The 144,179-nt window shown below is 39.3% G+C and overlaps 2 protein-coding genes and 1 long non-coding RNA gene across 8 annotated transcripts; 1 reads left to right on the plus strand and 2 right to left on the minus strand.

Annotated features, from left to right (window-relative positions):
* Positions 1-287: 287 nt before the first annotated feature.
* On the minus strand, positions 288-6,219 carry SDHAF4 (succinate dehydrogenase complex assembly factor 4). Of its 3 annotated transcripts, none has more exons than XM_065681449.1 (3): positions 6,114-6,219; positions 3,232-3,384; positions 288-557 (listed from the first exon to the last, which is right to left on the minus strand). In XM_065681449.1, the coding sequence occupies exons 1-3, from the start codon at positions 6,151-6,153 to the stop codon at positions 448-450; spliced, it is 303 nt and encodes a 100-aa protein (XP_065537521.1). In that variant the 5' UTR covers positions 6,154-6,219; the 3' UTR covers positions 288-447. The 3 variants fall into 3 exon arrangements, with proteins under 3 accessions (XP_065537521.1, XP_065537522.1, XP_065537520.1); XM_065681450.1 differs by lacking the exon at positions 6,114-6,219 and adding an exon at positions 6,011-6,041; XM_065681448.1 differs by lacking the exon at positions 6,114-6,219 and adding an exon at positions 5,860-5,983.
* LOC136015464 (uncharacterized) lies at positions 6,151-10,141 on the plus strand. The gene is made up of 2 exons (XR_010613220.1): positions 6,151-6,648; positions 6,738-10,141. It is a non-coding gene; the product is annotated as an uncharacterized LOC136015464 (long non-coding RNA).
* A 497-nt stretch (positions 10,142-10,638) lies between these two features.
* FAM135A (family with sequence similarity 135 member A) lies at positions 10,639-99,153 on the minus strand. 4 transcript variants are annotated; one of them, XM_065681443.1, is made up of 22 exons: positions 98,447-98,524; positions 83,748-83,833; positions 80,032-80,152; positions 58,350-58,429; positions 55,256-55,395; positions 55,069-55,139; positions 54,566-54,739; positions 51,317-51,443; positions 50,784-50,937; positions 48,253-48,330; positions 45,975-46,024; positions 44,137-44,292; positions 38,023-38,096; positions 37,572-37,726; positions 35,036-37,316; positions 32,415-32,575; positions 31,004-31,095; positions 28,912-29,009; positions 23,235-23,386; positions 21,830-21,940; positions 12,969-13,082; positions 10,639-12,226 (listed from the first exon to the last, which is right to left on the minus strand). In XM_065681443.1, the coding sequence occupies exons 3-22, from the start codon at positions 80,106-80,108 to the stop codon at positions 12,021-12,023; spliced, it is 4,551 nt and encodes a 1,516-aa protein (XP_065537515.1). In that variant the 5' UTR covers positions 80,109-80,152; positions 83,748-83,833; positions 98,447-98,524; the 3' UTR covers positions 10,639-12,020. The 4 variants fall into 4 exon arrangements, with proteins under 4 accessions (XP_065537515.1, XP_065537517.1, XP_065537518.1 ...); XM_065681445.1 differs by lacking the exon at positions 80,032-80,152 and having other exon boundaries at positions 98,447-98,523; XM_065681446.1 differs by lacking the exons at positions 80,032-80,152; positions 83,748-83,833; positions 98,447-98,524 and adding an exon at positions 99,095-99,153.
* Positions 99,154-144,179: the final 45,026 nt, after the last annotated feature.

Consider the following 144,179-nt stretch of genomic DNA (forward strand, 5'->3'; position numbering starts at 1 on the left):
TGCCTAAGGTCACTTTTACCAATGAACCACTATGCAAAAGGCTGAGACCAACCACATTCTCGTTGGAGGTGGATGCACTTGTGATAAACAGCATCTAAGGTCACGAACTGCAAAACTTTGCCAGCACTTTTGAGATATTACATAGATGTTGAAATACATAAAGAAACCCTAAGCCCTTACACATCTCAGTCCGCTCCTAACAATATCAAATCACTATTTACATCTGCATAGTGTAAATAAACAGCATTAAAGATCAGGCGTACCTTGAGCAAATAACGGCTCCAAGATTTGAGTTGCACCATCATGTTTATTTACATAACACCTCTCAGAAAATGCATCACAAACATGACAGAAACAATCAGCTTCACAATAAACCCAGGTAAGGGTTTTCTGTACATTTTTCAAGGATTAGAAATATTTTATTAGCTACACAGACACATTTATACATTAAAAATCTATACAACGTCCTTTTCGCTCCCAGTCTCCAAAACGTGTAGGTTCAGGGCCTTTCGGTCCGCCCCTCTCTTTTGTGACAGGATTGATTCCATCAGGGAATTCTAAAACGACAGGGGAAGTTTGTTAAAACACCTATAATGTTGACAAATACAAAATGTCACCACCTACGATGTTTGCCTTCTCCTTTTCATTTTCAAATACAAAATAAATTCTCTTGTTTTAAAGGCAATCCTGAGTTAAACATTTCCAAGTCATATAAAAGTAATGTCAAAGAGTTTTTTGATTCCAGTCAGCAATACATGTGATCATACTCAGCTATGCAAATAAAAAGCAACTCATTGTCCAAAGGCACTAAGCACCACAGTTTCTCATTAATTCCTAGAGAGAACTCATGCCGTTCAGGTACACCGTACCTATGTTCACTACATCCAAACACCAGCTCACTTTCTGTGTTTGCTTAGGTCCTAATTTTAAGCACTTGGGTTTTTTAGCTTAAATTTCAGTCAAGATTTTATTATTATTGTCTCTAAAGCACTGTATTTTCACAGTTGTCGATTCGTTCATCACCACCAGACTAGACACCCCTCTCACAGGAGGCACTATGAAATCCTAAATGGCTAAAATTAGACTTTTTACCTTCTAAAACACAGCTCAAGCTCCCTAAATTCCTGTGATGCCCGTTCAGGAGAGGGTGACTCTTCATAAATGGGGTATGAATGGGGCTCTCAGATCTCTCCGGTAAGCAATATGCTAAGCTTGCATATGAGCAGTGCTGCTTCTATTCCCAGTACCTTCCTAGCTGATGCCACCTACTCGAACACCATGGAGCTTTCTGCACCTCACATTCAATATCCTTATGCTACTCAGTGCTCCCTTACTCAGGGCTCCCTCTTAAGAGCAGTAAACTCACGCCACCTGTGCTGCACAGTGGCCATCCCACTAGGCATCACCAAGCCATGTAGTACTTTCTGGCACAGCACCATCCTAGGCTGTGTTTTCTCATCCTGCATTAGACTGCAGGGCTCCCCAGAGCTTCTGTACCCCACAACCTGCCTGGCCTGCTGATTCCCCAGAGCCTCCCATACACATGCATAACTTGGGGCTCCCTCAGTTGTACCCCTCACTCAGCCCTGGTGGGCAACGTAAGTAATGAGAAGCAGGGTTGAAAATGAGAAAACCCAGCAGAAATCCTGGAGAGCAGAGAAAAAGGACAGTGATGGAGGAAAACTCAGGTAGCTACAGGCTGTACAGAATGATATACTGGGATGCCTGTTTAAAAATTCATGTGGACCAGGACAGGAAATGTCAGTGTGTGAGCTCCTCTGGCAGTACAAGGAGTGCAAATGCATCCAGTATTATTTTGTAGATGTCATCATCCCAATATGCACTACTACTGATGTGCTGACAGTAGATGCAGAAGCTCAAAACACTTCTCCATGATAGCTGCATAGCACTGGGAATTCAAATCACCAGCTGAAACTTCCACTTTTCCCTAACAACACGATGGGAAGTCATTGTAACAAACCATCGCTGGCATTACATGTGAAAAATATACAGGTACAACTAAATTTAAAGCCAAAAGAAACCTTGAGTCTTGTACTAAACCTAGAACAAAGAAAAGAGCAAAATATAATGATTATGCATTCGTTTTAAATGAAGCAGCGGCGACATTTATCTTCTTGGGAATAAAAGGACACGAATTAAATAGCTGCTTGCACAGTAACTCCAACTCTGAGTCAGTTCTGTAGTGAGTCACAATCTGAAATTGCAACTATTTTGGAGATGATACTATAATTTTTCAGTCATTTTGTCATCTGGAAGTTCACAGTAATCTACTGATGTATTAAAAAAAGCTTGTCCTAGAGGCTCAAAATAGATAAACATGTTATCACTCCTGGCAAACAGCAGCAGAACATCACACTATGGCAAATAAGACAAAGCATGACTGCACTTTTAGTTAAGGTGTTTTGGGTCAGGGCCAACCCAACAAATATGGGAATATTACTAATTAAAAACAAGGAAGAAAGAGATTCTTTCTTCTCCTGCCTGATAGAGTACGTCTCTAGTGAGTTCAGCAGCAATGTAAGTGTGCTTCAATCTTGTCAGGTTTTCTAACTGCAGCCCCACTAAGTTCACTGGAACACAACACGAACAGCAGCAGTTCATTAGGTCTCCCCGACACTCTTGCTGGCTTGATCAACTCAGTACCTGCTGTTGCTTTCCAAAACGCTACCTGCAAGACACTACCTAGGAGACCGGCTGTCCATGAAATACAGCATGAATCAGAAATCTTTTGTGGACTTAGAACAGGCTTTTTGGATGATAAAAAGTAGCTGGTGCCCTCATCAGTCTAGCACCACAATTTGCAGCTGTACTGTAATACACCAATACCAGCTACATTACTTGGAATCATGCCACGGTTCATAGTGGAAACCACCTTTGGCAGACATTTGGCTCCAGCCTTGCTCAAAGGCAAATCTGACAATAGGTCAGGGCATCCAGGCAAACCTGAATAGCAACAAGAGGAGAGGGATCACAGTTTTTCTTGGTGGCTTGTCACAGCACTCCACCACCCTTGTTCTGAAGACTTTTTCCTTTATACACCATTTGCTGTAGCCTGTCCCCACTGCCCTGTCTCTTTTTTCAGAGCCATTAAATTTAGCAAGTGAATATGAAGTGTGCTGCAAGCCTATCCCTCTTCTTAAACCAACATGAGCACTGCACCTCAGGTCCTGCTTTTAAAACATGCCCTGCAGTTTGTAAAACATGACTTACTTTCCAAGGGTTCCTTCTCTACACTGAACTCCTCCGGTTCATCAAAGCGACCTACTGGTAATTTTGGTTTCCTGAGTGGCTGCTTAGCAGGTTCAGATCTTCCTCCTGTCTTACAGCTGGTGCTCCTCTGCGAGCTGCACAACAGTGATGACTCTATCAAACAAAAGGACGTGTAGCATCAGTGTGAGGGTCATACTGCTCCGAGCACCTCTGAAAAACTCAGAAAACTTCAGAAACCAGGGAGCAGAGGGAAGGAAAACAAACTCCAAGTATTAGTTTGATATTCAACTCACAAACACCTAAGCAATCAGCACCGATAATTATTTCTGGCCTGAGAAACATATACAGGCAAAACTGTGTTAGTTGTGTAACTCAGTTCACATAAACAGTGTATTTTAAAGTGCTTGAACTTATCTTCACTGCTATCTTCTTGTATTTTAGACTCTAAATAGTAATTATACTAGCACAGGCCAGTACATTCTGTTTGCCTGGAAAAGTCCTAACCTCCCCCAAGAAACCTGCTGATTTCCAGGTCTTGGCTCATTTCCAGCAGCTTTGGAGTCATAAAAAGCTTCTGCTTTCCCAAAAGAAAGTTTTAAAAAATAAAAATGCTGTTCCCTCATTAAAAGGTTTTCCAGAACACTGGTAGAGAATAGCTGGGCTTCCCTTATGATGGTAAAACAGTTCAGCTGGTAGTCAAAAGCAGGACAAACTTCCAGCACATTTAAGTTCAATTATATAACTGCATGCAAATGCTTTAAATAAAAATATAGACATCTTTCCTTTAAAGCCCTACTTTTTAAACATAAATGTAGGAGAAAACCTATTAATATCCATACCTAAAGTTCTCACAAGTAGAATAAAAACGGAGGAGCACAAATACTGCAAGTCATAAATCACAGAACAGTTTGAGTTGGGAGCGACGTTAAAGATCATCTAGTTCCAATTCCTCTGCCATGGGCAGGGACACCTTCCACTAGACCAGGTTGCTCCAAGCCCCATCCAGCCTGGCTTTGAACACTGCCAGAGATTGGGCAGCAACAGCTTCTCTGGGCAACCTGTGCCAGTGCCTCACCACCCTCATAATAATGTAATTCCAATAAATTCAAGAAACAATTCAGGAATCATGAACAAGCCAGTAAGTACTTACAAAGATCACTCAAAATGACTGCTATTTCTGCATTTGGCTAAATAGCCCAATGTCCGCAGTGAGCATAAACTACCCTCTGAAAGTATTTCGGCTATGGAGAAGTGCCTAAAGGAGCTCTGACTTTTCTTAAGAAGGAAGACTCAAACAGAAATGCTCCCTCTACCAGCCTTGGTGCAAAGTACTTGCAAGAACGATTATTCTACCTTGCTGAAGAGATCGTATCAGGAAACCTTTTCAAGCAGTGTGGATCTGACTCACCTATATATACACACCCACTAACGATCCACTTGTATTCCCACAATCAGCATATTCATTCATCTTAAGATACCACAGTCTTAAGGTTAAACCCTACAGTCACATGAACAGTACTATGCTGCCAACTGCTGCCAGTCCCCGGAAGGAGTAATTTTTTTCTTGCCTTAAGCATGACATAAGGGACTATCAGCAGTGAGGAGCCTACTCCTTCCACAAACATGGGATCTTTCTACTCCTGCCAAGCATCTTGTCATTCTTCAGCAAGCTGAAAGAGAAGCTAGCCACAAAATTAAACTATAGCTGATATTCTAGCACAAGTTCGAATAAAAGTCAGATTAAGGTACTGATATGAAACTGATTATCTCAGTCAACAGAGAAGCAGCAAAATCCCTTTTCCTATTTGTAATGCTTGATATTGTTGACCAAAATAATTCTTCTTGACACAGAGGTGACAGAAGTTCAGCATTAAGTACCTCTGAAAAAGAGGAACAACCAACTCTGTCAGTAAACAGCACTCTATAAGCAGATCTTTGACTCCTTCATCCTTTATGAGCTATCACAAAGCCAACCAATTTATTAATTATATACCTGAATTTAAAAAGAAGTTGAAAACTGCAGGTCTTTAAAGCTGCTGCACAACCAACACCTGTAATATCCAGTTTTTCCAAGTGGTCCTCAGACCACAATTTATCAAAACAAAGCCATCCCTGTGGCAGGAGCTGGGCACTCGGGCTATGCTCGGGGTGAAGAGAGGAGCACCAGGCAAACCCTGACATGAACCTGATGGCCAAATAGAGCCTATAAAGACACCTAACACTCAGCACACCCCTCCTATTTCAGGAATACTGCATCGGTAAGATCACATAAGTCTCAACTTCTGATTGAGAAGCGGCCTACCTGTAGCTCTCTGGAACAGCCTAAGATGTGTGTGCATGTGGGACATACACTGTTGGGCAGCCCACAGGCTATCTTATTTGCCCTCCAGCCTGGGTTTCTCCATGAACAAATCACCTATTTCCTCACATAAAGGACACAGACCAACTTCCAAAGCCACAGCAGTTCCCTCCAGCTAGTCTACAAATAGTAAACCACGCGTTAGTATTTTACTAGCGTTTAAAAGTTTGTAGCAACGGTAAGAAAACCTTCAGAACAATGAGGCCGGACAGCAGCAGATTTGCAATATAAGGGAGAATATTAGTATCTGGAATTAACAAAAAACCAACCCCCAAACATGAATCCTGTAGAAAAATAGAGTAAGAGGGGACGGAGCTGTGGGCTGAAGAAGCGGGGTCGGGCACGTCCCCCCTCACCCGCCGCCATCTTAGGCACCCTTCAGCAGCCCCAGCGCCAACAGTCCCGGCCGGTAACCCCCACCCAGTCTCTCGCTCATAACTCCCTGCGTGAGGAAGGGGAGGAGAGGCTGGGTACCCCGTCAGCGACAAAAGCCATCCCCTCCCGCCCTCCGCCCGCCTCTTACTCGCAACCCCAGGCACTCCGCGCAGCACTCGCAGAGCCATAGCCCCGCAGACGTAATACACCCGGGGCGGCGGAACGACGACGGCACGGCGCAGGCGCGATGCGCATGAGGAAGCGGGAGGCGGGGCTCGCCCGCCTAAGGGAATGGCAGGGGAACGGCGGTTGAGGTAATGGTGGTGGCTTCGGGGAGGGTGGTTTCAAGCGGCGTGGGACACCAGAGTCTCCCCCGCGCCGCGGTCTGTCTCCCGTGAACGGAGCGGAACGGATCCAAGTGCTTGATGGAAGCAGCTCCCGGCTCCTGCAGGTGCTCGAGAAATAAGCTGTAACTCTCTTCCTCCCCACTCCCGCCGCCCCCAGAACCTGCAACTAAGGCGTCTTCGTCTCTTCCGCGCAATAGTTTATGGCTGAAAGCACCTGTTTTTGCCCAAACGTGTGCATATAGATATATGAAAATTAAAATCATTGTTGGAAAAAGTTATGAGGAAATAGTGATCATTTAAATAAATTCAAAGTTAGCAGCGAATTATTTACATACTGTAATTATTTTAATATAATCACAGTTACCAGAAAATCACTTGAATAGCAGTAATTTAATAATAAACTTTTTCTCTGTCCTATGCCCCAGCTGGTGGCTTTTCTGAACTCCCAACAGGCATGGTCACCCTCCCCGGAAGAAAGCAGCAACCAAACCCAAAAGCGGACCCAGAACATTTAGACCAAGTCTTCTCAGTTGCCCCTGGAAAAAGTAACACCGGTGATCGTGGTTTGGAGCTGCAGTTAATTTTCTCCAGTTAATGTTCTTAATACGGAAACATTTGCCTTTTGTCACTTGCAACTTCTCCAGCTAACCTTGTTCTTCTGTAAAACAGAATTTAAAACACTCTGTCCACGGATACTAAGCTGCAGAAGGTAGCTTTCATTCAGCCCTTCTTGGAGTCTAAGACAGCATTTTGTGTTCACATCTAGAGTTAAGAAAGTGAATGTCCTTGGTAAATTAACAGCACCAACACTCCCTTGAGTTTATTGCACTACATCTGGCACTGCCTACACACCGAAAGTGACTGAATTTAACTCCCTGCTTTATGTGTTGACATTTTCTCAATCAGCTTTTTATAGCATGGTTAATTGGACATTAGAGACCAGAAACAATAGAAAACCCCTTCCTTTATCCTGACAGCAAGATACTGTGCCTCTGTTTCAGAAAGAAGAAAGACAAATTTTGGTGGTTCATGCAGAAAAAATACCCCCCCCTGCCCAAAAGCAGCAAGAAAAAAACATCTGTGCCAACTTCAAGAACTTATGTGTATGCTCAATACAGTAGAAACTGTCCTGAAATCCTTACCTTAAAAATATGCATACCAAGCTGTCTGCAGATATCAAGTAATACTAAGCTGTTCCTAAACAGCTTAACACAGTCCAAAAGATAATGCTTATATATACTCTCAAATGTTACGAAAACAGCAATGTAAGATTAACTAGGAACTGTTCACACCATCCTGCATGACATCCTTGTCTCTAAATTGGAGACATGGATTTGATGGATGAACCATCTGATGGATAAAGAACTGGCTGGATGGCTGCACACAAAGAGTTGTGGTCAATGGCTCAGTGTCCAAGTGGAGACCAGTAACAAGTGGTGTCCCTCAGGGATCGGTGTTGGGACCGGTCTTGTTCAACATCTTTGTTGGTGACATGGACAGTGGGATTGAGTGCGCCCTCGGCAAGTTTGCCAATGACACCAAGCTGTGTGGTTTGGTTGATACGCTGCAGGGAAGGGATGCCATCCAGAGGGACCTTGACACACTTATGAGGTAGGCTGATGCCAACCTTATGAAGTTCAACCACGACAAGTGCAAGGTCCTACACCTGGGTCGGAGCAATCCCAGGCGCAGCTACAGGTTGGAGAGACTAAGAACAGCCCTGAAGAGAAGGACTTGGGCATGTTAATTGATGAGAAGCTCAGCATGAGCCAGCAATGTGTGCTCACAGCCCGGACACCATGTACTGGGCTGCATCAAAAGGGAGCACGATCAGCGGGTTGAGAGAGGCAATTCCACCCCTCTACTCTGCTCTCATGAGACCCCACCTGGAGAACTGCATTCAGCTCTGGTGTCCCCATCATAGGAAGGACATGGACCTACTCAAGCAAGTCCAGAGGAGGGCCATGAAGATGATCATATATGAAGACATGCTGAGAGCTGGGGCTATTCAGCCTGGAAAAGAGAAGGCTCTGGGGAGACCTTACAGCAGCCTTCCAGTACCTTGCCTACAAGAAAGCCGCAGAGGGACTTTTTTCAAGGGCATGTAGTCACAGGACAAGGGAGAATGGCTTTAAACTGAAAGAGGGAAGGTTCAGATTAGACATTAGGGAAGAAATTCTTTACTATGAGGGTGGTGAGACACTGGAACAGGTTGCCCAGAGAAGCTGTGACTTCCCCATCCCTGGCAGTGTTCAAGGCCATGCTGGACAGGGCTTACAGCAACCTGGTCTAGTGGAAGGTGTCCCTGCCCATGACAGGGGGTTGGAACTAGGTGATCTTTAAGGTGCTTTCCAACCCAAACGATTCTGTGATTCTAAAAATAAGCTGCGGTCTTCAAGACATTTTTTCCCAGTCTACATTTATTGTATTGCTGTAAAAATGCGAAATTCACTTCTTCCTCCTGAATTATGTATTTCTAGATCTTGTGGCTGAAAGATAGTAAGTGTAAACACTGGTAAATACAAACATAGCACATGCCACAGGAATTTTTTACTTTGTGATTCAATGCTATGTTTTCTGTTTCCCTGCCTCTGTTCACTGATCATTTCTCTCTTACACTGCAGCTTGCCTTGCCAGGAAGGCTCAAACGATACTGTATTTTGCTTTGCTGTTCTAAAAAGCCAAGAATAAAAGACTTGGTGCTAGCACAAACTCTGCAGCAGGTCAGTTCAGCTGAGCAGAAGGCAGGTTAGCCAGGCAGCAAGTGTGCTGATTCTGCCTAAATGATCCCTATTCTCCTTGACCACCTCAAGAAGCTTGGTTATACAAATACCACAGCCAGTCAGGGCTTTGCAAAGAAGACTGACTTGGAATGAAGGGTGTTTTGTTTTCCATTGTGAAATCTCTTGGCTCGGCAGGAAAGCCTGGTGATTTCCACAGTAAACTGTGAGTTCTTGCAAGTAGCAGCCATTGCTAGATTTGTGGGATCAGAAAGTTTGATTTTGTTGGAAGATTCAAACACAAACCACAGAATTTCTTTATATACACGACATGCAGACAAGAGTTCTGACGCTCATTTTATGCAGTGACCTCCTAATAATATTGCTGAAAGCTTTATGAAGTAACAGCAGCAGCTAATGCCTTCAGGGAGCATGAAACTGGAAGCTATCTAAAGGACCGTTAAGACCTTAATTTTTCTCTCTCATTCTGTAAGCAGCATAATTCTCTTTCAAGCTGCTGTTGGATACCTGCATAAAGCAGAGGTCATCATTACTACAGGAAGATGAAGCCTTCATTCAAACAGAAGAGGGGCAAGATGGAACACTTTATAGCTGCTACTGCATCAAATGACACTGAATTATGTATATGAGCCCATATTCCCATCTAGTAAATAGAAATACGTGGGAGTAGGGGGAGTGTGTTATGCAACACATATGCAATTGTCCAAAACATCCAAGACTGCATGTGTTGTTCAGAGAGCAACTGCAACTGTGATGGTCTGCAAGTGCAAATATGAACTTCATATGCTTCTAGGGTCATTATTTTCTTACAACACATTCCTTTGCAACTTGGAGATGTCAAACAGCTGCAGTTCTGAGAGGGGTACCAGACCACATGTGGGCTGCAGTGGGCAATACAGATTAGGGGAGAGAAATGAATTTAATGTTCTCTTAATTTGCCCTGTTGCTTGATAAACTTAGATGCAAATACCACATGATTTCATTCATGCACCATCCGTTTTCCTCAAAGAACAAAGCAAACTCAAACCTCCTTAAATAGACAGGATCTACTATTAAAAATAAATAAAGTGGTTATTTCTGCCAGGGTATTTCTGCTTTGCTCATCACAGAAGCGCACTTTACACTTTGGGATTTTCAGAGAGATGCAGCAAGACAGGTATTTTTCACTAGTGACACAAACATCCAAATCCTTATACACTAAAAGCAGCTGACCTTCCTCATCGTGAACCAAGCGAAATTCTGTATCTCCCTTCCTCAGCTGATATTCACAATTTAGCCACTAGCTGACTACTATACTACTGTTAAATAAAAGACAGTTGAGACGTCAGAACGTAATTTAAGTATTTAAAACTTAGTAGCATCATCATAATAAAAGTTATTAATAAAGGTAGATGTTGTTATAGTGGGAATGTATTTCAGATATCTTTGTGTCATAAGGACTTGCCCAACACAGCTCTAATAAAATACCCTCTCAAATGTGCATGTCACTGAACTGTAGATGCTCATCTGAGCACCTTGTGAGCTGCAGAGAGAAAAAAATTACTACAAAGATTGTATTGTACAACAAACCATATCAAATGCCAAATCACTTCATTATAAACTATTATTGCTATATTCATTTCAAATAATACAAAGTCAGTACTTATATACAAAAAAGCCTACCCAGAATTTTGGTAATTAGCAGAACATTTCAGTTTCTTTAATCGCCTCCATTAGAGTAATTTGTTCATTTTATTAACACCAGATGCAATAACACAACGCTAAAAATAAACATGCATTATACAACAAATGTATATCTTTCAAAAAATGTTCATTACAATTAGTGTACAATTAGTAAATGCACAGGTAACTCTTTCTCCCCCCACCTTTAATGAATTATTGTTTGAAAGAGAGAAAAGGGAAGGGAGGAGAAACCAAACTTAATGCTATTCAGCACCAGTAGAAAGTCAACAGACCTTTAACATTCCTGTATATCAAAAACATTTTATCTGTATCACTAAACAGGTAAAGTTTACAATATTTTCCCATTTGAAGATGGATCGATTTATATTTACAATACTTTGTAGTCAATAAAACATTTTAACAATATTTAAAAATTGCTTAAATTCATAAAAGTATTGCAGAAATTTTTAACATGTACTTATTTTATGTACATACAAGGAAGTCCATGTAAAACTGTCCATATTCATCTGAAGAACTGACAGAGTAAGGAGCAATTTTAATACAGTTTGCAAAACTCCAATTATTTGAAGGCAGCTATCATGAAACATTCAAAAATCCTTAGTTGCCATTTGCTTCTGAACACTAAAGTTCCAGTAATAAAATTGAGTATGTAAACTAAAATGTTTTTGAGATCAGTAGAAAATATCTTCCCACAGGCAGAACATATTTAACAACGATGATAATGACTTTGTAGAACACTGTTACGCTGTAGTGATATCTGGACAAACAACGCAGCAGTGGCCTTTGCCAGACCCATGGGTAGAGTCGTTTTCAAATATCCAGTATTTTAGCAGCTCATTGTGTTTCCAGTTAAACTTCCTACAGTGCTAAAATACGACAACTGAACATGTACGACCTTATCAGGATTTTAAACCCCAATTTATTTTGGCATCCAAAGCCTGTTGTAAAAGGTAGCCAAGTGACACTGACTTCTGTCATCTGAGAGCCAATAATAAACCAACCGGAAGTACACACTGTGCTTTAATGTCCAAATAATTAGGTACCCCAAATTAAGAAAAAGTAATAGAAAAGTAAAAAGAACAAAATAAAAAAATATTGCACAGCCACATTACCTAGAAAGTAAAGTTGATGTTAAAAAGCCTTAAGTGTGGATGATATAAATTATCTTCCATATAAAAAGTATAAATATCTCTTAAAATACAGCTGCAGCTATACTTCAATACCACACACTATTTGATTCATCTGTTAATGAGGTAATAACCAAATCTCTTAGAATGCTATTCTCTACTGAAAATATTTTAGGGCAGCAACAAGAAAGAATTTTTCTAAAAATATTTCTGAATCAAGAACAGCAATATGTGCAGCTCTCCCTATGAGAGAATCTGCTGTATTGGGTAATGCATTAATTACATTATAACGAACCAAATTACATTCCTTATTCTGGAGAACTGGCAGAAGCAGGTTCTGTATCATTTCAGCATAAATTGGTCCTGCAGAGGAACAGAAAAGTTGTACTGAGTGAATCACCAGAAACATATACAGTTCTTTGACCTTGAACTCAAAAGTGAATACATTCCAGAGCAAGAGGTGCAATGATACGTGTTATGCTGGTGTTCTGTTAGAATATACAGGAAGCCTAATTTTGCCAGAAATGTTGGAAAAATAATTTTAAGCTATACGTTTTAATTTTGTGCATTTATAGAGAGAATGTGCTCATCAGTATTAATTTATTACGCTGTAAAAGGTATTTATGTGTCAATCTGTAATGCTAGAATCCGGTTGTGCTAGGATGTCTCAACAGTAAATACAACAACCAGGCATCACTGGAAATAGGAAAACCATCTTTTCTTTCAGTGCTAGTATTGAGCCTCAACTAAATACAGGCCATGTGCTTAATGCTGTAACTTGACGTCCTCAGAAGTCAATGCTATTTGTCCTCCCTATTCAGGGAACACAGAGGGGCTGTGTTCATCCCACCTAATTTTCAACGAAGGCTGTAAGCTAGAAATTTATTCAGTCTCATATCTTTCTACATGTAACAGAACAGGACAGATCCAGAAAGCAATTCAGCTCTCACATGGATTTTCTCTCTCCAGTACTACAAAGTAAGCCCAGAATGTCTAGACACATAATAGAGGTGCCTCAGTTAAGCACCCAAAATTTAAGTGGGATTAATCTGAAACTATGAGGTTTAACTTGCATGGTCTTCTTATTTTGCAGGATATTTATTACCTGATTGTTTATCCTTTAAAGCTGTTTTACACATCTCAATGCGAGCAGAGTGATAAGGAACATAACGATCCTGCAGAGATCCTACCAACACAATGTTTTTGAAGTAATGAAGACCTACAGGAAAAGAGAAAAAGGGATCTGTTACAACAAATGCCTTGACAATTACTACAGAATAAAAGAACATTTTACAACTGCAATTCAGTACCCATTTATTACAAGGTACAGTACAAGTTCCTGAAGCTGCTGATAGAGACAAAAGTGAAAAAAACTTCTTTTTCAGAGGTTATTTCCTAGTTTTCAGTATGTTGTACACTCCATGGGATGAAGACTACATCTCCAAACCAGGTCAGTTACAGAAACAACACTGAACAACTTCAGTATGTGAAAACCTAAATACATCTTCTAGGATTTCACAGAAAATTGAAAACCAAACAACAACAACAAAATCTATCAAATCTATAAAAGTTTACAGAAGATGCATCCACACTAGATCCTGGTTCCAGTCATCTTCAAATAGGAAATCTGTTTAGGTGGGTTTTTTTGTTTTGTTTGGGGTTTTGTGTTTTGTTTCATAGAATCACAGAATCATAGAATAGTTAGGGCTGGAAAGGACCTTAAGATCATCAAGTTCCAACCCCACTGCCATGGGCAGGGACACCTTACACTAAACCATCCCACCCAAGGCTTCATCCAACCTGGCCTTGAACACCACCAGGGATGGAGCATTCACAGCTTCCCTGGGCAACCCATTCCAGTGCCTCACCAGCCTTACAGTAAAGAACTTCTTCCTTATATCCAATCTAAACTTCCCCTGTTTAAGTTTTAACCTGTTACCCCTTGTCTTGTCACTACAGTCCCTAATGAAGAGTCCCTCCCCAGCATCCTTTTTGGTTTTGTTTGTTTGGGGCTTTTTGTTTGCTTTTTGCCTGTGCTCACTGAAGAACCAGCGTTTTTGGAAGATCAGCTAAATCAATGGGAGTTTTTTATCTGACATCTGATGAAAAATGACTGCAGCAAATCACACAAAGACACAGATGCCAGCTCCAAAACCGTGTACTGAGTTGAAAAGAGTGATAGGAATTCTCTGCAGGCTAATCTGTAATAGTTTTGTAAATTCTCTGGGAGGCTGTATATCTCGTATTAAGCTTTTTTGATATGCACTTTCCCTAGGGAAATACCCATCAGCATTCACATAAAGGTAGAAAGAAGACCAGGTGATCCTTAAAGGTCCCTTCCAACCCAAACTTCTCTCTGATTCTAAGTGAACTACCTAGATCTTTTAATCAACCTGAAGGAGGAAGAGGTATCCTAGGGAATCTTTAGAGGAACATCAGTCTACATCAATCAATATTGAAATAGACTGTCTTCATCACTGTGTGTGATATAACACAGACATAACAACAAAACAAAAACTAGGCTTAGGACATCAAAGATTAATAAATTAGGCATCTGACTTTTGGTCAGAGTGACTCATTTTTATGCTTTATATTCTGGTTCATAAAAATAATGCCCCTGCGCTTCCCTACCAGGATTCTTTCATTATGAAAAAGTGTTTGAGGGAGCTCTTTAGTAGGAGCCAGGAGGGTATTTCATACATGAGTTTTATTGTTAAATATTTAATTTGAACAGCACTTTGTGCCTATTGTGAAGAAAAAAGTCCAAGTCTTGTATCTTGAAGTTGTTTATTCTGACCTGGTTCATGTGATATATATAGACTGCATATGATTATATGGATGGGAGAGGGAGGAGTCAACATGGTGTATATAAATGCATAGAGGCTAGCAGCTCCATGGATTTCTACAACGTGAGATAACTCAAGCCATTTGCCAATGACAAGGAACTGCATGGTGTTCCGCAGCATCCCTCCTGCTCTCTTGGCAACCTATGGGACTACTTAGGACATAGGCACAGAACAATCTCTACTTAAGTGTACATGTGGACAAAGAAGCAATGTATCAGTCTTTCGTTTATGCAGCAATAAGAACTGGAACACCAGTCATCATTACATGTTCTTTTTTCACTTACTGCCTAGACATTAAATATATTCTGAACAAGAATACAGCTCAGTTAATTCCTATGATCCACAGCTTTATTTTCCCACACCACACATAATACTGTCATATGTACTGTAAGGATTTAAAAAAAGAATAAAATCCCATATTAAAATTATTCTGAGTAACTAATGAACCAATTTTTCTTGTGCAACAAAATTTTCAGCCACCGAATTAAGTTATTTCAGTCCCAAAATCTCATGAGGCCAACACTTTCAAGTTGTTGTAGTTAGGCAGAAATGCTGGAAGATTAAAACCTAATTCTGTCAGAACACATACATTTGAACTCATCACCTACTGAACAGATCACACATTTTCACAGAGTTGTCATTAACTAGGAAGTATTGACTAAAATTTTTAACAGGATTTGAGATAGCCTGTAAAAGAACAATCCAAGGGAAAGATCACTGCTGAAGTAACAACCTTTGTCCTATGTAACAAGATGTTCTTTCCTGTAGTAATGAACCTTTAATTGGCTTTCCAAATGTTTATGGTCATCCCTATCGCTTAATGGAATCTCAGTCTTAGCCAAAGTGAATTTAAGCATACACAGAGAGTACAACCACCGTGCCATTCATGTCCAGCAGTGAATTCTGAATAACTGCATTAGTCATTACTGAATTAATGATATTTATGAATTCATGAACAATTTTTCCAACTAATAGGTCAAGTGGAAAAATCTGGAACAGGTGGTTTAGAGACCTAGTAACTCACAACTGCAATCACAAAAGAATAAATCTATTTATATGTTCAGGCACCAGAATTGGATGTTCAGTCTGTCCTCTATCTGTAGCCAAAATCCAAGTAGTGATGGGAGATGGAGCCACTGTACAATGGGCTACTGATAATCTCTTGAGACTTGTGTGACAGAAAGGATGACAAAATTCCATGCCACTGCCCTTTAACTAATCCAAAACAAGTTATTTGAAATGGAGAGTATTCACTGTGGGGTGCCACAGAGTTCTTGACCATAATGAATTCTTGGAAGAGAGCTACAGAAGGCTGGGAAGTCCTTCCTCTTTGCAGAACTGATTAGGTTAGTCTCCATGCCATGCTACCAATAAGGATGCTATTTCAATTCTAGTCTTATCCTCATCATGACTTACAAACAGGCAGTATGTCAGGTTAAGAGCTGAAATGCTTTTTCACCTCCGCAAAGCTCAACAGCACCAAATAAGCTAAGCTGACATCCTGTAGAGAACAGACATCTCAAAGAAGAAAACATGTCAAGCATGCTTTATCACTCAAGTTGATCTGATGTTAACATGGATGCAAACAAAAAACAAACATCTTTTCCTCCTTTCAGAGATTAGGAAAATGCTCATTTTAAAGGGGAAAGATAAGGCAATAAACAAGCACATCAGAACTCCACTCTAATTGAGACCTCTGGAAGTACTAAGACATACAAATCTAAACCCACCTACTTTGACCTTTTCCAAGGCCAGGTTGGACAGAGCCTTGGGTGGGATGGTTTAGTGTGAGGTGTCCCTGCCCATGGCAGGGGAGTTGGAACTAGATGATCTTAAGGTCCTTTCCAACCCTAACTATTCTATGATTCTATGAAGTACACACATATCCTGGAAGAGACTATAGCTGTACATTCACACTTGAGAACTCCGAGGCACAAGATTACCAGGACTGTAGAGCAAACCTCCTGGTATTAAAAATCCCTCATCCATCAGGATGCCCATTTTCAGAAGAGTTTACTTTGGACTTTTTAAACTGAAAGAGGGTCGATTCAGACAAGATATTAAGAAAAAAAATCTTCCCTATGAGGATGGTGAGACACTGGCACAGGTTGCCCAGAGAAGCTGTGGCAGCCCCATCCCAGGCAGTATTCAAGACCAGACTGCACAGGGCTTGGAGCAACCTGGTCTAGTGGAAGGTGTCCTTGCCCATGGCAGGGAGAGGTTGTAACCTTCCTGTAGATGATCTTTACGGTCCCTTCCAACCCAAACTATTCTATGATTCATTCTATGATTCTATGACAAGGTCTAGTCTGATCCTGTGATTATAACATGCTCCTAATGCCCATTCATTGTGTTCTGATGTAAACAGGGATCATGAAGAGATTTGCTTCTGGATGTATTCCTGACTGCTAATGTGGGTATATTCTAAGTTTGAGAAATGGGACTTAAAAAAAGTTCAGAACTAAAGCTGAGGTAGAAAAACTTGCTGAAGGTTTTTAGTCCAAAGATTGTTGCAGGAAGCACTTCCACCAGTGAGCGAACAATTACAACTTGGACAGAAAACAGCATTTTGAAGTTTGCTTTATGGAAGCCACTCGCAGCAAACCATGCTTCTGACACACATCTTTATGCATTGTAGGAGAACAAGTTCTGTCCAAAGTTTTGGAGTCAGTCTACTTGCCAAGTCCTTAATTGCAAATGATCAATCATACTTAGTATCAAATTGGGATCTACCTCCCGAGTTTTCAGTTAATATTATTTCAAGGGACTGATAAGCTCAAGTTTCTGCAGGCAAAGACCAACTGATGGAACTGGACTCTTTGTTTTTAGTACATGTTCTGACCAGTGTACTGGCATCCTAAACAAGGTATTCACACAAAAAAGTCATGTCTGAAACCAAAGTAAAGCCGAATGTTACATGTCATTGACATTTCTTTTAGACTATCAGAACACCAAAACCAGCCTACTTATCAATGAAACTGTTCTCTCACTGCTACCTGGTATCATTCTCTGAAATAAAGATTTATTTTCACAGGATAAACTATTACATGGCCTGAAAAAATACTGTGTCATAACTTACACTTGAAGATAACACATATGTAGGCTTTTAAGGCTGCTGTAACAAGTTAACACGGTCACTCTTTCTGCTTTAACAAAGTTGAGGGCTAGGCAATGAAAGAGCTGTATTTGACTTTTAAAAATATTCTAGAAGTGTAACACTCTGTTAGTGCATAAAAGCAAAATGAGTTGACAGACAAACTGCATACAATGCTACACAAAAGCAGACAGTTAACCACCATCATCACCTGTCATTTGCTGTGATCTACCCATCACCTCAAAAGGCATTTACATTTTAAGACTCAATTCCTATCTATACACCAGAAACGGATACAGAGAATTGTTAAAATAAGTTATCTGTCATTCTGCCTTGACAGATTAATTGAAACTGAAATGTTCCCAGAGTTCACTTGTAAATGAAAGCTAACTTTATCTCCAATACTACATCTGAGGAAATTCTGCAAACAAAACGTACCTGTATATACTTCTGAGAGAACACTCTAGAGAGCCCCTTCTAAGTCACAGATAGCTATGTTGCAGTGATTGCATTCCCTTTTAATTTAAGGACACTAACAACACTAATGACAGCAACAACTTTGTAACTTGAGTTTTGTCACTTAGATCAATCACTGTTCTAGCATATAGTTATATTTACCAGGTGCAACATAACATGTCAACCAATTCACACCAAGTTTTCTGGTGTGAATAACAAACTCGAGGTGGTACCAGCTATTTTTAAACCAAAAATTAATGTGATCAAGACTAATGATAATAAGCATTTACTGCTTGAGTCTGAACCACACACGTCACACTCTCAGCTTTTATCTCAGAACTGGGTAACTATCATTCACTCATATCAAAGGATGAACTACAATAAACAAATGGCAGCACTGTAACAACTGTAACTGTAGGAAAACCTATTTATTTCTTACGGGACGCTTAAAATAAAAAATCCTATCAAAAGCTTTTTGGAGAACAGGAAAACAGAGGTAGAGAACTTAAAGAAGGTGCAAAGAGCAAGTTCTGGGTAACTGTTCCTTCAACTAGTAATGAAAGAATGACACTATACAAAGGAAGAGCTGCATGATTAGATAGATAGGAGAGATTTATTAATGGTATATTTATCATTTTTCAGTTTCATTTTTCAGTTGCAAACGTTCTTTTAAAGTCTTAAACTACTATTAAGTGAGAATGTTGTACCTGTTCAGAAGACTCACAATTCTTCTTTTTCTATTGTCACATACACTTTTAACAGGAGAAGCTGATTTTGCAAGCCCTCAGCATTAAAGCATCAAAACTCCTTCCAGAACAGGTTCTTTGAGAGAGATATGGGAAGAGAAAGAGTCCCAAAAATTTGGGAGCGGCAGGGAAGCTAACTGATGCTTCTTCTGACAATGAGACCCAAGAGCCTGAGGTGATCTTCAGCCATGAAGCACAACCTGGCCCCAAACTTTCAGAAAACACAGGTTTGGCAAAAATATTTGTCATAGATCCTCCTCGATGTGCTACTGTGATAGAAGCAGCTCTGAAAAGGAGTTACCAGAAATGTGTTCAAGAGTGCAAAATTTCTGCTGTCAACCGGTACTACTCCAGAATTCAGAACAGAGAACAAAAATGAGCACAAATATTTTTTTTCTGAATGGCTTCAAGCATCAGCATGCACTGGAGCTTCTTTTAAAGGGTGGAAGAGGAGATACCCTACTGTACTTCCACCTACAGTGACTGACAGAAAGCAGGAACGTCATCCATGTTGAGGCTAAGCAACAAGATGATATATTTAACAGTACGTTCTCTGGCAAATTTGATAACTAGAGCCACAAAGCACCACGCAACAATGTGGCTGAGACCTTGGCCCTCAAAACATCACCTGTGGATCCACAGCCAGCTTTAGGGATGATCTGAAAATCAGCTAGACCACAGCACAGTTGAAACAGCAGCAAGTTTTGCTGCCCTAGGGACTTTCCCAGCTGGAAAGCCAACATCTGAAGACACCACATGAAGCAGCAGCAACAGATGTTTCAGCATCTTAAACTCCTATTTTCCGATAGGATTGAGAAAAATCAACAGATGCTGCAGAATCAGGGTAATACTTCTCAATAGTGTTGTCCATCTCTTGAATGGAGCCTGGGGTAAAGTGATTTCTGTCAACACCTATGCTTAGAATCCCCATAGGGAACAATATGCAAATTTTGCATTGAAAATCTGAGAAGAGGAATGGTACAGTTAGGGGAACCCCAAATTCCTCTCTCCTGGTGTTTTGAGAGTCAAGCATGGCCAATACTGTATGTCCACTGAACGAACAAATTGATGACAGGACTGAAGCATGTGTTGTACAGGTATCAAGAGTTAAAGGCAGCAACACCTATAGTGTGCATACACCATATTAACTCACCCTCAAAGGAAAGCTTTCTTCCTTCTCTTTCAGGGAAGCATAAAGCCTGCTTTCTTTTCTCCTGAAATAAAATTATCAAACTTCCACATTTCTTTCTCTTTCTCCCCCAGCCTTTTCTTAGCCCTCAAACCAAGCCCACTGAAGGACCTGGAAACAAGACTCTGTATAAGGCTGTGGCCTGAGGTACAGCTCTTTCCACCTCTTCAGTAAGAAGGTAGAAATAAGAGACTGAGCCCTAACAGTTTTAGGCTCCTTCTACAGTTTATGGGGAATGAAGTCTGAAATGCGTGTCATGACTCTTAAGATGATGCTATCCATGTCTTTCAAAAAGCCTGTCATATAGAGGTCTGTTGTAAGAAATGTATGTTGTATTTCTGGAATAGACAACAATACTCAAATAACAGTGTCTCTAGTCATGTTGGAAGGTATACACATAAAAGCAAGGAATACAAAATTCCTTAAAGCCAACTGATTAATTAATCTGATTATCTCTACAAGACAGGTCCCACAGCCATACCCAACATCCACTGTGTAACTTCTCATCAGCTTGTAACTTCGGTTCAGGAAGAAACATTTATTTTCAAAATCTTTAAATACCAGTTCAGCCTTAAGTTTTACTTAACTGGCAACAAAATTACTTTGTGATAGAAGGTTTTGAACAGAAGAGGAAAAAAAATCCCATGGTTTTTCCAGAATCAGTTTTTGATCAACATTTGTATCTTATCCACGACATTTCTTTTGCTCCTTATTCTTTTCTCCTTCAACACCCCAAAGTTTTATATTCAAACATCTCAAGTCAGTCTTTTCCTGCCTGTATCTTTGTACTGCTTTGCTTTCAACACAGTATCACCTGTGACAACCTACGAATATTCTGAGGGAGAACCACGCATGGATTTTTCACAGAGCTCCATGAGCATCTCCAGCTCCACAACTGCTTGGCGGACACATACTGAGAAACACCTGTTGGATGAATCCTCAGTAACTTTATAATGCTTAATAGAAACTACCCCACAACTGGCACATTATCCACTGGCAAAATTGCCTCTCAGCCAACAGCTGAAATAAGAATATTCAAACCAGGGAAAATGGAATGACATCGTATGAATAATCTAGCCTGTTGGTTTTTTTAGCTATTACAGCAACTACAACTCCCCCTTCAACAAAACTAGTTTTTACCTAACAATCACAATGAAGTAATAAACAATGGCAGGGGGGTTGGAACTAAATGATCTTGAGGTCCATTCCAACCCAAACTATTCTATGATTCTATTCTATGATAACTAGTCAGCAAAATCTGTAAGGCAGATTTTTATGTTTATAGAACAGGTAAGAAAGGTAGACAGAAAGAGGTAATGAATGTAGATGTACTTGACTCATCACACTGAAATCACCAGTTTCAGTGGCTCAAGAGGAAGCTGATACATCTACAGCAGTCTAGCAGCTGCACTCAGAACTTCTGCTCATAGCTAGGAAGGAAAGTCACACAGTAATGATGCACCTCTGCAACGAAAATGGTTACTGTTTACTTGAAGAATATGGGACTAAAGTGAAAGCAACTCTTAAATAACCTGAATCAGGAGCTTGTCTGAAACATTTTCATTTTTTTTAGGTTTCCTATTCACTTTTATGTACAGTGGCCTTTAAAAGATAGGAAGTGTTAACAAAGCTTACCTGCTTTTTTACTGAGTTTGTATAAGAATGTTTGTCGTGGATCCGAATGGTCTCGACATGTCAATTGCAATAAAGAACCAGACTTCTTCCATTTCTGCATAAACCACAGTCCTGCATTGTTAGGTACAACGTGAGTACAGACCAGAGTAAAATACGGAAACTAATTTAAGTACAATATGTAAAGTCTATATATTTAGCATCTCAGATACTAATTTTATTTTTCATGCCAGCACTGTCAAGCTCAGAAACACTGAAGTTTTTTGTTCATTATTCTTTCCTGTTTATATATATAATAAAGCATGAAGGCTGTTATTTCCATTAATGTACATGATTACATTCTGTATTATAATTTCATAGTTTTAATCATAAATTAACTGAAAGCCATTTGCTGGTGACTATATAAATGAGCAAACAGCCCTACGTCTTTGTCTCATGGAAAACTGCCATTTCTAAAAGCAAAGTAATGCTAAGTGATTCAGTTACAGATTAAAACACTTGAAAGAAGCTATCCAATGATACACTATGTTAAACACCCAGTAGATGCCAATAATGAATAATACTATAGATGTCTTAAAACTGAAGTGAACCTCACTGCTAGTGTACCGAGGGCTATAAATGGTACCATTTCAACAAAATTCAGAGTTCTCATGTTCCCCCTGCTTCTATAAACTCCAACAGTAACTCCAGATAGCCCACAATTCCTATCCAGTTCTCTTCAGCTCAACACAAGTCTTTTGCCTCCTCATTTTTGTATGAAACCAGGTAATAAACCAATAAATAAACTGGCACTAAACAAAGTATTAAAAAAGTTTAATGAGCATGTTTCTCTTTAGTGAAAGTAAGTGTTATGCACTGGGGGTTTGGGCTCTCCAAGACGCTAACCTCAGAAACAAGTTTTCAGTTTAAAATTTGATGCTACCTGAAAATATTTTCTAATGTTTATTTCAAAAGTGAGCAGTTTCGACAAGTTCTCCAAGAGCTACATTTACTCTTTAGAAAACAGAAATTCATAAGGTATAAATACATCTGCAGAAACACACTGCAAGTCATGAGGTTGTAAGACACTACTAGTAGTTCAGAATTATTTTAATGAATTTTACCTATTGGTTTTGCAGATTAAGTATATTAAAATTCAGTTTTTAAATAAATTGAGCTCAACACATTAAAACTGCAGTTTGTTTATGGTATAACAGAAAACCTGAATCAAACACACTGAAAACACTCATGTCAACCATCTTTTGCACATTCCTATATTGATATGTATATTTTTGTAACTCTTCACAGGACAGTGAAACATGCACTTTCTCATAATCAAAGTACTGCAGAAATGTGTACCCCACCTGAAAGTCCTAAGTGCATTTCAAAAAGAAAATCTAAACTTGTACAACTGAAAATACTACTTTACCTGTATTAACAAGAGCACTGCTGTTGTAGAGGGTACCAAGATGTGGTCCAGACAGAGACAGGAAGGTGTGAAGTTTGTTGAGGTAATATTTAAATCGAGGTCTTGTGAGCACTGAACGGATTATTAAATTACCCAGTGAGTGTCCAATAAAGCTGTTTAAAAAGAAAGAAACAGTATAACACAGAATTTGATGGCAATCTATTTTTCCTTTAAACAAGAGAAAAACAAAACTGATGTCATACAATGCTGAAAGAGCATAGGGAAAATATTAATGTCAAGTTTCCATTCAGAAGCCCGTACTTTAGGTCACACAGAAGGCATAGCTTGTCCAGATCTCCCAAGCTGCACATCATTACAAGCATGTTCTGAGCTCCTCCAGAATTATTTTAAACATGGTTTTTGAAAAGCTAGTGAAAACAAACTATCCTTCCACCAGCATCCCCCACCCAAACCCAAGATTATTTCTGGGTGTATTTCTCTTAGCACCAAGTATTCATATCTTTTTATGAACTGTGCATGACTGAATAAATCACTACTTTGGCATGTGATGGTGTTCAATATGGTAAATGTGTGAGAGTTACTGAAACAACCTATTGGAGAAGAATTCCAAAAGTATTCCTATAAGGGGGAAAAAACATTATTTAACTGAATTTGGTTACTTTAAAATAGAAGTGACATCTCAAATCTGCTTAGCAGTTAAACCAAAATAAGTGATTATCAGCTTGAGCAAGGCAATTGGAGAGTATCTGCCTGCCAGGAGAATGGTACATGCAGTTGTTTTCCTGGTTAAACGTGTTAGGAGGAAGATGGATGGGACTCTTCAGCTTTACGTATCTAAGAATAATTATTACTCAATCTGAGGTGCCAGCTGTCATATTCACAAGTCTGTATAAAGCATTTCTTCAGAGGGGCCACTACAAGATCAAGCAATTCTAGTTATTATGCAATTACGCTTACAGACCCCTGCTGAGGTTAAGGACTACACCATCCTATGCACTGACTTACAGAGGATATTGCAGAGACAAGACTCACAAAATCAGAAGGAAAAAGCATCTTCCCGTTTTAAAATGTAATCTCAGGCCATGGAGAGAACAGACAACCATTCAAAAATACATAGCAGAACTATCATGGCTAGATCATATATGTGCCACAACATTAAACCTGTAAGATCGCCCTTCCTATTTGCTCTGTACCACTATATTCATCAACAAAAACAGCTAAAACAAAGCTCCAAGTGTAAAACACAGTGCTAAAAAATTACTTGACTGTTCAATAGCTTCCCAAGCAAGAATTACTGACTCTGAAAATTCCAGTTTAAAGCCAAATGAAAAAATTCAAGCATTAGGTTACAGAATGACAGAACCACCCCATGCACCTAAACTGTGACACAACCATACATTTCTATGACAGAGCAGGCTATCTGTTCCTTACCAATACACAGTTGAAGTTTATGTGTGTATGATTCCCATTCACTTGTACTACTAGATTTTCAAAATTGCTGCAACATCAGAATTTTTTTGCTGCAGCTTGCTATGTTTGCCTAATTTAGAAATGAAAGACATGTATCCACTGTGCTGTCAGCACAACAGCACTGCACTTGCAAAACGAAGTACTGAGCTGCTGACTCTCTTGAATAGTAAAACTGAAACCATTTCCTCAGAGTATGTCATAAAGTCTGCACAAGAAAAACAAACTTGTAGATTTCTTTAGGAATGAGAAAATGTCCATAGAAACTGAGTTTATCCTGAAGATGATCTGCATGAAATGATTGCTCTTGAGTAAAAGAGATTATTTTCTCAAGAAGATCTGAATGCTAGCAGAGATGTTCTCATGACAGTCTATCCACTATTTACTGAATATCATAAAGGAATGAGAAACTCTTATATCGTACCACAACAATGGGCAGTTTCATCACTGGAAAAAAACCCTGATCCAGCAATCCCACCATCCTCAAGAATATGGGCATACCTGAACCACAACTTCAGAAACAGGGAAGATCTATTTGAGGAAAAAAGTGTGGTCACAATTAGATGAGTAAATTAGAGCTCAAAGATTAAACACTCCTTAATTTGGAAAGACTCAGAAAAATAGCAAAGGTTACAGTAATGTATTGTGTTCAAGTTCAGATGTTTCGGTGAAAATGTAGTATGCCTTTAATATTATTTTCTTATAAAAGAAAGGCTTAAGGATTTGCTCAAATCAGAAAGAAAAGCAGAGGAAAAGGAAAACCCTTCAAAAAGGGTTGTTTTGATTGTGTAAGACGTAAGCATAACCCATCCTACTCATTGCTTCAGATATCTGCAACTGGGATGCTCTGTAAAAAACAATGCATTTCTTAACAGTAGGTGGCAATATTGCCACCTTTAGAATACAAGATACTGACACGCTGAAGTAACAGAATTATACTGCAGTATCTGTATGTGCTTTATGGCATAAATCTGCCAATTCAGATCATACTGGAAATTAGACACAGCAAAACCTCATTATTTTGGCCTAATACATGAAAAATCCTATTCAACTATAAGAATTCATGAAAGAAAAAAAGAAAATCCATCAAAAGCCATCATCAGAGAGGTGTTAAAACAATGAACAGATGTTTTTATATATGCATAGCATTAAAATCTCCTTCGTTTTTTTGTGAGCCAATGTTACGTAGAGAAAAGGACGATGAGCTGATTAATCCAACTGAGGTTAAAGTTGGTCAGGTCATCAGAAATTTATGTAAGACCTGAGGAAAATGGTTTCTGAAACTATAGTGCAAAAGCAGGTGGTTTATTTCCTAGCTATTGCTGACCTGGAAAGGCTTCCAACCTCACAGGTACTCAAAATGTGAATGGGTATGACTGAGCAATTTGACTTTGTTCAGTTGCATTAACTAATCCAGATGAACTCCAAAGGTCCCCTGAACTTAAAGTATTCCATGATTCTTTACCAAATAGCTCTTTTATGAGACAGCTGGTTTGAATCAAGTTTCCAGTTCATGCTTGCTGCACACCTGTAGTGAGCACAAAGATTCTGTTAAGAGGAGAGATCAAGGCACATGTTGGGTAGCATCCTGGTGCAATAACTGGCAGTAGCTTTGGCAAAATCAGTTGGTTCACTGAAGCTGACACTACCGTAGGGCTCTGCGTCCTGATGGTACAGGGATCACCTTTTCTCAGTACAAGAATATAGCACAATAAACAGGATTTTGCCATTACTTGAAGGCATAAGACTTTGCATGGACCTGACAGTGCAGAATCTCAGAACTTCTCTCGTCTTGGCCTGAGCTGACTGCAGTTTGTTTTAGCCATGACAACAGTCATGGTACAGTGAAGTAACAAGTCAGGCCTACAACTGCTTTAGTTTCAATACAGTTTCTATTAATAACAATTAGCTATTCTATGTGGCTTTAACTGTGTATCACTAGAAGAAAAGTGTGGTGTGGGAGAGTGCAAACAGAGGTATTGTATAGCAGAGGTCCCCAACTGTCTTGTTAATGGTCACTGCAGAAGCACAGTCTTACAACTCACAAAAGGAAGGCAATATTAGAGATAACAAAGAATGGGGGAAAGAAGAATATGTTGGAAACAAAAGAGCGAGCATGTGGGCAGACTGAAAATATGAAGGTATGAAAATAAATCCAGTCAGACCCAAGGCCAAGGAGGCAGAACCAGCCACCGTGAACATCATTCTCCTTGCACTGAAGCTCCAAGATGCTTATGTCCCACTGCTTAAGGAAGACAGAAGCCACCAATCTTAGGACCCAGATGGCTGCTGGAAGGGGAGCCTACCACCTGAGAAAGATACTACGAAGTTTCTGCACACCAACTTTAGCCATATCACTAACAGGACTTTTCTGCATTAATTCAGGCTATGAATTTTAGTAGTACTGTAACTAGACTAACAGTAATTTTTTGCTGCACTCTTCATGAGATTATTAGAACACTAACCGGACTAGCAATAAACTTTCAGCTCTGCACAATGAAGTGTGTTTCTTTTTCCCCATAACAAGTCTTGCAGATTAAAAGAGGGTCTGAACAGGTATTGCTGACACATAAAGCTGTCAGCTTTCTTGTCATACAAAATCAGTATAGATCTCATTTGACTCAGCTATTGAGCAGCATTTGTATCGGGAACACTTCCTTTAGTTGACATGGAAATCTTATTAGAAAAACTAGCATCATTCAGGGGACCATGGACAACTAGCACAAAGTTAGTTTTCTTTACAGTGGGACAGTCAAAATGAAATAGGAAAACACTGGTTACTTGAGCAGAGGATTTCTCAACAGTACTTTCCTGGGCTTTCCGGGTGACCCTTCAAGGACTTGCATATGAACACATCTTTCTGAAAGCTCTCTCATGCAGCTACCAGGAAACAGCTGCAGGATTAGCTGATAGGTTTAACTTTCTCACAAGACAAGCTACCATTGAGAGATGGAGATTGTGCTTTGGAAGGGCCAAAGACAAGCATAAACCTTGAAAAAGAAACTAAAATAAAAATTGACAATTTCTTTTTTCTTTCAAGTGACAAATAATAGATGAGTCTGAAAAAATATTTACAAATTTAAAGTATTATGAGAGAAGCAAAAGAGAATTCAGTTGTCAGGTTTGAACAGGAAGATCATAGTGTGGGTGTGCTCATTACAGCCTTCAGATCACAGCATGGGAGAGAAGGTATCAGCATGGCCTGGTGGGCTACAGAACTCTCCTGTACTGAGGCTGCTAACATGCAGTCCTCTTGACACAAATACGACCACACAGTGATTTAAAATAAATAAATAAATAAATTTAGATAAAATAGAAACAGTTGTTTAAAAAGCAAGATTATGTTTAAACATGTTAGATGCTTTCTCTAGCTGAATAGGGCCTACCAAAAGCACGAGTATTCGAAAACTTGTAGTAAATTCAAGTGACTGCACGTCAAAAAACTTCCAGATGTGTAACTCGAAGACGTCTAAACAAATGTATGAAGTCAGGCTTGATTATGCCCCTTTCATCTATCAATGAGCAAACTCCAGCAACGCAGCTGAGTTAGTAAGGTAGTCTGCCCAAATGGTGTACTGTATTTTGAGAAAATAAATGGAACATGTATTCCCTGGAAGTAACTGATAAAGGAAGCAGGATTGCATAGACTGTGGTGAGCCTTCTATTAAAATGTAAAACATGCTTTTTAGCAGATGAAACAATCAGAAAACATCAGAATGATGATTTTTTTTTTTTTTCACATGCAGCTGCCCTTCAACATCACTGATAAGATGGAATTTCCCTGTAGGAATGACAAGATAGACAGTCTGCTATATCATACTTGGTGAAGAGACTATAAAATCAGAAGAAAGCGAACTGCATTTCAACAGAGCACTATTACGGTTTCCTTTGACTTCCTCAGAAACTTCCTCTTTTTCTACAGAACCCTACCATGCAGGATCTGAGGAAGCACAGGACAGCAGTTCCTTAAATTTAATGCTTAGCTCTGCCTTAAAACCACCAACAGGACTAGGTGAGCTTACAACACTGCAGTTTTCCTTCAGCTGGGAAGACCCTTTCTTTTCTTTGTCCTCTTTTCCCCTATTCCTCCCCCTCCCTGAATTTCTCTTTACCATCTCTCTTTTAGCTTGCTCCTGAGCATCACAGTTCAGAATAATACAGGGCTCTAGTTTTAAGTTTATTTCTATAAATAGTATAGAACAGATATTACCTGATTTTTGAAAGGGTTAGATTATAAATTTGTATATACTGTATAATTTCATCTAAAAGGCGATCTGTCATGGAATCAAAATCAGCAAAGGTATCATTCTGTAAAATAAAAGAAATAAAAAATAATAACTATTTTCTAATGCAGCAATATACAACCTGCATTCAGTCTGAATTCTTATTCCCCAGTGTTTTGATCAACAGCACACAAAGCATCCATATTAACTTTGAATACAAACACTACAGCTAGTTATTATAATTCAAGGTTTTTTTTCTTGTAACATGGAATAAAGTGATACACAATTTACTGTAACGCTCTTTTCTTCTAATATACCAAAACAAATCTTAACATTACACAGCCGGCCTTACTTCTAAGCCTTCCCATACACATAATCTTATCTGTAGTGAAACAGAAGACCAAACTGCATATTCAGAACTAAATCACACTGCCCATGAAACAGAAGTGAGACAATTACTGCAACAGCAGAAAGAGTCTGCACTAGTACTGGTTATTCAAAACAAACCAAAATCCTTAAAGCCTTGTTGCCAGTTCACAGCTGATTCTCTACAATGATTAGCAGTAAGGAATTAAGAGAGATAGGCAAAGGTTGCCTAGAACTTTTCAACACCATTTCCAAAGGATCTGTGCTAAAATCTGTAGTGTTCAACATACTGATAAATGATCTGGGAAAGAAAAGGAGGAGATGATAGGTGAGAGTTTGCAGATAAAAGGAAATATCCAGGATAGTCAAATCTAGAACCGAACAGAATTTCAGAAAAATCTTACAGTACTGCAAGCCTGGGTGATTAAATGGTAAGAAATGCAAAACAATCTTATATAGGGAAACAGTCCTAAACATATATGCAAACAATAAGCTATTTATCTGTGTTCTATATAATCAGCTACATTAGGAAAGTAAGGGAAGTACAGAAAAAAAGTTATCTTAAATGCCCTGTCTGGTTGGATCATCTTATTTTAAATGACAAGAAGCTTGAAAAGGGGCAGGGAAGGATATTACAGATGACTAGAAACTGTTTCTCATGTGATCCTGAGAAATACTGAATGGACTAAGTCTCTTCCGTTGCCTCCAGAGGGAGAAATTGTACTTGTTTATAAAATACTTAATTAACTGAAGTGGAAAATGGGGAATGATTATTAACTATTATTTTTCCAAAACAAGCTGTAAGGGGATTTGTTTAAATATCCTTGTTTGCTACTGAATTAGTCATGTAAATGTACCACAGAAGCAATCTCAACTGTATGCCGTGGAAACTGCAACTAAAAACATTCATAAAGAATCAGCCAGCATTAAGGAGGAACATCTGTCAGTAGCTATTAGGCTCAGTGGTCTCAATGGAATTCCCACATCAGAAAGTTTCAGAAATGCAGACTGCCAAAAAATGCAGGGCTAGAGAAGAGGGAGCACGGCTTGGTGCCTGCCCAGCCTGTGCTAGCAGCTATTGCCAGAAAAACACTACTGCACTAAATGAACCTTTCGCTTGAGCCATTGGAGAGACTCTTTGTTCTAATTCATCCCTAAAGTATGTCTAATACAATATGTAACACATACACAAAAGGTGAAAATTGGTCTTCCGCGTTTTGGCAAGTTTACTTCAGCTGAAAATAATAAAATTCATAGAAGTTTAACACAAGAGGCAATTTGATATTGGTTCAGTGTCATAATGTGGATCCTACAGTAGTACACTGATAAAAGACCAAGAGACACGTATTTTGTATTTCTCAGATCCTCTGAAATGACACATCTCCCTTCTTGCCACACCAGTTTTCACTATTGTTGCTTTTACCATTGAGGTTATTTATCTACAACTGATTATGCTGAGAACTTAGGAGATATCAGTACACATAACAAAATGGCAGCAATAAATGTTACTCCTTATGTATTTACCTTCAATATCATAGTACGTTTTGCAATTACTTTAACTCAAGCCACAGATCAAATCATGGATTCCATGAGAACACAATAAAAAACACAGAGAATGTAGTAAACTGCCACACATAGTGCCATTAAATAAACACATCTGAAGATGTGCACTGCTTATTGCTTTACAAAAATTCTTGTTTTGTTGACAAATACCTGATTCCTTTCGGACATAAGAAAATCTATTCTCCCTCCAGGCAGCCCTAGCTCAATGTAAGTCTTCACTAATCTTAGATCTGCGCTGTTACCTTAAAAGGAAAAACAACCAAGAGTTAGACTTGCAGTACTTCACAAGTTAACTTGTCAAGTTAACTTGCAATAAAAGCACTTAGAATACCAAAATGAATTTTCTATTTAAGCACAGCTAATGATATTCTCAGACCTAATTAAAATTCAGTAAGACTCGACAGATAGACTGCAATGCCAAATGCAATGCCAAAATGGTCTACAAAAATGACATTCAATGCAGACACTGTTTTTAAAAAGCAAGGATTTAGGAAGTTGTGTTTGATTCTGTCCTAGCATCCAACACATACATAGCACTGTGAACATTATATTCTTGAAAACCTAATTAATTTTGATAAACGTCAGCTAAAGAGCTTAAATAATTCCATGAAGGAGCAAGGAATAAGGGCAAGTCATGAACATTTTCATGGAATAAAAAGGCAGAGAGGACTGTTAGAAGATAAGTACATTTAGACTGGTACCTAAATTAAGAAATGCTAGTTTCACCGGCATCCTGAAGATTTCATCAATGATCCTGTAATGCTTTTAAGAGTACCCTTTCTGCCTTAATTAGAGCACAAGCTTTTTATTTACACCTATTATTAATACGAAAGAACTTGTATGAACCCACCACAGAAAATTCTAACCATATGGGGTTTTCTAAAGCTTAAAATACACAAGGTTTTTTAACATCACATTTTTTGGCCAACGTAAATTTAGTGTCCTTTCTAGGCATGCAACAGCACTTGAACGTCTACAGTAGTAAGGAGTACTTCTGTTTTAAAAGTGCTTAACAAAAGCTGCTTTCTGCCCCTGGAAATACTCAAACCACAACTGGGTTGGGTCCTCGGCAGGTGACCCTGCTTTGAGCAGGGGAGTTGGACTAAAGAGTTTCCAGAGATCCCTTTCAACCTCAACCATTCTGCGACTAAATAAAGCCAACTTTTTAAAACTTTATAAACACTTGACTGCATTTTACATATACTAGTTTTTTCCTAACAAGATACATACATTTTATTTTCCTTGACACTGTAGTATTACAAATTTTAATCAAAACTGGTTTGTTAGTAACTTCATTCTATTCCCGTGATATGGACAAATACTATTGCATACAATGGGTTTAACTGCATAAAAGTTTTGCGGAAGACAAATGTTACATAAGATACTTAATTTAAAAGAACCTATGGAACATATTGTCAAATGCAGCCATACAATGTCAGATTCCTGTTTCCTTTCAGCAAACCTATTTCAGGAGCATTCAGTTCAGGGTTCGAATGACAAACACTAAACCTGACTGTTAATCGAACTGTTATCTCATTCAGTATCACATTTACCAGCGTACCATCTAGGCCATGGACACAGACTATAAGATGTATTCCTTCTTCTGAGCAGTCATCCTCTTCCATACTGAAATAAGGTATTGAAGAAGCCAGTTTGAAAACATCACTATACATAAATCCAGGAAGTTTAAGTTGCCTCAATTCTTCTTTAGCCTGTAGGAAACTGGAACAAAACCGTATTTATGATAAAGTAACATTTACTATTGACAGACAAATGTAAGGTCTCCTAGAACACTGTTTTATAGTGCTTTTTTACTTTATTTTCTATGTAATTGATATGAAGGAAAATATATTTATCAAATTAGTATCTTCACAAAACAAACCAATTCCTTCTAAATATTTTTTACTGCAGCTTCCTACAGCCCCTTTTCTTCTGTAACAAAATCCATACCCCAAGTTTTACTCTCCTCTCTCCTTTCAACATCTCTGTGAACTATGAGGTACTTCTTGAACCACTGAAGATTCTGGGTTAGTTCTGGTCTTGAGTGAGCAACAGCTTTGTTTAAATGTAGTAACGAAATTACAGGAATTGTGATGCAAGTAAAGGTAAAGATTTCCACTGACTTTTGATAGTTATTGCCAAACTTAAAACCTATTTCCTAGGTCAGCAGAGAGCTGGATCCAGTGCTGCAATTGCTCAACAAAAAGTATCTCTGGTAGGCTGAATAACTGACATTTGCCAGATCCAGTCCCCTGATCTTCTACGTATTATATGAAGGCACACACACTATACCGTTTCCAATAGCTGAGCTCCCCACATGCTGGGAGTTCCTTGCATTCCTCCTTTTCTTCCTCTTCCCTTCGTGTTTTTTTTTTTTTCCTGCATGACCTCCCTACATAATTAACTGCATATCAGTTTCCCTGCAGCACTTCAGGCTTTATGCTTCCTTATGCTTCTTACCCTTCCTTAATCTGTCTGTTCTGCATGATCCCTCCTAGCATCATGCTCTATGCTATCCTCTTCTGCTTGCTCACTGTTTTCCTCCCATTCTACTTTTTGTTCTGTTTTCCCAGCTTTATCTTTAGCTCATTCCCCATTAACTGGGAGGAGCAAGCCTCAATGAAGTCAGCCTAAAGAGAAACCACTACAGGCAGCTGGTCTTATCACTCTGAAACAGAAGTTACTTGAGTTTGCACTCCAGGCATGTTTTCTGAACTGAACGTACCAAGGCTGGTTCTCTGTGAAGCAGATAGTGCCCTCTAGAAATCCCAGTTATCCCATGCTCCAGGAGTCTCTGCTTTTCCCAAGGTCAAGTCCTTGATTTCACTCCAAGTTGCCCCTTTCTTTTATTTTTACAGAACACATGAAATAGCCTCTGCTTTTAATACTTCCATTCCATGCCAGTACCTACTCTCCGGTATTTCAGATACTATTTTTCTGACCACTTCTAAACTGTTTTCTTTCACTGCTAAAAACCTTCCCTCCTGTTCTCAGCTGCTTACCACAAACTATCTGGTCTTTTATCTCTTCTATCTGCTCAGCATTCTTTTTTGTACCTCTCTTCTTAAGCTTTCATCTTTCCAATAGCAACATTTTACTTCCAGTACAACATATTAAGCTGCTGCTTCCCACATTCAGTTAGCAGCAGGGAGTATCAGCAAGAAGAGGTGAAACCTGGGGTCCCTGATGTTCCCCTAAATTTGGCTTTTCTGGTATCCAAATTGCAGTGTAATTTAGAGCGCTACAGGCTCTGAGGCGTTATGTTTTGGGTTAAGATTTAAAAATAAAGCCATTACCTTGGCTTGCATTGCACATTTGCTTCACTTCACCAGGTAGATGGAAAACAAGTTACAGACTGGTTTTGGTTTCATGCTTTTAAAGTGTATTTTCCTATGTTTGCTATTTTCATAGAGTCATCATGGAGTCACAGAATTGTTTGGGTTGGAAGGGATCTTAAAGATCATCCAGTTCCAACTTCCCTGCCATGAGCAGGGCTACCTTCCAGTAGACCAGGTTGCTCCAAGCCCCATCCAACCTGGCCTTGAACACTGCCAGGGATGGGGCAGTCACAGCTTCTCTGGGCAACCTGTGCCAGTGTCTCATCACCCTCACAGTAAAGAATTTTTTCCTAACGTCTAATCTGAATCTACCCCATTTCAGTTTAAAGCCATTCCCTACATGCCCTTGTAAAAAGTCCCTCTCTAGATTTTTTGTAGTCCCCCTTTAGGTACTGAAAGGCTGCTCTAAGGTCTCCTGAGTGCCTTCTTTGCTTCTGCGGGCCAAACAAGCCCAGCTCTACCTGTCTTCATAGGAGAGGTGCTCCAGTCCACTTTTTAACAGCTTCCATTTCATAAACCACCATCTTTATGCTCAGCAGCTATTACATCACTTTTCAGTGATACGATTATTTTTTTAAAAAGCAACATATCAGTGAAATGAAAGAAAAATAAAATTGTGTTTCGGTTTAAGTTTGTCAAACCACATGAAATGCAAGATAAAGTTAGAAGGAATTCAGTGCTAACACGCTTTCTATCTGAACATCCAAAATGTGATGTTACTGAGCATGCAGAATCCACAAGCACAGTCCTGGGGGCACTCTAAGAGCCTAACAACTCTTCCTCTTTTTATGCCATACTAACATAATCTCTAAAAGTAAAAAACTGGTTTAAAACAATCACTTACGCTAACATTTGAGGTTTTGGGGAGCTTTCATACCAGGAAACAGCTGACGCTGAGCTGTAGGATGTGCTGCCTGGCTGTTGTGTAATTGCATCAGATTTATTCCTTGAAGAACAGATAACATTGCAAGGAGAGTCTCTCAGAGAAGAAGGAAAAGACAGACAACCAGGAGTACAGACAGGAGGCACGCTCATTCTGTCTCGCAGAGGCCCACTATCAATCCCTTCAGACCTCAGGCCTCTCTCTTCTGCTGAGCCATGACCCTGGTCAGCACTGGAAGCTCCATCTAATACACTATAGTCTGTTTCTTCATAATACCCGTTTTCAATCATTTCCTGATCATCCTCTTCTTCTTCATCTTGTTGGGAAGAGCAAATGATTTGTTTCTCATATGTTTCCTTTTGAGGGCTAACAGGATTGCTGTTGTCGACAGGCCAAATATCTGAAATATCCGTGCTGCTTCGAGACCCAAAATAGTTTTCAACAAGCCCTTGCTTTACCATGTCAGTACTACTGGTTGGAGAAGGATTATCTGTATGAGCTATTGACACCTCTTCAGTGGTCTCCTTTAGCTCTGAAGGCTCATTGTGCTTTCCTTCATTTCTTTTTTCAACCTCATTCACTGCACTTACAGACGAAGAACCTGAAACAACAGATGGCTCACCCATACAAGTAATTTCCAAATGCAATTTAACTGTTTCTTCTTTAATGTTAAGATGCCTTTCAATGTCCTGAGAGTCCTTGCAGGTTGTGCCAAGGTCTGCCTGTGGGCTGTAACTTTTCACATGAGTAGATGTATCTTCATCTGAAACAACTAAGTGTAAAAGATCTTCTGTTCCTGAGAGTGAGGAATGTATAGATAGAGTTTTATTATCCAAAGGCCCTGAAAATACAACACACTGTTGCTGCAAACTGGTGTTTGATTTTGGCAAGTCAGTGGCTCCAAGATCTAATACCGTTTTACTGTCACTTAACTGGTGCTCAGGTACAATAGATATCTTTGAATTTTCATCAGGTGACAGCTCGTCATCATCTGAAGGCAGAGAATTTATGGATGTCAGGGATGACTGTATTTCACTTACAGCACTGGTACTCTCAGTGCAATGGCTTTCTATCGTGTTTTTTATAGCACAGTCTGGTTTTAGTAAAAGCTGAGGAAATGCTCTCTCACCACTGTATACACTTTGCCCTTGAAAGTTTTCAAAAACCTGATCAGGGTTGGGGTGGGTTGCAAAAGAACTTGGTTCACTTTCTACACCTGAATCTGAAAACCTAGAAGAGGCATATGTCACACTAACTTCTAGCAATTTAGTCATGTCTCCACTCGCAGAAAGTTGACTTTCTTTTGTAGAAAGGGCAGGCTGATTACTTTTACTTTTTGTCAAGACGTCACTGGTATGTTGGAAGTTTCTTTCATGGACATCTTCCTTTTCAAGCACTGGTTCCTGTTCTCCTAAATTCATTTTATTTCCAGATTCTGAACACTGAATATTGGGTGTCTGCAAATTCTCTCCTTGCACTCCATCTTGTGGAAACTCTGTCCATGATCCAATATGAACTGTTACTTTCCCCCCTTCATAGGGATTCTTATTACTTGGTTTAACCTCAATTGTCCTGACTCCTGAGGAAGCTGGTTGTCCTCCATGACAACCTTCAAGTGCACCTATGGGCTGTAGAGCACTATCTGTTTGTACAGTTCCAGAGCCCGTCTGGGAGATACTAAGTCTATCAAAACCAGCCACACTTTCACAGTGCACAGGGCTACCTGGACCTGGTTGGACACCTTCAGTCTTGGCTGTCTTTTCCTCAGTTCCAGATGGCAAAAATGGAAGCTCTCCTTGACTTATTTGTCTGGTGCATGTCTTTGTATCACAAGGAAATCCACCTAATGCAGGGTCTAGCCCTTCGTTAGCATTGTATGAAGGCCTGCCTTCTGAGCTTCTAGAGGCATCTTCCAGTGCTGCACTTTTCAAACATTTGTAGCCTACTAAGACCACAGAGTCCTTAGAGTTCTGTTTCACAACTTTTTTTGTGTTTTCAGGTTTCATTGTTTTCATGAGCTTAGTAACCTTAACTTTGGATTTATTCGCATCTTCATTTTTCCCTTTCAAAGTTTTTGTTATCATCTTTTCACTTTCTGAATGCCAAATGTTGGAGGCACCTCTTATTTTCAGTTCCGGGCTAGTAAAACCAGCTACGAAACCTTCTTCAGCTTCAAATTTATCCAGTTTATTGGACTCTGACCTTGGAAGACTCTGAACTACCAACCAGGGCACATCCAGATCTTTCACCAAAAAAAAAGGAAGGGGGAAAAAGAAGAAAAAAAAAAGGACTGTTTATAACAAGATTATGCAGGTAACTGAAGCTATAAGACACTAGTCATTACAGAACTGTACACATCCTCAAAACTCAAACTAAAGAAAATTTTCCTAGCAAATAAAAAACTTTAAAGCCAACAAGAAATGTAAAACAAAATACTCAGGTTTTACTTAATTTTTTCTCATTTCTTCAAAAGAAACACACTGTGAGGTATGTTTACCTTCAGTAATTGAATCTAAATATCGATCTTCAAATATTATAGGCAAGGAGTTCATATCTCCATCTAGTTCACTACATTCAATAGGGAGGGGTGGAAGAGAACTGCAGAAGGAAGTGTTTTTGATAGCTGCACACATCTGTAGATGACTCTGAGCACTGAAAAAAAGGAAGTAGTCCCACATGAAAAAAACAGAACTATTCGGTTTTACATTAAGAGAAATTAGCAGTAGTTTCATTCACTTTAGTGGAGGCTTTTCTACTAATTAATTATCTGATAGCTGTAATAGTTCTTGAACAGCCTCTTATATAACTTTCATTAAAAATTTCAAATCTCAATTTAGAACATAAGTTTGTCCTGAAATTGTTATTTAAGAATTTTTGCAAGACAGTACTTCTACAAAACAGAAGCTACAGAATAATGCTACATACTGTGCACTTCAAAGGCTACTCACTGTAGTTCTTGAAAAGCAAGGGCAGCTTGCCTAGGATGCTCAAGACAAAAGAACGCTTCTGCAAATCTGCGTACCTGTAAGATCCAAATAAAGCCAGAGCTTGTTTTATGTTACACACAATTTCTGAAATCCCAGCAGCATTCCTATGCATGTTATTAACTTGTACGCATTGTATAGACAGTTACTTTTCAAAAAACATTCAGCCTGAATGGGAGAGAAGAGGATGCCACAGCCAAGACTAGTGACTGAGATGTGTATTTTGTGCACTGAGACTGAGGGAATTGTATTAGATTCAGCTGCCTACTGACAGCTTGATTACAAAGAAATCAATCATCCAAATTGGGATCATCTGAAACAACAGCACATAAAAATATTAGAAGAAATTTCTATTAGAAGGAAAAGACTGATGTACACTTCTGAATGTGTTTGAGGATTACCTTCACAAGTAGAAACCCATTAGGTATTCTGCAGTCTCAAATACAGAGGTATGTGTTTCAAACTTCTCACAGTAAACTACTGTGCAAAAAAAGTCTTTTGTTTCTAAAGATTTCGCATGCACATTTCAAAGACAGTAACAAAATGTATGCTACTTACAAGCACTGTAGTCAAGACTTAATTGTACGCCTGAAGTCAATAAACCATACAACACCGAAATGGTATTTTGTAACATAGGGTATTTTTTTATCATCAAATAGTGTGACTTATACAGCATAAAAATATAATGAAAGTATTGAAAATGTAGTATCTAGAAACCCCAAAATTAGTTTTGCAAGATAAGATTTCTCACATACCTGATGTTACATAAAAAATTAATTCAATCTAGATGCATTTTTAGAATTTTTATTTTCGCAACTGCTCAATTACGTGCATAAAAAAAAAAAAAAAAAGAATGTGCTGCACAATCGCTGCTGGCAACTGCTTGTGCATTAACTTTGGCATAAACATCAATTTGTTTCTATTAATTAAATCAAAATTTCTGTTCCACTTGGATACCATATATGTAACTAATCTACTTAATTTATTTACCAACAACTTACTGGGCCCCTACTCCTTTATTTCTCCAATATACTCTTGGTCTTCCTCTTAAGTTACCTATTTCCCAGATTGTGAGTTTGCAGTGTACCTGTCAGACTCAGTTCAGCTCCCCCAGCTCTTTCACTTTACTCAGAGCTGCGGCCAGCATCCACATCCACCCTGAGCACAGACATGGCACTCGAAAAATACCTGCCAAACAGCAGTCCTTCAGGACCACATTAACTTTTGTTCAAAGATAAGCACTTGCAGGGGATTTAGTTTTCCCTGCTGATACACTGCCCAGTATATATTTAAAGGGTATTGTTTGGATTGGATGAAGACCTATGCTCTGTAGCTTCTATTTTTTCCTATTTTTTACCTTGATAGAAGAAAAGCCTGGGAAAAAAAAAAAAAAAGCTCCACAGTGTGTACGAAAAAAACCCAAGCCCAAATCACAAACATTAATTCTCCAACCTCTAACCTGCAATAGAAACTGAAAGCCCTGTCCCAATCTCCCAGAATTAAATTTACTGTATTATATGAAACTAATCTCAGTCCTAACATCATCTCTGAATAGTCATGGAACATGTTCTGAAGTAAAAAGAAAACACTAAATACAATACTTTCTTGTAAATGCAATTTCCACTCAGCAGTGAGCAGACACAAAGATGTGTCTGCTTTCCTTCAGAAATCACAATGGGGTTCACGTATACATATATGGGGTCAGAACTGGTGCTCCTACGCATTCCTCTACATTTTCCCAGCTGGCTTTCCTGAACAGACGTGTATCTTCCAAATACGTGATTTTGTCAGAGCTAATCCCCAACCTTTCCCCCAGGAAGAGAGGACTGTTGCACAACAGACTTGGAGAAAACTTTACAGGTTAAAATCTAGATTTGAGAACAACTAATCATGGAGAGTGGACTGGTTATCATTCTAATCTAAGCAATTTTAAAATTAATTAAAGATCGTAATCAATCAGGTAACAGGAAGTAAAACAGTAACAGGAATATTGCCCAATTAGTAGGTGTATCTGGCTCAAGTTCAGAGAAGAGCATAAAGCTGTTTCCCAGGATTCAAGCCAGGCAGTTTTGACTTTACATGCAAGCAATCACTTTACCACAGAAAGCAAACAGAGTTATATGGAGACTGGATCTTTAGAATTCTGCTACTCTCTCAAACAGAAAAAAGAAGATGCTTTTTTTTTTTCGCAATAAATCCTGTTCATAATTGCTAAGTAATTCCAGTGTTTCTGAAGAAAATCTGATTACCAGCTCCAGACAGCTCTTAGTACAATAGCAATGGTATAAAACTAGCCGAAAACAAACTCCGAAAGCCCCATATATTAATATTAAGGAGACAAAACCCCACCAAACCAACAGTAGTTTATTACATTTAATCAGTGCTTAAGTAATGGAAGGACCAAGGCATTTGCTAGTACAATGTTAAACACGCTCTGCAGAACCAGAATGACTACCAGCTGGTGACATTGACTGAGGCACTATCAACTTGGGCCGTCTCCAAAGTGACTCTGCAGGAGGAAATTGTATCTGCTACTCCTAGTCCCTACAGACTTCCCCAGATTATAGTTTCTATGGTCCTCCCAGTGTAAATAGGAGAAAAATTTGTACAGAAAATCTGCCCTGGAATATATTGAGTCCCTGCACATTTATGAGTAACAGTCTGAGATCTTATTTCTCAGTTCTCCTATTTTATGACTAGTCCAACTGAAAGAAATCAGTCTGGATGTTCAGACCTACCAGAAGATGTCACTATGGAACAAAGAGGTGAACTAGTGTTTGTGTGCAAACTTTCTGTAATATAAAAAAACATACTCTAAGTATTTTTTTCAATAAAACACAGCTTTAAAACCTTATCAGTGTGACAATGTAGTTGACAGATATTCTAGGATACCTGAAATGTTATTGTTTTTTTAATGTAGTGTTTAATATTCATAGTGTTTGAAAATAGTTTATTTAAATACTTAACAAGTAAGAATAGGTTATTAAAATAATAATTTTAAATACTTAAAAATATTATTTCATTGTAACTCTATTTTCTAACAACACTTCAGCAGAAATACTTGATTTATAAGCATCCATACAAAGAGGGTGAAAGCAATTTACCAAATAGTGATGACAGACATTTCTAGGGGGTACTTTAACACAAACATCTAAACCAGTCAGACTAATGACTTTCTAAAAGGGTTCATTTATCTTAGATTAATACTAAACTTCCCTGGAGATAAATTTACAGTGGAGAGTGTAGTCTGGAAATATTGCAAGATGAAAAGGTAAAATAAAAAAGACATTTAGCATCCAGTGGCAAACACATCAGAGTATTAGTTTCCAAAACAAAAAGGATTATTTATAACAGTTTTGTATAGTACCAAACTCTTACTCTACAAAGGACAGATACTCTCTCAAGAGGAGAATTAGTAGGTCACCTCTCAAATCTCAACTACATTCAGTAACCAGAAAGCATGCATCATTTGATATGTGCAGATAATGCCTCTGGTGAAACACGATCATTGTAGGTTTCCCAAAAGAAGTTTGTACGAACCTTTGGAATACAAATTCTCAAGAGATTATTAAATACAAATTACAGTTATGCTAAACACTGCAATACAGAATCCACAATCAACAACTAAGCATGCTCTCAGAAGAGTCGAGGCTCAAATTTTTAACTTAAAGGTTTACTGAAGTTTATGGAATGCTGGCTCCTGCTCTACTGCCACGTGGCAAGGCCAGTGGAGCTATGGTTTATTATATGAATTTTAATTACATATATTTGCAAAGTATTCACACAAGCTCTTAACATCTTGGAGAACAGAAAAAAAGTGTCACATTTGTCAAGCAATCTTACAAATTGTTTGTAAAATTAAGCACCATCACATTGCTGGCTCTAAGTTGGCTCAGGTAAAATTTCCTTCCCAATGCTGTATTATTCAGTTCTTAAAGAGTCAGCCTGTTTCCTATCAGTCCCTAAATAAAAAGGTAATTGTAAGATTACCCACGTCCTGCATCTCCTTTTCACTCTCTGATGTTTGGGTAGATAATGAAGTATCCAGTAACTGCAGAACTCAGTACGAAATAGCAATCAGGCACTTCTTTGAAAAAGTAAACAAGCTTTTCAGTTATAAGAGAGATCACCCCTGAGCTCAACTTAGGAAAGTTTATTTATGCATAGTGACAGATAACAAAAGAAGTGGGCATAACAGAAACTTGAAAGGGAAAAAAATGCAGGCATGAAATTGAATTATACCTTTTTTTAAAAAAAATGTATTTAAGAAGGAGGAACTCTTACTCAAATTTTGTGCAAACTGAAAAGCATCACTGAAATACTTTGAATATGTGCATCATCCCAATTCATACAGTATAATGAACTACTTTGATTCATACTCCCTAAAATGCATAAAAATAAAAATTAATTAAAAAATAAAACCAACTGTAGTAAAATTCAATAAGTAAGGTATTTTAGAGCTAGAGAGAATTACTTTCATCACAATTTAAAAGGAACCACATTTAAGAAGCTAAACACCTAACATCAGATATACCTTTAAAAAAAACCAAAACAACACTGGAGCAGTAGAAATAAAAATATTAATACTTCTTTTGGTTTTATTAAATAAATACTTGAGAAACACTAACATGCCAGCAGTTGAATGCAAGTGCAGTCTAAGTGAAACAGAATTCTTGTCTCATACAGCTTCCACCAGTTAAGTGAAAAGGTTCCAGAATTCACATGAAAAGCAAAGAAAGGTGAGCTTCATAGACAGCCAGTACAACGATTATGTTTTCTTCTGGTCAGTACGTCTAACAAATAAGCCTTGTGCTCTTCCTGAAAGATTCCATTTATTCTCCAAAATAGGACATTTCCACAACCATGATTCCCTCATCAAACAATGTGATTTATCAAGTCTGTACATAAGACCACAGTCAAAGTATCCTTCATATGTTTCCTTCCAGAACTAGAAGAGAAATGGTTTTGATGCAAGTGACAGAAATGCTGGTGAGACAAATCAAATTTCTGAGACCTTAGGCCTTAAGATAAGACTTTGTTCTGGATTGAGACTATTACAAAGCACCGATAATGTCTGTTTTTATTAACCAGACCTTCTAACAAGCTCTCTGTAAAAGGTTGTACAAGAAGCACCTTTGGATAATCTCGTAAAATCACCTATTCTATAACGTGATAGAAAGGCACAGGTTGTGAAGTCAGACACCAAAGATGCCACACAAGCCAAAGATCAAGCTGTGCGTCTGATGAGTAGGGGTGGTGGGTGTCATTGTTTATCTCTTTTTATTTTAATGAATCGTACTCTCTGAAAATTTATAAAATTTAGAATGTCAGGTTTCTTCAAATCCTCGCCCACAAAAGAAGGGATGGAAAACACATTAATTGGAAAGTAAGAGTAACACTTTAGCTCACATCTGAAAATATTTCACTAATGGAACCAGCATTGCTGTGTTTTTGCATGTAAAAAGCCCACAGCAAGTGTATATGCATATACACAGATCAACTGTGTGTGTAGGTACACACAATATATGTTTTTATACATATATACACATACTTACGTGCCAGATAATTTCTAATACGTCTTCTTTTTTAAAAATCCCACTTGAGAGACTTTTCAGAGCTTATGAACATTATAAATTCTTAATTGAGAAGTAAAGTACGCTTTGTTTTATGATGGAAGCAGGCAGCCTAAACACAGTAGGGAAGTAAAATGCAGGGTGGGAGCCAGGCAAGGCATACCTCCTACAGAAAAATACATCATTCTGCACAAATACATCTTACTCCACAGACTGCAATTTGCCTTCTGAATTGCATTTCTTACTCAAAAGATGAATGAATTAGTTGGTTTGTAAACATAAATAATGCATTTTACGCATTGTATTTAAAGAATAAGCTCTAACAACATGATACACAAGCAACATATAAAATAAGACAGCTCCCTTTATGATTCCAAGTAACTTTCCCAAATAAAACTAGAAATATTAGAATCTGGAGTCTCATTTTGATATACATTTCCACAACAATGGGTCACAGTAAGAGTATGAATATCTCAGAGGTCTTAAAGACACAGTCAATACTTACTCTTAAAGTGTGATGCTCTTGTGCTAGTAATACTGTGACCTCCTCTTGTAAGGTAATGACCTCCAGAAATTGCCCCCAGAGAGCCATCAGAAGTGAGCAAAGCTGAGCAAGATTCATATTTATAAGTTCTGCCAGTTCATCAGGATTTTCCATTTTCTAAAGTCAGGAAAAAAATATTTACATCACTAACAGATGAGACCATAATGTACTAAGAATCATAAAAAGGTTACTTTACCTCAGTGAGAATTTTGATTTAAAAAATAACTTCCAAATGAGAACTGCTTTGCCCAAGTATCAGAATTGAATTAACCTATGTTACAACACTAGTAGATTATTTTAAGTTGTGTTAAGTATTATTCAGTTGTCTTTCAGAATTAGGACTCTTGACCTTAAATTAATGCACAATGCCATTTACAGCCACAGTAACTGAGTTACAACAGTTGTGTTTTCTAATATGCAGTGTGCCTGAAAGGAAAGGGAATCAGGAAACAGAAAATCTATACTCACTGTGTTAGTACAACTTTGATACAATAGTAAAAATTTAACAGACACATCTCCATTTCAGAATAGTCCCAACTCACAATAACATTTATATGGTGCTGTATATCTACATACACCTTAAGCATAATCAGTGTTATAGTACAGGCTTCCTAGAAACAGATCACACCAAGACAAACTCAGTGTGAAACACTGAAACAAGGTTTTCTTTATTAACAACGTAGTGTAATACTTTGCTATGGCCCCACAGCAGTCAATCATAGCCTGTCAGGTGTATGTTCCCTGCGATTTTACAAAAAAACACCGTTTTTCAGAAACCTACTGCTGGCATATAAGGCATTGAGGCAAAGGGTTTAAAATGTAAAGACAGCAAAGACTGAACACCTGGCAATATTAAGAGCAAGTAGAAAAAGGACTGCAAACATTGAAATACCAACTTAGCAGATGACAGAGGGAATAAGAGGAATTTTTGATGAGAACTGCACAAAAGAAGAGAACTGAGAAAAGGGAAACAATATGAACATACTTTAGCAAGCTAAGGGAGTAACAGAAGAATGTACATGTAAAAAAACCTAATACATAAAGTAAGATTATTAATTGGCCATAGAGAGCTAACTGCTGGCTTTGTCTGCAGATACTAATGATATCCTTTTAAAGACAGCATTACACTTCCTTGAAGTTATACTACCACTACAGTAATGAAAATTAAGTCTAATGTTCAACAGCCAGGCAGATGGCCCACTAGCCAGCAAAGCCAGGTACAATCTTTAAAAACAGTTTTAAAACCTGTGGTTTAAACTTTGCTGTGACAAGGAAATCAGCTATTCACTGTGTCTAGTTCTGACTAAGGAGAGAGCTGGGGAGATTCTCCATTGGAACTGGAAACAGACAGTTTTTCCTTCCAAATGGAGGAAAACAGAACAAGACAAGTCCTTCCAGGTGAGGGGATCAGTTGGAGAATCTGCTTTTGTACAACTTACTACTACTGCTTGATCTTCTAACATTGTTATTTAATACCATCAAAACCAAAGAATTCAAATTCTAAATGTAGAAAATTAAAAATGTTATTTTATTACAAGTAATTCACCTTTCTATGAGCTTCAGTTTCACGATATACAAAGGCTACAATGGCTACTACTGACACAGCAAGCCACTAGATCAATAGTTAAGTTTCAGTCAGTTGAGCCATTTCTCTTTGAATGAGAAAAAGTTGAAATAAGTGTTGGCAAAACCCATATAGAATGTAATCACTGAAATAAACAGTTTACTTCCAAGTAGCACATGAAATGAGCATACTCTATACTTATTTCACTTAGTTAATACATGAAAAAACCCTGTACCTTTACTTCTTCACACAATTCTGTAAGACGAACTTCTACATCTATGTTTTCTGGAAAGATGAGAAGACATATCCGTGAAACATGTATTTTCCAATTTGCAGAGTAAAACCAATTATCCCACAAAATAATTTAAAAACAGGAAAATGAACCCATCAAATAAAACTTGAAGCTGCAATAAATGCCACAGTCAACTTTAAATCAAGTAAATTATAAACTCCCATTAAAGTAATTTCTTAGCAATTTCTGAGATTGAGGATAGAATTGATGAAAAATAAAGGGTTGCAATTGAGTATTACTCATGATCCCTTGTCAAGAACACCGATTTTTCATTCAAAATTATACCTGAAAATACTGTTATTTAGATGATACAGTTTGCAGATTATGCATTGACAGCTGCTCAGCTATTCAGCAGCAATGTCATTGTTCACAACCAAGGTAATGCAGCTCCTCATCTACCTCTGATTTTCCAGAGATACCTTATGCCAAAACCATTTTTTTACAGGTGTATTATTTGCCTGATTTGAAAGCTACATTAATATTAATACAATTCTTTAACTGTTTGAGGAATCATATTTTAGTCAAATAAAACTGTTCTTTAATTGACCTTTCTCTCAACAGCTCAATGTTAAGAACAAATCAGTCTTCGATGATATGGCAGCTTAAACTCAATCTGAACCTCGAATGACTTATATATAAAGAAAACAGATTTCTTCTTTCATGTAAGATGTTTTTCCTTGTTAATCATTCCTAGTCTGCTTAAGGGAATCTAATTAACAAAAAAAAATTGTCCTATGTTTTGATTTCTTTCTACATGAAGGGAACACTTTATAAACCCTAAAATTGTCAGTAACAACTATTTATATTTAAATTCATTTTTGAAGGACAGTATTAAGGAATAAAACCCCTACAAACAAAACATGCCTTGAAACCCACAACAATAAATCTAAGATACAGGTAATAAACATGGGCTTACAGAATGGCAACAGGGTGATTACTCAACTTGTCTTCCAATGATACCACCTAGATTTGGTAAGTGTATGTGGATTTTCAACTAATTGCATCCATTACAGTTAATTTCTTTGGCATTAAGTTTATGTCTAACTCACATAACTCAAAGTTCTGAGAAAATATGCAAACTGCAGAAATGCATTAAGTTCTCAGAAACAATTTTAGAACTGTTTCTGAAAGAAGCTACGTACACCTGTGTTAGCTGAACAGTACATGATGACTGTTGTAACTTTTCTGAAAGATATGTATTTATAACTATTCTGAAAAATATATGAAACCAGTTTGATACGATACTACTTTTGGTGTGTTTATGGCCACATGAATTTTAACATTAGTGAAAATATCATTTAATTTATGGTTTACATTAGTGAAAATAAATGTTTACTTATGAGCCACAATACTTATCTTGTTCAAAGCCTACCCTCGGTTGCATTGTGACAAACCTTTAAAACTTAAGTCTAAAATCATTATGGAAAAATCCCAAACTATCATGTTATATATATAAAAAAAATTAATAAAATGATAGAGGCAATACAAGACAAAAGGAAATGAACCATAACATTCTACAGCAGTAATGTTTACGCAGCAAATACCTGATGCAATATTGCTGGCTCTGCTACAAACCAGTTTTATCTTTTTTTAAAAACAAAACCAAAATACAGTTATAAATGATTAAGCTGGTGACCTAATATGAGACTCTAATGGCATTTTATTCTTTTCCCATCATAAGCTTCCTTGTGCTTAAAAACAGCACTGTCATCTTTTGTCCAGGCTGACACTGACACTCCCCAAAGGGAAAACTGGCAATTTAGATACAGACAAATTCCTGCTAAACTTTGAAAATGTCTTGCGTAGTGTTTGGAAGAATCAAGCCTTGAGATACCAGAAGCAACCTGAAAGATTTCTCAGGAAGAAAAGCTATTAGTCTTTAAAAATCTAAAAAAATTGAGTGTGATAAATTATGTAACACTTTAATAATTAGCTATTTGATTTAAATGGTAACAACTGACTGACCTCTTTAATCATTTTTGTTTAGGACAACACTAAATCAAAAACCAGCAATAATTTCTCATTTTTATTATCTATATTCAGCCTGGAAATATGCAGTTCAATTCTTCATCAGAGTTCAATATGCGTTCACTCTGGCCGAATAGTGAAATAGTGCTCCTGTTTAGAAAAGGATGTAATATTTTATATTATGAATAAGAATATAGTATTTTATAGTATTAATAAAAGCTGAGGGGTTGTATCACCTGCTTTGAAAACATACCTAGGTAGGCGTCTCTCTGGGTTCGTGGATATTTTCTTCTGAGAAGGCGTTCATAAAGGACCTGCATGCTGGCCTTGGCTAGTTATAGGGATTGCACACACATGGCTAGTTACTACACTCTTTTTTTCATCTGAGATTTATTATTTGCCTTAAAGTTAGTAAAAAAGCTTATTGCTAGCCTAGAATTAGTGCAGTTAGATCAGTACACGAAAGCATATAATTTTAGTGTAGTTTCTAGATTAGAACACTTGTACTATACATTGAGCTAGCATATTTTATTTCCTGAAACCAATAATACTTAAATGCTCAATTACACTTATGAAGTCCCACAGTTGTCTGCACATGCTTCTGCAAAATCACCGTGTTGGGTTAAAATTATATAACAGAGCAACAGCAAAGCAAATAGAAGAAGCAAAATTAAAGAGGTAATAATTTAATTTAAAACAAAAAGTGATGATTCTGGGATTTAAACAGGACTTGAAACTTTTTTTTCTGCAATACGCATTTAAACTTCAGACATAGATTTCCACTATAAAACAGTTCATTTACTTTAAAAATGAAAAATAAATGCAAATGACAACTGTGTACTTTGTGAAGTCTGAAGAGCTTCAGTTTCTTTGCAGACATCACAGAAACACAGCTTTTACACTTTAATGTTGATGAATTTTAGAAAAATTAGCATTAATGGTAGGAATTAGTTATTTTTCATGAGCAAAAGTAGCTTAATTTTTACATTACTAGTCCTTTTTGTTCTACCAATTGTCCCAATCAATGTATATAAAAATTAACTAAAATAAATGAAACAGATTAACAAATAAGAAAACAAAGTAGTTCTAGCAGAGACTTAAAAAGAAAAAAAAAACTCCACAAGAAACAAACCGTCAGCAAAATATGTACAATGAAATGTCAGTGTTTTCTCCTCATGTATTTATTTTGAGCACTGCTGTTCAAGCTTACATTTCTAAAGGTAAGTTAAATTACCCACAGAAATGACAAAAGGTCTGACTCAAGTTCACTGAAGTGTACAAAAATGTTTTTGGTGACTTCAATGAGGTTTGAAAAATACAATCCAACTATGAAACTCAATGGCTGGCTTTTTTCTGTTATAGATGTATTTTTGCAGGAACGTTTGAGGGGAATTGAAGGTCCTATCTGAAACACCAAAGTGTCAGGATTTAGTGCACACCTAGCCTTACAACAACAGTGCCACTACACTCTATTTGGGAAAAAGCACATTTTATCCTTAAAAGGAAGACTAGGAGTTGAGTCATTCCTTTAATAGGGTGCTCCCCTCCATATCAAGATTAAGATAACTGACACAGAAATACTTTTTGCACTGTAACTGTAGCAGTATTTTTGCTTCTACAAAGAAAAAGCCTCAGCTTTTGGCATTTTTCTATGCTCAGATTTGTAATGCACTCCCTCCCTCATTGTTTTTTGTAATAGCCTTGTATTTTGTAATATACAAGTGAAACATTTTTTTGTTTGAATCATCAACTGACCACATGACATTTTGAAAATAGCTTTCATATTTCAATTTCCAACATTATTGCTTCATAATGCTTAGTTTTGACATTGGTAAAATTAACCAATACCAAATAAAAACAACACCCTATTCAATAAATGCTGTCTGAAATCAATTTAAAGTCCAAAAGATCTATTTTTCAGATTTAAATAGAACTTTATATGACTAAAAATATGTAAGCTTGATGAGGCGAAAGTCTAAATCATACTTTATAATGTTAATATTATTTTGTTTCTGACTTCCACTCCTCTCCTAGTTCACAAGTTGAGGCTAAGCTCTCTAATATACCTGCATTCTACAGAAATGTAATATACATTTCTATATATTTAATGTAGCAATTTTACAGTTACTTCTAAGAAATGTAGTTACTGGAAGTCTTATTTGCCACAGAACTTAAGTTTCTTTCTATGATACTGCCCTGTAAGAGTTTAATTTTAACTTTATTGAAGAAATAGCTTCTCTGAAACTGCATTTTAACTATTCAATTTTATAGAAACAGTTCTAGTCTATTCAAATATTTTCCTAATTCTTAGGTAACTAAGGCTGCCTAAAAGTTACACTAAAAACTGAACCAGCAGCAAATTTTTCTTGTAGGTCTTTTTTAAGGTAAGTTTCCATTATAATATTCTTCTCAAATCAAAGCTTACAGAGTTCCAATTTTTATACAAATATACGTTTCCATATAGAAACCAAACAAGTACAGCATGCTACTCAGATTAAAAATGTCTCTTTCTCACCACTAGCCACAGTGATTTGAAATAACAGGGTAAATCAAGACCAACAAGAAGATATTTACATAAAATCAGGCTGCTATCTCCTCGTTTTATTAGTAATGTTGACAGTACTTGCTTCTTTTTTTTAAAAAAAGTTATTAATTCCAGCTCAGCTCAAGCAAAAAGATTTTAGATCAAGAAGATGCATAAAATCAATGCCAGTTTAATCTAGAAGAGTGGTATTTTTAATAAACATTGACAGAAAGTGATGCATTTTATTACGTTCTACATACCCAGTTCAATGCGGTGAGAAGAGGGGAGCTCCTTTGTTATCATAACGAAATAGCTATGTAATCCTTTGAAAGCAAGCAGCAAACTGGCACAAAGCGTGTAGTGGAAATTATAAGCATGGCTGAGAAAAGACTCTGAAACAACAAAACTGCAACCCTAGAAAAAAAAAAAAGAAGATAGATAAGGCTCATATTAATTTTGTGTAATACATGAAGTGTTAACAGAATAACTGAAGAGACAGATAAGCAAATTGCCTCTTTTCACAAACCTCATCCATATTTTTGTGATTTTCAATGGACTGCAACATATTAAAGAACAGGTTAAACACTTAATATGGTAAGCTTCCCATCTGCATGTTTCTGAAGCACGTAACATAGGCTTTTGGAACAATTTTTGTAATTTCCTGTATCAAATGGCAAACCAGAGTAACTCCAAGAAAGTTCATTCTTTATCAAGTAATATTTCTGCAGAATAGAAAATTCACACTGCCCAACAACATACAACATAAGAAAATCTTAAACTGATATACTCTTACGTCTGCTGATAACTGTTTTGTGTAGTTATTGCCAAAGACCACACTTTCAAGAGAAGGAATCACAGAGTCCCTGTTTTGTGCTGGTGCATTCCTGTTCAACCACGTATTCTTCACTGGGCGAGGAAAACTGCAAAAAAGCACAAATGAACCAATAATTTCAACGTACTATATGTCACAAAACTATCATACTTAAAATACATTCTTGACTTTTCTTGAAAGGCAGTATAAACAAGGACCCTCAGTATGATCCTGGAAGTTCCTAGCGTGGTCGGCTGCCCTTTTAAAAGCCCTCAGGATGGCCCAGAGACCTCAGTTAAGTTTCTGCTGCTTGCACTAGAGGAGCAGCACTTTTGAAGCAGTTTTCTTCAAAGCAAGTCTCCAGCTAGTTGGAGAAATGTAAGAAATTATTACCCTCAACTGTTCTGTTGCCACCTCTCACCATGAAGGTCAGCAGACTTTGCGCAAGGAGACTCTGTGCAGTTTTTCCTCATCATTTCCAATGCAAACTTCATCTAATTGAAATGATAAAACTGAAGCACTAGGAAGCAGCTGGAAAGCTGTCACACAAACTACCACTGCTGTTTTCCTACAGGATACCTGACCTTTGCCTACTGAGGAGAAGAGCCCATCCTGAGCCCTGGGAGAACAGAGCCTCCTGCAATTGTAGCCTTGCAAGAACAAAGAACTAGGAAAAATGAGTGAAAGATGAATGAACGCATAAAAGTGCAGACTTTTAGATAACGGGCAGAAAGAGATAAGCAATGACAGCTTAATAAAAAGACTAGATTGTACAGGACTCCGGGGCTGTAACCAAATGGAATTATCTCCTCTTTTTCAAGAAAGTGTAATATTGGTTGTTCCCAAGACAAGTGAATGTGGATGCTACCCTGAAAAAGAAAATACTCAAAAAATGAACCCCTATAAAAGGAAGGGATGACAATAATATGTGACCCAAACAGAAGAGCAAATTGTCACCACAGGAAAGCACAAAGGATGAAAGGGAGTGAAGTCTGCTGTGTTCAGGTTTGTCAGAAAGAACTGCTCCAGAAAAGTGAGCTGGATATGGGGTAGCCCAGCTGAAATAAAACACTAAATTTGAAGGTTTCTTCCTCTTCCCCTCCAGACAGATTTTAAGGACAACTCAGATCCTTAAAATAATTTTGTGGCCAGCAGTAACATTCTGCTCTAAAGATAACAAAAGCAGCATGGAAGTTGCTGTTTTGTTTCATTATCTCCTTACACAAGTTGCATCAAATTCAGATTTAAAATCAAACGGCATAATTGTATCATAACTTGAAAAGCCAGAAACAGAAGAGAGAAAGGTATGAAAATGCTTTGATTTTCTGCAACCTTTTAAAACATCAGGAGGGACAAATACATTTCTGACTGAGAATCAGTAATGAAACCTGGTTTTTGCTTTCTAACAATGAAGTTTGACTCTACAGCTATGAGACGAATATAAGTGAAATGCATGAATTTTACTTGTGATACAGTGTGAAAATTTTTACTTTACACACACGCTGCTACTTGAAGTGCATTATTTTATTAGATGACATCTTCAGCAACAATACTAGCTTAAGACAATTCCTACCTCCTCATTAACTTCAATGAGAAAATGAACATGAGCCGGCAGTGTGCGCTTGCAGCCCAGAAAGCCAACCGTATCCTGGGCTGCATCAAAAGGAACGTGACCAGCAGGTAGAATGAGGTGATCCTGCCCCTCTACTCTGCTCTCGTGAGACCTCACCTGGAGTACTGTGTGCAGTTCTGGTGTCCTCAGCATAAAAAGGACATGGAAGTGTTGGAACAAGTCCAGAGGAGGGCCACGAGGATGATCAGGGGACTGGAGCACCTCCCGTATGAAGACAGGCTGAGGAAGTTGGGGCTTTTCACCCTGAAGAAGAGAAGGCTGGCTGGAGACCTCATAGCAGCCTTCCAGTACCTGAAGGGGGCCTATAGGGATGCTAGGGAGGGACTCTTCGTCAGGGACTGTGGTGACAGGACAAGGGGTAATGGGTTAATACTTAAATAGGGGAAGTTTAGATTGGATATAAGGAGGAAATTCTTTCCTGTTAGGGTGGTGAGGCACTGCAGTCGGTTGCCCAGGGAGGTTGTGAGTGCTCCATCCCCGGCAGTGTTCAAGGCCAGCCTGGACGAAGCCTTGTGTGGGATGGTTTAGTGTGAGGTGTCCCTGTCCATGGCAGGGGGGTTGGAACTAAATGATCTTGAGGTCCTTTCCAACCCTAACTGTTCTATGATTCTGTAACTGTTCCTCTCTCAAATAATGCTACACCATCCCTTCAGATGTGCTAGTTCAGTTCTTATATAACCGTTCCTAAAACCCATTACCACAACAATCCAACTTGGAGAGGGAAAAAAAAAGTCAAAAAAGAAAAAATTCCAGTTGCATCCTCCAAACTAGCACAGTCCTACTGCACAGGCCAGCTGTCTAACACACATAAAGACACAGCTTTCCATGATGCAAAGACAGGAACAAGCAGCGGGAATACTTTAAGCTAAAAGTTTGGACATTTACGGCACAACCAGAATTTGAATACGAAGAAACTTGAGGGGAGTAACATGTGGTATTCGAAGGCTGTGAAAGAAGACAAAGATAGATATGCTAAAGAAAAAGCTGTTCCAAGAACACTTCCTATGTGTGGCTGACTGCACGGCCCTTTTTCACACTTACTTTTGAGACAGAGAAGTGAAGTAAACAGAGATTGCACAGTCAATGAAATAAACAGGCTTCAGTAAAAATTAGGCAAAAAGTGAAAATTAAATTCTCCCATTTCCTTTAGGAAACACTAAATGCAGCATTTGCCAACATAGTTGGCATTACAATAATAACTGAAAACTGTGAAGACGGCTAACAGAAACCACCCTATTTGTATTAAATGGCACCTATTTCAGTCACTAGAGAGAGCAGCAGATCTTCCCGCTTAAGAAAATGTTAAATATTTGTACCTACAAATATACATGTAGAAATACACATACTTACACATTCCTCCTCTTCCCTGGTCTTGGGTATCTCTCTTTTGCACTATATACTCTAATTTCTAACAAAAGCAAACTCAAAATTTGTTCCATGAAAACAAGAAGTTTCTCATCCGTCTGGGCCCTGAACTCCAAAATCATCATTAAGAAAACCATATTTGCCATGAATTTAACTCCTTAAGTATTCTAAGTTTGTAACATTTCTATTTGGACATTCAATAATTTATCTGCATTTTATTAGTAAGAGATTACCTTATCAATGGCTGATGCAGGGCAACCAAAGAAGCATGGACTATAACCGATATGACAGAAAGGTGGAAGTAATCAAACATAACATTGATGTAATGATGAAGGCCCCGGTGTAAGTTAAAGTGCAACTTTAAAGTTCGGCTACTAATTGGCTGTAGTGTGCTGAGGTCATCTGGTCTAAAGAGAAATTCAAACAGAGCAACATACAATCAGAATGATCATATTTAAAGAGCAAGTCCTTAATATCTAATGCAGACAGCAGTTCAGCACAGGTCTATACTTTGGGATGCAATGATATCACCCCCAGGAAAAGCAAATTAAAATAAAAAAATCAGAAAGAGACACACCAGTTATGAAATCTTAACAGACTTCAGCACTGGGGTTTTTTTTAATCCTCATATATGTCTAATATAAACATGCTATATTTACATGTAATACAGATTTAATCAGTTTAACAAGTTAACATATATTGTTGATTTAATGAAATCTTCTATATTTAAACTTACGAATAGTCTGTATCTGTGAAGTGCAGATCTAATGTTAGTAGAAAATTCATCTCATTAAGAGACTCCTCAATCTAAAAAGAAATCGTAGAAGTGTGAAATGTTTTCAGATGCCTTATTTATACTAGTCCAATCTGTACATAATGAAGACTTAATGAGCTGAATATAGTAAAGTTGAACAGCAGATTACCTTCCTCTCATCTAACAGCATTTTTACTTTGAAAATCATCACATCATTCACAGAAACTTCCTCATTTTTGTAAAGAATCTGAAATGTTTTACTGCAAACTATATTGTCATGGACTGAAGCAGGAAAGGCAAGATCTGTGCCTGAAAAGAAGAGAAACAAATATTAATATAACTGGCCTAGAATCTAGAAACCCAGAGAGGCTAGTAAGTTGAAATATCATTCCTACCAGTTTCATGACTACTGTTTAACACCAACAATATCAGCAGTTTCCATCTTAGTCAGCTATTGCTGGAGTTTGAAGGAATGCATTTTGTTTCAAACAAACACTGTATTGATATTTTTAACATAATGTGATTTTAATATAAGTTCTGAAGAATTTCTTGTTTATTCCAAGTTGGAGTAAAACATTCTAGGTACCAAAAATTGTAATAAAAATCTTGAAACCTGTCTTGTTTCATTCAGTATTCATGTTTATTTTGAAAAGTACTCTTCATTACCTACAGATGAGGCAGAGAGGTTAAATGACATATACCACTCCACTGAATTAATGAAGAACAAAGGTGGTTTGTTCTTTCCTTCCAGATCTCTGGATACTACTCTAGCCAGACCAGTTCTAAGTGTATCACCTTAACATTTCTCATTCAATTTGACACTTCTGCTATCAGTCCAGTGGCTGCTCATCACAAAGAGCTCACAAAAGTGTGATAAGTTGTTAGGGAATCCTTTGCCAAGAAAAGGTTAAAAGACTTGTAGAAGAAATGAGACAGGGAATGGTTTAAAACAGTCACTATAGAAGAAAGGAGAAAGGGAATGGTTTAAAACAGTTACTGAGGAAGTACTTAGCTTAATAGCAAAGGGTTATCAGACAGGAAGTATCAGGATGGGCATTATTCCTTTGAAACAACACATAAAGAGGATAGAACAGAAGTAACAGAAATACTGACACATTCTTATTACTCATCTACAAGCAGGCTCAATACCATCAACCTCCTACAGAACCCAAAGTCTTAGAAATTGTGTAAATGCAAAATATTTGGGTCTTCTCTGGGTTTTTTTTTCAGGGTTTTTTTGGGTTTGGTTTTTTTTTTTTTTTTGGTTATTTTGTGGGTTTTTTTTGTTTTGTTTTGTTTTTTGTTTTGGTTGGGGTTTTTCTGTTTTGTGGGGGTGGAATCGATTCTTTTGATTCTACTTAATAAATTACTTCAAAGGAATCCACAAAAGAAAACAAAAATCTGCAAAGTTTGTACTTTACAGATTTGGGGTCTAGAGGTCTCTGATATAAAATCACAACACCTGGCAAACATTCCCACCCTATAATTAATCTTTGTAATATCTTAGTTCAACCTCCCTTCAGAAACTAGAAACAAGTAAAATACAGGGTTTTGCTTAAGTACTTCCACACGTACCATCAATTTAGATGTTCTGGACAAAATGCTTACAAAGGCCTAATCACTAAAGTGTAATTCCCATATATATAATGCCACTTTTAGCTTGTATCCATCTGTGCAATCTGTTACAGGTGAAGGGCAGAGCGGGTATGGTTTCACATGACATGTAATCTGATATAGCCACACAGCATCAGCAGAAGGGATGTGCCACTCCAGTCTGATATAAAAGAAGTAATGGAAACATGTGGCTGAGTTCCCACTTCCTATGCAGCATCCAATCTGAATTACAGCCTTCAGTTCTGCTGACTTTAGTGTAACGTGAAACAGCACCCTCAGAAGTGAGAGAAGAGTCAAAGAGGAAACACATGAGGAACAGGCTCAGCCACATCTGTGTGGGGAGCAACGTCTCACAAATGTGAAGTCAACATGGCTGAACTACTTCTTAAAGTCAGCTATGCACAGAGCTGAAGGTAAGGAATGGGCAGGGTGAGTCACAACCTGATTTAATTTTTTGACAGCACTGCTGATTTAAACTCACATCAAACTGCAGTCCTCATGTTTACATCCTTTATGCCTAATAAGAGACAGAAAGGCTAACACATGCCACAATTTAGTAACAAGACTGAAGCTTTCTGAAAAAAAAAAAAAAAAAAAAACCAAACCACAACACAAAAATCAAAATACCAAACTTGAAGTCCATTCTAAAATATACCATGAAATATTAAACATATCATTAAGTGTCACTACTAAAAAAAAAAAAAGTATGTTTTACTAAAGGATCAGTTTAGCAGAGCTAAATTCCCTAAACCATATTAAACTTTGTTTTTGGAGTAATCTTGGTTCATAAGAATTACTGATTTCAAAAAAGTCCAAGAAATATTTGGGAAGCTTGACTAGAACTTCTATCTACCTTGGTGCTCTACTTAGAGTTACTTTTAAAACAGCCTCCAAAATTCATGTTTCAGTAATCTCTTATCACATTTTCTCAGACTGCAGTAGGTTTTTCTTCCTTGAAATTCCAAGAATTTTGCCTGACATTTGAAAACTTAGTTTGGTTTTTTTTGCAGCATGCTGAGGTGTGGGCTTCACAGAATTAGGAGAGCACTAACAGGTTCCTCTGGGCTCAGTCTGCCAGGACAAAGAAACCAAAAGTGAGTGCCAGGTTAAAAAAAAACAAAACAGAAGAGGGAAGTTAAATCAATTTTCAGCTTTGCCACCAGACACCAACAAAGCAAGTCTCAAAACAGCAACAATGGATCCTTTCAAAGTCTTCTTTTCAGAAAGAATGGGCTTAGAAACCTGCGTAAGAGTCTGTACCTGAATGTCTCCATTACTCTGAGGTATCTACTTAAATGAGATCTGCCCTTCATCATCTTAGCCTGAAACATGGAAAAGGCTGAGCAGATCAGTGTGAACCACAAGACACTAATATAAAGGAATTAGCATGTTTTGCTACCAGCAAAGAGAATCAATAGAGGAAAAACAGTAATACAAATTCTGTAATGAATATTCAAGACTCACTGCTAAGCACAGGCTAGCTTTTCAGCAGGACATCATAAAACAATTTATCTTTTTACTGTGTTAATAAAAAAAAAAACAAACCAAACCACTTTTATATTAGTTACCACAATGTAAGACAAAAAGCACATTCTCTTAATTAGCAAGGCAAAATAATGACATCATATACTAAAAGACTTTGCACTTACCAGTTGTATGTAACAAGCTAGCTTCTAATTTGTGTGGAATTCTTGGAGGAATTTTCATAGATGCACGAATCTGGTAAAAACTAAAGCAAAAGACACTGATTTGTAACACATGTGGCACAGACATCTCATTAACCACATACAGATACACAGAATGACAAAGGCAGGATCAGTGAGTGCAAAGGAAGAACAAGGCAAAGGACGTCTATAACGCTTAAAATTGTCTTATTTTTGACTCTTTATCCTGTTGGGTTTTTTGTTAACCATTAACCAGAGCAGCAGCCAAGCATACGAATGAAAGAAGAAAACCTCCACATAGGGCTACTCTGTCCACTTCCCGCATTGTTGGGGCAAGTAACTTATGAGACACATGGTAAACTACACTGGAGAACTGGTATGAATGAAAAATCAGGATTGTCAGATACATCATAACCATCTCAGAAGGATCTATCACATAGCACATCTACGGGGCTGCTATAGTCGGTTCTGCCACTGAAGGATCCATTTACCCCTCTGGGATCCGTACAACACACACCACTAACCAGACACTCTCTACCTTGCTTGTGGCCACTGGGTACTAAAAAGTGCAAATAAAGGGTAACAAAATGTGACAATACTTGCTACCAAAGGCAGGAACTGCAAACTTAAACCCTAAGATCAAACACAAAAGTATTTTGGGTCTCAGCCCCTATCTTCAAACAGTTTTTCATCTTATTCAGCTCCATACTGTTTCCAACTTTGATTTTCATCTATGAAAACCCTAATTGCCCCCCATATTGATTTTATGGACGTCTTTACTTAACACAAGCACCCATAAACACACTTAGGGGACACAATCCATCCATCTCATCCCCTTTTGGATCATTTTTGTTTGAAGGGGTTAGCTTTAGCTCTTCAGTGAGCTGAAGTGACCTACCACATGCTCCACAAACACACCAATGAAAGGGAAGAAGCAACAACATTCACAAGTAGAGAGCAGGAAGACTAAAACACCTTTTTAGGCAAATGCATGGTCCTAAGTGAATGGACCATGTGAATGCAATACAGAGTGTTAAGTGCCCTCATAAGTATGTGCACACCCACTCACAGTCTTACAGTTCATCATCATTGCCATTATCCAAATCCGAACTACTCTAATCTATAGCGGTTTTCTGATTTTGACTTCTAACACATCAACTAAAGCTGACCATCCAGAACTTTGCTAGCAACTGATGCAACTGTGTGCTAGCCTAACAACCAATCAGTAAAAAAATTCTTAATCTAATCCTTCCCCAAAATTAAAAAGTCAACTTTAGTCTGGTCAGAACTATACATCAAAGAATGTTTTATAATAGAAGATACTTAATGAACCAGTGAACTTAATGAACTATATTGCTAGAGGCAAGAGATGACAGCAAAATTATTCTTACCCTTTCAGATATCAAACAACCTATTGTTAACCAGCAATGAAGTATTTTGTTTTTACAAATCCACATGTCAAACACGATTCTGTATCACTTAGCTGATTCATAAACAGTAAATGAATTCATTTTTTATTGGATTAAAAAAAAAAAAACAACCAAACAAAATAATAAGCTTTCACTGTCATCTTCTCTAAAAGTGTAAGGAATTGAGGAGATTAAGAAAGTCCTCTCAACTATTAACCCATGAGGATACAATCAAGTACAGTGATGTACTCCTTTTCTCTGGGCCCGATGTGACATTCATCATTCAGTTAGTTACTCTTTTCACCTTTACTGAGGTCATATGATACATGAAACATTATAACGTCCAATAGCCTCAGCACAGAGATACTTTCCACCAGCCCCAACTTCATAGTGTCATTTCTGCATCAACAGTAAACATTTATCAAGAGCTTGACATCCTACCATTACAACCTGCATCCTCCCATGAGGCAAATGCCTGTCATGGCAGAGCATACTGCTTGTTACTTCAGGTATTACGAATCCAAAATCATTGGTATGGTTTATATTAAATATTATGCCTCAGTAGTTTAGAGACATGCCAGATATTTTACTTCATCTCCTCCTAACCTACAAACCTTTGTCTTCAAAATACCCAACATCTGCATCATTCTCAGTTCTTGCTTAGAACCACATGACAGCTCTGCAGAGCATAAATTTAACTAAGGCTTAACAACTTTACCAGTTGCAGATAGACTAGTGAATTAGGACTGTAACAAGGTAAAATGAAAGGCAAAATAAAACCTGAGGACCTAACAGAAAAGAAATGCAATGTGATATTCCAATACTTAATGCAGTAAGCCTCATCTGCCCTAAAGAGTCTATTAAGTGACTGTTTACAATCTGGGCCTCAAAGAAAGCAATCAACAGAATTGTTCGTGCTTAGAATGTAATTTGTGAAATCAGAAGGCTGTTAGGACATCCTTCTTTTCCTATTATTACTTGCTAGCAATTAATCAACAGCACACTATTCTACTCTTTATCCAGTAAACCCTTTACTTGCCTGATCTATTTTAATTTGGATTAATGGGGAAATAAAGGTATATTGTTTGCTTGTTTGAGACAGGTGGCTTTGAACTTTCAGCAGATTTACACTTTAAGCAGTTTATAACAAAACATTCACCTGTTAATCTCAGTAATAAAACCCTCTTATAGTTCAGCTCAGGGCAAATATGTAAACATTAATTCAAAATCTTGTGCCAAGATCTCTAAAACAATCATTTAACTGCACTAAGACATTTAAATGAACAAACAACCTCCTACAAAGTATTTCATCAAATTATTCACTGTCACTCATCTTTAAATGCCATATATATTAAGGATCTATCTGCAAATGAAAAGCTATGATACAGAAACAGGGTACTTTATTCACAAAGGAATTACATTTGTAATACATAAAATAAGGGAATGCTTTCTGAAGTTAAGATGACAGCAATTTTTTTTTCTCTTGCCCCCAAGCCCTGCCTTCCTCATCTTCCTTCCATCTCTGGTTCAACTCAGTCAACTGGTGTTGCAATGCTGCTTCTTCTATTCAAAAAACAAATCTAAACCAAACAAAAACCACCAACAACCCCCCAAAACCCCAAGTCACCTTCACCTATCTCCTAGCTGTACCATAAACACTCTTTAGTTCTTGTATACACAACTGACACCTAAACTTGATCTACTGTACTGTACTTGCTTGGGCCTCTACATAACAAATCAGTATCGAGGACTTGCTACTCACCTATCCCATTCACCTATCCCATTCACCTATCCCAAATATCCTTAAAATACTCCATAAATATGATCTAAATACAATCAATTCTCCATTATCCTATGTAATGAGAGAATGAAGGTATCCTCAGTAGTGGAAAAACCCAGACAGTAACAATGCTACAGAACATGGCCCCAGTGGTACAACAGATGTACCCAAATAGCTAAAGCAGCTTGGGTCTACCAACACTTTCAAGCCCCAGCCGAATGTCTCCCAAGAAGTAGAATGTGCAGACCTAACAAGGCAGTTGCAAGCTGAGTACCACAACTTTTCGGAGGGTGTAACAGTTTGGGTCTATTGATGTGTATACACTAAAATGCCTTCCTGAAGGCCACAGGAATGAAGAACATGGTAAAACCACTTCAGTGACAAGGCCTGTGCTAAAGCACAGTCATTAAGATTCACATGCTCAACCTTGCTACAGCACATGTTGTCTTACATGCACCTGTAGGTCCCAGGAACGTGACAGAATACCAAACTGACCCTGAACAGTGTGGTCCTTCCCAAGTCCTGACTCTGACGGCAACCTGAAAAATGCCTTGCTGGTAACAGAGACAGGGGCTCTATGTTCACTTCCAAGATTTATGTAAAACTGTTTTCCAGAGCAGAAATATTACGACAGGAAATAGATGAAGCTTTGCAGTTGGCAGTAAGATTCCAGAAGAGGGCTGGGGTTTAAAGCTTACATTAGTAGAGATTTTTTGTGCAGATTTTTGAAGCATAAATAAACAAAAACCTGCGTTACCTGTCCCTCAATCTCTCTTTTTACTGCATTAAATGGGGAAAACACCATTTTCAGATTATCAAGCTCGCAACTTTCAGATAACAAAGAAGCTAGGAATATTTTGGCAAAGATGCTGTAAAGCTACCTGTTTTGAAGAAAATAAACAACAGTATTCAGAAGGTGGTATACTGTAAAAACACACATTAATCATGCATGGAAACAGCAGCATTCATCAGTGTAAGGACCTTTTGCTATCTTTTCCTACATTAGCTGAAGCAGGATAGCTAAGTACTTCACTAAACAGAATAAGCCAAAAGAAATACCACCAAGAACCAATTTAAATATACAATGAAAAATGCACTAAAAATGCAACAGAAGAAAGAACGTGACGTACAATAGTTACTAAATTACCCTGACAAGAGTATGCTGTGATGTTTACAAACACCATCTAGTAATTCGGCAGGATGCATTTGGATCATCTTTGACGATACAACTACAGCTCCGCATTTTAAAAGCCTTGGCTACAACAGCAGCTAATGAAGTGCAGTCTTACTGTGAGTCACTGCAGTATGGGCAGTGCAAGGAACAGCTTTGGGACGAACAGCAGACTGACAGCTGGATGAAGGTCTGACACTACACAAAGAAAAGATTCCAAGTGAGTCTTTAACACCGTTTTGTCAAGACAATAAGCAGGTTGCAACTGCCTGACCTTCACGTTGCTAAGGTAAGAATGATTTGAAGGACAGTCTCCCAAGAAAGACTGAGTAAGCTGAGACTTGAAACAGTCTTAAGAATACTTATGCATTGGAACAGGTTGTCCAGATAAGCTGCTCCAGATAAGCTGTGGAATCTTCACCCATGAAAACTTTCAAGACCTGAGCGGACAGAGCTCCAAGCAACATGGTTTGGACTGAGTGCTCACCCTTCTTTCAGCATGAAGGAAGCCTATATGACATGATGCTATCCCTTCCACCGCGAATCAATCAGTATATGATCTCAGAGGTTAAAGGAAACCTATAAAACAGGGCTCACCAATTTTCAACATGATAACAGCAAGAAGTGCATAAGGCTGGGAGCTGGTACACACAACAGGCTTGAGACACACCTGCAAACAGAACATACTCCTGTCTTTCCCACGTCTAAACTCAGGAAGACATTCCTGCATGTACACAGTCAAAATACTTCTCCACAGCTGATGTGCTTGCGTCTCTGAAAGGCAGCATCTTCCAGTTCTTTTTAAGTTTCCAATTTCATAGACTTGAGGAAAAAAAGAAGACAATTTACAACAGTACCTTTGAAAACCCACCAACCTCTCCTTCTCTAAATGGTTCCAGCATTTACCTTTACTTATCTGCAGACATGATGTTGAGGATGCACACAGATCTCCTGCCCTGTTTGCACTGCTTGAACGCTTTGTCTGGAAACAGTTCCACATCCAACCCCCAAGGCATACCTTCACATTTGCTTCACAATGTGTAAGACAGTCTAAATGTTTGAAATGTTTACTGAGACAGCATACATGAGCAAAGACAAAGTCACCAGTGTAGAGCTTATAAATACCCAGGAGATTTCTGACAACCCCAGCCTATGCAGTCTTTCTTCAGTAAATAAATGTACCTGCTGATGTCCATTTATCTCATTTGGTTGTCAATATAATCCTGCAAATCCACAAACACACTATGAAAAGGTTCAAGGATATCTGAAGCTTAGTGTCCTTACTACAGACCTCATAGGAAAAAGGTCTTCTGAAAAAGGTAGTTAGAATTACTGCTCACCTCTAGGCAGAGGAGACCACTACTGTCCACACTGTATGAAGCATTAAATCTTTTCCATTGAGTTGCATTAAAATCTCAAAGATTCAAAATCTGACATGTGCCAGAAAATTATTTCCCACACAGGAAAATGGACAGGTTTCTTTTCTCACTAGAATCATCATTTATATGGGCATAAGTAAGTTTTTCCCATCACATTTGTTGAAAAATGTAATTATAATTTGAGCAAGAAGTAGGTTTATTGATAACTGGAATGTAAGTCGGTAGTAACAAAAAAGGAAATGTAGGAAGTGACAGGTTTTGACTTTTTAATGCTGTCACATGGAGTCACAGGCAGTAATGTGTGCAAATGCAGTCTTAAAAGATAACCATTATTAAAAAAAGAATAAATCTCAGGCAATAAAAAAGCACACATGCTTTTACAGAGATAGCTGCAAGAGCTTCTACTTGAAAACACACTTACTTTGCCAGTTAAAGTTCATTCCAAGGGAAATGTATGCCCTGAAAAAGCTTCGTAATACAATTAATTCATCCCTGAGGTGAAACTTTCTTGGCAGTTCCTCTTGCCAGGCAGAGGAAAGGCAGAAACGCACATGTCAGAGAGTCCAACCTTTCCTCTTCCCTGAATCCGAGTGCACTCACTGCATGCTTAAATGTGCTCAGCCACATGAAGACAAGCAAGCATTGAACATTGTGGACTGCAAAATTCACATGCACATCAGGTCACCTGCAAGACAGCTTCTAAATTTATCAGTTCACCAAATGCAGCAGCAGCTGTGACCCTGCATAGGCAAAACCTTCAGGGAGCTCTTGGGATCTGCTGAATGCAAAGCCCCCTTGAAAAGGCATCCTCTACTGCAGACCACCACTAAGACTTCTCCTTTGCCCAAGGTGAGCAGTGGCTCAGGCAAGCATGCTTCATTTGGTGCATGGAGAAACAGAGCTGCGGATAGAGCAGTGCTCTGTAAATATGGAATGTGGCACTTAAGTGAGGAGCTGTGAGAAAACTGGACAGAGGAGCAAGTCTCTTGAGGAACAGGCAGCTCTGGAAGCAGCAGTGCTGCTGTAATAGCTGTGTCAGACTGACCCTGGCAGAGCTCTTCAGATCAGACCTCTTCCCACAGAAGCAACCCCCACTAACAGAAACTCTTGCTGTGGTGAGAGGTTGAGTCAGCAAAACACTGAAAGAATCCAACAAGAGAGAACGTTGTTGTATTTTTGTTCAACACCCCTCTGCTCTATAAGCTAAGCCCCTTCCTACTGCAGAGACCCCACATTACTAATTCTTTCACGGATTTATAAAAATCCATCTTAAAACTAGTAAAGGTATTTAGCATCTCACACAACCTGTGTCACAAGCCTGTACTGACAAATGCCAGCATATATGCACTTTTCAAGGCAATCTGAGTATGCTTCTGATGCATAATGCATTTCAAATGGTCATGAAACACAAATAGTCTATTTTAAACATTACCGCAAATTTGTCAGACTTTTTTTGTTAACCTTGTAGGTATTCTGCAAAAAGGCAACCCAGGCAAAGGCACAAATAAGGGAGTAAAATAAGATGTAAGGGAACAGAAATAAGAGAATAGAAAAAGGCACTGAATAAAGCACAGGCAATGAAATGCTGTATCTGGAAATTACAAATGTAAAGAGAAGAGCTTTGGATACACTTGTTCCTTAATTTTCCCCACCAGGACACACACACAGTCATCTACAAAGGTTTAATCCTACCAAACCCAGCTGGGACCCACAGACTACCACATGGCCACTAAAGTAGTTATAGGGGTTATCTAGAGAGGGAACAGAACAGGTACAGAAAACACAGGAAGATTCTTATCTTGCAAACACTTTTTAATATGTACTTCTCATATGGACCAACACATCTGCTGTAACAGTGGAGTTTATATCATTTAGCAAATCCTAATTCAGATACTTGAGAAGCAGGAAGATTACCATGCACAGAAGACTTTGTTTAAAATCTTCTATCAATGCCTTCAACGAACAACCCAGGAGTTTCCCAACTATTAATATATTTTTATTAAGACAAATAAAACAAAGGGCAAGTTTACAGGAAACAGATTAAAAGTTCCCATTTATTTGAGAACAAGTTTCCTTGGAAGTAAATTACTTTTAACAGTACCTCACGTCTATGGCACACATTATGTCTAACAATTAAAGATATAAACAAAACAATTACTGGACCAAAAGTTTGAGAGAACTATTTGGAAGACCAATACCTCAAGTAAGTCACAGCAGCTTGCTATGAAACATGATCAAGTGCCTAAGACAGGAGAGAAGGGAAAGCAAACGCAGCTGGGTATTTTGCCCTATTATTACAAAAGTCTTTCCTCCATGTTCTTACCACAGGTACACTCAGGCAGAATTCCTGCTGGAGTTATGAATATTTATTTAAAAAGTTGAAGTGGGAACAATCTCAAATAAGTATGGTTTTTTTAAAGAGCCATAAAAACACACAGTACTACATTATCTCTTATTTAATCAAATATATTTAACTTATATTAGTCTATGTTTATAATTTTAGTTCCTCTTTTATTTCCTGTTATTACTGAAGGGAACAGGACAGAAATAATACTAAATGACCTTGCATCTTTAAATTGTAACAGCTCCGTGAAGCTCATCTTCAGGGTTATTTTTTCCCCATGTTTTCCTGAATGACAACTTTTTATTTAGCTTGAAAGTATTCTTCATTTGACTTTTTGATTCAGCACCAGCCTTGGAAATGACACACTGCAAGTATTTAATCACAGAATCATAGAATGGTTAGGATTGCAAAGGACCTTAAGATCATCTATTTTCAACCAAGTGGCTTGAACATATCCATTTTCTGGTGACACATATATGGGGTATGGTGTTTTCCTGGTAAGCAGGAACACAATTTTTCGAAGTTCCCCCCTCCTTGCAAACAGGCAGCAGTTTTTAAATAGACATGTAACATACACATTTTGAAACAAAGGGTTAGCAAACACAGCAGATGGGAGACCAGAAGATGAGTCTGACAAATCATTTTCTGGCATTTACTGGTCTTTCAAATGTTTTAAGTTTTGCAGCTGTGCAATTCTGTTCCTCTCATCTGTCAGTAAGCAAGTACTCAAGCCTTACAATTCAGTTTGTTTCCAGTTTAATGAAAGGCAATCTCTGTTTAAATAGCAAATAAATCATATATTTAACCAGAGATGGAAATTCAGGTACCACGAAGAAAACTATAGCAAAAAATCATGACAAAATGCCCAGGTCTACTGCATCTTATGCAAGATACATCAAATAAAGGTCATCACTTTACCAACTACGTCATTCAAGGAAGTCACATTAGCTCCTCCGGTTCAGTATTTTAAATTGAATCACCATAGTTTCAAATATGACATACTGCTCTGAAATGTTATTAGGTCACTAAGAAAGAAAAACAGTCTTTCAGAATCTGAAGCCTCTATTTTCCTTCAAGAAATGCACAGCTTCATGATTCAAGTCAGCCCAAGATAATGCTGCCACCAGCAAGAGCAATTTGCAGACCAAAACGCCTTTTACATGTTTTTGCCCCTCCTCAAACAAATTTTGATGTTCCACCAATTGGATGGCAAATCAGATCAACATGTTCATTCACCTGGATGGCAGCTGCAGTAGGGGCTATTACAGAAGACAGGACTGCACAATCGCAGGAGACAGCAGGACCATTCCCTTCAGTGACATGACATAGACTTAGGTCCAGCTGAGCTACTGGTGGGCCCACAGAAATCATATGAAATTATACTGCCACTTCCTGGAAATTATTTTTTTATCTCAACTTCAATTGCTTCAACTCTAAAAAGATTGCAAGAAGCAGATCTGCTCACTGTGTACTGTATTTATGCATTTATTATTAATATAATTTGTAACAATCTCAGACAATATTACCAGAGTAACATTACAAGCAAGTATGAAAAGGTAGCAGACCTGTTTCTCTAAATTCCAAAATTCAAATTCTTATTAAGATGACCTTAAAAGCTCATGAATGTCAAAGAGTAAGGTTAGCATTAATGATTTGAAAGCAAGAGACTCCCAGACACTCTACTTCTTATGCCTCATGAAAAGGAGGAAGTTGCTGTTTTTGAATAGACTTTTTACTTTTGTCGCAGTAGAGCCACTTCCTACAGCAAAAATATCTTTGGTCTCCCAACACATACCCCATGTAGTACATGACAGCAAATACACCCTTAAAAGAACAAAGTTACAAATCCAAACTCAGAAGAGTTAAACCTTCTGATCCCAGTTTAAATAAACTAAACAAATTACTTAAGCACAAATTAGCCAAACCCCTTTTTCTTCTGCCAGGTTCCACAAGCTGTATACCCCGAAGACACACAGTGCCCACTGAACCTGTTCAACAAGTCTAAAAAACTAAACAAACATTCAAACAAACAAACAATTTTCTAAAGTCTACATTTTGTCAAAGGCTTTTGCCTTCAGAAAACCCTAATGAGCACTGCAGAAAACTTTTAGAGGGTACCCAAAATAATCTGAAATAATTTTATGCAGGTACATATTCAGGAAAGGTAGGAAACAAATTACTGAAGGGAAGGTATGCAAAAATACTGAGACGGGCAGAACAATACAATCGGGAGAAGGGAAGGAGTCCATAATAGAAGCACTAACCATAGTAATAGGATTGAACTGTGGAGATGATCATCACAGAATCACAGAATGGTATGGGTTGGAAGGTACTTTAAAGATAATCTAGTTTCCACCCCCATCACAGGAAGAGACACCTTCCATTAGACCAGGTTCCTCCAAGCCCCATCCAACCTGGCCTTGACCACTGCCAAGGCTGGGGCAGCCACAGCTTCTCTGGGCAACCTGTGCCTGTGTCTCACTCCCTCACAGCGAAGAACTTCTTCCTAGTATCTAATCAAGGTGACACTGATCACCAAGGTGACAGTGTGATTAGCTGTACACATGCACACTGAGGAGCCTAAATTTTTCCATGGGCATATGTACCTGAACCCTTGTGTTTCCCTTATGAGGCTGACCTCCCACTACTGCTCCCTAAGAGCTGGGTTCTACAAAACTCACTGAAGAAGAATCCAAGTTCTCCCCAGGGAATTGGAAACTGAGGGTCTCTGCTGCTCTGTATGTCTACAGACTTGCCTTTCTAACATCTCCTTCTTTCAGAGCTGACCTATAAATGTGCCTTAGCATTCTGGGGGTGATTAGGGCCCTTTTCCCAGCAAGTATCAGGGGTGGGTCCCTCTGTCTTCTGCAGTTGTCTGTGTCCTTCTCTTTGTCACTCATGCAAGCTGGCAACTGGGAAATACTGCCCCTTCTCATAAGGAAATACCAAGAACAATGTTTTGAAAATGAGACTACTTTTACAATGTAAGGATTTTTGCAAGAAATCAAGTTTAAGGGGTTCTGTTTTCCATTTTTCCTCTGACCCGTCCTCCCAGACACTCACTCTTGCCCCTCTGCTGCAATACACTGCACCTTCCTCAGTGACACCAACACAGTTCTTGCAGAGCAGTTGTGCAAACTGGCCCGACTCAGCAGCTCAACTGAAAGAAGGCGGCTACAGCCGCTCAGCCCGCACAACTGAGAGGGCAGTGGCATGAAGCAGCCAGCAGTGATGAAGATGGAAACTCTGCAAATAGGCACTGCCAGGCAAGCTCTGTATCTCTACAGGAGAGCTTAGGGAAATCAGAATTGACATACCTAGTGTCTATCTGTATCCTAGGGGCAGGGATGCCAGCTGAGATGAATGCAGAAGGTCAAACAGAGGTTTTGTTTCAAACCATGCTTATCCATGGGCTGCTCTCACTCAGTAGATCATACTGACGTAATGGCCTCTCCTGCGCAAGAGGTATCTTTCTAACATGGAAGCTGTAACTTTTACAGATATTTCTCTGAGGACAAGGTCCAGCATTACAGTTAAACCAACCTGAAGTTGACAGAAGTAGCGATCTGTCCTGGGTTCTCTTCCCTTGTTATTTCCTTTATCATTATTATTATTGGTGGTAGCAGCAGTGATTTATGTTATACCTTAGCTACTGGACTGTTCTTATCTCAACCCATAGGAGCTACATTATTTCGATTCTCCTCCCCCCTGCCCCGAGAGCAGGGGGAGGAAAGGGGACGAGTGAGCGAGTGGCTGCGTGGTTCAGAGTTGCAGGCTGGGCTTAAAGCATGACAGGATCCCATTCCTCCTGTGTAATTTATGCTTCTGTACCAGCACTGACAGAATATCTGTTTCTGGTGTGGACCAGGGAGATAAACCTGAATCGTATTCTGTTTTCTGCTGACTTACCATTCTGAACTGACCAGCTGTAAGGTAGAACAGCACTACCGCAGGCACACTGGGCACACCTGAAGAAGGACTACGCTGTTCAGGCAGCTGCTATCCAACTGATCTCCTTCCCTGTAACATCTAGACACTTAGCACAGTGTTCCTGCCAGCTTAACCCACTTTCTGACTACACAGCTGCCAAATGCAAGCCTGTCTTACTGACCACAGAAGATGATTTCAAGAACAAACAAAACAGAAGACCACACATATCACACTTTTTGATATATGCCAGAAGTACAGCTGTACTGGCTCAAACCAACTACAAACTCATGGATGAGAATGCTGCTTCACAACACATTCAGGTTCATGGTGCTAACAGTGGGCCACGCTCAATCACTGGGTGCACTTTCTCACCCTCTCTCTGCAACAAAATGAGTGCCCACACAGTTACACAACCATCCACAGCAAAGAAATTGGCACAACTGAATAACATGCCTTTTTTTTTTTACTCCCCAGTCTGATCTCCTCCAATAGCCTGGAAGCTGCTTCTTGCACTAAAACATGAATCAGCATTTATAAGATTATAAATAAGTTTAAAAAGAATTCAAAAATCTGAGAAGTTACTTTATGTGGAGTACAACAAGAGGTTTAAGGAGTGAAAGAGGAAGATATTCTGGAGAGGGAACCTGACTAAAGCAGAGGCAGCAAGTCTGAGTTTGGAGGTGGGACTGAACCTGGTTCCATATTCAGACAAAGCATTATGCTCTCTGGAGTATACGATTATCCAGTAAACTGCTGTTTGTGACTACAGATACAGGTATACATATGGGTATGATCAGATGAAAGTGCAGCAGAAAGACACAGAAAGGCACCATACCAGGAATTTCTGCCTGTATCATGAGACACTCAAGACTTCAGAACACAGAATGAGGACCTTTCTCTCTCCCTTCGTTCAAGAGAGCAGCAGATTGCAAACTAACTTAGAAGAGTGCTAACCTATGAAAAAGACTCAAAATAAGCACCGTTAATGACTAGAAATCTATTTAATACAACGTTAAAACTGCTACTGCAGTTCCATACCATTCCAGAATACTGAACTTGGTAAAACTCAGATTTAGAAGGTACATACTCAAGAAACCATTATCCTGATGTCTTAACTCATGCTACTCCCATTCTACCTTCAATACTACACACAGAAACTAGCTGCCTACAGCTTAAAAGTATGGGCCTTCTCCAGAGAAACTCCTTTTATAGTCAATAATGTCTTACACTGTCATTTAGTACCTCACCAAACAGAACTCACTGGTCATGCTTCTGCTAAGTCTTCATGGCAAGGCATGCTGATAAACAGTCTTTACAATGTGAAACGGGTACCTGGTCTTGCATACAAAAGACACATCCTTCTTTGTTACAATGAAGAAAGAAGGAATTACACAGACCCCACCAAATACAGTCCTCAAAGGAGGGCAAATGACATAAAGCTGTATTAGTTACATATAACCTCACCGTCACACAAAACAGCTGTACCTGCCACAGTGTTGTCAGTCTCCATCAAGATGTTAAGATAGTGTAAATACACACCTCAGGTCTTTATTTTTTTGTTCTTTAAAAAAAAGGAATTTTGCCAAATTCAATGCCTGGAGGGTATAGGATGCTGTTAGACAGCTTGACTTCTGAGCTGACAAAATATTTTCAATTGCAAAGTCACAATTTCAGTTGCAAAAGTTACAATGTTTTAAAATTTCCCAAAGTACTACATGGGCCTAAGAGCTAACATCTGAACAAAATCCAGGTGATGTGAAATTTTTACCCAGTATCTGAGAAGCCTGTAATATGCAATAAGTACCCATAAACATTAATGTATATTTTTTGAACCAATACAAAGACAATGCAGGAAGAAACCCTAACACACCTGAGTTTTTGTAAAATATATTTTCAGGACAACTGCAATAACCAACTGTTAGCTATACCTCTGTGAATAATGATTGAAAAAATTAGCACCTGTACCATCATCTTTAAATAACAGAATATGTACCTAAACCAGGATCTGATTTAGTTTCTTGAACTGGAGGCTACTCTTCTAAGAATTAACATGGGGTGGGGAGGCAGGTTTCTCTAGGCTTCAGACTAGAAGCCCAAATTACCATGGCTCCAGCTGACCCCCAGATAAGCTTCCCTGTCTGTCTAGAAGTCTAATACAGGCATTGTACTTGGATACCTGAAGACATGCAGTACAACCCTCGCGTCTTCAGTTCCACTCACAGCTAAGGCAGAGTACTTCAAAAGCCTTAATTTCCCAGCTAACTCAAAAGAAGCAGAGCTCAGTTTTCCACTTAGCAAATACAAGGCTTTTTATTTCAAAAAGACAAGATTCTGAAGTACCATCATAAGGTACTTCAAACTGTCAGTGCCCTTCGGGACCAGACTATGTCAATGATTATCTGACATCCTGCATCAGAAGGGCTTATGAGCTATCTCATGATACTAACTTTTAACTTCTGAAGCAATACCAACTTAAAACATGACTTCCCCACTATTCATTCTCAGTCTCACCCATTCTTGCCTCAGAGCAACTAGGACCTGTGTGTGTGCCTCTGCTGTTGAACTAGAACCAGAAACTGGTCCACTTTTAAAAAAGAAAAATAAAACCAAAAGAAAAGTGTTTGGTTTTTCTTCCCTAGACAGATTTATTCCCCTGTATTTAGGGCTGAGTTTACAGACCAGCCCCAAACCTTACACTCATATCTGTGCTATTTCTATTATTGCAAAACTGTAAGAACCGTATTGCAAAACTCTGAAGAACAGAGCTCATCCGCAACTGTTAGACAAATCTGACAGCTTTGTAAAGGCCATATTACGTTAAGTAAAGATCGAAGTACAATACTTCAGAAGGTAAGTTACATTTTCAGAAGGCAGTTCACCACACTTATTTTCCAGAAAGCTGCATCATACAGAAATGTAGCTGGAAAGCAGAAGTACGACTGGGCTGTATGAATTAAAAAGAAAATGAAACAGGTGAGCCTGAGGAGTCTCCCTCTCTGGACACATTCAGAACCTGCCTGGACACGTTCCTGTGTAACCTGCTCTAGGTGGCCCTGCCTTGGCAGGGGGGTTGGACTAGATGATCTCCAGAGATTCCTTCCAACCCTAATGATTCTGTGATTAAGAGTTTGTTACTTGATTATATGCTAACAACATAAAACATCAGCAGAAGCTGATGTCTTTATTTAAGGACTCTTGATATAGCCAGGAGAAAGAAAAGTGGTCCTACTGAAAGTGTACTCTTCAAATTTTGATTTCTTATTAATAAATTATAAAACCAATGTAGACAACCCACTGGGTCCAGGAAAAGAAAAAAAGACAACTTTTCATATATTGCATTACTTCTCATTAAATTACTGTGTAATCATAGTAAGATTCATTAAAATTCATACTCCGATTCAGTGCATTTCCTTTTACGCTACATTAGACAACCAGACACATAAAAGCATAAAATGTCAATGCTGCTGAGATACATCAGTAACTATCTGCATATGGAAAAAACATAAATCTACAGAACGACGAACACTGTAAGGCTGAATTTCCAGTAGTCTCTGATGCTTAAAATTCCTTCGACTTTCAATAGGACTTAGGTTTACAGGCAACTTAGTGCTACTGAAATCCCATCAATAACCTAACTTCAGATATGATACACCTCAAAAAAGGTGGTCTGTGTTAGAATCTGCTAAAGTCTGTTCTGTAGAAGCTATTTAATATTATTTTTTCCATCTGTTAACCAGTATTTATAAAGAAAAAACACATAAAGTGTGGCAGACTTACATTACTGATGTAAACTCTTGATACGCTTTTGAAAGAACTCTAACCCAAACCAAAGTCAAATAGCAGATAACTAGATGCATTCAACACAAATGTAAACCTGCAGCTATAATAGTGAGCTATGGTTAATACTTTATTTTACTTGCACCATTCACAGTCTACTTGGGTTAACAACAAAATTACACTTAGCTGAAATAACCAAGTTCTGTTTCTGAAAACCACATGGAAACATTACTATTAAAAATCATGTAAATCCAGCTTTGGCCACGTGTGTGCATGGCTATTACGGACACAATAACAAATCATTAGTGAAAAAGTAAAAAGTTAGCACTGGGATTACAAGAACGCACAGAGACAGGGAAAACATAGACTAAAGCTGTTTTCAAAGCAGACCTTGCACAGCAATGTGTGCGCTGTGCTAAACTACAAACCATCAGCTGTTTCTTTGGCTTAATTTGCCATTTCACAGGTGAAAAAGCAATACAGAGCTCTAAAGCAATGAAAATCTCATTTTCTCACACTGAGGTTACCAAGGAATTTCTCTCGCTACTCAAAGGAAAGATTAACTATTCAAAGTTAGACATAAGGATTTATCACCCGGTGGTGGAACACTGCATCTTAACCGGAACACTACAACACTATTACACCTTCAATAACCAGCTGTTTGAATTCAGAAATGCTCAATACATCTGTATCTCAGGTCAGGATGCTGACGCATACAAAACACATATGTAAATGTGGAGGATAAGCATCCACAGTCCACAGCAGAAAAATGGGTAAGAGACAACTTGCTCTTCCAGTAGTGTCTTTTAAAACATTGTAAATAACATTTATAATCATCAGAAGGCAGTGGCAGGAGGTAGAGCAGAAAGTTGTTATAAGAAACTTCTGTTACAACCAGCGGTAAAGCTGCCACCGGTGTCCCCCAGCCTTCTACCGGCACAAACTTTTAAACATCAAGAAAAGACAGACCAAAATCACATTACCAGGACATCATATATTCTGTCTATCTAAAGCTGCTAACACCATGCAATGCTCCAAAAGCATATGAAAATGTTTCAAGAGAACATTGTCATCTGTTCTACATCAGCTGATTTGCATTTCAGCTTCCTGGAACAAACCTGTCACAAAGTATTAAAAGGTTATTCTTATTAATGATTATTGTAAGTGGGCAGAATAGGCCTTTCATTAACAAACCTACAAAATTAACTAGCTGTCTGTTGGGCAAACAGAGAAGAGTCCTTACGCTAAAGGACTTAGAGACAACATGTGAATGGAACTATAAATAGGGAAAGCACACTGACACAGACACAATATTTGTCAGTGTGGCAAAAAAAGATTTCAGGAAACGGCTTTTGTCCAAAGATACAGGACAAAGAGGAAAAAAAAGAGAAAACATTTTTCCCCATCTCCAGCACAGAAAGTGATAATAAACTGATTGTACATGTCCAGAAATCTCACACTCTGGTCAGCAACTCTTATCATAGAGAAACCCTTTATCTGTCATAGCTCTCAATTGTGCAAGACAATATTTTTGCAAAAAATATACATGCACTAACCATCTATTTTGCAGACTTTTCCAAAGAGGAAAATCAGTACGGAGAGATGAGCATCCTGGCTTCAAAACTGAGCAACCCGGACAGCACTGCTCAGCTGCTAGTGGGAGTCAGGCAGCGTAACACAGGAAGGATGCAGACCTTGATTTTCCAAACTATGCTTCCTGCTACACTCTGGGTGTTACAGCTGGGTATGCAACAGGCCACAGTGCCCTGCTGGCTCATGTTTAATCTGTATTCCACCGGGACCCTCACATGCTTTTTTTGCAGAGGTGCTTTCTAGCTAGCTGTTCCCCAAGGTGCACTCACATATGGGGTTATTCAATCCCATCTGGAGGACTTGGCATTCACCCTTGAGATTCCTGTAAGACTAGTTCTCCAGTTTGGCTAGACCCTCCAAAGAGCAGCTCCCCAGGGTATCCAACCATTCCCTGCAACCTGTTATCATTCAGAAACTTGCTGAGAAGGCAACCTGTCTAGGTTGTTAATCAAAACACTAAACTACTGACCATGAGGGGTGCCACCAGTCATCACCTTAAGTCAGACTTCACACAACTGACAACTCTTTAAGTGCAATCATCCAGCCAGTTTTCCACTCAACTCATTCACCAGTTCTGCAGTCCACATTTCACTCAAGCTTTGTTATGTTTCCCTTTGCATTTATAAAAGGTTAGCACTACAAAGCCCAAATCTAACTGAAGCTTTAATGAGCTAAGATGACAAAATAGCCTGAAGCCTTGCTATCTCAGAGCACCATTCTCACAGGTCCCAAGCAATTACATTTCTTTTATTCATTCTGTCACACAGTACTCACATATCAATCCCTGTGAGGGCAAAAATTCCCATCATCACAGCCCACTAGTTCAAAAAGTGAAAATATGTGAAGCCTTATTTGAATGTAACAAGAGATTAAAATAAATCAGCCCAACTACCTGGAGCAAGTTGGGTTCTAAGCAAGTGGCACAGAGTTATAAGAAAATACAAGGAATTATCTGTGTTAAGACAAGAATTCTACTTAACTATTGTTTTACTATACTACATAGTTCTGTGATTACAGCCACAGTGCAACTTTCAGAAGACACTAACCACCAGAACCACCATAGACATAGGAACAACCTTTCTCGACCTAGATGAGAAGGAGGAAGGCACACATACAGACAAGTCTCATATATTAGAACAAAGTGCCTGCTCTCTATCCTTCTCTTTTGCTAACAACGGTAAGTTACCAAACACAAAGAAAATAAAAGAGTCTGCTTTAAAGGGTCAGTTACGAGAACAACACAGTTGTAACAGTGGGTCTGTCAGAGGACCCTTTAGGTAGATTTGATACTGAGTGGAACTGAGTCTGCACTACTGATGGGTTTAGCTCAGCAGAGTGGTTTTGAGGCACTTTCCTCAGCAATCCTGGTTTGCTGCACATTGGTTCAATTCACTGAGAGCTTTCCATGAGCTAACCTAGATGTCTCCTGGAGAAAGCTAAACCACAGGCTTTAATCTACATGTCACGAAATGTACTTCAGCCCTGGGGAGAAAGGTGGGGGGAGGGGGGGTGCAGGACAAAAAGATCTCAACCAACTATGGTATGAACAATTTCAAAATATACTCATGAAGCAAAACATCTGGTCCAGAGGATGAGATTAAATTTAGCCTGAAGTAACCCTGGAACCACACCGATACAGGGACATCAACACTGCTTCTAGTTAGTCATTCCTAAAGTACCAAATTAATGGTTAGTGTAAACACTGTCATAACTGCTTCTGGCAATAGTGTCACTAAAGATACAGATCTAAGGAAACATGTTACAGTGGGATGCAATAGCTGGCAGATTTAAGTAGTTACAAACCCAGGAAAAGATAACTGGTTTTGATTGGATATTGGCATATGTGGGCTTTACAGAAAGGGTTGGGGAATGTGCTACAAATTCAAATGACCAAACTGATTCAGTTCATATTTAATAAAAGATTTACAAGACTGACATTTAAAAATAGATCAGGGTGAGCACTGACAGAGCCATTGAAAGCATAAGGCAAAGCTGTTACGAAAAACAACTTAAAACTGATCAGAAGGGAATTTTGGCTGGAAATTATGATGTATCAAATAATCACATGAGTGAGAATTTGGACTTACTCTCTAACCAGCTAGTTTGTATAATCAACTAAGTTTTAAAAAGGAGCTTGATGAGCTTGATGTGATTACTTGCATTTTATTTTACACAATTCAGAATGCTTCTAACACCATGAGACAGGCATGCTAAAATGGGCAGGCTTGAATTCACACAATCCCAAACAAACCCAGAATAAAATCAGTTCTATACCTGACTTTTGGAGAGAGAAACCATGCTAAATACTACAGTATCTCAAAAACAGGAGGCTAACAATGAAGCTGAAGACTTCCTGCTCTGCTGATTCAATCCTTCACCCAAGAGCTCCTCCGATAATGTAAATACTACATCCTGTCTCCAATAGAAACAAAGACAGTTCCCCAGAAAAATACTAGAACTTACCCAAATTGACAGAAATTACCACACTAGTAACATTATTCAGTCTTTTAAATTATTCTGCGAGCTCCCTCTCCCTCCCAACATCGCTTTCTAAGGGATCTTGCCCAGAGTTAAAGGTTCAGCTTGAAAGCAGAGGTAGTATCTACTGATGTCATGTTTCTCACTACGTCAGCATTCTACCTCCCTGAACTTGCCCTGTGAATCTAGTGCCTTTTAAAGAGTAAGCTAAAAAGAAACATGTCAGATAGAACACTGGTAATTATACTCCTGTGCTTTGCTTCTAAATCACATTTCTGAGGAATCATTTGAAGTGTAAAGTTAAGACAACCAAAACCACTTTCTTCTCTTTAAACTCTTCTCTATTAAGAGTTAACATGCTGCCATGTTAACATTCTACCCTCTTCTTCCCCACTGATTTCAGAGATTAAAAAAGGCTACAGTTTAACAGACTGTGCTTTTTCTTGAAGTAATAAGAACATTTTCAGTGTTTTCCCAGTCGTCTTAACACTTCCTTAACCTTCCTCTTCCAATGAAGAGAGAAAATTACAATTTTCCCTAAAGAGGGGCCACAGTCTGGTGTATATACTTTGACTGCAAATGGTGGCAAGCATAACAGGTAATCACTTCTGTCAGTACCAGCTTCAGGTCAAATTTAGAGATAAGCTAGCTTTAATAAAATATTGATAAAAACTAACAGTAACATGGCAAAAATAGAGGCTAGCTAACTATGTTTTATAACAGTATTTTATGCAACTTCCCAATCCTACCATTTATATCACTCTTCCCCAAAACCCACCTCAGAAGGTTAATACTAGGTGGGGAACTATGTACATACCAAAGCAATGAAATTTTTCAGTTACTTTACCTTCATCAATTCACCCTGTCAAAAAAACCCCAAACAACAAAACAAGCTCAAACAAATAACCCAACCCTATCAAAACCAATACCCACACACACACCACGAATCAGAACAAGGCTAAAACCAAGAATGAACTTTCTTATTACTAAAGTGTTCCTAAGCAAAGTTATTCTATGATACTCTGGAAAAAAAAGCTATCACAAATCAACACTGATATATATTGTCTCCTGCCTGTAAACACTGACACAGCCTCAACGAGATTTATCTAAAACAAACATCCTAAGAACTACAACACTGACAGGTATTTTTACTGTAGTCTGTTAGAAGACTGACAGAAGGGCAATGTACCATGATACTGGATGACCAATAACCTTTAATAATTCAAAAATAAACTACAAAGGATTCTTTCCTATGTGGCCACGGAAAAGGAGAACTTTAGAAAGTAATCTGGCAACAATGAGGTAATATCAAATAAAAGGAATGGGAAGAAGCCTTCTTCAGAGACCAGGTTGACTAAGAGGAGGTCAGGAGAGTCTAATGAGGCAGTATGCAACTGTAACTGTGGAGGCACATCCCAGTGTGAGGAAGAGAGAAGCTGGTAAAGTTCTCCACTGCCAAACTGATAAATGAGTAAGTTATTGGGGCAGCACCATTTTTTAAAGATTCAAGAGAAACACCTGTCAGTTTTCAAACACAAGGGATCACAGAAATGAAGATATGAGAGGGTAAAAGCTTCCTTCTTCTTCAGTTAGACAAAACAAAATATTCTATTACAACTTGAGTTTTAGGAGAAATTATTTGAGCATTTAATTCCTAGAAAGTATTTGCCTTTCCAGTAAGGACTAAAAATTTCTCCAATTACTATAACAAGTCAGTAACACATGAAGCAATGCTACATGACAGTACCCATTAAGGTCTTTCCAGCATCAGCCATCCACCAAAGTTTGAAAGAACATACTACCTACCCTCTTTGAAACAAATCCACATTGAAGAATTTGTGGAGCTCCACGGAGAATTCTACCATAGCCTGAACTTCACTCATGTTTAGGAGGATGAAGAAGTCAAAACTTGTCAGCACCTTAGTTACTGAAAACAAACAGAAACCAAACTTTTTAGAACACAAGCTGTGGATAATGCCTGTTTGGTCCTTAAAAAGGACAATGCTATACACAATTTTGCACAGCTTCCTTAAAAACACAGGCCCGGGGGTAAACAAGAATACAGGGTGTACTAAATCTGGCCCACAGTAACTTCTGTTTTTGTTGCAAAGGAATCAAATGCTATCAGAGAGTATCACAACACACCATCAGCATAATATAATCCTGGCACTTGCCGGTACCTCTACACTGCAGATTTACTTTGGCAGTTGGCTGGAAAGGGAAAATTACTTCTGACAAGGAGAAAAAGAGCATGGTCTCCTTCCAGCCCTTGCTGAAGCAGAATGACTATGCAGGCAGCAGTGCCTCAACTCTGACAGGAGGACAGGGACAACTGAATTACAGCATGGCCGAACAGTACAGAGGAAGTGCATAACCAGGTCATGTAGTGCTTTAGATGGAAAGGTTCTAGAGGGAAGATCGCTAGATCTAGGCAGGATCTAGGGAGGTCAACATGCTCATTTTCAGTCAGTCTTCATCAGTAGTAAAGTGCTAACTCTCGCTGCCTTCTTCACAGTCACAGACTGGCACCTTCCTGCTAATTTACAACTGCCTGCTGATGCCTAAATTAAAATTCTACAGACTTTACGAAGTTCTGCTGTTTTTCCTTCAACACTACCAACTAGATTAATAAAATAGGTTACACCTTCTGCAAACACTTGTCTTCAAACTTCACAGTTCCTACAAGCACCATCTGGATTGAAGAATAAGCTAACCAGAAGACCTAAACCAGACTATGCTCCATGCACATTAGACCATCTTTTGGGTCTAATGCAGAAACAGCAAACAAAAACTTAGCTTGGAGTTTGAAGTGGATTATGGGGTTTTTAGTTTCTAAAATTCTGAACATTGGGTGTTTGTGAAGCAGCAGGCAGTACTACTGAGACTGAAACAAGAGTAGCTGGCAAAAAAGTGCCACAGCAGTTAGCAGTCACCTGAAACCAAAGTTACCTCTAGCCTACCAACTAAATTATCTTGGCACACAACTCAAGGTAAGATTTACCTTTCTGTACTCACTCTAGAGAAGCCAGAAGGCTTCAAGCATCATAGCACAGATCTAGCTTTTTTAACTATAAACAGGAAGTTAATTCTGACCTTGGTTTAAGAGACCAGGGCTTTGCATGCCCTTTACAAAACCATGGAACAGTATGTTACTGAAGTAACAGGCACCAGGATAAGACTAATTTTGCTTTTGAAGCTGTTACGACAATATGAAGAACCCAGATCAAGGGACCTTACTGCAAGATCAATACTACAGCATTTAGATGATGCTACTAACTCAGCTTGTCTAAAAATCCTGTCACCATTCAAATTTCAATCAAGGGATTTCGACAGATTAAATGAGTGATGCTGCAAGTTTTCTACAGTATGCAGTGTTAGGACTGCCCCTGATAACGTACAGGGCTTTGGAACAATTCCCTCTTCCACTGCTTTGTTGATAGGACTGCATAGAGATGTCTTCAGTGGTCTTTAAATCTAGACTCAAGAAGTTCTGCATTCTAATTCTCTGGGATTGTCATAATGGATTTTCACATGTGCATCACCTACCAAATGCAAATGTGTCTTCTGCAAATGTAACACTAACCTGCCACTGAGCAGAGATCCAGAGATCCTAGACCTGCCATAACCCTTGGCCCACTGGCTGGGCAACAAACCTTGTGCATAAAAGCTGTGATAAACTGTCCATTGCCTCAAAAAAGAGCCCACTTTAAAGCAGTCAGGAAAAAGCAAAAGGACTTAAACACAGGATGCCATGGGGCAGTCTCAACCTGCTTGCATTTTGATGAAACTACATTTTCAAGGGAGGAAGACATCATATGCCCCTGACTCCCCAGCACAATGAGTGGCATGATGTCCCTGAGCAGTCTGCCGTCACTAACAGAAGGAAAAACTGCTCCTGAAGGAGTTGATGGGCCAAGCAATCACTCCCCCAAATGCTTCAGGGTCCCACAAGCCCCCAGCAGGAAAACTCAGAACAACCCAGAACTAGTCCTGTTAGATAAGATCAAAGGTCCACTTCATGAATGAGTGAACCAGAAAAAAAACCCTAGGAGAGAGCCACATCTTGCATTACTGCCAAAGGGCTGTCGAGTGACCTTGTGGTATTTCTGGTCTATCTAACACGGCTCTAGCTGGGACCACTCCCTCCCTCTGTCAAGCTGACTTGGCATCCCCAGCCAGTCCACCAAAAAAACTGCCTGGGCAGGCCACCCCTGCAGACCAAACACATGCTCCAGCAAACACAAGCCTGCACAACACAGCACCGTGTGTTTTAATCCAGGAACACAGCCCTTGCTCAACTACCAGCAGTATTGGGAAAACCATCACCCATGCCTTGCTCCAGTATCAACTGCAGAACTAGTAAGAAATACTGAGCAACAGTTCAAACAGTGCATCCAGAAATAATGCTGCATGCCACTGCAGGTACCCAGGACTGCAGTCCACCAGCTGACCTTTTTCTTCACCAAGCATGAACCTGTTCCACATGCATCTTAACCTGGGTGAAGGGGAGCATTTACTGCCCTGGGCTAATATAAACCAGATCACTACTTTTCTGTCAAGGTCTTTCATATCAATGCAAAGGAGAACAGTGCTCTCTGAAGTATATAACAGAAAGTGTTACGCAACGATTAAACATTTTTAAGGAGAAACTGAAAGCAAACAAAATGTTAAACACGTGTAGAAGTATTGATTTGTATAGATTCCATTAAAATTTACAGCTAAACTTCACTAACTTCAATGACATTAAATCCTCACCACTCATTTTAATACTTAATGAGCTTACTGTTGTATTTTAAAGCATATAATTAGCATTCAGAAGCCAAGCTACTGAACTGCACATTTGTCCTGTCTGCATGTAAGTAGCAGAAGACTCCTTCAGCAAATCTCTACAGAAGATGAAAATGAGAAGAAAATCCTAATACACAAGTTAGAACAAGGGGGTGTGTGTGTGTGTCATGACTTTTGGCAGTTACTTAACATGTAAAATCAACAGCATTTCCATACTCAAAAATATTTAATCACTGAGACTGAACATCTCCAATAGTTCAAATGTCAGTTAAAGCCACCTGATCCTATACTGAGGGCCAAAACCTCTGCTTTCCTTTACGCTTCTGGGGGTTTATTTATTTTCTTAACTTGGAAAACCTCCTACATATCCTAGCTAGGTCATGTTGTCCCTACACTAGCTCACCACTTCTTTAGTCATCCGAACTAATCTCTTCTAAGACAACAATACAAAATGGATCATAGGATATCAGATTTTAAAAGATTATCAGAAGGTAGAAATGTTTCTTGATTCTGGTTTTGGTTCTTTTTTTTTTAACTGATAATTTTTGTGACACTTCACAGCAGCTGCATCAGAGCAGCTAAAAGTGCAATGAAAAGACGGATGCAGGTTTATAGAAACCTCCTAAACCAGCTTTGTTCTCAGAGAAATACTTGTGTAACAGTGCCATTGACCCGTTGGGAACTGCCAGACAATGCAAAGAAACAAACCACAGTACATTCAAAGAATCTCTTACCTCCACTGGTAAATGCTCCATTTCAGTATGTTAATTAACCCGTCTTCCAGTTCTTCACTATTGCTGTCAAAAACATACTGCTTGAACTAAAAAACAAACAAACAAACAGAACATTTTACTAAGAGCAGTATCTCTAGAGCTTTTCAGTACTCATGCTCTTCATTCTCTTTTCCTGCATCCCAATAACAGGCCTATCATGTCCTCTCCAGTAACTATACATGTATACCACCTTACTGGAGTAACTATACGTGTATACCACCTACCACCATTTTCCAACCTGCCCTCAGTTCCTGCACTGCAGTTTTCAGCTTTCTGCATATGTAGCAGTCTGACACCTATTTTTTCAAAATAAAGTGAAAAAATACAACTTCTTGTGCAGCCAATGCTCTGGCAAAGCTGACACTGCCATGCTCAGACAAACTACCCCCATCTTCACCAAGGAATTCTAAAATACAATTCCCAGAGAACTCTTGTACACCCCTAGTCACCCATACCCTGAGCCACCCATACAAGTCTATGGGGCTGGAGGGGTTACACCCAAGAGCACAGAAAGAGCTGGTAGAGGAGCTCAACAAGCTACTCTCCATCATTTATCAGCAGTCCTGGTCTAATGGGCAGGTCCCAGAGGATTAGAGGTTGGCCAGTATGACACCTTTCTACAGAAAGGGCGGGGAGGAAGAGCCTGGAAACTATTGGCCTGTCAGCCTGACCCCCGTGCCAGGGAAGGTCATGGAGCAGATCAGCCTGAGTGCGATCACACAGCACGTGCAGGAAAACCAGGGGATCAGGCCCAGTCAGCACAGGTTCGTGAAGGGCAGGTCCTGCCTGACCAACCTGACCTCCTTCTATGATATGGCGACCCACCTGGTTGATGAGGGAAAGGCTGTGGACATTGTGTATCTGGACTTAAGTAAAGCATTTGACAAGTTGGCTGGGAACGCTGATCTGCTGAAGGACAGGAAGGCTCTGCAGAGGAATCTGGACAGGCTGGATTGATGGGCTGTGGCCAATGATACGAGGTTCAACAAGGCAAAGCACTGGGTCCTGCACTTGGCTCACAACAACCCCACACAATGCTACAGGGAAGAGTAGCTGGAAAGCTGCTCCGAGGAAAAGGACCTGGGGGTGCTGACTGATGGCTGATGAACATGAGCCAGCTTGTGCCCAGGCAGCAAAGGCAGCCAATGGCATCCTGGCCTGTATCAGCAATAGTGTGGTCAGCAGGACCAGGGCAGTGATCATCCCCCTGTACTCAGCAATGGTGAGGCCACACTTTGAATCCTGGGTTCAGTTTTGTGCCCCTCATTACAAGAGAGACACTGAGGGAGAGGGTCCAGAGAAGGGCAACAAGCTGGTGAAGGGTGTGGAGAATGTGCCTTGTGAAGAATGGCTGAGGGAACTGAACTATTTAGTCTGGTAAAGAGAAGGCTCAGGGGGACCTTACTGATCTCTACAACTACCTGAAAGGAGGTTGTAGTGAGGTGGGTGTCAGTCTCCCAAGTAACAAGTGACAGAACAAGAGGTAATGGCCTCAAACTGCACCAGGAGAGGTTTAGATTGGGTATTACAAAAAATTTCTTCACAGAGAGGGTGATCAGGCATTGGAACAGGCTCCCCAGGAAAGTGGTGGAATCACCACTCCTGGAAGTGTTCAAAAATTGTGTAGATGAGGCTCTTACTGACATGGTTTAGTGGTAGTCTTGGCAGTCCTGGTGCAATGGTTGGAGCCAATGATCTTAAATGTCTTTTCCAACCTAGTAGATTCTGTGATCTCCAGAGTGTCTTTCAGCTCACCAGAAGCAATGTAGTGATGAGGAGGCAGGAGGATATTCTGGCCTGAGTATTCAAACACAGCTCATGCTCCCATGCAGTCTATATAGCTACCAGGGAGGAGACAACTTACAATAGGTCAGATGAAATTCTGCTGGTAAATCTCATTTCCTTTCTACTCAGGAGATGAAATTCAAGAGACAAGGGGGAGAGCTCTAAAACCAAGAACTCACTTTCTCAGAGCAAACATTAAAGGAAGACCAACACCACCTAACATTCTGAAACTCCCCTTGAAGCTTCTGCTAAACCACTGCCTTAGAACTGTTTGTTAAGAATCAGTCTATCTCCCCAGTATTCTTAAACCATTAGGGTATTTAAAAAATACCCTGAAAAACAACCAAAGTATCCTTTTTTTTTCTGATGACCCTTAGATGTTGGACAGAAAGGAGAATGCTTAGTTAGGCCTTCTTAGAGAAACTCTGCATCCTTTTCTGTAAGTTTCAGAGAATTACAAACACAAAACCTATCTCAGCCTGTGCAGGCAAGCCATGAAACTAAACTAGCATTGCCTTAGCTTCAGAGAGATGGTGACAGAGCAAGTGGAGCATAAAAAATACATTATCTGGGATTTTTAAAAATAGAAGTCACTAGTGCATGTGATGTGTGATATTGCATCTTTGGTACCACAAATTATCAATAATGCTCCAGTAATATCCTGATACCATAATGCTGCATCAAAATGGCACCAACATTCATTCCATTTGTTTAACAATGCAAAACAGCCTGTGTCACACCAGTTCTCTTTTAAAAAAGACTAAGTACCTTTTTAAAAGAAAAATAGAGAAAACATGCAAAATGCTGAGTATTTGAACTTGTTCCAGCCTTAGTTTTAATATTTTATATTTAGTAGAAGTCAAAAGCAAAAATACAGAATCCTGTAAATGAAAATACAAGACGTTTATTTTCCCCCAGTCTTCTTCTAGCTGCTCATTTAACACAGTCTTCAGATAGTTTTTTCTTGTAGGTTGCTGTAGAAGCTTTGTGCAGCTCCACCTCTGATCTCTTCTTCCCTGTCCTCTTCTTTAGACCCAGAGACCCAGCACTTGCCAACACAAATTCAGCCACCATCCACCTCTGTGCCAATGACTCATAGGTTTGTCCCTCCACCTGAGAACTGTCTTCACTTCCAATTTTAGCTGTTTCTTGGGCACAGCCTTCAGTTGAAACTCAGTGTCAGGCCAAAACAGAGTTCTTGACCTGACCTGCAAGGCTTAACAGCTACTTTCTGAGCACCCACAATGGCACAATCTGACTGTAAACCTAGACAGTAATTTTCATTTAGTTTTCTCTGGGTTCTCACAGACTTTGGCAAGACCACACACAAGACCTGCCAAGTATTTCTGCATGTGATTGGAAATATATTCCATCTATCCATATAGCTAAAACTCACCCAAGCTAGTATTGTCTTTTAAGTTACTGTGAGGCTGAAAAAGCATAATTCACTGCATGCATTAGTTCAGCATGGTGCTGCAAAGAACCAGCCTGTTATTTTGATCATTTCACCTCTCTCTCTGCATCCCCTGCAGAGACAGCCTGGACTACTGCATCAAGCATAACTGTCTTGTTCTCCTTTGAAATCCTTTCACAGCTGTGCAGCACCCGGTATCACAGCATTCTGGTTGTAGAGCTCTCCAGCACTACAAATAAACCCTAGTTCTCCATAATTAAAAAGGTGAAGGAGTAGAAAAGAAATACTAATTAAATTCTGGATTGCAAAAACAGTGTTGTAAACCAAGGAAACAAACAAACAAACAAACTTAAATTGGAATACCCAGGATACCTTCTTCAATTCATTATCCCAATTTTAAAAAGCAACACGACCACAACTCAGAAAAAGACAGGAGAATAGACTACTTTATATCTGGAATCATTAATTACATTCTTTTTAAAGCTTCACAGTTATAAATAATTATATGACTGTAAATAACCACAGTTACTTAAATATGGTTAAACAATGACCTAATTTCATGGGCTAAGGGCAAAACTCAACTATTATTATTTTCTTCTTGCCTGGTTCTCTAATCCTAATATTACTTCCCAGACAGCCACTACAAGGTTTGATTCACCATTTCTAACAAAACTAATGCAAGGTATCTATGACATTTTAATGGGCTAGATAAACAACCAGCTTAAAAAGCATTAAAACTCAAATTTTCCTACTTTTGCTTTAAATTTAGCACCAATAACTGGTCATCTATGCAGCATACTGATAAAAACAACACACTCACTACTTTAAGCTGACAACTTGATTATTCCCACTGAGCATGGAAGTCATTAATATGTTGCATTTATGTCTTTTTTCCTCCCCTATTAATAGATCCTGTATGTAATTCAATAATTCATCTTGAACATTTATTAGCCTTATTCCCTTCTACCCTAGCATTGGTCTTTGTCTGTCTGACAAACGACATGTTATTTCTAAGCTTCTTCATTAAAAAGTTTAACATGAAAAGTTCTGTGAGCAGCACAGTTAAAAGCTTGCTTTCCTTCTCATGTGTTCTTCACCCTTGGCCACAATAATCCCCTACCTTTCATGGGCCCATGACTAGGCAAAAAAAAAAAAACATCACTCATCCTGCATGTATGATGAAGCTATATCCACAGCAACTGGCCAGCTGCTGCAAAACAGACCTCATGCTAGCTGGCCTGTGTATTTTAACTCCCAGTATGGACACTAACTTCTGTGTTTTCTCTCTTCAGCCACCAATTTACACTAGACAAAAACCCCATCATCTTCAAGATCCCACCTCCTCTTCCACATTAGCCTGAATTGAGTAATGGTTTCAACAGCACGTTACGAAGAAAGAGGAAACAGAACATGAGCAAACCAAACTGCATGCTTTATTTGCCTTCTACAAAGCCCTCCCCTAAAAAGAAATCACACATTTTAAAAGCTATAATTAAAAGGGAATGAAATAACTGGCACAAATGTGACTGCCTTTGAGTGAAAACCGCCAAAATGCAGCATTTTGATGAAAACCAAATGCACTACTACCAAGTAGAGTGGACAGTGTAAATCAGCAGTTAAGTTGTCCATTCACTACCAAGCCACTTTAACAACAGTGATGAAAGATAAATACCTCTAACTAAAGCAGAAGTGATGTAACTAGAAATACATCTGCAGATCAACTAATTACTTACATTTTGCTTATAATTTTCAATTCATGTAATCAAACTGTCTTTTCCTAATGATCTATTCTGAAAAAAAAGTCTTCTGGAACTTTACATAAAAAAATGTAATGATCTTTAGTAAACTAAAAAGAAAATAAATTGCAAGGTGTGTAGTATGTTGGCTTAAAGAACAAATTGCATAGCTTAATACATTCACCTCATAATCTCAAGAATTTATGAAAGGTGTGCTAGGTAAGAATTAGTAAAGTAGGAGAGGAAAGTTTACTAAAATAATTTCAATTCTGCCCAACTGCATAAGTTCTTCATAAAATATTAAGGCTCTTACTATACTTAAATATACTTCATTTTCCTACTTATACAAAGTAAGAATGCAGTGTCTCTTTGAATTCCATGTCCCAAGCAATGCCATCAAATGAAAAATAACTCTCCCATGGATGGATGAACTTGGCATTAAAACATCTGCAACGACTGTCATTGCTGTGCCATATTTTGTGAATCAGAACAGTGTTCAAAAGAAAATTGCTACAACTTCTCTCCCGCCTCAAGCAAAATTACTGCAAAATAAGTAGTCTGATTTCAACAGAAATAAAAAACAAATCTAACTGTACACTCAGCAGATTATTTTTAATATATAATAATTCTGTATTATTGTCCTCTGTAAATAGAACAGCACAATTTACAGAGTTGAGTTCCAATACCTGCTCCGAGGTTATGATTTGACAAGATGGTAAAAACAGTTCAGATTTGACAGGTTGATTTTGTCTTTATGCCAAATAGTTACTGTCTTTCCTCCTACAGCAGGCATTAAGTCAGCACAAATGATATATTGTGTACTCTTATTAAGAAACGTGATAGCATGCCCACCTCATCAAAGTTACATTAGGAGATAACCTGATAGTAAATCTGATGCAGCATCAGTAGTCACAAAACCACTTCTTCAGTAGTTCCTACACTAGCATCACCTGTGGCGATAGGCTGGATGGGCCAAGATGGAAAAACAGTGACTCCCGTAGGACTTCCATGCAGATTAAAGTTAATTTAGAAACCCATGGGAGTCCTGTATCAAAGCCTATTTTATTTTACAACACCTAATGTTACAAACCTAATATAAAGTCAGCTGATTTGGGGTTGGCTTTACACTATGACATCTTTAAAAACATAATCCTTTATTTCATGTTTTTCCCTGTGGTTTGGCTTCCAGCTTCCTAGCATTTTCACAAAACAATTCAAGACAAGCATTACAGCAAATAAATTTAGGTTAAAAGTTTGATTCTTTGATTTTCAATGCAAAAGAAAAATCTAAAAACTATGGAAATATAGAACACTGATTTCATCTTCTCATAATTTCTGTCCACTGCCACTCACCAGATAAATGTCACAGATTCTTGTTTTTTTCTTCCTTTGTTCATGATTTTCTGACTACAGGTCTTCTAAGACCCTCCCTGCAACTCTTCTTGTCCACAAAACACACATTAATTTTAAAGTCAAATCTGTATTAGTCTAGTACAAAGCACAATTTAGTTATGGTTGTATGATACAAGCATAAGGCTGAAAGGCATTTAAGCAGACTGCCATTGCAAGCAGTGACCTAACGTGGACACAGGAAAGTATTTCAGAATGTGCATTAAAGCTTTACAAGAACATACGGTATCAAACACCTACATGTCAGTTTGGTGCAAGACTTCAAGCTCTTGCTGCTTGCTTATCTTCATACTGACCAGGTGAGAAAGAGCTATACTTTTCTCTGCCAACCTCAGGCAGCAGCTCCAGCAAATTATTCCCTCCTCATCTCCAAATCTAAAAGCATCATCAAGTTGAAAAATTTCTAGCTTTGTAAGTTTACTTAGCTATTACCAAAACCAGTCAAGCACCAGATTTTAGGGCTCTATCCTTGATGTCCCTCACCTTCTTTTGTACCGTTGGAGCCTGGCAGAAACCAGATCTGACCCACCAGCTACTAGGAAAAACAAACAAACAATACAACAAAACCAACCAACCAAGAACACACACTCCCAACCCAAAAATAAAATTAAACCACTCCCTGCTTTCCTTCATCTGCTTTAGAAGAGACGGGACTAAACACAGTACTTTATGTGCTTTTGTGCTTTTTGATGGACAAATGCTCAGCAAAGGAAGTTTCTGAAGAAACAAGAGTCAAGTAAAGAAGGCACTGACCAGGAGCAGTGAACAACTGTGATGGCAGCTTGAACAAACTGAGCACAGCTCAGCATATATGTTACATGAAGAATGGATGTCAGTAAGCACAGTAATAAAACAGCACATTATATATTACCAGCAGCAAAGTCTTCAAAGGATTTCCCTCTGCTATCCTTGGAGACTTGCTTCCGCCCACCCCACGAACAGTCATCTCTGTAACTGTGCTGGCAGCTGGGGTGGGCAAAAAGCCTACCACCATCACAATAAACCTTTACGGATATTTTGGAGGTTACCCTGTGAATTTTTTTGGCTGGTTTGTTTGTTTTCAGTTTAAACTGCAACATTTCACTGATTTAAAGCAGTACAGCTTCCACAAACAGCTGCACTGATACCTCTGAAAGACTAAGCCAGTATTAATATCTAACTCTGAAGAAGTGACCAAAGGCACAGCAAGAATTTCAGCCAGCTTTGGCCATGAAACTACACAAAGTCTTCCACACCATCAGCAGCTTCAGAAGTTCCTTCCCCAGGTGCTCGTTCCCATCTTCACAGCATCAGCTCATCGCCCCTGCAACACTGCCAACACAGTTTTCGTGGGACAGCATTTTAAAATGAATTTGTTACCATTTTAGAATACTCTATTTTTGCAGGGCTTGATCAGATCACTTCCTTATCCTGTTTCAAAGCACAGTTCCACAAATAGCAGCGCCATCACAGCGACAGGGAAGGGAAGGTGAGCAGCAGCACACAGTGGATCCTCTGACCAGCCGTTCCCCAAGCATGCCCATCTCCTCAGGCCATGGCCTCAGTGCAGCAAAGCAGTTTAAGTGGCAGGGTGAGAGAAACTGCCCCTTCTCACAGGCATTCCTGAGGTAAAATACCCTCCATTTCTTCCTTATATTTACTTTTGCAAATTGAAAGGGGAAGGAGACAGTACTCCTCCCCCTCAGGGAAGGACATAGTCCCAGAGCCCAAGTGCCAGCCCAGCCTAACCTTTCCCCGGCTCAGCAGGGCTTGTCCTGCTCCCTCCTCACAGCTCAGCCTTCCAGGGAGGCAACCACTCACCTGGGAACCTGCCCTCACAACCCTGTCTGGGACGTTTCTTTCCTGAAGGAGCCATGGGAGGCTGGAAAGCCGAGTGGCTTCCAGCAGCTCTCTGCCCAAACAGCCCCAGAACCATGCTCTTCTCACAGTTACCAACTGACAGATCGGTGCTGGGGGACAGGAACTATTGTTCCTAAAGGAGGGCTCTTCCACTTCCTGTCATGGAGGAAAAGAGACACATGGCTGGTGCTGCTTCCCCCCTCACTATAGTGCCAAAATAGAAGTTGCTTAAAGGGTTGCTATTAGACAGATGTAACAGCCTTATCAAATTGAAGTTTTGCTTTTGTTTATTCTGTGGCTTGAAGGCTTTGTGCCCCTCTGTCAGTTAAACTCTGTGTGGCATTTAACTGGCAGAACAAGGCTGCTGCATGAGAAACCACTAAGTAACTGACACAAACCTAAAATGGCATAGTTCTGTTTCTGAAATTACACATTCAAAATAGAAGAAATCTAATGATCACCTTCAGTAGCTTCAATGGGAATACTTGAAAGGTTACATCAAAACAGAGCAGTAAACTGATTTTTGAATTAACTTATCACCAATAATACATAAATGATTTTTGTCAAATGTTATATACGGGACAGGCTTTGTTCACTCATTTTCTCCTACCGTTTCCTTGTCATATTTAGTCAGAAATTCTTGTACTAATGTTTGGTTACCATTAAATCCCTTATATGCCACTTTCAAACTTGCTACAAGCAAAAAAACCTATTAAATAGAACATAACACATCCAGTGGAAAAAGACCCAACAACCAAGAACCAAACTCATCAGAGGCTTTTCCATACCATGCCGATAGTGTAGCTGGTTTGTTTTCAAACAGGTCCTAGTTCCCTACCTTAGAAGGACAAACCGACAGCTGACCATACTAGCCAGTCATGAAAATTCATCTTTCCATCTAAACTCTTCACAGTTGTTACACCTTTCATGAGTTAAAAGGCAGGTACACATCTTTTAGAGCCTGTAGTCACCAACCCAAATCTACACCAAACATCTGTAGCATTAGCTGGCATTCAAATTTACTTCAGAGCCGTTCAATGTACTTTCCACAGAAAAGGTCATCTCTTAAGTAAAATTAACAGCAGGTGAAACTCAGTAGCTCAGAGCTTCTGCCCCAGCAGCAAGGGTTTTCATTAGAAAGAGAAGTCCAGCCTGACAGAATGTCTGAGAACTTGGAAATCCAACTCTTGAGGTGTAGTATTGACCCCCACTGTTAAAAGGTTTTTTCCTCAATGCTGTTTTACATGTAAAGCAGTAAAGTACAGATAGTTTTCTACTATCTATGCATCGTTTTCGCACTTAAAATACTCCCAGTATCTCGGCACATTTTGATCTGAATTATTTCACTGAGGTAAAAGGTTTAAGGTCAGAGGTGAACGAAACCATTGGCCCTAGAATTATCCAATAGCTGGTACAGCCTCAGAGTTTGCCCAGAAAACTCAGAAAAACTTTTTTAAAAAATATATTTATAGAAACATATCATCTGTAGATAACTAGATGGACCATATATATAAGCAGGTAAGCAATATATACTGTAATTTAAAAGCACCAGATATGCAAATACATCTACTACTACTAGACACCAATATTAATTACACTAGACGGATTTTTTTTTACATGGAAATATACAATCATTATGCAGAGAAACTGTCAGGTGACAACTGAACTGACAGCCTGGGAAGAAAGTGCAGTTTCTTGAATAATACTTCCTAAGCCAGCAGAAGAGTAAATACTATTACATTTCTGGTGCAACTTTGAATAGAAAAAAGATAAACGATAAACTGCAAGCCATTCTGATATGAAAATTTAATGAGAAACCTTGCTTATTAACTTTAGAAAATCATCTAAAGCATAAAGAGAAGTCAGTTTATTTTATAGCTAGAAAGTGTGATAAGCTTATCATAGCTTGACATCCTGTACCCAATAGGTAATGAATGATCTATGCCTTTATCACTAACAGTGATAGATTCATGAAGTTACAGCACGTGAACAAGCTTGTTACTATACTAAGCAGAGCTAGATGTGAAAAACAAGCCAGTTTATTATTTCAATATGTCAGAAGTGAAGTGTAGAAGCTTCCTGCACAACTGATGAATGCTGCAGAATTCTTAATTACAAGAATTTCACAGTGTGGTATGCGCAGGTTTGTGACTTATTTTCTAAATGAGATTCAGCAAACTATTCAGTACATATATGTTCATACATAATTATACTGTATTACATACATAATTATACAGTATTACAGGTAACAAATTTATAATTTTTCATTTGAAAATTAAAAGTAGTAAAAAGTAACTTTGCAATTTTCCTGGTACTAGCCATGCAATTCAGAAATGGGGAAATCTAAAATTTGTTTTTAGTAAGAAATATTGATAAGGGAAACTTTTTATTTCCAATAAAACTGCTTGCAAAATATGAAGTTCAAGATTCTTAGTACTGAAAAAAGTTTCCAATTCCAAAACCTCTACAGAAAAATTAATTAAAAAAAAAAAAAAAAAAAGATAGCACTGGAAACTGGAACCATCTAACGAAAACCAGAGCTGATTTCCTTTCAGTCTACTTTAGCATTTGCACCTTTTGTTCCGCTTGTAAGTTGCACTGTGAGGTTTCATTCTGTTCCTTATTTCTCTGCCTGTTCTTTCCAAGAATAGTGCTGTCACCGATTTCCTGTTTGGAGTAAACACAGTTGGCTCACCTGACTTCTCCCTGACCCCAGACTACATCAAACTTATTTCCCCCCTTTTTTCTTGTATACTCTGTTGTGTACTCTTGTTACTTCAAATGTTCCATGTATTGTTCTTTGAGGAAAACAATTTGTACAACAGACTCCTACAAATATCAGTGACACTGCACTACTAACATACCAAGTGCTTTTACTAGAAATGAATGCATAAATATTTAACTGTTATGTTCATACTTCTACAGCTATGTAGTTTTCTATACACAATACTTCAGGAGATGTATACTATGAATGAAAGTGATCAAAAGGTTCCTGGTAAAACACTAGAGCAAGCCAAAATCAGCAGATGCTTAAACAAACAAAAAAGCACATGTCTTGCCTGACAGAAAACACACAGTGCACGAATGTTGGCAAAGTGTAAGGACATACTTCAGTGGTTTGCCTGGCTGTGGCTGAAAAACACAGAAGTAGCATTTATTCAGAAACACAGTCTGGTCGTACCAAGCTCACAAGGACAAGAAACAGTGGCTTTTATGTGGATTTAACCAGTCAAGCCGTGTCTCACTCCCGATCTAAAACAGCAAGATTGTGACTTGGAAGTTCCTATATAGGATCCTACATCCTATACACAAAGCATTTGAAGGTTTCTATATAAACAAACTTTTAATTAAAAAAAAAAAAAAGAAAAAAAAAAGAATTAGGAAAAAAATTTAAAAATCACATTTTCCAAGCTGCTTCAACAGGAGGGAAAATAAATGCAAGATTAAACAATTTGTAATTCAAGAAACTCTTTAAGTTAAACTCATAGTTTAGCCAAAAGAGAAATTGAATGTGCTGGTACTTCACAGGGATACTTATTTTGGCTACAAGCTCCCTGAGCCCAGGGCTTGGCAGAGGTACCTGACATACAACAGCATGCTGGCAAAACAAATATCCATCAGGAACAATTGCTGGTCAGTGCACAGATGCTACTCATCTATCCTGTCAGGAAAACAATTAAAGCTCTAGTGAGACTGTATTTTTCCACATGGAGGAAAAGGGTGCAACCTTCCACCTTTGTTAACAAGAGGGTATATTCTACCAAGCCTATCCCACAGTCTGTAGGGATGGGGGCTGAGAAAGAATGAAAGGATTTCAAGAAAGAAAACACAAAGCATCATTATGCTTTGAAGAAAAAGAAGAAAGCAGGGGTGAGAAGCACTGGTCCACATCAATAATAACTTCAGACACTGAAACAAGGTCAACAGCACAAGAACTGTCAACCATTATAATTCTCACACTGAGGTCCACCTTTGGAAACAGTTTAACTTTCGCATTTGTTCAGGACAGCACCCAGGCCCAGAGAAGGACACAGACACCAGTACTCAGCACTGCATTAAGAAACATTCAGGTGCTGCCTCCTAGGCTGGCGAAGACAGCTAGGTTCTCTTCAAAGAAGTAACACTGCAAAAGTCAGAGCCTAGGCAGGACTCCCGTATCTTTACCTGCAGCAGCTCAAAACCTTGTCACTCAGTAATCTGCATCACCTTTCTGCCAGAATTTGCTTTCCTATATACCTCCACAGCCAGCCAGATCGTTGTGGCATACATATCCCATTCTAATAACTTCTAGCACCCTCAAAGAGAAGATTGCACCAAAACACTGGACTATAACCTGGTGAGAGTGAGATACTGATAGACACATCCTGCTGCAGGTTGTTTACAACATCTTAAAACCACTACAGTGAAGTCCACCAGGACTTGTCAGAGTCTTCCTCAGTGGAGAACCAAGTAGCAAAATCAACAGGGAGAGCTAGAGAGAGCAATGGATCTCAATTGTCACATTTCTCCCTGCTTAGAAACTGTGTTCACTGTGTGGGATAAAAATACAAAAAACAACTCCCGAACTGGGCTTTGGAACCCTGGTACTTCCAAGGGAAACATTAAAACCAAAAAAAAGGAGAGTGCCAGGTAACAGTTTCAGATCCATTACTGGGGATTCACTGGCTTCAGAAGAGACACCTGCTCTTCTGAAACCTGAACAGAACCAGTGATGTTATTTTTGAGGTTGTGCTGAACTAAGTTCTATAGCAATGGAATTAAACTGAACCAACAAATGTGTTGTCTGACACATTTTCCAAAGAAGTTTTGAAGACGGATTTCGGTTGCTGTGTGCACTTTACTATTATTGATTACTGTGCATGCCAAACCCTAACCAGGCCAGTTATACCAACTGTAATCTGAAGTGAAGGTTAACAGATCAATTTTCTTGATAAGTATTAATTCAAGAACAAAACTAGTATTTTCACATATTATATCAGTCAATTCTTACCAGGTTTGTAGGACTGTATTTAATATAAGGGAAATTTAAAGCCTTCCAAAGAATGAGCTTGAATGACATAAAAATCTGATTTTTATTGATTACTGGAAAAAAATAAGAATTGATTTATGCTGCTTACAGGGGAAAAAAAAAAAAAAAGAGAAAAAAAAAAAAGAAAAAGGCAGGAAAAGGAGAACAAGTTGGTCCATCCAAGGAAACCATCGACTAAGATTTACAGCTGTGCTCTGACACACCAAATCCAGCTACTCAGACTGGGACTATTGGCACAGTCAAATGGAGGAAAGAAAGCAAGATGATTCTGCGTTTCATTCATGCAAAGTATTCACAAAGACAGAGACAGAGCCTGGATTATTGTTCATTTGCTACAAAACACTATTTTCAGTTCTAATGCTCAATGAATTGTTGACTGAAATAATTAAAACTATGCTGAAGTACCTGATTTGCTCCTCCACAAACCCAGCATTCTTACATCCTGAAAAAAAGCCATAAACTGCCAGCAAAACACAATTTTACTGAACTAGGTTTGGACGGGGACGGTTATCATTTACCAAGGGCCAAGCAGCTTTTTCTTCACAATCAAAATGCTAAGTAAGAGATATTTTAGGGATGAAAATGTAATACATTCCCTTCCAAAGTAATAAAGCCCACACCCAGTAGCATTCCCTGCTTGCTTTCAGTCCAGCAAACAAGAAAAAAAGTGTACGCAGGTTTTAGCTCAGGCTTTTCCCATGTATGAAACAACAGCAAGCTAACTGACTGAAATCTTTGTAAAACAAACTCTAGTAGAAGAAAACAGACGTTTACGGACACTTTCTTGACAAAACAGAAGACTTCAAACAGAAGTTTATCTTTCACTGAGAAGAACCCATTGTAAGAACATAAACGCGAAGTTGGCTTAAACACCTCTTTACTTACAATACCAACATGACTGTAAATTCCCCCCAGTTATAATTTTTTAACATGTTATGCTATGAAATGTCTCTTCCAAGTGGCATGTCTGCAGCACATAATCATTAAATAAAGTTTTCAAGTAAATTCTATTTTGCTTAAACCACCACCAAACAGAAAGAAAAGCTTATTTCCACGAGAGCGCTTACACATCATGCAAATTCTGCCGTTAGCGTCCTGAGGGTATTTCACCCCTACGGATGGTAACAGGAGTAGCGAGCATCTGCTGAGAGCAGGCACCGAGTAGCTGCGGCGCCCAGCCTCACACACATACTGCCCTGCCGCACACACCGCAGCGCACAGCCGCTGCTCCGAGGGGAGAAACAGGATTTTCCTCGGCTCGGCTCGGTTCGGAGTGGGCCCGCAAAGCCACGGCGGGCAACGGCGGCCGGCGGCGGTGGTGGCGGAGGCGTCTGTACCGCCCTCCGAGCACCAGGAAATAGCCAGCAGCTATTTCTAAGGTCGGCCGGCAACTTTCCATACCGCACGAAGAAACGACATTAAAACATATAAACAAATGAAAACCCACACAAGCACTGTTTCAAACGCTGGGAGAATCCGTCATTTCTTAGGAAGGCAAGGAGGGAGAAGGCAGCAACGCCTCCGACTGCCCCAGCACCGCGGCCGGTACTCGAGCAGCACTTCACGGAGAAGACTGGGTGGACGTTGTTTCTGACCTATTTTCGGCGCCGCCTCACAGCGATAAACAATCAACAGCGGCGACACGGTGCCCGAGCTGAAACTTCCCCCGCCACAAGCCACTCCCGGCGGCCACACGCCGCCCCCGGCCCGGGGGGGACGCCGTGGCAGGCGAGGAGCCAGAAGGGACAAGCCGGGGGACGACGGCGTCCCCCGCCCCACGGCTGAACTGGTATAGCCCCCGGGCGGCCGCCAGCCCCCCGCTCCGCCTCGCCGCTCCCCCCTTCCCCAGGCCGGGCTGCGGAGAAGCTCGCGGAGTTTTGCTGCCGGGGAGCGCGGTCAGCCTGACACAAACAAGCCCCCCAACCGCCATGCCCGCGGCGGGCACAGCCAGGGCACGGAGGGGCGCGCCTGGCGCCCGCCGGCCCCACCGCAGCCCCATGGGAAGGGCCTGGACGCGCTCCGCCGGACGTCCCATCCCACCCTGCCCCTCTCCCTCAGGGCCCCCGTGCCTTCTCGCCGCTCCCCCGGCACCGACCTGGGACACAAAAGAGCGGCCGCCGCTGCCCGCCGATCGCCCGCCGCCTCCTCCTCGCCCGCGCTCCCTTCGGAGTCCAGGCCGCGACAGCACCGGGATGGCGTAGCGCAGGCATCCGACGCCAGCGCCTGCTGCTCCCGCGGCGGGCCCTGCCGCCGGCGCCCGCTCTGCACTGGGCGGGGAGTGGCGGGGGGAGAGGGGGGGGGCGCTAGGCGCCGGCCGCGCCGGCCGAGCGCCGCTTCCTGCTCGCCGGCACTGAGGGGCGGCGGGTGCCGGAGCCTGCTGGGTGCCGCAGCCTCGCAGCTGCCGACGGGGGGCTGCGCTCCACGTTAGGCACAGGCCGGCGGCGGCGAACCCCGCGGCAGCCGCATCCCCGGCTTCTGCGCCGGGCGTTCCGCTTCGCCTGCGCCTCTGACGAGCCTCCCGCAAGGCCCCCGCGGCCGGTGCTGGCAGCCGGAGCCCCGGCTCGCTGCGCCGCTGCCTCGGGCTCCCCCTGCTGCCCCACCGGGCCGCGGCTCGGGCTCCTCCTGCGGCTCCGCGGGGCCGGACTGGGGCGGCCCCGGAGGGGAAAAGCCGGCAGCCCCCGGGCTGGCTGCCGGGCCGGGCCGTAACTCACGGATGGCTTGCCCCTGGCTGCTTTCCACCATAGCTCCGTTCCCTCAGAGCTCTCTTCATGGCGGGTACTGGAAGGCGGAGGAGGCCTCTTTCTCTTCCTGGGCACCTAGTGCGCTCCTCCGGGACCCTGTGCTCTGGCCTTGGCATGGAGCTACCGCGCTGCTGTGTAGAGGCTAAGAGTGCAACAGAGGTCGGGCCCACCTGACCGAGTGCGGGAGTGGGGATAATGAGCTGTTTTTAAGCCCTTACGGGGAAAAAGTTCTCGTTTCTGCAATACCGTTTTAGCAGTACATGATAGCAAAATACAAGTAAATCGGCTATAAGATGCAGTAATAAAATTGATAGTCTTTGAAGAGGAGACATGCTGGGTACTGCAGTCATTAACAAGTGTGATGCATAGCTCGAAGTTAGTTGGCTCAGAGAACTACCGAAAACAAAATTATGGTCTGTCTGGAAAAAAAAAAAAAAACACCAAAAAACCAAAAAGCTGTTCTTTCACTTCCAGCAGCTTGCCTTCATCTGAAAAAAAAAAAAAAAAAAAAAGAAAAATCTTGGATTTGGAGAAAACTTGGATAGTTTTTCAGACTCCAACATGGGCTTCCTATCTGAAAGCCGAACCTAAGCCTGTAGCTGTTTTCAGAGTGGTTACAAAGCAGTAGACTTGCTTTAGTTTAGGGAGTCTTTCAGGCCAGTCAGGTGGCCAGCAATGTTGAATTTGATCCCTTAGTCTGCGGATAGGGTTCTTTCAGTAGTTTTGTCTCTGAGTGATTTAGCATCCAAAAATGCAGACAGGTAACTAAGTGTGATAGCAGGAAGCCCAGGTGATGCTGGGATAAATGACAGAGGGATGAGATGCCGATCACCATGAAGTACCAAGACTGGCTTTGTAGACATTATGAGAGCTCCTAGCACCAGTATGTTTGTGTGACATCGGATTGAGATTGTACCGATCACTGTCAGTACTGCAGGCTGAACTCATGGCTATCAGGGAATTTAATTTTTGTGAAAGAAATCCCAGTTCACAGGAGGTTAATGATTAAGATGAAACCTGCATCTGATTTATCAGGGCCATGCAAGTGCCTCCAGGCTTTTTAAAAAAGGCAGTTTTGAAAGCATCAGTATTGATCCTTGAACCAGAAAATATATGACTGCTGTTTCGCATTTTTTGCCCTGTGTTGTTTCAGGGTAGGCTTGAGTAACTGCTTTGTGGTCCCACAGAGTGAGTTCTGGCCTACCAAAAGCATACTGCAGTAGTTTGTGTGTGGCTCACAAAAGGCCCCACCAAGCCTAACCATGGCACACCTCAAACTTGTCTCAGAAATACAGGAGTTCTGTACTAACTCAAGTTAGTAGTTTTGTAGTAGTGGTAGTTTTGTACTACTAAAAGATGCTCAACACCAGATAGTGCCTCTAGATCAAGAGCCAGATTTTCCCGAAGATATTCTGGTTTCTGAGTAGTCCAAAGGCCAGGCTGAGAGTTTGGATGGGCTTTATGTATTTGCACAGATAAATACTGGTCAGACTCATTATTTTTGTTATTTTATCTCTCCTAAGCCTTGCCTGGACTTCTATTAGGAAAATGTATCCTGCAGGCTTCTTTCCCATTAAATGGGGAGAGCATTTCTTGGCAACAGTCTTTTCCTCTATGATATGACCAGAAAACTGGCAGCTTGTTCCCATAAATGGCAGAGCTCCCATTAGAGAAATCTAATTTGCTCCCTCACCAAAATCCACTTGTGAAGATCTGCCATCAATCAGTCCAACTGCTGATGCCCTTCTCTTGCATGTGGCAGTGAATACTGTCTTACGGGATGGTGTCCGCTGCGCCCCTCATGGCATTCTTGTGCCCCCCTGTTTGTTCATGTAAAGAAAGATAGTCAGACAGCTCTTCTGAGTGAAGACAACCTTTTGGAGCAGTCTCTGTGCAAAGCTGCCTTCGTTTCCAGAAACAAAGTTTTTGAGTTTGAGTGTTGTATATAGAAACATAAGAACAAAATGGGTACCGTGCTCAAGACTGATGCACTGGTAAGCATTGCAGTTCAGAGGTCCTGATTGGGAAGTTATGGATTACCCTCACTAACAACCTCCGCAGAGACCTAATTCATTGCTTAGGTATGATGCGGGAGACCCTAGAAGCCCACTTCTGCTATTTGAGTTCTGCTGAGGCTCTCTTCCCTATGGGAAATTAAATTAAATCCTAAGCTCATATTGCTGAGTATTTTCAGTAGTACAGGATTTTTTTAGAAGAATAGTTCCCAGATTTATGGGTATGTGTGTATGGCTCAATACATCACTAATACTGGTTTGTATCCTCTAGATAGCACCAAACGTGTACAGACTAGGAAACAAAAGCTGTTTAGCCACCAGCAGATGAACTGAGAAGCAGGACTGAACTCAGATGTTATACTATGTGAAAGCAACTGCACTGCTTCCAGTTTCAGGGCAGCTCTGAGCAGTGATAACCCGGGGATCTCTCTACACCACTCCAGTGCATAGTATAGCACTATATTATGCATAGAGAAGATGCAGAGTGGAGCCTTGTACGTCTTGGGAAATTGGGTGAAGCTTCATCTTGGTTCCTGAGAGAAGAAAACACAAAGGATCTTCTGGCAAGGAAGCTTGGGAACAGTGTGCACGAGTGGTTGGTGTATCAGGAGGCCATTCAAGAAGAGTCTGGAGTAAATAAACAGAGAAAACAGTTTTGCTGAGAAATGTACAGAGGTGGGCAAAGAGAAATGTTGAATCTCAGAAAAATTACCAGGGAAGAAAAAATTTGATACAGAATAGGGTGACAAAGATTGCCAGATTTTGAGTCAACTTTGTATCATGGTTCATGTGCCTAGGGTTTAAAATGGAGTTAGTGTGAGTGGAGGAACGATTCCTGACAGAGAAGCAGCTGTTGATTGTGTTTCTTTGCTGTCAAAATATAGAAAAATGCTGAATGAACGTTCAACTGATTGCTCAATGAAAATAAAATTCTAGACAACTGCCAGATTTGGCTGTGTGCCCCAAATGAATATCCAGATATAGGATACACAGCACTGAGCATGTTCATTTTCAGATAACAGATTTGTGAGAAACATCCTCTGCAATGGCTTTAATCATAAGAAAACAGAGAAACTAATTACATCTTGAGAACATTTTGATAACTGTGTGTTGAAAACAGTGAATGAAAAGATGCTTTTGTGTACTGCAAGGGACTGCAGAGTTCTCATCAGAAGATATAATTACAAAATCATAATTAAACTAGTATGCTGCTAAAATAGAAAGCATTACAATTGCAATGTGGGATTTTTTTGCTTTAAAGAACTTGATCAGTACAATCTAAAATTAGCTTTTAAACTTTATTACATAATAAATGGGTGCAATATATATAGTTATGAGATTCACAGAAGATTGGTTAAAAGCTCATTTTTAACAGCCCTGATTGTTTCCTCATATGACAAATAATGAAATTTTTTGATCATTTGGGGATTGCAAAGCAAAAGGGGTGAAGAATCATGAATCATGTACAGAGAACAATCTGGAGATATAAAAGGGTGGGTACAGGATTTAAAGGATTGACCTCCACTTGTCAGCGGAGGCTGCTCAAAATGGGGATCTTGCTGCTGCAGCTACCGTTAGCTTGCATGCTGTTAGGTTAATGCAGAAATAAGGAACTTGCTTTTTTAAAACACTGCCTTCCAACAGTGATATAGGGAACTTTTCACACCACTGCTGTAGTCAGTTGTTTCAGAGGTAGTAGCAGGATTTTAGGTTTAGACGCACTGACTTTAAATAAGGAACCTTCAGGAGGTGTCAGAGTGGCTAGGGACAGGATTAAATGGATGGACACACGTGTTGGAAATGAGCAAGTAAAGATGGGAACAGAATTGATGTAAGGAGATCAACAATAACAGGTTGAAGTTGGGGAGGGAGAGGAAATGATCCAAAGGAAGTTCATTCAAAAAGGGAAAAGGGAAGGAGAGAAAGCATGAGAAGACAGCTTGCAGAAAAAGATTTTAAATGCAGCATGTTAATTATCCTTCAAAAACAGGAGAAACAAGGATATGGAAGAAATATAGTTCATAGAACCCTGGCAAAAAATGCCTACAGTCAGTCAGAAATGCTGGGGAAGAAAGATTCTACAGAGAGAACTGCATTTAGTTTTGCTTTTCTTTACAAGTTAGTAAAACAGAACTGCAAGAGTCAAGGGCACAGTGTATTAGTGTTCATCAAGTCAAAGCCAATAGGGAAATTGGCATTAACTTCCTCTTTAGCAAGTTACGATGTACCAAACCTAAGTATCTCAATCTAACCATTTTATTTCTTGTCCTTTGTAGGAAAGCAGCAATAGGAAATAGTTACACCTTTCCACAGTGCAATAGCAGTACTTTCAGAGGAAGTTCTCTTAGACAGTGATGAAACCTAAGTGCCCATTTGCAGGGTATGGGTATGCTCTTCCATAGAGCCTGTGGAAACTGTTTTAGAATCATAGAATCATAGAACAGTTAGGGTTGGAAAGGACCTCAAGATCATCTAGTTCCAACCCCCCTGCCATGGGCAGGGACACCTCACACTAAACCATCCCACTCAAGGCTTCATCCAACCTGGCCCTGATCACTACCAGGGATGGAGCACTCACAATCTCCCTGGGCAGCGTATTCCAGTGCCTCACCACCCTAACAGGAAAGAACTTCCTCCTTATATCCAATCTAAACTTCCCCTGTTTTAAGTTTCAACCCATTTCCCCTTGTCCTATCACTACAGTCCCTAGTGAAGAGTCCGTCTCCAGCACCCTTGTAGGTCACCTGCAGTCAGGTCAGTGATTTTTGCCTTGGAGCCTACTGACCTGGCTGGTGGAAGAATATCCCATAGCCTAACAGGTCCCAACTTAATACTGAGTCTTTGCACTTAGCATTAACGGTTCTCTTGTTACAGTCTCTGTTGAGTAGTGTCAATACTGATGTTCCCACCAGAAAACACTGCTTTATCATGTTGAGCTGCACAAGTTTAGGACTATCAGCCATTCTCATAAGATCACTTCATTTGGTGACGGTCTGAGTTCTTTCCAATTTTGACAATATCAAATGAGACCTTCAAGGACAACTTTATACCTATTGCCAAATCCATGATATTTTGGAGTATCACAGAATGGTTTGTGTTGGAAGGGACCTTAAAGATCACCTAGTTCCAATCTCCCTGCTACAGGCAGGGACACCTTCCACTACACCAGGTTGCTCAAAGACGCATCCAATCTTGAACTCTGCTGGGGATGAAGCAACCACAACTTCTCCAGGCAACTTGTTCCAGTGCCTCACCGCTCTCCAGGTAAAGATTTTTTTTCTAGTATCTAATCTAAATCTCTGCTATTTCAGTTTAAAGCCATTCCCCCTTGTCCTGTGACTACATGCCCATGTAAAAAGTTCCTCTCCAGATTTCTTGTAAACCTACTTTAAGTATTTTCTCTCTTGTATTTGCTTGCATTTTTCTGAACTCCGTGTTTGTTTATTTCTACCAGTCATATAGCTAGTTTCTTTGTGCTGATTGTTTTTCTTAATTTGGATATATTTTCTAATATTCATTAATATATTGTTTGGTTTTGCTTCTGAAATAGAAATGAAAATTGTTAAGACCAAACCTAAAGCCAGTGATTAAAATATTCAGCTAGATGCTTTTCCCCAACTTTCCATGTTGCTATTTATCATTTTCTTTTCTGTACAGTATCTTTCCCAAACTTTTGTCTGATTATGTAGTATGAGATTTGCTGTTATTCTTTTTAGAATGCGAGTATATGCTTCTGAGAGCTGGAGAGCCCAGCAGTACCATATGGATTTATTCTACAGCACGTGACCGATGGTTAAAATGAGCTCTCAGCTCTCATAAGCTTGAAAACAGAAGAGGGGTATGGTGTAACAAGCATGAAGAAAAGAGAAGAGAAACCTATTGGGATTCAGTCATGATTTGCTCAGTCCTTTGTGTTAGTCAAGGACTTAAACAGTCATGTATGCCCTGAGGCCACAGGCTTTAGGAACATGACTGCTGTACAGGTTTGTTGTAGGACTGATACAAGAGATCCCCACCATTGGAATTACAGCCACAAAAAGAAAAGCAAAAAAGCAAGACTTTATTGAGATTTGAAGGTGAAGTGAAGCCTATGCCTCAGATAATTACCTGATTTCCTGAAAATACAGCTTTGTTGGTGGAAATGTGTTAAGAGCAATGTGTACCTTTTTGGTCTCTAACATCTTTCAGTCAACAATGAAGTTTCTAAAGCATGGAGTAGAGCAATTGTAGATAATTTCAAATCTATGATACTGTTGATTTTAAAAATGTTTTAATATTAGGTTTTATATACAAATAGCTGTGAAATATTTTCTATTTCATTTATCCTATTTTATATTTGCTTAGAATGAGAAATTCACCCAGACATCCCAATGGTCTTTCCTTGATTTTTTGCAAAGCTGCTGTCAAGTTTAGGACCTCAACTGTTAAAAAAATGCAGAATTGAAAGTATGTTGCACAATTTCAAGACTGTCAGGTTGCTTATTTACATCTACCACAGCTATATGTATATTTTGGATTAAACAGTGATGTCCTGAGAGAGGAACAATTGCTTAAATAAGAACATCTGAAATGTTGGGGTTTTAAGATCCAAATGATCAAAACAATTGGAAAGGTATGAAAATGGAAATTCACAGGTGAAATGCCATCCTGAAACACCTAAGTTAAAAGAGACACCTTTTATATTTTTTCTTTTTACTAGTATAAGACAGCATTCAACAGACTCAGTGGAAATAAAGAGCTTTTGCAATAAAATATTGGGTTTTTTCATGGCTACTAGATGATAAATAGCTATTCTGAAGGTCTCTGGCCTTTGCATACCATTAAAAGTCATTACAAGGTGAAAAGGAACTGCATCTGAGGGAAAATACTTTCATTATTACTACAGATGGTCTACTTCCAAATTTCTCTAACTAACTGTTGAAGTCTTCTCATCTCCACTGTGACTCTGAAAGTGGTATAGATTTCAATTGCCCTGGAGAAAAAGTGAGTATAAGGTTTGGGAAAACGAATGATGCTGTGTTGGAGTGTGTCACCTTGTGTCTCTGTTAGAAGAACATTTATTAATTTTTCTCTTCAGCTATGTCACATATGAGCTGGTTCAGGTATCTGCTGAAGTGGAAAGCTATTAGACTCATTTTATAAAGCAGGATAAGCAAGAACATCACAAATTCTACTCACAACCAAAAGCCATACAAATACTGCTGCTTACAAATACAGAAGAACTGTTTTGCAGGTTATTGTTCAAATTTATGCTACTGTATTGCTTCAGACAGTTCTGATACAAAACTAATTTGGCAACCAACTAGTAAAATGGAAGAAAGGTCCTTGTCCCTTTCCATGTCTGCTACAAAATGTAATTTTTTCTCATTTTGTTACAAGTCTCACATTATCTGGGATTTTAGATGCCACCTTTCCTAGAAATATGAATATAAACACACAGTCTTAGGTAGTGTCAGTTCTTAGTAAACCAAATGTCTCTGCTCCTCGACTTCTAAAAATAGTCCGGAAAACATGAGCCCCAAAAGCTGCAAAGCAAATGAGATTCTTCCGTGAGTTCATTTAAGGATAATTAAAGTAGTACTATGGAAAATATTTTTTTATTTTCAGGTAAGCAAAAGAGTTCCAGGCAAGATCATGGCTTTTACTGTTGCCAGGACAAGAAGGTAAGAATAATTGGTTTTCTGCGTGTTTATGGATGCCCAGACATTGGGTCTAAGCATCTGTTTATATTTTTTATCATAGCAGGTGTAGCTGAAATGGCCATTACCTTGGCTCTTCCCATCCAGAGCCGCAGGGCCAGCAGCAGGTGTCTTTCTTTACTGCTGGTCCAGATCCAAAGCAGGCTGCTATTAACCTCTCAGAGAATATATCGAAAGAGATGATAGATGAGCAACAGGGTTTCTGCAAAGTATAGTAAGTACAAGTACACACAGAGCCCATCACATCCAGCTGTGTTAATTTCTTTGCAGACATCATGCAGTTAGTCTTCTGCACAATATAATCTGAATTAAGAGATCTTTTTCTGAATGCTTGCAAATCTTCCCTATCATTATGTACACATGCATATACACTGAAAAAGCTTATCTTGCCTCTGCTAAATCAAACTAACTGTTGCTAAAATCAGATCAAAATGGTGGTTTTTTTTACAAGTTGTTGTCCATCCATCCTGTGCACTGATATAGTGACCCGGGACTGATACCATGCAACTACTTAGCTGGAAAAATTACCCCAAGATACAAGTTTGGACCAAAGGGAGAAATAAAACATGGCTTCAATTCTTCAAAGTCTTCACACTCAGGGGATTCTAATGGTGTCAAGGCAACTAAGCATGAGTCCAAGAATTAGGTAAAGAGGATACTGGTTGATGAGAAAATGAACATGAGCTGGCAGTGTGCGCTCGCAGCCCAGAAAGCCAACCGTATCCTAGGCTGCATCAAAAGGAGTGTGACCAGCAGGTCGAAGGAGGTGATCCTGCCCCTCTACTCTGCTCTTGTGACACCTCACCTGGAGTATTGTGTGCAGTTCTGGTGTCCTCAACATAAAAAGGACATGGAACTGCTGGAACAAGTCCAGAGGAGGGCCACGAGGATGATCGGGGACTGGAGCACCTCCTGTATGAAGACAGGCTGAGGAAGTTGGGGCTGTTCAGCCTGGAGAAGAGAAGGCTGCGTGGGGACCTCATAGCAGCCTTCCAGTATCTGAAGGGGGCCTATAGGGATGCTGGGGAGGGACTCTTCATCAGGGACTGTAGTGACAGGACAAGGGGTAACGGGTTAAAACTTAAACGGGGGAAGTTTAAATTGGATATAAGGAGGAGATTCTTTCCTGTTAGGGTGGTGAGACACTGGAATGGGTTGCCCAGGGAAGTTGTGAATGCTCCATCCCTGGCGGTGTTCAAAGCCAGGTTGGATGAAGCCTTGGGTGGGATGGTTTAGTGTGAGGTGTCCCTGCCCATGGCAGGGGGGGTTGGAACTAGATGATCTTGAGGTCCTTTCCAACCCTAACTATTCTATGATTCTACGATTCTATGATACTAAATACTAGAATTATAGTATACAGATACAGCTGTACTACTTACTGATGTGTGAGCTAGCACTGACGGCACTAATTTGCTGGGGTTTGCACTGAGTTAACATGAACGTCTCAGCCCCAGGACTGCTGCTAGTAGGTACACCTTTAGAAACCTGATGAACCTCATTTAGTGAAGGGCACATGCTTAAAACTGGGATGTCTGCAAAGATATATGTCCCAGCCTCTCCTTCCATGCAGCCCTCAAGAAAGGCTGATCAGATCACTTGGTTCAAATGACCTCTTACTCAATTTAGACAAGGAAGAATGTAAGGGAGCTTGAGGGAGAGAAGGGGGAAATGATCATCACCATGAGGTATGATAGGCTCACCTATATTTGTTTTCTAGAAAAAAATGTGAAATTTGTGGATGGGTTTTGTTCCACAGTCCCTTGCTGCTGCAGCAGTAGTCAGGGGATATTTTCCCCATACTATAGGCCAGGTCTGTGCAGCCTTTATTCCTTGTTCATGCTATTATTCTGCTTACAGTGGTGATGGGAAAAGCCTTCCTGCAAACTGGCAAGCAAGCAGTGGTTGAATGCAATAGTATCTTTTAATGGAAAGCATTAATGAAAAAATAAAAAGCTTCAGGAAGCATACCCCAGCAAAGCACGACTTTCTGTAATGGTCCTTAGAGGTGTTTCCATACTTGTGATATTAAGACATTATCCCCTAACTGCTGCTCTTTCTCATCCTGTTCCTGGAGATTAATAAAATATAACTCTTGGATCATCAAAAATTCCAATGCATTTCTGAGTGTCTTTGATACAGAAAGTGTCTCACTGTCACTGCAACTCAGTATCTAGTTACATGACAAGACATGGGAAGGTTTTGCCTGCACAGGTGGGTGGCTTCCTTTCTTAAGTAAGAGCTTTTGTCTATGATCATATCTGAACAGCACAGTATTTATGAAGTTGTAGCATACTGAAAAGGGTTTAAAACAGTTACTGCTCTTCCTGCTGACATCTAGGCCCTACCATTATGCTAATTTATATTCTTGAAAGATAATTCACAGATAATAAATGATTAATTTTCCAGTTGCTTTAATGGGAAAAACAATTCTATTACAAAGTTTCACAATGTGCAGAAACAAAGTTACATGTAATGTTTCCATAATTTTTCACCTCAGTAGGACCACTCTTTCACTCACATTGAACACCTGCAAAAATGCTGAGTTTAAATACAAACCAAGCACACCCAGTGAACTGTACTCACACTGACCGAGTTTCAACACAGTACTGATAAGCCTGAGAATTTAAATACATGCAGGTATTCCTTATCGTCTTTGCTGAGATAGACAATGCACCTTTGACAGCCTTAAATGTTTGGTGGCTGCAAAGCTGTTTCTTTGTTTGTGAAGGTACTGTGAAGAGGAAAATATGCCCAGTAGCCAAACAAGAAAGCAAACAGCACCTTTTGTTGTCAGTTGGCCAGGATCACATTCCACCACGGTGCTCCAAGCACCATTATGCTGTCACTTGTCCTGCTGGCACATGTCAGGACAAGGCATCTGCAATCCAGGCAGCAGATGGTTCTTTAGGTCACCTAAAACCAGGTTTGGCATGGACACATCATTTATGATGCTCTTAGAGAGAACAAAATCTTGGCATGCATGTAATATAACAGATCTCTGGAAAATGAAGGCATCCTGTATGCCATTAATCCGTTCACCCAGAACAGTATCCCCCAAGTTTCAGAATAATGTTTTTTCTATTAATGTGCTTTCTTGTTTCGTATCCGGTGATACATATGCAATCAGTCCATAGCCCATCCATTTAAACCCAATTAAGGACAACTGTTTTGGGAATATCTCAGGTTTTGACTAGGCTTGTGGACAGCACAGCACGAGCTGCCTTGAAAACATCTGTGACTGCTGAGCCAGCAGTTGAATTGCCAACACTCAGTTCGTTTCACTCTGTTTTGCCAGGCTCCACAGAGTGAAAGCAACATATTTCTGAGCAGTGGTTGGCACAATGGTTAAACCCACTTAAAGTTTCATCACTGCAGAAATTTCAGGTCGACACTGCTGCAGTATCCCATTTTCACTGTGGTATTTCCAAAAGAAGGGAGTGAAAGGGAGAAGAATGCAGACCTTCAGTGTGACTTCCCCACCACATCAGCTTGAGTTGTTCCAGGAAATGTTTCAAGTCTTAGAGCATTTCATGTTTTAATGCTCATGATACACTGGCAGAGAGCACTCCACAAGCATTAACCTGGAGCAAGGCAATGAACGATGATACCACAGGTTAGAGAACATGCACCCTCTTAGCTGAATTGCTTGTTACAGCCAAATGCAGAGAGAGCATTGATATTGATCGCTGCACTTACATTAATGATGTGATCCTTCTGCAGTGCATCAGGCCACCATACCTTAAGTAATCTGCAATTAGTATTAAATGACTCTTAGTGTGCATTTTCAGTTAAATTCCGAGGACGAGGCTGGTTATCAGAACCTCATCCAGATACTGCACAAGAGTGTCTTCTGAAGAAGAAAGGGAGGTAGGAAGGAACTACACCTTTGAAAAATTTGCCCAGTGGATCCTATGCCTCTTGACCTCTGTACTGGCTGTTATATACAGAAATGGGTAGGAGGTGAAGCAGAATCCCCTTGTTTGTGTCCTGAAATACAAGTTCCTTAAATTACCAATACTGAGCTTTTAAAAATGTTGTGGTTCTAACAAAATATTTTGTGTCACATTAACCACTTTGCCTGAGTTTTGAACCTTTAGGAATCACTGTTTCTGGCTAACGCAAAATCCACAAGGACAATGAACTGCAAGTAGAAGATGAGATTGTCATGGCTTCATAGGCAAAACTACCAGGTAAGGTGGGACAAAAAATCAGAAAAGGTACCACAAAATCCCTGTAAGTGATCACTGACTCTAGTGCCAGCTGTAGTGCCTTGGCACTTCACTTAGCTAAGCCAGGTCACTGAAATACACACACAAGTACTTACCAGTTACTTAATTCTTCACCTCTGATGCCGTGTCATCATCTGCAAGTGTGCGTGCAGCATGGAGCAAAGTTTTCAGTGACCTGTTGAAAAAAAATCTTTGAACTGTAGAAGGCTCAAAGTTTAATGCATAATGGAATAAGAAAACATAGTGCCATAGTTAAAATGATGTAATCCAAATATTCCCCAAAATAGTGCTATGGAAAGATGAATGACCCATGAATAGCTGGAATTAACAGGATATTTTATAAGCCATAATCGCTTTGTCATTATCCTTGTGGAGTTGCAGCACTGCCTGAATGAAACTGAGGCTCGCAGAGGTGTCTACAGCAGGTCATGTCTCACTGCAGTCCACAATGCCTCTCCTGCTTTGTGGGGTTCACTGCCTGTGAGTGCCAGGTTAAAGGCTCATCTTCACAAACAAAGTGAGGCACAGAGGAACTGCAGCAGGTGTAAGCTAGTCATGAAAATGGGGCACATGCCACCACCCTGGCCAGCAGCAGGGCAGCTGGGGGCACTGGGACAGCCCCAGCCCCAGGTACTGGGCACCTCCCCAGCCTGTCATAAGGTTCTGGGCCATGGGCAGGTGCAAGTCACCCCAGGGGGATCAGGCAGGTACAGTCAGGCTCATTAGTGCCCTGGCATGAGCCTCCTGGTGTGTGTGCTCAGCCCCAGTACTAGCAGCCCTTGGGGATGTGGGGCTGAGGCAGCCTCACCTCTGCTGGACTACCCTTAACTATAAACCCAAACAATTGGCGATAGTAAGCTTTTCCATCATACACTGCATTTTTCTCAGCTTCCCTAAGATCCAGTGGCCATATCTCATTAGATAGCATTTTCCAGCTTTATAATTTGTTTTTAATACATGATAAAGTTACTCTGAATGTTTTGTATTATTTTTTACAGAAGGGTATGTTAAACAGTTATATAAAACATAAAGAAACTACTATATCCACTATATTTCTCTTCTCACTTTTTATGGCTTTAATTATTTGTTTTCTTATGGATCATGATCACAGTGTATTTTGAATTATTTCTGCTATGGAGGTTGGTCTCCGTCAACAGGGTAAAAAGACTATTTCATGAATACTAAAAATGCATGGATTTTCAGCAACTAGAATATGTTTTTAAATCCCCAAACTTCACAGTATCAGGAACAAATTTTACCCATGCCATTATATTGCTAAGTTGGATAAGCATAGTCTGAGTTCTTTAAGGATACCTTTGAAACACTGAGTACAGGCATAAAAACAGCACCATTTTCAACAATGTGTATCATTGGCCTGTTCTAATATGCAACCTCCTGTATTTCTTTAAGTGAAACCTTAGGCCTGATCTCTTGATCCATATGGTCTTGGGAGAAGACGAGCAGTGGCAGAAGGAAGCAGTGTAGAAATTGCTGAGTGACGTACAGCACATTGGAGACCATGTCCAAGTAATAAGTTTGGCACTTGAGCTCAGACAGATCCAGTAATTCCAGAACCCGGCCATACCTGTTTTAGTTTTTCCTTTTCGTTTTAATTGCTTTGTTGAGTATTTTTGTCCTGTCCCCTTCCCTCTTTTCAATACCAATTCTGCTTTGTGATTTGCAAAGCAGCAACTGGAAACATGACTCTACCCCTTTTCTTATCTTCTCTGGGCTCCCACTGCATTTGAATTACTGACAATGCTCAAATGGGCTGTGGTAGTGCAGCACCAGCCTCTCCCTGAGAGGCATGAATGTGGAATCAGCACTTTGGAACAGGACAATCAGCACATCCGTGTGTTTTTGACACTCTGCACGACCATAGTTGTAACAATAGGCAATATTTAAATTGCAGTAATTTGCTATGATGTGTCCAAGCATCACTGGAAAACAGCTCTTTAATTCAGCATCTCTCAGAGTGTAAGGCACAGTGCTGCAGTGAGGAGTTCTGCACTGGCAAGCAGGCATGAGGCATTCTCCACCTTGTACTTGGACAGCATGCATCACAATGAAACCTGAAGATCCATAATCAAGTGGGCTCTTGTGGGAAGTGAGGCATTACTAAAAGGGTCAGAATACAGTTTACTTAGTTGAGGCAATTTATTGATGTTTATAATTTGCTACCTAAATACTAGAAGTAATGTTTTTAAGGACACAAGCACAAAGGCTCCCCTTTATCATATCCGCTCGTGCAGGAACAACTTACAGTGATGGGAAAAATGGTGTCTCTCAATCACATTTTTTTCCCTAGTTGCCCAGGAAATAGATGGTATTTGCTAATATGAATCAATAAACAGTGAAATTAATATCACACAGTCTGTTTGTAACCTGATTGATAGGGAATTATTCTAGAAAATTGTTTATCGAGGCCCAGTGATAACTACTGACAGTCTACTCTGTAGTACCAAATGGAATTATATGATCACGATGAAGATATTATCCCTGAAAAAGTATGTGTTGTAACCAAATCCACTGATGAAATTTTATGTGTGCTGTCAGCAGACCTTCAGCCAAGTTTCTCCTGGATTCATCCTTCAACTTCTGAACAAGCCTAGGCAGATCAAAGCAGCAGAAACTAACTTGGACTCAGCATTCAGTAGAGAGGAACCCAGAGCATGTTAGGATTTGTGCTTTGCTCTTCATTTTGGGAGCCAGCTCAGGCTGAGCTCTTGCACAATGTTGTCAGGGTTTGTATGATCAAAGCATTTTATGTCTAGATGGGAACATCATCACTGAAAGACATGCTTTAGCCAGAGTATGACCTATCCAACCGAACCCTGAATCAGACATGAAAGCTTAGTTGTGGGTATGTAACTTTCCAAAACCTCTGTGCAGAAGAAGTTGCTGTGCTCAGCAGCAATAGCTCACATGAGGACTTCTCAATCTGTTCAATTTGTGGTGACATGTATTAGCTTAAGTAATATAGTATTAGCATTGCATCTTTTTATTACACCAAACAATGTGGTGGCTTAAACTATTAGATTAAACTATTCAAACAGTTCTTGCTGAACTGGAACTTTTGAACCAAATGTGAGGAGCTGTTTTAGCAGATTGGCAAGTGTGGGAGCAAGCACAGAGGGCAGGCAGAGCACTGGGCAGAGCGCAGTAATCTCATACACTGGGGCAGGTGAATCCAAAACGGGCATCATCCCCAGCCATAGTCAGCAAGCATTTAAAAACCCTAGCTGATGTGGTCCGAGAAAATTGAGTATAAATGTAGTTTTACACAGTAAATAATTAATTCCATATGCTTCCTACTTCTTACTCTTTTTTTTGCCTTAGCTAAGTCATGTCTCACTTCAGAAAGCAAAGAGAATAAACTAAATGTCAGAAGTTTCTTTCCAGATGAGTGATACGATTACTAACAAGCAAGTAATCAAGCCCTCAGATGATAAACAATTCAGAGCATACCTTTGACATTTTGACTAAAAGTATAAAAAAGTACAATTAATTCAACGTGCTTCCCTAATAGAGTTCTTACATCAAATTCTGGGCTGCTGAGCTTAAGTCATAATGATTTAATGCATAGTTTTTAAAATTACATTTGATCACTGCTATCTTTCTGCAGGAAATCATTAATGCTCTTTAGTGAACCTGGTTATCACAAAGATTGTCCTTCCTTATTGATAAAACTTTTAATGGAAATTTGTATGTATTATAAATTTCAGGTACAAAATTATATAAAGATGTCATAGAGATAATACGTAGAGACAGTTTAAATAATTCTAGCTATTGAGTACCCTCAAATATCTTTTATTCTCAAGACAAACATACAAATTTTTGTTTCAGATCCATAAGCATAAATTGTATCTCTCCTTCATGCTGAGAAGTCACAAAAAAATATACCACTGTTTGAGAAATAAATATGTTTGGTAACTTGCTTTGTCCTCACCAATCAGAAAGATTAAATTAAATTTCAAGGCTGCTGTAACTTCCATGAAATTCAGATTTCACAGATATGTTGTCTTAAATTGTCAGAAAGATAATATAGTCCAAGGGATTTAAATAACCATTTCTGTTTCTTCTCTCCCTATCCCCAGTTTTATTTTCCTGTCATCTGGCAATTGAAGAAATTGGCACACTACAATAGTATGCCAGAAAAATACGTCATTTATGTACATATATTACTTTATGCAGTACTACTGTAAGCCCCAGGTCCTGTTGTCCAACTAAAATCCACTGAATCACATCTATAACTCATTAATCTGGCATTTTAGGGTAAAATTGTTTAATAAGCCAGCTGGTTTTGAAAATCTGAGCAGGTATCTTCCTTCAGAACTAGAGTCCTGCCAACCTTGTGGGGATGCTTTAATCTTACTTTCCTGATTAGTCTGGCTACAATCAATCTTCCTGGTGTTTCTGAAGTGAAGTTTCTCAAGGGAACTTTTCATTGTAAATCTGAGTAGACTGATGGGGAATAGAAAACAATAACAGAAAAAATGGCTATGAAACATGATTTCAGAAAGTGAAATACTTAAATAGTACTTAAAATGTTTTGGAAAGCAATTGTTTGAAAATAGGTGGTCCTAGAAACTACAATTAAACAAAACCAAAAAATTATTAAACCTGAAGCAGGGAAGTGTCTTTGTCCTTATTACTATTTAGAAAGGTTTGCAGGGGGGTTGGACTAGATGATCTTTTGAGGTCCCTTCCAACCCTTGGGATTCTGTGATTCTGTGATTCTGTGATTGTGAATGTTGCTATGACTGAAACGTGATTTTCCTATAGGGAGAATACATTGCCAGTAGACAGCTAAATACTGTGGCTCTTCGTATCTGAACTATCTTTTTCCTGCTGGCAGTTCCTGTGTCTACTATCTTCATCCATACCTCTGACTTTTTAAGAGTTTTATTTGAAAGAAGAACACTGAAGTCATACTCGTGACTCTTATGGGACCAGGATAGGACCATCTGTTGAAAATATTTGAGGACTACAATATGTAACTGCTGTAGCTACAACAACAAAATTAATGATTGAGGCTGGTGATCAGGAAGCTATAGTCAAACATTTGAAATGGACTTGGGTTGAGGTACATATCACTGATCAATGAGCTGTTCATTGCACTAGGGTAAAGCTGCCGTTGCTTATGCTGTGCTCAGGTACTACAGTAATTAGTGCACCACAGATAAGTCATTTGATAGTATAAATAAAGCTGTGAAGACAAATTAGGTCCCTTTTTGATGAGTATAGTTAACGTTTTGTTGTAAAAGGAAAAGCTGGATATCCTTACAGAAAAAGAAAACATGGCATTGTTCAGTGTATTGTTTTGATCTTTCCTCTAATAAAAGGTTAGAAAAAGACATTGTTTTTCTCTGCCTGTGTTTTCCCTTGTTCTCTACAAATACGTATTTCAATAAGGGTGTAGAGAATGTGGCGTGAAATTAAGATCGCGATAATATTTAGGACTGATGATAAATAAAAGGATTAAAATGCATCATACATTTTTCGATACTGTTAATCAGAAGTATAGGAAATTTGCTAACAATAATGCACAGAAATGGTTATGGCTGCTTTTTACCAGGCTGTATCTTTTCAACTTGTAGTTTTACTAACCATCTTTTTCCTTTCTAATATCTTTTGCATATGTGACCCCTGGGTTCTCACTATCATCCATCCAAATTTACGAGCCTCTCATCAGAACAGCGAATTATTTTAGCTGAAGCATCACCTAGATGCTGACACTGTGTTTGATCTATGTGTAGATCCAGCAATCCTGGGAATAAACTCCATCACATTAAGGGGCCAGAGGGACACACAAGCTCTGAGACTGCTAATAGCAGCCTAGAGGAGGGCACTGAGGACCCTAAAGTAGTGTGTGATGTTGATGTGGAGGCCAGTAGTTCAAGGTAAAGGATGGAAATCTGCTGTTGGTGGTACAACAGCCCAAAATATAACTTAATGGCCAATGTGACCATTTTGAATGGTGTTAGGAATCACTGCCATACTTTTGTAGTCCAAGCAGGGAAGGATACAAAGGTACCTGAGCTTCTTCAGTTGTCTGGTATGTCCTTAATCGTCTAGTGCTTTATCATGCCCATAAGGTACAGAATACATATTATCTTCTGTTTGTCTGAGTGAAAAAGGGATCTAAATTTAAAGCAGATTGGCTGTATTTCAGTGATGATAACTTTTGCCCTGGAAAAGGCAACTCCTGATTTGTTTAGATACTCTTCTGACTGGTTCCTAAGCTTGAATGCTGTGTGACCTCCTAGGCTTCTTTTCAGCTGAAGCACATCACTCTTCGTGACATGCCATCAGAGCCACAGACTGCTGACTTTGAGAGCACAGTGCAAGAGGTACTTACTTATTTACTGAGCAGATGATTGACTAATTATGGATTTTTTTCTGTTTTTCTTTTTTTTTGCCAACAGCATATCTAATTTGTGATTTAAACTTTTTATTCAGTGCCTAGCTGCCTTAGCAGCCCACTATATAAACTGTTGTTTGCAATTAATCATCAGTGATTATGCTGTGTAATTATATATCCCATTTAACTTAATATCAGTAATGGATGTATATTAAAGTTACTTCTGCCATATGCATATTTTTCCTGCCAAATGCTATTCAGAGACTAGCTTTTTAAGGCATTTTCTGAGTAAAGAAAGATGGCCATCTGCTAATCTTGACCATGTAAGTATTTTAAGATTTGTTTACTTGATTATATAATGGAATTGCAAGTAGAGAACATGATCTCAGCAGTTAGTATTCAAGACAAGATTGTAGCGAAAGAGTTTACTGTAGTGAGGACAGTAAGGACAGTAAGTAAAGGACAGCAAGTTTTCCTCATTTTATTAATCCAATCCCTGTAGCAAATTTTCAGTTTGAAAACCACTACATGTATGTATAGGTAAAAGTATATTTTGATGCCATTTTCATTACCCATGTAAGCGGTGGTTTTGGATGGTAACCAGTCAGCAAGTAAGGAGTTCAGTTTGAAGCCTATGTTAGATATCATACTCACGTTTAGATCTCACTTTCCTCCTGAGCCTAGGGAAAGTCCATGTGAGTAAGGATCTAGCTTCATATCCTACAAAACAGGCAGTGGGAACAATGTGTAATATCCTCCACCATTTCTGTACACTGCCTGAACACTGTAGAAGAAAGCAGATCTCTTCTGTCAGATGATGCAAACTCAATAAATCTAGTTTTCTTCAAAAGAAGACAAAACTGACCCTTTCTGATTTCTTTCACTGTGAATCCTTTTCAGTCTTTTCCTTAAAGTTTCTAGCTGTTCAGGCAAGACCTACAACCTTTATTTGGGGAAAACTTTAAAGGCATTGGGTGCATCCTATATGGGACAACTGAGTTTCTCTGGATGCCCAATCTGTTTTATGAATTTTGTTTTGGTTTTATATGAAACCAGTTTATTAATCTGTTCACTTACTGGGAGCTGAACTTCAGTGAGAGAGTTCAATTTTCAGTACACTGAATGCAGGGAGCCTTTCTTCTGACTCTACATTCTGATTAGATGTGGTCTTTGGACAGAAATATCTCAGTATTTTCACCTAGAAAAAGCCAGAAATAAATGAAGTTTGCTTTCTGTATGCAATAAATAATACTTATTTATAATTATTAATTATAATTAGTGGCCCACTTCTGAATGGAATGAAAACTATTTTTTTCAAATCACTGATTCATCTTTGTGTAAACATTTTAAAATTATTTTACATCATTTCCAAAACATTATTTCTTTGAGAATGTTTTCCGTATTTTATTTTTTGCAAAGTGTTTCTGTATTTCTGAAACTATTCATTTTTTACATTGGAAAACACTCTTTCCATTCCTTTTTGCCAAAACTCTATTTTTTGACAAATGAATTGTTAATTAAAACCTTTGGGAATTGCTTGAAGGAGTCCAGCGCAGAGCCACAAAGATGATTAAGGGAGTGGAACATCTCCCTTATGAGGAGAGGCTGAGGGAGCTGGGTCTCTTTAGCTTGCAAAAGAGGAGACTGAGGGGTGACCTCATCAATGTTTACAAATATGTAAAGGGTAGGTGTCAGGATGATGGAGCTAGGCTTTTTTCAGTGATATCCAGTGATAGGACAAGGGGCAATGGGTGTAAACTGGAACATAGGAAGTTCCACGTTAACATCAGGAAGAACTTCTTTACTGTAAGAGTGACAGAGCACTGGAACAGGTTGCCCAGGGGGGTTGTGGAGTCTCCTACACTGGAGATATTCAAGGCCCGCCTGGACAAGTTCCTGTGTGATGTACTGTAGGTTACCCTGCTCTTGCAGGGGGGTTGGACTAGATGATCTTTTTAGGTCCCTTCCAACCCTTGGGATTCTGTGATTCTGTGATTCTGTGACCCAACACTTTTTCTTCTGACATGAAAATTTGTATGAAAAAATCCTCTTATAGCTAACTATCAATGATACTTTAACACTCAATGTCTAGAGTATCATGCAATAATCACATAAATTATTCCTGTGTGTGTGTGTTAATTAAATGCTAATAAAATCCATACATTGGAAGAATTATAATGGCAGCATTTTTAACTCAGGAAAGACAGAAAATAAGGCAATATAATAATCTTAAACCACTTTTTTGTTTGCCTTTTTTACATATAGGATGGGAATGTAAACAATCTTTCCTAATGGTTGAGCATTTTTTTCTGACTAAATCAACCATATCAATTAGCCACAATTCTGCCATGTAGAGATTCTGCCCTGATCCCTTCCAATGCTCTGAGCAAACCTGGGTCTGGTACTTAATCATGGGTTTATTCAGGATACTTTCATTGCCATTTCCCTCATCAGCTATATAAAGAGCAACAGAGAAAGACGGAGTCATCATCTGAAAAGTCTTGTCTTTACTCCTCCCAAGTGTTATAAACCACAGCTGCTGTGAAAGATGTACTGTACCCATTTAATGTAATCATATGTCATCATGGTTTGGTCTTATTGTACACATCTCTTTTATTAATAGAATCTGTGATTCAAACATAGGTTCTTGTGGATAGTCATTTGCACTCATTTTAACTATCCTTTCAATGGAAGCATTTTGCTCTTCTATACTATATTCACTTTTTATTTCCTTTTTTTTTGGCATATAATTAAATGCTGTAATCTTGTAAAGCAGTCACTTTCCCAACAGGCATGCTGTAACTTCATTTATAAATAAATAAGTTTATTGGCAGAATGCCAATAAAAAGATACAAAACCAAAATATTCTAAAAGGTGAGGCTTGAACTGTTACTAGTACGTAGTTAATTTTCCTTTCCAGTGTATTAAAGTTTCATTATTTTCCTTTCTTTGGCTTTGATTAGTCTTTTTATAGTATAACATATATGAAGCCAATGCAATCTACAACGGCATGTGACAAGTAACAAACAACCCATCTAATTTTAACCTTCTCTGCCTGCATACATGGGTTTTGTCCCTGTAGCATTAGAATTGCTAATCTGCCTGTAGCTGAGACCTAAACCAAGCTCTGCAAAGTCACAGTAATATATGTGAAATCATATTCAGTTTTGATAGCTGAACTGAAATAGATTGGATTTGAGGGCAAGCAAAGGCTTATTAAAGCCTTCAGGAAAGTTGACGGCATGGTTAGGCAACAGGAATTGTTTCCCTCATCCAGTGTGTTGTAACTCATTCTGAGACCATTTAAACAAAGATTTGATTCTGGATAATATTTCTGTTCCCAATTCTGATATCCACATTTCTGTTAGTCCCTATGCACAAATACTTTATGTGCTTTATAAGAAAGGCTAAAATTGCAGGTACAATGCAGTGTGAAGCAAAGCAAGGGAGCACCGAGTCTTGGCAGTGTTGCCATGTTTTAAGGAAGATGCATTCAAAGGAAATTCAAGAAGGGGGGACATAATGTACCTGAAAGGTGTCAAAGGGAAACAGCAAAGAAAGGGCATAATTTCATAAGAAATATTTATACTGGAAGCACTGTCTTCTAGTTGCCAATTGTTCTCTGGAAGCCAAATGATAGAAGAAAACTGAGACTAAGAAAATGAAAAAACCCTTATTTTCGTAACATTAGGAAAAAAAAAAAGAAGAAAAGCCTCGCTTGGACATGAGAGCTGCTGAAGTCTGAGACATCAGAGGCCAAAGCCATGGGTGGACTTCTAGTGGTGCAACTTTTAATAATGTTTGATATGAGATAGAGAAGTGATTCTAGCAATCATCTTCTGTACCTGCCCATTGGACTGGGACTTAGATAGAAAGACTGACTAGCAGGTAGATCCAAACAGTTTTAGGTAATGAGAAGCACAGTTTAGTCCACAAAAAGTAACAACTATGGGTGCCTCAGGATCTGTTTTGGTGAAAACAGACATGCCCAAAGACTTTTGAACGATGGAAGATCAGGGATTACTCCTTGACTTCAGGTCACAAAATTCCGCATTAATCCCACTTTCAGCATGTAGATGGTTATGTAGCTGCTAAAAACAGGATTGAAAGAACCCAGCTAGCTAAGAAAGAGGCCATCTAGGCTAGGCAGCACAGGTATTAAAGGTTAGAAAAAAGCACTGACACTGCTTTTAGAGTGACTTTCAGATGGGTCATGCATGAAGACAGGTAGAAGACAGCCTGTTCGGTGAGTCTTACCAAGTTTTAAGTGTGTAGGAGCACGGAGGGTTGTATGAATGTCTGCAGGACAGAAATTTAGGCGCCCATGGATTCTAGCAGAATAAATATTCTTTTGGGCAGAAAACACACTGAAGCAAAGCTGGGGTTCAGAGGGTACTGTTGACTGAGTTTTGATTTAAGGCATCTAAAACTCCTCTGGATTTCATACCCCAGACCCTGATCCCTTACTGCCTTGAGCTTCATGTAATCATTTCAAGTTTTGCTAAATGGCTTAATAATTTCTAGCAGTGCCTTGAAGCCAGAACAGCTGGTTCTCATAAATCAAAGTTAGTATAAAATTGAAAGAACACTCTTAGGTCAAGAAACTGCTTTATTTGTTTGCATGCTTTAAACCCCAGAGATACGGTATGACACATGTCCTCTGATGGATCTGCTTATTTTAATATTGTAGTCTGCCTTGTAAAAACAACAAGCCAAAACGCAAACCACTTCTGCACTACCAGTAGAACAGCCTGCAGCTTTTAAAAGAGGAGTTATTTTTTTGTATTCATGAGCCCATTAATGTTCCCCTCAGTAGGCTTGTTTTCATTGTGTTACCATCTCAGTGTCTTTTCTATAGACAGGGAAAAAGAAAGAAGCCAGCTTGTATTTTAGAGAAACGATCACTATGAAAGTTAATCAAGTTTAATAATAGTTGAAAGTAATTTCAGGTAATGATTTTGCCTGCCAGCTGTGCTGCTACAGTGACTCAAACTGACCTCAGGTGGGGCTGTTACACACCTACTCTCCTCTCCCAAAGCCATAAATGTCCTTCACCCCACATTATCCACAGTGCTGGCTCCTCCTTCTTCCACAGCAGCTTGTTGCAGGGAATAAAAGATTAGAGGACTGCTCTTACTGAAAACAGAAATGAAAAGGTTGTCATCTGGTTCTTTATCCAAACTGCCCGTGGCCAGTGAGTGCTTTGCAGCGCAGTGGAGGGTGTATGGGCTGGGACGAAAGCCTTGAGCGGCAGTGGCTGATGGTACTTAAACTGCCATGCTGTCTGCTTAAGCAGTTCTCTGACCTCGTAGTGTTATGTGTGACCTGCTGCAAAGGCAATCCACATTATTGTCCACAAGCTGGGTGAACCCTGGTTTTGCAATGCCTGGTGGTGCTGAAGCAAGTGGGGTTAGTTACTCATGTCTGTAAAATTAAGCAAGTATCTGTTTGATCTGGCCTCACTAGGGAAAAGCAGCCAGTTAAATACTGTCAACTGCATGAAGTAAATGCAAAAATCCACGAGACTTCATTATCAGAAATCTTGTGGAGCATTTATAACAACCATGTGTAGAAATGTTCAGGGGCAATTTTGAAGACCACTTGTGCTTTTGTGCCTTTTCCTTATTTTTTCTATTTTTTTTTTATTTATTACCTTAAAAGCTGTGTTCTGATCACCAAAGATGATGTGTTCAGGTTTTCTTCTTAAAAATCATGTATTGAGCATTTTTAAGACTGCATGTGACACCCATCAAAAGAATATCTACATTTGTCACAAAGACTTTCATGGCCCAGTGGAAGAAATACGTAGAATAACTGGGGCAACCCAGAGCTGTCTAAGCTATTCTCCTCAGGCACCAAGAACCATTTAGATATCTTTCTGAAGTTGCCACATGCTGTTACCATTATTAATCAGATCTGAACAGTCAAGCCAAAACCCAGTCGTCTCTGAAAGTGGCACAGCACAGGCATGAGGTAAGCACAAGGAGTGTCAGAGGTGAGCATAAGCATAGGAACACTTTAAAGAGGTACTTGTGCAGTAGGACAGACCAAAACCAAGTTCTCAAAAATGATGGAACCATATCAGTAACTTTCTATCTTCTCTGTTTCTACAGTGAAATATTTTTACTTGCACAGGACTTACCTAAGTATCAGAATTGAGAGAGATGACAAACTGGTTTGCAAGCTTCAAGTGGTACTCTTCCGCAAAAGAAAACTGGAGTAGGGAAAATGAAGAATAATCTGTCCATCCAGATAACGCAGAGAAGCTGCCACTACTGGGGATTTAAGACATCTAACAAAATCTTGCAATAGACTTTGAGCACATTTTGAGTCCGTAACTTGTTTAAACAGCCTGAATTCTAGAAAATACTGGTATTCACACCCAGCATAGGGTTCTGACTCTGGTCCCCACCTCCTTTATACCTCAGACAGTGTTAGCAAAGGGCATGCACTAAAACTGCAGCAGAATTTTAAAAGCTTAATGCAGCACACTAACTCACAATAACCAGGGATTATTCTTATTTTCTTCCTTTGTTTAATAATTGCCTTGTGTCCTGAGGGGTATAATTTTATGGAATTCTTTATAAATTTGTTTCCTGATGAGTGCTTGATGAGTATCATGAGTATGTTCCTGGGGGCATTCAGCCACTTTGTAAGTGATCTATAAGGTAATCTTGGCCTTTGGCCCTACTGCCACAGGGCACAGCACCATCCCAGCCAAGACACTTCTCACCATTTTCACTCTTTCAATTGGATGAGCTAATTGTGCACATATCATCATTCCGGTACTTTCTGGGATCAGCAGCTTTACTGTTCATGCATGTTCTTGGTCATGCACAGACACAACAGGATCAGCCTTCCCTGGAAGTATTGGGCTTTCTGAGCAGTGTGGAGTTCTACTGAATACAGGATGGAAATCAGATGTTAGTTTTGGGAAGCAAGGATTGTCCCACTGTAGAGAAGCAACAGGACCAAATGCACAGCATGTGCTGGCATGGGTTGAGGCTCCAGGCATTTGGGCTCCATGTGCCATCCCAGGTGACACAGCCAAGGTGCCAATGTCCCATGAACTTCACCAGCGTAAGCTCTGCAGTTCAAACCCTTTGGAGTCACTGATAAGGGGCTCAGGAGTTTAGTAATTCTCTTTGCTGTCAAAAATTTATCCTACTTCAATACTTAGAAGAAGAAACAGAGTATTAATCCTGCAAGGAGGAGGCTGGCTAAAAATCTGCCTTAGCTCTACCTCATGCTATTTCAAGAAATCCAGCTTCCTGTCATAGCATAAATATATGCATACTGGAGGGTATATATGTGCATAGTCTCTCTGAGACTTCATAACATGAATGCAGATCTACCCCCAAAAAATATTACATGCACCTTGGCACTGCTTAGGATCATGATTTCCAATAAATAATTGCATCATTGAACCTTCAGGTCCTTGATTCCTCCAGGAGAATCCACATCTTGGGCTGATGTACCCCAGCTGTGTGCATAGTGGGTGATGAGATCTGGGATGCATCACTATGAGCAAGTAGAGAAAGATGTGGGTGAACATAGCCTACACTTCCAGTGTCCTCAATAATTCTGTCTGTTTTCCTATCAGTGTTTATCCTAATATATATGATTTTCTGATGTATGATCCGGAAAATATGTGAATACATTTCAGAGTGATTCAGCTATAATCATAAATACAGACATATGACAAAACCATAACCAACACTCCAGGAATAATTTCTTCATAAATCACTTAAAAGTGCAAAATCTCTTACAAGGAAAAAACTTGTCCTTATTGGTGGGTCTCAGATATCCACTGCAGCTCACAAACAAGTAAATTTTCTTTATTAATTTTTTAAAGTTTTCATTTCAACAAGTCAGCCATTAATATGTCTGCTGATAATCCATTTCTATCTCTGCATTTTATGCATCTTTGATCTTTACCAAAGCACATCCAGGGGTGAAAGACTGGATCTACTAATATTCCTGTACTAAACAGTTTACATCATCATAGTTTACATTAGCATTTACAGTGCTATGGGCACTCAGATGGGAGAGACAATTCCTCTGTCATTCTCTCATCTCAAAGGTGGAGTACTTCCAGCCGGAGGGACTGAGTCACCACACATCACATATGAACAATTATCTTCCCAGTTGCTGTACTTACCTAAGTACTACCTGGGTAGCTTGCACAGTGACACATCCTCCTCCTGCTCAGTCTGTGAGATGTGAAGAGATAATGGTAGGCAGAACACGTGGTGTTACAGGTCATAGGGTAAAAAACCCTCATGTCATAAACACAGATGGTAACAGCGCTGGAAGGTGATGATGTGTTATCTCATGATTTATATGATTTGGTTTCTAGGGATTTTTCTAACCCTTGTAAATAAATTCTTTGCAATTTTCCCCTTTTTCCCTGAAACTTTCTTTATGATTTTTCTCATTTTACAGTGCTTTTGAAGCAGTGAATGAGAGGAGGCAATTTGTATATGACTTACAACGGTTGTAACGAAACTGAAAAATGTGCATGATTCTACCAATATGTGATTCATCAGATTTTATGAGCACAACTCTTGTATCTGTACTACGAACTATTAGAATGTGTTAGATATATTAAGATGCTAATACACTGTGTTAGAATACAAGATGTATCAGAATAAAAGATGTATTAGAATAAAATCAAATAGATGACTAATAATGATAAAACAATAAAGCCATTTGAATTTCTAAAAGGTCAATAAAACAGTTAAGATGACTACTGTAGAGGAATGGTACTTATTGCGTGACTTACTGTGTTCTTTCACTCGTACAGGCTGTAAATAGATAAACAGGCCGATGGTATGTTACTTTATCCATACATCTGTACAGAAGGGAAGCAGGAAAGAATATTAGAGACTTTGTTGTAGGAAATAAGTATAAGAGATCTGGGGAGAAGACAAATTTTAGATAGATATTTTCTTTTTTTTTTTTAATTCTTTTTATTGATGAATCTAAATGTCAAAGGAGATATATTCTTGACTCATGCACATTAGAGCTATTCAAAGCAGTTATTCATGATACCTACTCAATTTATAACCAAGATGCTTGTAGTATATAACAAGTTTATGGTTTTTTTCTGAAAATCCCAGGTATGTTTAAACAGGCAATCCAGCAGGCACAACTGGAAGCCAGTTTGGCTGAAAAGTGAGTACATCACTGAGCCTAAATACGAAGAGGAAGTGTACAGAAGGTGGAAATGGGGCCAGGTTATCCTGGAGGAGTGTAGAGGCATTGCCCAGGCATGCAGGGAAAAGCCAAAGCTCAGCTGGATTTGAAGCTGGTGAGAAATGGAAAAGGTAAAAAGGTCTTCTACAGATACCTCGTCAGCAAAATGAAAGTCAGTAAATATGTAGCCAGCTGCTGAATGGGGTAGTTGAAAAAGAACATGGCAAGCACAAAGAAGTACTTTCTTTGCCTCAGTCTTTAGTGAGTAGGTATTTCCTCAGGCCTCTGTGCTGACTGGTTCAGTCTGAGAGAGAGAAGTACTGCCTGTAGTAAAAGAGGATGTAGTTCTGGACTACAAAAAAAAATGGGTTCAAGGGATTTGTACTACATTTGATGTCTAGTTATGAATGATGTTTATGATGATTATGAAGGAGACCTCATAGCAGCCTTCCGGTATCTGAAGGGGAGCTATAGGGATGCTGGGGAGGGACTCTTCATCAGGGACTGTAGTGACAGGACAAGGGGTAATGGGTTAAAACTTAAACAGGGGAAGTTTAGATTGGATATAAGGAGGAAATTCTTTCCTGTTAGGGTGGTGAGGCACTGGAATGGGTTGCCCAGGGAGGTTGTGAGTGCTCCATCCCTGGCAGTGTTCAAGGCCAGGTTGGACGAAGCCTTGGGTGGGATGCTTTAGTGTGAGGTGTCCCTGCCCATGGCGGGGGGGTTGCAACTAGATGATCTTGAGGCCCTTTCCAACCCTAACTGTTCTATGATTCTATGTTCCCCAAGGACTGATACTGCGGTCAAAACTATTTAACATGTTCACTGATGACATGAATGATAGGGTGGAACACATCCTCAGCAAGTTTGCAGATAACATCAAGGTGGAAGGAGCAATCAATGTGCTGGAGGACAAGGTTGTCTTTGAGAGGGATGTTGATAGGCTGGATAAATACTCATGAACAGAAACTTCATGAAGTTCACCAATGACAACTGCATAGTTTTGCCCCTGGGATGGGAAAAAGAGCAGGCAGCCTGGGCACTGACTGGGTATAAAGCAGATTTGCAGAAGTGGACCTCAAAGAGAAGTTGAACAGGAGTCAGAATTTAACCCATGTCAGGAAGGCCAACCACACACTGTGCTGCATTGGCTGGAGCACAGACAGCAGACTGTGGGAAGGAATCCTTCCACTCAGTACTTTTGAGGCTACATCTGGGGTACCGTGTGTTGCATTTTACAGGTTTTGCTTGCTTCACTTTCCATATCGTTCTCTCTAATCTGTGTTAGACACTCTAGGTAAGCCTTGGACATTGTGATTCATAAGACAGACTGACAGGAAGTCTTCAGCTGGAAATTAAAAATATACTTTAAAAAGCAGATTTTGAAGATACCTGCTATTTGGTCAAGAAGCAGTCCATAAAATCAGGTCTTCCTCTGACTGGAGGAAGAATGGAAAATCTCGGCCTTTCAAGCTTTGGCATGCATATGCTCTTTACCTCAAGAAGGCTGTCTTTCTAACATATTTATGTTTTAAATAGATATTATAGACTCCTTAGAAAAGACAGACCAGGCAGACGGGGAGGGGGTGTAGCTATTTACATCAGTGACTGGCTGGAGAGTACGAAACTCTGCCTGGGGATGGGTGTAATTTTTGGTACCCTATTGTCTGAATGCATATTAGCAAGGTACTGCACTGGTTACTAAGAAAGTAGCTATTTATATTAGAATATTTATATTAATTGGGAAGCTAATTTGGCCAGCTGTCATACACAAGCCTTTGGTTTATGCAGCTCAAAAATAAATGACTCACATGACACCCACTCTTTCAAGAGAAAAAAGATTATGACAACAAGATAATGCATTCTTAAATAGCTACTTAAAAGTCAGAAACCCTTCATTTCTTTCATGAGATGAAAGATTTGCATAAGCATTGTTACTTGGATTTATTTGAAACAGATCTCCAGCTTTGAAAATATAAAAACTTGCTCCTTTGAATGTAGCTGAAATGAAGGATGTTTACTGAAAAGTTGATCCTTATGATTTCTCTCACACAATTAATAAACAATATACAGGTAATAAGCTACACAGATTATCTGTAATATAGGAAACAGGATCTATTTATCCACAGAAGAATGTATCAGTCCTTTTAGACATAGTTCCAGGAACTTGTGATATGTTAATATGGGACTTTTATTTTTATTAAGGTAACACACGCTCTTTAAAGTAACCAGTAACTGAATTCCTGTCCCAGTCTCAGCTTTACAGCTTTTATCCCCTCTGTCTCCCTGTGAGACTAACAATTTTTTGTCCCCCCAGGAACAGACTCACTCTCAAAGGTAGCAGCAGCAGCACAACCTTTCTACAGAGAGGAATGCAAAAGAAGGAACTATTCATTCTTCACACTGCTGTTACTCCTGCATTATCCTTTCCTTCAATTAATAAGAAAATAGCCATTATTAGTAACAGCGATTATTTTGCTTGATTGCAGTCATGGTAGTTCGTATGTCCAACAAGCAGACCAATGTGATCTAACCACTCCCCAGCTCAAGATAACAGCCTCCAAAGGCAACAGCTATTCCAATCTGGCCTATTGCTTTTGTTACTCTATACTATATATTTTTAGGTAATTCTTGCTATAAAACCAGCATAATTTCCCTCACATTCATCCCAGCATGTGAACTTAGAGATGCAAAATGGTATCTCTGAATTTTTTCCAGCAATGGTCTTTACACCTGTATTCATATACATCCACAAAGGCAACATGCGCAGAATGATACACAGTACGAATACTGCTAGCAGTGCTGTTTTTGTATTTACATTTTTTTGTGATAACTAGGGAAAAGCTAATCATCAGCATTTCTCAGTGCATTGTTTTATTTTGTATTTTTTCATTTCCAGAATCTTACAAATCTCGAATGAATACTCCCTAAGCAAAGATCACAGTCAGAGTTATTACAGAGTTATCACCCAAAGATATGTTTAATCACTTCCACAAACAAGACAAAAATCTTACTAAACTTGTTGTATTTCCAATATGCTATATATTTGGTGAGTATGCAGAGGTTTTTATTTAAATGATTGCGTCAAGGTGTATGTATTTCTATAAATTTCTGTACATTTTAAATAAGTGGGGAGCTGCCACAATAACTGCACGCAGGAGAAACCTGTTTGTTTATCGATACTGGTTTAAATAGCCAAAAGGACTGGCACACTGCTGCTAGACAAAGGAACAGAGGCTGAAGACCCACAAGTACCCAGTCTGCAGTGGCAGACTGTCCTGGCGTACATGGATATTACAAGAGTGGCAACAGGCCAAGGAAGAAGTGCAGCGCTCTGCAGCTTGAGAATGAGACTTCACACCCTTGCAACTACATCAGCATTGCACCTTCACTGCATGGGGACTAGACGCCTGGAAATACTTGATTCATTAGGCAGTGCTGACAGAACACTGACACTTTGAACTCTTCTGAGGGCTACCATCTCCCCAGAGTGCACTTTATTTGACCCCTTGCTGTGTCAGGGCAAGTGTCCTAAAGACACATGGCTATGTTCCCAGTAGGTAGCTTAGTTAACTATGTGCTTTATTTATTTGCTGTGCAAAGCAGCAGAGGAATCTTTAGCCAAGGCAGTGAATTCAAATAATACTTGCTCTAGTGGGGAACACTTCATTGAATGAACTTGTACAGCTTGACTATGATTCATAGCTCTCTTGTATTTCATGCATAAATCATCTTTTCACAGTTCCATGAAATCACCATGCGAAGGGAAGTGAGAAGATGTGAGTGGATAGGATTTTCTGTGAAGGCAATCACAGCCAGGATGGACAGGGCTCCTCTGGAGTGAAGGAGGGCTGAGCTTTGGCCTGTCTGACCTGCTTTTCACTTTTGTTCCTCCTTGCTCCCCAGTACATGCTGCTCCTTTAGCTGGCAACAGCTTCCAGGGAGAGGCAGAGGAGGGCAGCTCAGTCCTAATGAAGCTAATCATTTCAGAGTGTACACTAAACAACAGGTAGCCTGTTATACTTTTAAGCTTCTCTTCATATCCAGACAGAACAAGAAACATTTTCTTTTAAAATAAACACTGATACTTTGATCTCATCATGTGGCCCTGGGCCCTGCCCAAGATTTTGAAGTGGAACCTCCCTTCTCCCCACCCAAGGTTATTGCCGCTGTATCATGTCTTGGCAATGCCTACACTATGTGTGCATGACATGGTGTAGGTATTGTCTGCATGACTCAACTGTAATTACTCTGAATTTTGATATGGGGGCTTTTTTGCACATGAATCATTTGTGACTTACTAGGTGAATTGTCTGTTTCTTACATATGGCTTTAATGAGCCATTGTTTCCTGTTGTCCTAGGTTTATAAGACACAGTATATCTACCTTCACCCACACAAACCTGCCATTACTATCAACACAGCTGTCCTACCCATAATTGTTGCTTCCTGCACATCTATGCAGGCACACCTACTCATGCGTATACTCATATGCATGGTGTGATGAGGCATGGTCCCTGATAGAGACAGAGGAGGTATGCAGACCATGGAAAAACTGTAAATGCTGACAGTGTAGGAATAATGAGTTATGCTCACCTCCTTCATACACATATCTTTGCAGACTTGCTTTTCCATGTTCCATTTTCTTAAACAGTCTTTTGCGCAGCACATGGTGTTTTAAAGAGATACCTAAAATACTTATATAAAAAGATTCCTGTACTTTCTTTGCACCAATGAAATGACTGAGCAGGAACATGCACATTGAAGCAGTTCTAGAATGAACATGCTGCTCAGGACAGAAAAGTCTTTTCTCATGGTAAAACAAAGCTTATTTTCTTACTTTTATGGTACGCTGACAGAGTGTTCTGGTGTGTTATTGCCTCAGCTTTTCATATGGAGTATGTTCTTAAATATCATTTGTATAATCCAAGCAAAAGAAGATTTGTGCAACAGTTTTCAGAAAATGAAAACTGACTGCATGAAAGTATCATGATAACAATAAAAAACAGATAATGGTTATGTCCATATTATCTCTTAAGGGGAGCAATATTCTTGACACGTGTTGCAGAAAGCCGTAGCTCAGCTGCATGTATCTTCAGTCATCCCTTGCCATATATGCTATGAAGCACCCATAAGAAGAAGGGTCAGAAGGGTCAAAAGGGTCAATATGCCTACCCATGTATCTACTAGCCATGTAATACTACTCTGCAACACTTAGGGACAGGTAGAGGAGAATTCTTCTGGCAGAGGGAGCAGTGGCCATGCCCACACATCAGGAAGAAGCGTTCTTGTGCTCTTTAAAAACTGGGCAAGTTGAGGCTCATTTCTGCCTTTCTCTGCTCCTGTTTTAGAATCATAGAACAGTTAGGGTTGGAAAGGACCTCAAGATCATCTAGTTCCAACCCCCCTGCCATGGGCAGGGACACCTCACACTAAACCATCCCACCCAAGGCTTCATCCAACCTGGCCTTGAACACCACCAGGGATGGAGCACTCACAACCTCCCTGGGCAACCGATTCCAGTGTCTCACCACCCTAACAGGAAAGAATTTCCTCCTTATATCCATTTTCTCAATGAATCATGTCTAAGTCCAGCTGTAGGAGAGGTATGTGAGGAGAGCCTTTCCAAAGGCTTTGATCATCACTTGTCAGGCAGGTTTGAAGTGGTCTGTGGGCTCTGCAGCATGTGTATGTATTTTAAATTGAGGAGAACTTAGGCAAATATTGGATTGACACAGCAGAATTAGGCAAGTGACTATTTCTAATTCTGTTTCTGGTTTTCCACAAAGATGCTTAAGAGGAAGGAAGGTGGGCAAATCCCCACAGTTTGAAAGTATCCTAACATTAACAGTCTCCTTCTTCGTGTTTCTTCTTACCCATTTCTTTTCAAACTTAAACTTTTCAATTCTTAATCATATGGAAGACTTTCCTTGAGTTTAATTATTTTTGCCACTTACCTCTGAACTCTTTTCATTTCTGCCTAAAATGCAGCCAGTCATCTTATGCAGAAGGATAACCCTGTGTTACTTTCTGCAACAACAGAAAGTGTGCAGCTTTTGCCATCAGGTTCACTGAAAAAAAGACAGAAAAAATAGGTCAATCATTATGTAAATGAGAAGACAGGCTTCTGTATGTAGTAGATTAATTTCAATACACTGCAAAGCAAAACGGTAATTTACCACTGCAAAAGACATGCCAAATATGTCATCTAGGAATTCTGTAATTTCAATAAATCTAGCTCCAAGACCCACTGCCTCGGTGTTTACATTCAGATTAACCAATCTCTGGTTGTTATGGATGAGCTTAGTAATCATACACTTGTTTTGCTAACCCAGGACAATATTTGAAAAGCAAACTTGGAATAAGGTCTCTGTTTTTGGGATGTAAGTATAGGCTGTGGATTTTCTCCCAGAAAATGGTCTCAACCTCTTAGCTTAGGTAAAAACAGTGATGTTAAATTCATTACAACACTAACGGGATCATCAGCTCTGAAATCAGTTGTTTTCCGATATCTTTGTGCTGCATATCCTTTCTGGCTCAAGCAAGTAATCCTGCCCTTTCTTTGGGTGAGAAGAACGGATTAAGCATGTCCAAAGTGTATTGTGGAATATGACAAATATGACAATGGAACTTTCAAACCACTTAACAGTCTGATATAAGTGCCCCATCAAGATAAATGCCAGCTTCACAGAGAGTAAGTTTGGTAATACCGGAAAACCACCCCAGGACCTTCCCAATAAACCAGTCATTTTTCCATTTTCCCCTGTTTACTATGTGATTTGCAGAATAAGCAAATTTCTCAGTATGAAAGCAAATTATCCCTTCACGCTTTATATAGACTCCAAAGTTCAAGTCCTCAGTCAACAGTAGCTACTCCTTTGCAGTGAATTTTCAGGATGTGCAATGAGCTGACAGATAACAGGATAAGTCTGTCAGAAGTGAGTAATGGATGGCAGTGTTTGCATGAGTTTTCCCTGATGAGTCATGTCATTTCCTTAACATTTCTGAAAGATATTATATGGATCTGGAGTGCAAACCAAGTCTCAGTTTTAAAAATGGGGAGAAACATTCTTCCAAAGGTAAGGGGAACACAGCTCTGACGGATGATTACTCTGCTATGTATCACAGCATAAACTGACAGCCCACCTTAAAGCAAAGGACAAAAACATCAGTGCCATAAGTTGTGTATGTAAAATGAGAGTCTGGCAAAGGAAACTTCAGAGTGCAACTGAGCTGCAAGATTCAAAAGGGATCCAGCAATCCCAGACTGCCTGGCAATTTTTAGGACAGATCCTGTATGTATGAATATTATACCATGCGAAAAGGAGACTTTGATCTAAACCCCCTTGTTTATGTCCATCATGCCTTTAAAAAAATACTATACTTAATGGAAAAGTTAGTTTTTATAGCAGAACTATGGTTATGGTGATTTAGAAAGAATACAACAGAACAGCAATACCAATAGGTCATCCTAAGGTTTGACTATTAGAAAACTATGAAAGTCAGGATATCTGACGTACTCTGAAGAGCTTCTTTTTTTACACTGTGAATTTAAAAGGTCAGCTCCTTTATGCCTCCAATAAACAAACAGAATAGGAGGCCAGTGGGGATATTTACAACACAGGGGAAGTCTGTGTTATTTTGTCACACTGATTTAAAGACTTGGTAAGTTAACTGCAGTGCTGCTAACAAAAATCCTAAATACAGTTCTGTACCATGTAAACAAAGAGAAAATAGCATATGGTCTTAGGCTGTATTCCATAGACTTCTATGGTTTCTATATTAGAGATGTGTACCTTTTGTGTATTTCAGTGTTCACAAAACACTGTTGAACTGTTCACAGCACTCATATAAACAAAAATAAAGAACAATTATAGTATGACTTTCCCTCAAAGCAATGCAGGCTGCACAGATGCCCGAGACTTCAGCAGTTTTGAAAATTCACTGTAATAGTGGCTTCATTTTCAAACTGAAAGCATTATATATGTGCAGAGACCATAAGTATCTCTAGAAATGCCTGAAGGGCAAACTGGATTAAACAGATATCAAGCTCTAGTTGAGCTAGCAAAAAGCATTGAATATGATCTTCAGATAGCCTGCGGAGTAAACATAGCCACCAATATATTGTTTAATATCTTAAAAGTGATAGATGTATCAGATTTTTTTGTTGCTATTTTTTGCAATACACAGATATATTCTACACACATACTTGCAGCTATTATCGTGTTGATATTTCCTGCCATTAGAGTGTTATATACATGTTGGCATAGCAAAAGAAGCACTGCAAATACATATTGCTTTCAGAGGAATACAGTATATGAAATCTACAATATCAATACCCTATTTCCTTATTATGCATACTGACTCTTCTAAAAATCGGTATTTTCTTAGATATAAAATGGTGGGAGGAAATCAATGAGGACTGATAAAATGGGACACATTGCTTGATTTATTTTTATAATTTATGATTTAAGGATTTAAAATTACTTCAACATTTATTTAAACACAGAAAGAAATTACTTTCAAAGGCCCCTAGTATGCTTTTTATAATAGACTTGTGTTTGTCTTAAAAAAAAATAAAGTTAATCAGGGCTTCATAGAATTTCTGAACTAAGTGGTTAATTAAAAGGGCAGTCTTTAGGAATAAGAATTATACACAGGGGTTTACACTACCGCAATTGTATTCACCCAGAGGAAAGTAAAACTATCAGATGTAAACTGTTGCCTTCAGCACCATCAACTATCCTGAAGCAGGTTTACTATATGTTCTTGTTCCTGTTAAAGAGAGTACTGATTAGAAAATAAGTGTTATTTTAAATTCTAGTGCATTTGTGTCATATGATCTTAGACAAATGATATAATCTATTCTTCTGAATTCAACATCTGGTGATTCATACATAGTCTCTAATCAACAGGATGCACAATGGATGTTAATTTGCAGATTTCTCACATGAGAAGTTTATTCTTTGTCTTTCAAAGTTATGGTTATTCCCTCAGGACACACGCTGACTTTAGGCTTTGTTACTAAGACAGATGACAGTATATTTAATGTAAACATAAAGAATGAGAAATAACAAGTATTTTTTACTGTTGACATCTGTGAAAACAGTAATATATTTACCTTCATACTCAGGTGAAGTAACAAGGATACTGAGGAAAGCAGGAAAAAAAGGGGGTTGAACACTCAGATGGGTACCTGTGAGTCTGGTACTAGACATTTCTAATCACTGAATATACACAAGATGGTGAGGAACTTCTCAACAAACAGTTATACATCCACTCACAGGAAGAGATTGCTAGTACTGCTGTCATATCCAGGAGTAGTATTCAGACCTTATTCTCTCTTTGCTACTGTGATGATTCTCCTCCCCAGCTGAGACATAAATATTGCCATTCAGAAACCCCTAACTGTAAATAATTCTAAATAAAAACTTTTGATTGTCAAACATATTTTAAAAAAAATTGATACCAGCTTATTATGAAAAACCCCACACTGTGATCCTTCTTTGACCATCACAGTGTTCAGTTTGGATAAAAAGGAAAAGGACTATTTGACCTCCGATCTTGGTTTGAGTAAAGGGAAACAAATCTATGAAATGTGTTCAGTGGATCAGTAACAGCAACATCTCTGATTTCTTTCTTTGATACATATGTATATGTACTTAGGGGGAAAAGCCCATAAAATAAAGGCTAGAACTCTAGTCCTGTTGAGGACTGGAGTAGTTAACAGGTTTCACTAAAGCCAGGATTTTATCTAAAGGACTTTTACTGTACTGAGAACAGAGTCATTTCAGTTTGGCCCCAGGTCCGGGATGAGCTGAACTCCTAAGAGCAGGTCAAGGTTATACTATCCTGGAGGCCCTGGGAAAATTTCCATGCTTGTAACTCCAGCCACATTCCCCGATTGCTCGTGGGTCACCTCCATGTCAGAATGGGATCTCGTCATTCACCACACCTTCCTTCATCTCACCTGATCCTTATTTTCTCATGGAAAGCCTAATTATTCATGAGGAAACTCTGCTATAAGCAATAGAAGGGGGTAATGGCATTCCCAAATGAGCTCCTTGATCTAAATTTGGGAACTAGCACCTAAGAGTTCTAGTGCATCACTTACTTCCCTTAATCCTAGTGCGACCTTCACACCAAAGGCTGCATGTGCAAAGGAAGGGATGAGAGCTAACTGTGCTGGTGTTGTGTGCATGAGGAACATCAGCATGCTAGAGTATCCCAAACCAGAGGGTTAGGGCTGTGTGCTGTTTCAGCCAAGCAGTCAGTAACAGCAGGTATTTTTGCCTCCAGCACAAATCCAAGCATGAAATTGTTTCATGAAACAAGCAGTAAGCATTGTATGAAGCACTTCTTTGCCATATTTTCTTGACATGATAGAAGCAGTGACCCATTTCACCATGGGCTGAAGTTATGACATAGTAGAGTAAGAAAAACATGAAAACTCAAGCTAATGATATTCTTTCACCATATCTACTTAACTAAATCTAAACAGGAATTTGTGTATCTCTGTACAGTCATCTGAAGACATGATTGCTTAATAGGGCTGTTTTGTAACACTTCTTCTTTAGCTACGAAATCTTACTTTCTAACCACAAAACCAAACCCAGACTTTCAAAACACACCATATTTTGTAAACAATTACTTTTTTCCATAATTCTAAAGACGTTTATCACCTGGGCTATGCAAGTATGTCTTTAAAAGGGTCAGTGACAGTCTGAGAGGCTGGAGTAGAAAGCAAAACTCCTGACAATTGTGTGACAGCTGCCACAAAGGCCTGGACTTTGCCATTTCGATGAGAAACTGAACATGAGCCGGCTTCAGTGTGCGTTCACAGCCCAGAAAGCCAACCGTATCCTGGGCTGCATCAAAAGGAACGTGACCAGCAGGTCGAAGGAGGTGATCCTGCCCCTCTGCTCTGCTCTCGTGAGACCTCACCTGGAGTATTGTGTGCAGTTCTGGTGTCCTCAACATAAAAAGGACTTGGAACTGTTGGAACAAGTCCAGAGGAGGGCCACGAGGATGATCAGGGGACTGGAGCACCTCCCGTATGAAGACAGGCTGAGAAAGTTGGGGCTGTTCAGCCTGGAGAAGAGGAGGCTGCGTGGAGACCTCATAGCAGCCTTCCAGTATCTGGAGGGGGCCTGTAGGGATGCTGGGGAGGAACTCTTCATCAGGGACTGTAGTGACAGGACAAGGGGTAACGGGTTAAAACTTAAACAGGGGAAGTTTAGATTGGATATAAGGAGGAAATTCTTTCCTGTTAGGGTGGTGAGGCACTGGAATCGGTTGCCCAGGGAGGTTGTGAGTGCTCCATCCCTGGCAGTGTTCAAGGCCAGGTTGGAGAGAGCCTTGTGTGGGATGGTTTAGTGTGAGGTGTCCCTGCCCATGGCAGGGGGGTTGGAACTAGATGATCTTGAGGTCCTTTCCAACCCTACCTCTTCTATGATTTTATGATTCTATGATCTGCACCATTCAGAAGTTGGCTTTTGCACTGTGATTTCCCTTAAAATACCCATCTCTAGCTATGCTGTGTGTTCTGCGCCCCATAGTCACTGTGCTTTTTTCCCTTGCTTTTATGCAAATCTGTACCTATTGAGCAATTTGAAACCCAACAGGAGTATGGCTGTTGTTTTGCATATGAGGCAGTGTGCAAGTGACAGAAGAGAAAAAGTGGCTGTGCTGCAAAACCGAGCTCAGCCCTGGAGCAAAAGGACAGATTCGAAGTTCTTGTATTAGATCTCTTTTCACTGAAATCTCTGAAGATCATCCGTTCACATAAGGAAAGCTCTCACCTGTTCTTATTGTTTTATTTAATTTATTGGTATTTATGGGTAATTCTTTCTCCCTGACATTTACAGAAGCTGAAATAAGAAGGAAAGAAATGAAATAGTTTGGAGGAACACTTCTAATGAAAGCTGTAAGCAGCTACATTCACCAATTAACACACAATGTGGAAGCTGCTGCATTTGGTGTGAATGTGAAAGGCTGCTCACAGTCTGACTGTACAGCTTGACCCTCCTTCGTACCTGGTGCAGCCACCCTAACTTCCGCACCTTTGATTGAGACAAGCTTCACAAGCACTACAGGCTGAAATGCTGAAGTTGTTCATACCCCATGACACATATCCTGTAGTTGCAGTTATTAAATACTGTCTGCAGCATGACTGTTTCTGAACCAGAGAGCTGCTCAGATGTTTGAAGGCTCAAAAGAGTCTATGGATCTGAATTGAAGTAGCTAAGAATATAGCTAAAGACATTAGGCACAAAACCATGTGCTAACATTCAAATTGGTATTGGCAGCAGTATAGCTGCTTCTCAAAAGATAAAGATCATACCCTCCAAATGGATTCACTTTGGCCTCTGTTCAGCAAAAAAAGTGTCCAATAATGCAACTACAGTCAATACAACACACTAACATGATTTCAATTGACATCTCCGTTCTCTCCATCCCCATTGTCTCCTTCCCTTGTTATTTCCCTTATCATTATTATTATTGGTGGTAGCAGTAGTGAGTTATGTTATACCTTAGTTACTGGGCTGTTCTTATCTCAATCCGTAGGAGTTACATTATTTTGATTCTCTTCCCCATCCCTCCAGGAGCGGGGGGAGGAAGGCGGGGGGGAGGGGGGATGGGGGAGTGAGCGAGTGGCTGAGTGGTTCTGAGTTACCAGCTGGGCTTAAACCACAACAGGAGCACTGTATGCACTTGCTCTTTCAAGCTCATCCTACTGCATTAAACATTTGAAGAATTTTCCTTTTCCTTACCTGTCACCTTCCTTTTGCAGCATGACTCCAGATGCTGTCAGAGGCACAGGCACATGAGAAAAGTACAGGAACAATAGCCCCACCCATTAAAAGTAGTTTTATGTTCATGACTTACTAAGATGACTCCTCACATGTTTTTCAGTGTAATTTTTTGACTTTAGGAATCTTTCAAACCGTTCAGGAAGTTAACATCTTCATCACAGAAGCCAGGAGCCCTAACACTTTGTTTTAAGAAAGTAGTAATGTGTTTTAAGAAAGTAGTAATGTGCATCTTCATAGCATTATCCAACAAGTCAACTTATTCACAGCCTACATGGCCATAGCTATGAATTTTTCATCTTACTGTTCTCTGAACTCAAGTTGATGGGACTCTGGGCTTCTGTATTTGTTTTATTGTTGAGGCATCGTCTGATCTTTGGTACAGTAGTTTCCAGAAGTTTTTCCATCTGTAAAACTAAAATAAAATACACCTCCCTGCCACATTGTCATACTGTTGTGGTTTGATATTGCTTGAAAAATCCCTTTATAAAGCTTATACATTTATTATACATTGTGTTTTTCAACTGGACAATTGAATATGTAGCATTATGGTAAAGTGGGCACCTGACCTGAATAAGGGCTAATCAGGTCTAAGTGAACACATATATGATACTCAGCATCTCAAAAATGCTCTCCTTACATCTCTGTTTGGGGTACAGAGTGGAATTACAATAGCTTTAATTGCAAGAAAGAGTCTGACGATGCTATTGATGGTGTGCTCTGTTTTTGTTGTATTTGATATCATCATCAGCCAATGGACTGAAAAACCTGTATAAACACATCCTATATGAGGGGTACCAAATGCTTTCAGAACAGTGAACCCATTTTCAAATCAGGTGGGATGTATATGAAAATTGATAAAAACTTTGAATTAGTTTTCCATTTTTCATTACCTTTTTCCATTAACATAAAGGTGAATTGAGCAGTTTCATATTCCATGTTGTTCCCTTGCAGATGGTTTGTTTTGTTACATTTTATTACTGGTAGAGAAGGTGGCAGCAATGCTGTAATGCTGTTGGTTAAAAGCTGGTAAGCATCCCTTCTGGAAAGACCCTGGGGAGTTTAATAGGCAAGAAATCAATAAAGAAGTATTTTATCAGGAAGAGCTAATCTACTGAAATTAAGAAAGGATTATCTCTTGTCTTATTTCTTAATGGATCTTAGTGAGCTCTGCACCACAGATATTTCTTTCATTATTGTATATAAAAAATTTATAACCATTCTGATTAAAATTTATATGTTGGCTTACACAGTAATGTAAATTGGGATCAGAACCATGCAAACTATAAATTATATGTGGCTTCTTCATTTGATATCATTCCTTTTCTGCATTTTTCAATCTAGGCATAATATTTATATGCGTAACAAAAATGCTTAGTATGGACATCGTTTTCTCTGTTTGCACTGCTATATCATTAATTTAAGCCAAAAGTACCCATTGCAAATAGATAATGTGACCCCCTCTTACACAAATGTGGAAACTGAAGAGAGAGGGGTTAAATGATCCATCTGAAATGGTCGAAAAGTGTCAGCGCCAGGAATAGAAGTCAGGCGTGCCTCAGTTATAATCTAGATTTAACCCAGTGCAACAATGTCAAAGTCCAGAGGGGTGGTAAAAGGCAAAACAATTTAAACAACATTAGCAATAACCAGTGGAGTGGAAGCATATAGGATATCCTTTGTGACCTTCACATGGGTCAACTGATTTTTCCTGCTTACAGTGTTTTAGAATGTATTTGTTATACTCTCCAATATAAAGGAAAGGTAAAAAAAAAAAAAAAAAAAAAAAAAAAGACCAAAGCATTTGATACCATTAATACAGAAAGAATAAACATGAGCTAAAAGCGGGTGCTAATGATGCCCCATGATAATCTAGATCTGGAAGAGCATTTCAGCTGGCTCATATTCCTTCTATTCTCTTCCCCGTGGTATGTCTCTCTTGCTTATTGCTAGCATGCCCTTGTTAAAAAAATTGCCAAAAATAGCATGCATTTATGGCCACTGACTAATGCTTTAATGTGGTTCTGTGTTCATTGCTCATTTCAGATGATTATTTTTGTTCAGATTAATATTATAAAGTTTATCGAGGCGTTTATTATTGAGATATCATTTCAAAATTCCAGCTGCCCCTTTGCCTGGGAGAAATCACTTCTTATAAGGACAAGAAAATACATCATTATTCTTTCAAATTCTTCCCCTTAGCATGCTAAGGGCGGAAAAGATGACTTTTGCACGAGGGCTGGCCATTTTTGAAATGAAAATTTTGCAAAGTTGTTTTTGCATTGTGCCCATAGGAAAGCACACTTCCCTTCTGTTTTGTGAGACGTTTACTTACTACCATTTCACACATTCTGTTGTGGGTGAAACCACCTAATTTTTCTGAAATCCATATATACTGATGATTTAGGGATCCCCAATATTCGTAAACTCCAGCTAGCCTTTAACCTGAAAACAGGCACTATTTCCCTGTGAAGTTTCCTACATGTGTGTTGAGGTGCAGCGGTTTCCATGGCAACTAGGGGTTTGCAGTGTTCAAGAAACTCTGCAAGTTAAAATTAGCTTAGATGGCCATGCATAGATGATAAGGGCCCAGGGCTATGCAGTGTGTGCAAAGTGGTTTTGTGAAATTTAGTGGAGGATGTTACAACCCAAACCTGATGTATAGTGGGTTATCAATGGATTTAGCCACAGTGCCTCTGTAGTGAATACAGATTGCTGGCAAACTTTGGGCATCTAAGAAAAATGGAGTGGCATTTAAAACAAATTTAAAAATAAAACCTGACCTTTAAACACATTAGAGAATAAGGAAAATTTCATTGTGATTAATTGGAGCTAATGGAAGTTAAATGACTCAGGAGCCCTTTTGTTTTCATAATGTTAAATTGCTTTAAAATCAACCTGGTTTATTCCTGACTGTCTTTTCCTTGCCTGGACACTGTTCTCATGCATGGCCTGCTGTAGGTTGAATCACTCCATAGCTGCAAAACTGTAAATTTAGGAGAGACCTCAAAGAGGGCATAGGTTTGTATACCCCATTTGAAGGGGGCATAGGTTTGTCTCCATTTAGAGTACAAATACAGCAGTACAGCAGGAGTCTGGAGATAACATTTCTCTTTTAATGAATCCCTTTCCCAATACTGTGAGATCTGTGGCAATTGGACTAACGCTGTAGCCAACTTGTTCAGTCTGTGTCTGAGTTTGTCTTATGCCCCAATACAGATTAATATTTCAAGATAGTACAATGGTAAAGCTATATTTATGGAATAGAATAATTTGTAGTTGCATGCCTTTGTTTTATCTTGCATGGTGGGTTGTGCATCCTAACACAGGACAGTTTCACGTTTTGTGGGGACTATGTCTGAAGGAAATAGGAAACAGTATATTTGGGTGTTTCTATAAAACTATTCAGGAGATACAAAAAAAATTTAAAAGGCACAATCTTAATTCCACTGCAGTCAGAAAGAGACTTAGATCTAACCGAAGGTTGTTGTGTTTTGTCTGGTCACTACTTTAGGAGATGAAACCCTACAGAATCGCTTGAGTGTGATCACCTGCTTTTATCTGAGCTACATTTTATTTAAATTTATTTTTTTATTTTGTGGCCATGTCAGAAAGAGTATGGGAGAAGTCATCCTTCCCTTCTGTTAGTGAAAATGCTGTTTCACCGAATCAGCTAGTTGATTGAAGATGCTGACATTGTTGCAGAGTAGGAGATATATGTAATACTGGGAGGGGAGATGTTTCCAGTCCTGATCTTACTACGCTGATAATTTCGATAAAGCATGAATTCCAACAAGTAGAGTTCCATGAATTTTTTTTTTCTTCCACTGTGATGGCTTCTGTATTGCTTCAAAAATACATTCAGGGAACACTAAAATTATACAATTGACAATAAAGCCACCTATAATTAAGGGGGATTGTTAATATGGATGCCTTCTTCTGTGGCTGGATATTGTAAGGTTGCCTGTGGTCACAGGCTTGCCTACTGTTTCGTATCAACCTAACAAAAGAGACCAACATCTCAGCTTAAAAACAAATATTGTACCAAAAGCTGTATCAATTAGGCACTGAAAACCAAAGCCATGTTAAGATGCAAGAAGAAAAAGATGCAAATGGGAAGAGA

The sequence above is a fragment of the Lathamus discolor genome, chromosome 5 (genome assembly GCF_037157495.1).
Source record: "Lathamus discolor isolate bLatDis1 chromosome 5, bLatDis1.hap1, whole genome shotgun sequence".
Classification (NCBI taxonomy): domain Eukaryota; kingdom Metazoa; phylum Chordata; class Aves; order Psittaciformes; family Psittacidae; genus Lathamus; species Lathamus discolor.

What these genes read in the sequence shown, in the direction of transcription:
- SDHAF4 (XM_065681448.1), bottom strand. Translation starts at nt 5,956, where the DNA reads ATGGCGGCGGGTGAGGGGGGACGTGCCCGACCCCGCTTCTTCAGCCCA. An exon ending in TACAGGATTCATGTTTGGGG is followed by an intron (nt 3,385 to 5,859) that starts GTTGGTTTTTTG and finishes TTTGTTTGATAG; the next exon opens with AGTCATCACTGTTGTGCAGC. An exon ending in AGAGAAGGAACCCTTGGAAA is followed by an intron (nt 558 to 3,231) that starts GTAAGTCATGTT and finishes CTGTCGTTTTAG; the next exon opens with AATTCCCTGATGGAATCAAT.
- FAM135A (XM_065681443.1), bottom strand. Translation starts at nt 80,108, where the DNA reads ATGAGTGAAGTTCAGGCTATGGTAGAATTCTCCGTGGAGCTCCACAAA. An exon ending in CCAAAACCTCAAATGTTAGC is followed by an intron (nt 32,576 to 35,035) that starts GTAAGTGATTGT and finishes GTTTTGTTCCAG; the next exon opens with TTTCCTACAGGCTAAAGAAG. An exon ending in CTAACCCTTTCAAAAATCAG is followed by an intron (nt 23,387 to 28,911) that starts GTAATATCTGTT and finishes CTTTTTAAACAG; the next exon opens with CTTTATTGGACACTCACTGG.